The sequence below is a fragment of the Telmatherina bonti genome (genome assembly GCF_933228915.1).
Source record: "Telmatherina bonti genome assembly, chromosome: 24".
NCBI classification, from domain to species: Eukaryota; Metazoa; Chordata; class Actinopteri; order Atheriniformes; family Telmatherinidae; genus Telmatherina; species Telmatherina bonti.
Genome location: NC_136633.1, coordinates 10,115,909 through 10,233,579, shown reverse-complemented (window position 1 = coordinate 10,233,579; position 117,671 = coordinate 10,115,909). Strand labels below are relative to the sequence as shown.

Sequence of the window (117,671 nt, the reverse complement as noted above, 5' to 3'; positions counted from 1 at the left end):
CTGAAGGAGAGAAAATATCCAGCAAGCAGCAGTTGTCTGGACCACAACGTCTTGTTGATGTCAGAGGTCAGAGGAGGACGGACAGACTGGTTGGAGATGATGGAAAGACAACTGGAAATAACACAAACACTGGTTCTAACCAACATCTGCAGAACATCATGTCTAAACACACAACACGTCCAACCTTGAAGCAGATGGTCTCCAGCAGCAGAAGACCACACCGAGTAGTTTCTTTGTTTCTTAGTTAACTTAGCTAACTAAGAACAGGAAACTCAGTCTATATAGACACAATATAGACACTGGACAGTCGATGATGGAAAAACGTTCCTGGTCAGATGGGTCTCCATTTGGATCAGAATTTAGTAGAAACATCATGAAAACAAGGATCCATCCTGCCTTGGACAAACAATTCAGGCTGCTGCTGGTGTCCTGGCGTAGGGGACATTTACTTGTCCTACTTTGGGTCCAATGGTGCTTAAACCTGCATTTTTAACCAGCACAACCAACCTGAGTGTTGCTGCTGACCATGTCCATACCTTAATGACTATAGAATAGCATCTTCTGATGGAAACTTCCAGCAGGATGATGCACCATGTCACAAAGCTCACATCATCTCCACCATGACGATGAGTTCACTGTCCTCCAACGGCCTCCACAGTCACCAGATCTACATCCAGCAGAGCAGCTTTGGGATGTGGTGGAACGGAAAATTCTCATCATGATGAGCAGAAACTGTGTGATGCTTCATGTCAACATGGAGCCAAATCTCTGAGGAATGTTTCCAACACCTTGTTGAATCTATGACACCAAGAATGATGGCAGTTTTCGGGGAAAAAGGGTCCAACATGGTCCATAAAACAACCACAGAGGGAATAACTAAAACAGAAACGGAGCTCAGTATCTGTTCAGCTTTTGTTGCATCACATCTCCTGCGGCTGATCTGTTACCAGACGACTGAAAGCCCATCTGTACGCTTCGATGCTGCTCTTTTGTGTTTTCTGTCCCGTCAGGACATTTTTTGCTCAGTTATCACACGAAGCTTTCAACAAACTAATCTTCATAAATCCCTCTAACGTCCAGTCATGACCTCAGCTCTGTTAAAAAACACCTGGAATCCAGGGGGGTTGATCCATCCTCAGTGTTAGATAACACAGAAGCTGACAACCACACTACACACAAACAGCCACACAAATGTTTCCACACCAGCTGAATAAAACCCAACATGCCGTTTCAGATCTGCTACATGGATGAACAGACATGAGTTGTGTTAAAAGCGATGAAGAAGTTGGAAGTGAGCGTCTGACCTGTTGCAGGATCATCCCTGAGTGGTGGGGCTTCTGTTTGCTGAGGTCCGTCTGCACACCACACTGGCAGCGCCACCTGATCCAACTCATTATGGCTCATTATTCTCCTCCCCTTCCTCCCCTCCTACCTCCAGCTCTTCTAAAACTGCTCTGATCAGGAGTCTGCCTGGCTCTTCCTCTGTGTCTATTTGATTTAAAGGCAGAGCTTCTGTGTGGACATCATCACTCTAAATGAGGCTTAATGCAACACTGTGCGTATGAGGACACAGTGACGCACCCTGTCTCCGCCCTCGGTCCAGATGTCGTCACTGGAGTTCATGAAATATGTTTAGACATCAAACAAAGTCCATTTCTGTATTTCTACTGTAAACAGTTTTCCTATGAGCTGCCGTGAAGGAAACATGTCAAAGTGATGCAGTTGTTCCTGGAGTCGTCTCAGACACTCCGTCTGCTGTCCTACAACAGAGGTGGAGGATGACACCCAGCCTGCTTCTCTCAGGTTTGACCCAGGACCACCTCTGCCCCGTGATGCCAGGTGGAGGACCAGCAGAGTCCAGTGCACCCAGAGACGCTGTCGTCTTCTGTCCTGGCTCAGGTTACTAAGACCTGGCCATCAAACTTTGATTGGGTCCGTTAGTCGGCAGGTCTGAGGGCAGCATAGACAGAATCCCACTGGATGGATGAACTGGTTCCAGATTCCATCTGGACTCATTATGGACATGCTTTACAGAGCTTAGAGCTAACACACACACACACACACACGCATTAGTTTGTTCATATGAATGTTCTTTGTGTGGACGTCAGCTGTGTCCCCTGATCAGGTTCACAGCATCAATAATCTACAACCTCAGCTCAGCTTCCAGCCTCAAATTACACCGACTGAGCCAGGACGAAGGCAGAGGGGCTCCCTCACAGCCACCGGGAGGAAAAACCACATTACCCATCAGCCTCCTCTGCAAAGCAGCAGATACTTTCACGTCTGTCAGACAAAGTCGCTATTTCCCAAAATATTCCAGACTCATAAAAAAAAAAAAAGAAGCTATGAAAGGAAAAAGGGATGTATGCATGTATATATGTATGTATGTGTAGCCCACTGCAACTAGCATAATGAACTACTAGTTATTTATAACAAGTGTATTTACATTTTATCCAGGTTACATATGTATGTATGGATGGATGGGTGGGTGGGTGGATGGATGGATGGATGGATGGATGGATGGATGCATGGATGGATGGATGGATGCATGGATGGATGGATGGATGGATGCATGGATGGATGGATGCATGGATGGATGGATGGGTGGATGGATGGATGGATGGATGGATGCATGGATGGATGGATGCATGGATGGATGGATGGATGGACGGATGGATGGATGGATGCATGGATGGATGGATGGATGGATGCATGGATGGATGGATGCATGGATGGATGGATGGGTGGATGGATGGATGGATGGATGGATGGATGGATGCATGGATGGATGGATGGATGCATGGATGGATGGATGCATGGATGGATGGATGGATGGACGGATGGATGGATGGATGCATGGATGGATGGATGGATGGATGCATGGATGGATGGATGCATGGATGGATGGATGGATGGGTGGATGGATGGATGGATGGATGCATGGATGGATGGATGGATGGATGCGTGGATGGATGGATGCATGGATGGATGGATGGATGGATGCATGGATGGATGGATGGATGGATGCGTGGATGGATGGATGCATGGATGGATGGATGGATGGATGCATGGATGGATGGATGGATGGATGCGTGGATGGATGGATGCATGGATGGATGGATGAATGCGTGAATGGATGGATGGATGCGTGGATGGATGCGTGGATGCATGGGTGGATGGATGGATGCATGAATGGATGCGTGGATGCATGGGTGGATGGATGGATACATGAATGGATGGATGGGTGGATGGATGAATGGATGGATGGATGAATGGATGCATGAATGGATGGGTGGATGGATGAATGGATGCATGAATGGATGGATGAATGGATGAATGGATGCATGAATGGATGGATGGGTAAAGCACTAAAAAAACGTGTGAAAAATTGAGCAAATAAAAAAAAAAATCAAATGAATAAATGATGAAGTGGATGAATAAATAAAAATCAAATATAATATTCATTCATTGTCTAAAGCACCAAATCCATTCAGCGTAACGGGGAAGCTGGAACTACATCAGGTCAGGTACACCTGGACAGGTCACCAGTCCATCACATGACCATATATATGTATGTGTATACATATACACATATATATATTACTTACTCATATCTATCTATCTATCTATATAAATATCTATCTATCTATATATATATATATATATATATATATATATATATATATATATATATATATATATATATATATATATATATATATATATATAAGTAATGATTGAATAAATTAATATGAATAATTAACAATAATTAATATTAATAATGTAAAAGAAGAAATAATTGGATAAATACTAATTACTTACCTAAATTTCATGTTATGTATTTTTAATGATCCATTCATGTAGTCATTTATTTATTTTGTCATTCATCAATTTATTTATCGATGTATTAACTAATTCACTCACTACTGGACTTGGTCTGAGACGGTCCATTAACCGTCCCTCTACAGTAGGCCAATCCATACATTTATTTATTCATTCATGTAATGACTTCATGACTTATTCACACGTCCCGTTTATTAATCAATGAACTGAGTGAATAAATGAATACTAAATCCACACTGTACATGAATAACCAAATAATTTGATGAAGGCAAACATGAATGAATGAATGAATGGTTTTATTTAAATCCACCGTTTCTTCAGTGCTGGAATTTGCTTTTCTAACTCGATCGTGTATTTATTTATTTTTTTTTACACTATTTTAACTTAATGTTCTTTCTTTCCTTTTTCTGTTTTATTCCTAAATGATACTTATTTTCTAAAGTTTAATGTTTCTATAAATCACTTTGAATCACCCGGTTCCTGAATTGGTTCAAATATGCTTTCTTTGCCAAGGACTGTAATTAAAAGAATAAAAATTAAAATGAATAAGTGTGTAAATAATTTAAAGAATTAAAACGTAATAAATACACTAATGTGTAGATAAATGACTAGACAAATAAATATTTAAATATATATTGTGTGTTAAAGTGATTTTTATTGTTTTTATTTTACTTGTATAACATTCTGTATGTTGTTGAGCTTGGGATTGCGTCCAGCGCTTTGGTCAACTGTGTTGTTTTAAAGCGCTCTATAAATAAAGTTGGAATTGGAATAAATCATGTAAATGATACACAACTAGTGATGTTTGACCACATTTCCTTCGCAGCTTCAGTTTTTCCCAAAAGAAGCATGAATATAAACCCTGAAACATAAACAAACAGGAGGGATCTGGTTGGATGAACATGTTTACAACCATTTTAAGAGTTCAGATTGGATCAAGTCAGCACTTTTTAAATTTTTTTTTTAACATTATTGTCTTATAATAATAAGTCTTATAATAATTTGTCTTGCTTCATAAAAATAAACAAACTTTCCAACACCAAGAATTAACCCAAGAATCTCAGGTGATTAAAGCTGAGGTGAAGAAGCCTCTGACTGAACACAGGTCACAGCTTCATGCCTTTTGTGTCGTCTCTTAAACACTGACAGTTTAAAAATGTTTTCTTACAACACGCGTAAAATAAAAGCGGGATGTTTTTTTACCCGTCTTCCTGCTTCTACCCGACCTCCAGCGGCCAACACCTCCTGCAGCGAGCAGGACGATGGCACCTCCTTCTGGTCTCAGATGAAATCTGCGGCTCCTTCAGGTCCAACCAGCTGCTTCCGGAGTTAACAGGAAGAGGAACAAGTAAAGAAAGAAACAGCCTCACAGAGTTTGTTTGCACCACTTGAATCTTTTTATTTCAGCTGTTCGTCCATCAGCAGAACGACGTGCTGAAGCAAAAACTGAGCGACAGCCATGAGAGTTCTGCCGCCGCGGATCTACCAAACCAGAACCTGCAGCTTCAGGTCTCGGAGAATCTGTGCTTTTTGTTTGGCAGTTCTTCGCTGGTGTTGCTCTGGGTGTGTGTGTCTGGGGGGGGGGGGGGGGGGGGGGGGCGGGCGTCACTACTGGGGGAGAGGAATCCCCCGGGAGTCGGTGACCTGCCCCTCCTGCAGGTTCTTCACCAGCTGGGCCAGCCAGCGTTTGGTGGTGGCGTCGTCCTTCAGAACCTGGCCGAAGGTGGTGTCTTTGAGCTGGTCGGGGAGACACTGCCGCAGAGCTTCTCTGGCTCTGTGAAACACACACACACACACACACACTATAAAGCTGACTGCATAGACGTCCATAGAGACACACAACCGAAAAAATACAAGAAAATCAAAACAAAATCAAAACCAAAACATTTACAAATAAAAATAAAATTAAAAGTGTGAGATAAAAATGAAAACTAAAATACTGAAAGGAAAATAAATATATTTTGCAACTATTTCCCTCCCTGGATGAATTATTTTCATTCATTTATACATAAAACCTGACGCTGTTCAGACTGAAGCAGAGATAAATGTCAGGATTAGAAAAAGAAACTTTTTCGACTGGAGTTGAAAGTTTATGTGGAACAAGCAGCGGGAATGTTGAGTTTCAGGTATTCCAGAGTCTGAGGAAGCCAAACCCTAACTCGGTAATAATATATAATAGTTTATAGAATAAATGAAACATGAAAAGCAAATACATGCGATGAAACAAACTAAAAACTATGCAGCCAATTTATTAAATGCTCTAATACAAAAATTTGAATATTTAGTCACCTGTCGAACAAACAGGACTAAAAAAACCCCAAATATGTTCATTATATTAAAGTGAATAAAAATTATTTTAAAAATACATTAAATTGATTTTATAAATCTATATACATTTTCATAAAAATCTAAATATATATTGTATTTTATCTTTAGTTACAGAAAAAATATAAAATATTAAAACAAAAGTAAACTATGTAGATACATAAAATAAAAAAATATGTTGTGGTTTCAAAGGGCGGGAAAATCGAATCGAAAAATCGAAAACCTGGATTTTTTTGCTTCACAATTTAAAAATCGAGTTTTTGTGAAAAAAATCTTTTTTTTTTTTTTTTTCAAATAAATAAAATGAATCCATTATAGAGTTTTTGCCATTTTTATTGTTTTTATTGATCTTTTTACTTGTCTTCTTGGGCGTTATAGCAGATGATCTGGCTTATTGTCTTTTTTTTTTCCTCATTGAAATGAAGAAAAATAACGAGCAAAACAAAAGTTTTCTACATTTTTTTTTTGTTTGTTTTAAATCTACAAAAATCGCAATTTAAATCAAATCCGCACCCAAAAAAATCAGAATCGATTCGGACAAAAGCGTACCGTCACAGCCTTTCAAACCGGCTCGTTCTAAACCATTGGATGCTGACATGTCAATCAAACTCAGCTGACATTTGTCCCTCCCACCTCAACCTCTCAGGAACCAGCATCGACCCCTGAGGTGCACCGCAGCGAGTGGGGACCAAAACCTGTTCCTGTCGTCTGGCCGTGTTAACACACCTGGAATTATCCGACAGCCGTAAATAACACCGTACGACGTGTTTCAGCAGGCGGGCCGACGGTTCCTTGGAGAGCTGAAGGACCATTTTCCCCTGGAACAGGAGAAGAAACGGTGAGATCAGAGTGGAAACGATGAACCTGAACGGAAACAGCCGACGTACCAGAATCATGGCGACGTGGGAGAAGCGCTCGTACGTTTGGCAGATGTACGCCAGCCCCGTGTCGTCCAGGAGAATCTTCTGCAGGATGAATGTAGCGACCTGGAATGAGAATGGTTCCACGTCCATCAGATGTCTCCTTTTTATTCCAGATCTAACAGGAACATGTCCGGAAAACTAACCGTTTTGGAGAGTTCGCTTCCAGACTCCATGATGCGAAGGCACAAAGGGATTATCTCTGTGGTCAACAGGAAGTTGATCACTTCCTGTTCGTCAGTTTTCACCAGAGCACCTAAAAAGAATCGACACATGGAAGTCATCCGGAAACTTCCACACCCGGTCTGAGACTGGAACCAGACTGTCTTACCGATGACGCCCAGGCTGGTGAGGCGGAGGTATTCGAACGGCCGCGTTTTGCTGACTGTGTGTAGAAACGGGTAGAGGAAGAGCGGGATGTGAGCCGTTAGGAAAGCTGACCTGAGGAGAATAAAAAGTCAACGACTTCAGCTCCATCGGTGTGGACAGGAGAGTGGATTCTGACTGAACTACAGCCTCTTCTGTCTGCACAGTAAACATGAAGTTTCATTCATTTTCCAAACCGCTTTATCCAACGAAGGAAGCTGGAGCCTTTCCCAGCAGTCTGTGTAGGGTACATCCATCGCAGGGCCACACAGAGACAAACAACCACTCACACTCAGTCCTAGGGGCAATGTGGAGTAACCAGTTAAACCTAACATGCATGTCTTTAGATGGTGGGAGGAAGCTTGGAGAGAACCCACGCATCCATGGAGAACACACAGAAAAGCCACTGTCCAAACCGCGCCCCAGGATCGAACCAGCGACCTTCTCGCTGTGAGGCCATAGTGATAACCACTATGCCACCGTCAGCATTATTTATGAAATTTAATATTATTGCCAAAATTATTTGTCTTCTATTTACATGAAGCTGCTTTGTTTCCATTATGTGCAGTGCTTTAAGTGGGCTGATACACAGCGGTACGCAGTACCAGCACTTTTAAATTCTATCCCTCTGCGTACCAGGACTACTTTTTACAGCTTGTCGTACACACCAGGACTACTTTTTACAGCTTGTAGTACACGCCAGGACTACTTTTTACAGTTTGTCGTACACACCAGGACTACTTTTTACAGCTTGTAGTACACGCCAGGACTACTTTTTACAGCTTGTAGTACACACCAGGACTACTTTTTACAGCTTGTAGTACACACCAGGACTACTTTTTACAGCTTGTAGTACACGCCAGGACTACTTTTTACAGCTTGTAGTACACGCCAGGACTACTTTTTACAGCTTGTAGTACACACCAGGACTACTTTTTTACAGCTTGTAGTACACACCAGGACTACTTTTTACAGCAGGTAGTACACACCAGGACTACTTTTTTACAGCTTGTAGTACACGCCAGGACTACTTTTTACAGCTTGTAGTACACGCCAGGACTACTTTTTACAGCTTGTAGTACACGCCAGGACTACTTTTTACAGCTTGTCGTACACACCAGGACTACTTTTTACAGCTTGTAGTACACGCCAGGACTACTTTTTACAGCTTGTAGTACACGCCAGGACTACTTTTTACAGCTTGTAGTACACACCAGGACTACTTTTTACAGCAGGTAGTACACACCAGGACTACTTTTTACAGCAGGTAGTACACACCAGGACTACTTTTTACAGCAGATAGTACACACCAGGACTACTTTTTACAGCAGGTAGTACACACCAGGACTACTTTTTACAGCTTGTCGTACACACCAGGACTACTTTTTACAGCTTGTAGTACACACCAGGACTACTTTTTACAGCAGGTAGTACACACCAGGACTACTTTTTACAGCTTGTCGTACACACCAGGACTACTTTTTACAGTTTGTCGTACACACCAGGACTACTTTTTACAGCTTGTCGTACACACCAGGACTACTTTTTACAGCTTGTAGTACACGCCAGGACTACTTTTTACAGCTTGTCGTACACACCAGGACTACTTTTTACAGTTTGTCGTACACACCAGGACTACTTTTTACAGCTTGTCGTACACACCAGGACTACTTTTTACAGCTTGTAGTACACACCAGGACTACTTTTTACAGCAGGTAGTACACACCAGGACTACTTTTTACAGCAGGTAGTACACACCAGGACTACTTTTTACAGCTTGTCGTACACACCAGGACTACTTTTTACAGCTTGTCGTACACACCAGGACTACTTTTTACAGCTTGTAGTACACACCAGGACTACTTTTTACAGCAGGTAGTACACACCAGGACTACTTTTTACAGCTTGTAGTACACACCAGGACTACTTTTTACAGCTTGTAGTACACACCAGGACTACTTTTTACAGCTTGTAGTACACACCAGGACTACTTTTTACAGCTTGTAGTACACACCAGGACTACTTTTTACAGCAGGTAGTACACACCAGGACTACTTTTTACAGCAGGTAGTACACACCAGGACTACTTTTTACAGCTTGTCGTACACACCAGGACTACTTTTTACAGCTTGTCGTACACACCAGGACTACTTTTTACAGCTTGTAGTACACGCCAGGACTACTTTTTACAGCTTGTAGTACACACCAGGACTACTTTTTACAGCAGGTAGTACACACCAGGACTACTTTTTACAGCAGGTAGTACACACCAGGACTACTTTTTACAGCTTGTCGTACACACCAGGACTACTTTTTACAGCTTGTCGTACACACCAGGACTACTTTTTACAGCTTGTAGTACACACCAGGACTACTTTTTACAGCAGGTAGTACACACCAGGACTACTTTTTACAGCTTGTAGTACACACCAGGACTACTTTTTACAGCAGGTAGTACACACCAGGACTACTTTTTACAGCTTGTAGTACACACCAGGACTACTTTTTACAGCAGGTAGTACACACCAGGACTACTTTTTACAGCTTGTAGTACACACCAGGACTACTTTTTTACAGCTTGTAGTACACACCAGGACTACTTTTTACAGCAGGTAGTACACACCAGGACTACTTTTTTACAGCTTGTAGTACACGCCAGGACTACTTTTTACAGCTTGTAGTACACGCCAGGACTACTTTTTACAGCTTGTAGTACACGCCAGGACTACTTTTTACAGCTTGTCGTACACACCAGGACTACTTTTTACAGCTTGTAGTACACGCCAGGACTACTTTTTACAGCTTGTAGTACACGCCAGGACTACTTTTTACAGCTTGTAGTACACACCAGGACTACTTTTTACAGCAGGTAGTACACACCAGGACTACTTTTTACAGCAGGTAGTACACACCAGGACTACTTTTTACAGCAGATAGTACACACCAGGACTACTTTTTACAGCAGGTAGTACACACCAGGACTACTTTTTACAGCTTGTCGTACACACCAGGACTACTTTTTACAGCTTGTAGTACACACCAGGACTACTTTTTACAGCAGGTAGTACACACCAGGACTACTTTTTACAGCTTGTCGTACACACCAGGACTACTTTTTACAGTTTGTCGTACACACCAGGACTACTTTTTACAGCTTGTCGTACACACCAGGACTACTTTTTACAGCTTGTAGTACACGCCAGGACTACTTTTTACAGCTTGTCGTACACACCAGGACTACTTTTTACAGTTTGTCGTACACACCAGGACTACTTTTTACAGCTTGTCGTACACACCAGGACTACTTTTTACAGCTTGTAGTACACACCAGGACTACTTTTTACAGCAGGTAGTACACACCAGGACTACTTTTTACAGCTTGTAGTACACACCAGGACTACTTTTTACAGCAGGTAGTACACACCAGGACTACTTTTTACAGCAGGTAGTACACACCAGGACTACTTTTTACAGCTTGTAGTACACACCAGGACTACTTTTTACAGCAGGTAGTACACACCGGGACTACTTTTTACAGCAGGTAGTACACACCAGGACTACTTTTTTATAGCGTATAGTGCACACTGGGACTACTTTTTACAGCATATGGTGCATACCGGGACTACTTCTTACAGCGTCTACTGCACACCAGGACTACTTTTTACAGCGTCTACTGCACACCGGGACTACTTTTTACAGCGTATAGTGCACACCGGGACTACTTTTTACAGCGTATAGTGCACACCGGGACTACTTTTTACAGCGTATAGTGCACACCGGGACTACTTTTTACAGCGTATAGTGCACACCGGGACTACTTTTTACAGCGTATAGTGCACACCGGGACTACTTTTTACAGCGTATAGTGCACACCGGGACTACTTTTTACAGCGTATAATGCACACCCGGAAAAGTGTAATAGTAATACACTGTTAAATTAGTCTAATAATAAGCTAAATAAGTCTAAATGTAGAACTTTGTTTGTTTTTAACCCTTTCATGCATAGTGGCCCTGTAGCGGACACCTATTTACAAGCTTTTTTTCTTACACATTCATGAATGAGCAGGGTATATTTGTAAATAAACCACTTGACTGGATGTTAGTGAGTCATCCAATATGTTTCCACTCACTGGAGGATAAATAAATACATGATATAACTGAACATAATGTAATTACGCAACTTTGCCTTTGCGATAAATAGGAAAAGAAAATGATACAGCTATATTTTATAGAAGATTTACACAATATAATTATGATATGTTATTCTATAATTATTTTGTAGAGTGGTTTAAAATAAATCATAGAAAATACTAAATATCAATAATTTAAAAAAAAAAAAGTATCATTGCATATTTGTAGAGGTAAAATATTGTATTTAGAAAAATATTGCATTGTTTTAATTATTAATTCATGCATGAAAGGGTTAATGAACTTTTAGTTTTTGTATTTACTTTCAGTGTTATTTTTAATGTCCAGCAATGAGGCTTGAAGTTCATTAAAGTGTCTCCATGGCACTTTGAATTTGGCAAATGTGAATTTGATTTTTTTTTGTAATTTCTGTGCTATAAAACTATTATTCCACAGATCTATTTATAGATCTACATATAAGTATCAGTTTTGTCGCATATTTGCACAACAGTAAGTCATTAAGGGAGTACCACCACTTGTTTTGTTCCACTGGTTATGTGGATTATTATGTTGTGAGAATCTCCTCCTGAGACAGACGGGTTCGGTCACCTTGTCTCTGGATGGGAGGCGACACATTGTAGAAGAGCCAGGGCGTTGCAGACTCTGTTGGACTGGTGTGCTGTCAGGGTGGGCGGGTTGATTGACGGATAGATGTTGACAATTTCCTGGAAGTGACATGATTATAAAGATAAAAACGGTGCTACACATAGAGAGATGTGGCTGAGACTCGGTCCATGTCGGACCTGCAGGAGGGCTGCGATGGTGCCGCAGGAGTGCCACAGCATGGGGGCCAGGTCCGGCACCGACTCCCTCTTCTTGCTCAGCTCCAGCAGAGCGTTCTCCCTGGTCTCTGGGCTGGACAGCTCGTTGATCCACTGGTAGATCTTGTCTCTGTCGACCTGCGCGAGGGCCGTGGTCACGGCCTGCAAACAGCAGAGGAAACACAAACAAGTCGCTGAGCTGCTGAAGATAAACCAGAAAAGTTCTGCTTGTTTCCTTAAAAACTCAGAAACAGTTTCTGCTTCTGATCAGATGAGTTGTATTTTAACAGAATGAAGTGTTTGATTTTACATCAAATCTTTAACATATTTCAGTCAATATAAAAAAAACTAATGGATTTTTTTTTTACATTATGCAAATGTTCAAACACCCATTTAATGTTTATTATATGGGGGGAAAAAAAATCAGCTTTTGTGTTTATTGTAATGAATGAGGCATTCAGAACTGGCATTTAAACAGTTAAAATGCTATTGATAATGTAATATTTAGTGTTTTGTGTCTTTTTGGATGGAGATAAATGATCATTTGTTGATTTATTTTCAGTTGTTTTTATTTTCTTTACTGGAAGAGCTGCTGTTCTGTTCTGCTGTAAGAAGACAGTCGATGGTTCTACAAGAAATGGCCTCTGTCAGTTTTATCTGCTGAGCTGGATCAACTTCACCCAAACATGAAACTAAACTGGTTCTGACTTCTTGTACAGGAAGAATAATAAGTATTTCTTTCTTTTCAGGCATTCAGGAGTTCTGTTTGTTTCCTTAAAAACACAGAAACAGTTTCTGCTTCTGTTCAGATGAGTTGTACTCTAACAGAATTAGGTGTATGATTCTACATCAAATCATGACCGTGATATTTCAGTCAGGCCTGATCCAGGCCAGCTGTCATGCCGGCGGGGTTTACTCACCGCTCCGGTGGCCAACATGCTGAACTGCAGCGGGATTTAACACAAATATCTGGTAAAAACCTATTTTTGAAATGTGAAACCTTTTTATGAACTGGCAGAGAGTTTCTCTGCTCAAACTCTGGTGTTAGACTACATTAGTTTCTGTTTGTTGTGGTCCTTCTGTTGTCCACCGGAAGTAAAATAACACTGCCAGGTTACTCCTTTCTAAATAAAAGCACAGTTAATAAACTTTTTTTTTTCTTTTCTTTTTTTTTTTTTTTTTTTACCCCTTTATAATCAAAATCAAATAATAAACTTTTTTTTTTAATTTTTTTTTTTTTTACCCCTTTCTAATTAAAAGTACAGTTAATAAACTTTTTTTTAAAAGATAATTTGGAATAAAATATACAGTTGTGCTCATATTTATTCATCCCCTTTCATTAAAGAAGGAAAAAAAAAAACAGCTGCCTGTAAAATAAGCTGAAATTGAATAAAGTAATAATAAATAAAAATTTAATGAAAATCATTATATTATTTTCTAATTTTGGTTCAATAGAAATATTCTTTTAAAAAAGCAAACAAATAAGATAATTTATTCCATATTACATCAGTCATAAAGTAATATTTAGTTGAACAATCCTTTACTGTTTTCGCTCCAGTCAGGTGTTTTCTGTTCCTCTCAGTCAGACTTCTGCACCTGTTGACAGGTATTTTGTCCCACTGTTCAACAGAAAAGTCTCTAATTTGTCCAGGATCAGGTTGTTTCTCAGTTTTTTCTTTTTTATTCAACTCAATTAAATGAAAAAACAGTGTCTTATATTACTAAATTGTATATTTACACATTTTTTGTGATTGTTCCTTTTTTTAAGTCTCCAGTTATTTGAGTGACTGTTGTAAATTCAGCCTTTTCTTTAATGAAAGGGGATGAAGACAGCACAACTGTATATTCCATCACCCTTAATTCCACCTCTTCTCTTACACCTGAGAGAATACAAAATTTAACCTTATTAGTTGTCAAATGCTCCTCGAGTTACCTTTTATTTGTACCAGTTACTTTGCCAGCCTCTTTTCCTGGTTTTCAGAGATGTGTTTTTGCTATTAAAGTCAAGATGAGCTAATGTTTTCTGACAATGAAATGTCGTCGTTTCAACATTCTTTTTTTGGGATCAACATCTGAGTTTATGAGACTTTAAAATAAATTACAACAGTTTTCAAACTGTTTGGAAAATGGTGTTGTATTTACTTTTATTTTTATCTAATATCATTTTACACATTTTACTGCTCTGTACAGCAGTGTTTAACTTAATACTGTACATTTCCAAAGTCTGTAACAGTATGGTAATTCAGCCAAACAGAAAAAAACACCCAGATGCATTAGACAGTAAATGAAACTTCCTACCACAGTTTTTAATTTTATTTTATTCCAAATTCAACATGCACACAGAAGGCTGATGGTGTCCAAATGTCATTATCTGTCGACATTTTATGCTAAACAGATCCACATAAACAAATTTAGTTTTCCTCAGGCTGAACATGTCTGAGACAAATTTAATTGACTTGAAGTGAATAAAATTGACAATAATCTAAGGATTCATGAAAGAAAACTATATTGTTACAGTTCAAATTATTGGGGAAAACGAGGAAAAAAAAAAACTTTTTTTTTTTTTTTTAAAATGTAGTTTATAATCATTGACAATATGTTTAACAGGACTAAAGCAGGAAGTCAGGACTCAGATGATCTCTGGAGATTTCTTTGGACCTGAAACAGAAAGAGATGCTGAAAACATATAAATGTCTCATACAGTTTGTTTTATTTGAACATCCCTGCCTAGGGTAACTTACTAATGTCTAGAGCTGCCCAAATGCATGTTAATAAAAATAACTTTATTTTGATAGCATTCAAAAAACAATTTAAAAAAGTTTTTAACAATAGCAGAGAAGAAAAACCCCAAAAGAAAACAGTAAAACAGCCTGAGCAGCATATAAGATATTACACAGATAATACTAAAATTCCTTCTGAACCAAGAAGTTTTATGGTATCAAAACATCACGACCACATTTACATGAGAGTTTAAATCCTTCTTTAATTCAGAATAAAAGTTAAATCCATTTTAAAAAGATAAAAAAAATGACCATGTAAATTCTGAAATAAACTTAAGACTGAAGTATGTGACGGGTTTATTCCATTTTAAATTTAAATTAATTAATTCTTTTATCATGTAGATGTTCATTCTACTTTAGGTTAATTCCGGTCATTCTGTGAATCCTCGTGTCCTTGTCCTCTCACAATGACGCACAAATTCGTTGCGGTCTTCTGCCTCCCGTCTCCTTCTATCGCCCTTCTCTTGCTCAGCTGCATGTTTCGAGCTAGTACTTCACAATTATAACCAATAAAAGAGTGAAAATGGTTTTTATTATGTATTTCTTTCATGTTGTACCTGAAAAAAATGAATTAAAAAGTATCATGTAACAGTAGTGAAAGTGTGAGGTGCACAAGGTGGGGGGGGGGTGGGGGGGGGGGGGCTCTGACGGATACTGTGATGTGGGGATAGTTCAAAGGTCACTATTTGTGGATATCAGCTGTTGGGAGGAGCATTTGGGGCCATTTAAGGCTCTGAAAGTGACAAGAAATTATTAAGGTTAAAATTAGAAAATTATTATATGCCGTCAAAATTATAGATGTGGGGCTCAAATTTGATTTTTTTTTTTTTAGTGCAGAGTGGCAAATAAATAAATATTTACATCTCTACAGAGAGTTTATATCTATGCTGCGATAAAAGTGTGACTGAACATTAAGAATTGTGTGGGAATAACATTTTGATTTAAAGACATTCAGCCTCAGTTTTCTGAAGCATCGGCACATCAGAGTTATTCAGGTTCATAAGAATTTCCAATCTCTGCTAGATGCTGATGTTCCACATCTGGTCCCACATATTTCTTGTTGTTTAAGATCCGCAAAAGGACGAACAAGAGTCTAAGTTTCATATGTTTCCCTGCTGGCTTTCAGGTCATCATCATGCTCTGTGGAGGCCTCATAATGATCTGCTGGAGCAGTGAACCATCAAGCCCATGAAGGGAAAATGGTCTCTACAGTCATGTCTGGGAAACAAAGTATAAACACATCCTGAAAAGCTCCACATTCCTTCTGAATACCTAACAGGTTTTATGGAGCCAAGAATACATTAAAACATTAAGGATGTGCTTTCATTTAAACTCTATGGGGTAGCTGGGAATCAGAGTTAGCTAAATACAAACAATGAAGCCCATTTATGCTCCCTTAAGTACCTAAATGAGGATGTCCATTTCACATGTTGTCATAAGTTTCCACTCTCATGCTTCCAAGCATCTTTTACATCGCCATAATTGTTCAGTCAGTTCATCCACTTGTGGGCAGGACTGAGTTTAGTGTTCACTTCTGTGTTTAGACACTGGTTAGTGATGCTAATGCACCGCTAGAAAGTCAGAGCATAAAGTAAGTTTCTTTGGCTGCTGTTAACTTCTTCTTTTTCTCCACTTTGGGTCATTTTAATTTGATAGTGTTTGCTTTGTCTTCTTCCTGTTCTTCTCTGGTTTGTGCATTTTGCTGGTTGCGTGTCAGTTAAACAACTCAACATTGCAATTTCTGTTAATAATTGTTCCGTTTTCTGTTTCAAGCGACAGATTCGCTTCCAAGCATCTTTTACATCGCCATAATTGTTCAGTCAGTTCGCATCAGCTCCTCGAAAAATGTCCGCCCCTCAGTGTATCTGTTATCTGCTTCAACAGAAATGGGTAAATATTTGGCCTATTTGCTCTTGACTGGGTACTGGTTCTCCACTTGAGGCAGGGGCGGGAGGAGAACAGAGTAGAGCCGCTGCTCCTCTGCATCGAGAGGAGCCAGTTGAGGTGGCTCGGGCATCTGGTTAGGATGCCTCCTGGACATCCCTGGTGAGGTGTTCCAGGCACGGCCCTCTGGGAGGAGACCCCGGGAAGACCCAGGAAACGCTGGAGGGATTATATCTCTCGGCTGGCCTGGGAACGCCTCGGGATCCCCCCCGCAGAGTTGGCAAATGTGGCTGGGGAGAGGGAAGTCTGAGGAAAGCTTCCCTGCTTAGGCAGCTGCCCCCACGACCCGACCCCGGATAAGCAGCAGAAGATGGATGGATGGATTGTTCTTGACTGAATTTTCTAACTTAAAATATGCCAATATTTTCATGCCTTCAGAAAAGTTCTGCTTGAAGATACTAGTCCACATTTCAACCAGCTCTTGGGAGGCAGGGAGTGGAGCTGTTTGCTGCCCTCTAGTGTTTAGTTTTAGAAGTCATTGCCTTTACCTCTGGATTTAACCTGTACAAGTAACAAAGATCTTTCTTCACCAAGTTAGGAGCTGAGGCAAAGCTATCTGAGGAGGTGTGAAGGGCTAACCTCAGGTCTCTGAAAGAGAGAGGCCTCTGGTCTTGATCCTTCAGATCTGCAGGACTGGTGGGTTCTCTAACTGCGGAACCAGGAGGGTATCCTGCACACGGAGACACGTGTCACATCCTGAATTTTCATTAGAAATAAAAATATATTAGGCAAGGCAAGTTTATTTGTACAGCACAATTCAACAACAGGCTGATTCAATGTGCTTTCAGATACATATCACTGTGTGGTAAATTAATTCTGAAACTTTAATGTTTGTATCCGAAGGAAGGGGAGGTGACCTGAAGAATGGGTTTTTGAGGTCCAGGATGTTTCCAGATCTGAAGCCTGACTGATCAACTGTGGCAGTGATTTGGATGTCATAGCTTTGTCTGCTGGGAGAATAAAAAAGACAAAGGTTGGTGTCAGCTTGAGCAAACTTTTCCAAACCAGTTTCATGGTTTATTTTGCAGAAGAGATTAATGGGATTATTTCATGAGATTAATTTTCAGGAGGATCTTACACATAACATTAAACAAATTGAAATGGATGTTTTAACAATGCCAATAGAGTAAAAACTTAAAGGTGATGTTAGAAGCCTGAAATGGAGAAGTTGCTGGTGGAAAATGTAGTTTTGGGGCCTTTTTGGCCTCATTTCTTCCCCCACAAAACTAACTGACAGATTAGTTGTTAGCAGCAAATTTCTGATAAAACGATGAAGTTTGCCTCATTAATAAGCCACCCTGGATGACAAGACAGTTGTACCTGTTGTTTGTGACCAGCAGCACTGTCCCTGACAGAGTTTGTCCCAGCTTTGCAAACAGTGGTGTCTGCAGCAAACACCGGACCTGAGACCAGCGGGTCAGAGGCTCGCTGGGGGCTGTGGAGAGCCACACTGTGGACCTGCCAAGACAAAGGAGAGATCAGGGAGGTTATCAATGAAGCTGTAAGAATGAAGAAAATTTGTTATTTCTACTCATGACCTGAAGAACTCCAGTTTACCTGGCTACTCAAGCATATAACCACCCCCCTTCCCCGAAAAAAAAAGGAAAGAAAGAAAAAAAAAAGACTGAAGGACAGAATAACAACCACGGGTAGTTAGTAGGGGTGGGAAGATCAAATCAAAAATCAAATACTGGGATTTTTTGCTTCACAATTTTAAATTTACAATTTTTTTTCAAATAAATACAAATAATCGATTATAACATTTTTGTAATTTTTATTGTTTTTATTGATCCTTTTACTTGTCTTTTGGGGCATTATAGCAGTAGAATGATGGTCTGGCTACTCTGTTGTTTTTTTTTTTTTTCCTAAATGAAATCAAGAAAAATGACGAGCAAAATAAGTTTAGTACATTTCTTTTGTTTTAAGTCTACAAACATGAAATATAATTGCAATTTATATCAAATCGACACCCAAAAAAAATCAGAATCGAATCAGGATGAAAGAGTATCGTCACAGTCGTAGTTATTAGATTCATTCGAAAGCTTGTCAGCCATTCCTTTGGCACAATGTGTGGGCACAATGACAGGGCAGCATTTCAATGGGTCATTGGGTCATGTCCTAGTTCCGGTTCACCACATCCAGCTGTAGCCCTTTTCCCGCTTCCCTACAGACCTCAGGGACTGAACCGTAGCCAGTACCCTCTCTGTGTCCATGATCGCTGGACCAAAATATGGAGAACATCAACAGCAGGATTTTGAGACTATGAGACTACACAAGTAAAAATCTGTGGTGCCAAAGACCGCTGAACATCAGAACCAGAAACTGGGAAACTCGAGTAAAAGTAAAGTGGAGAAAAGATGTGGTCTGGGATCTGGACGAAAGCCTTTTGAACATTTTTTCTACTTCTTGAGACCACAAGAATCATATGTCGTCGTTTTGTTCTTGCAGGTGTGGTTGAAGACATCTTGTAACTTGTTCTTGATGCACGAGCCAGGCATAACTTTCTTTTCATACGGCTGCAACAATCATTGTTTGATTGGTTAAACATTTGAGGTGGGCGCGATTAGCGCAGAAAAACCTGTAGTGGAAAGTTGGTGGTTCTGCATTTGTGCTCATGTGAAGTTGAACAGATAACTTTAATGAACAGCTGATTAAAGGAGTGAGAAAATAAGAAAAGTATACAACATGTTGGCGTTTAAAGACACAGACACCACAACGTGCACATGCCCCATTGGGTACGAAACCTCTCTTGGAGTATTACTTGACTGGACCAAAAAATAAACTTTTTTCTTGTCTTTGTAGACTTGAGAACAAGAGCAAAATTCTTGCTTTTCACAAAGTACGAAGCAAGCTTGATTCAGCCATGGTTCTTTGAATTATTATTTTTTAAATGAGCATAGTGGAAACATGAATAAACGCAAATATGTGGAATCGTAGGATGGAATAGCCCTTTTTCCATCAACACCAAAAAACAGAAACAGGGGAGAATGGTGGACAGCCACCAATATCTTCTTGACATGTGACAAAAAAAAAAAAAAAAAAAATCCAAAGTATATTTAAACATGGAGCTATTTTCTGCTTTTTTAAAAAAAATGCCAATTCACACAAGAAGTGACCAATCAGTGAGCAGTTTTAGCCCACATTGGAAACTTGGCTTATGACTTACTTGGATCCCAAATAGGCCACATCGAACCAGAAGGCGAGTCCATGAACCAGACCAGACTGGAGCAGTGTGAACACAAAGGGGATCTCCACTCTGAAAATACAGAACACTTTCATTAAAAACAGGTTTGCATCAGTAATAAACAGCTTGTCTATCACTGGATGGCCACATTAGTTTCATTATGACCATGAATGAGTTGTATAAAACATCTTATACACCTAACTTATCATATATGGTGAGTTTCTTTGCTGATGACATGAAATTTTTTTTCTCTAAAAGTTGTGAACAACTACTGAGCGCAACGTAAAGGAGCAGGCAAGCTTAGAGAAATGGTTACACAAAACTAAATTATGGAAAACCACACTCATAATATTAAGTAACAGCAAAATAAAAAGAAATAAGGACAAAAAATTAAAAAATAATGTTAAAAATAAGCCATAAAATAAGGCAAAAACTGCTGACTTAATGTACATTGTTATACATTGTTTGAGTGAGTCTTCCAGGAACATTTATAGCCCAATAAGCACATTGTCATAGATCATTTAAACATTGTATAATATTTGTTTTTGCTGGAATCTCCTCAGAAAATAGTTTTTCAGAATTTTTTAACAAAACAGTGAACACAAAAGAAGCTAATATTCAGCCTGCATCATTTTAAGCTAATTATTTGTATGTTTCCCATCGTAGCTAGCGTCCATATTTCTTCATCAATATTTGTTTGTTTATTTGGCTTTCTTGCTGATATTTTGTAGAACATTTGAAATGACCTGTGTATATCCTCTTCTTTGACATCCATGAAGTTGATGCAGTGTTTAACGGACCTCGCCATCAAGATGTGAACATCGAATGTGTCCTGGAGGAGACATGATTTCAGTCAGTGACATGCAGTTATTGTGACATGGGGAAGTTGTAGCCAGCTACTAGTACTACATGTAAAAGAGTTTTTCTATATCTTACCACTATGGGCTGCCTGAAAAACTCATCTACCGCAGCTCCATGAAGCCCACTCAGGTTCACGCTGTAGAAGTTTCTCTGCTGCCTGAACAAATTAAAGATATATTGTGTAACAGATTTGGCTTTTTATTGGAAAACATCAAGTATTGCCTTCATGAATAAGTAATTTCCCAAAGTCTAGTCACAATTGCATCCACATGAAAGCGTTCTTGTAGCTTAGAATGAGTTATTTATAAATAAATTGATGGTGGCGCGCCCAACTGAAGGCTGCCATGGCGCCATCTTTGAATAAGTTAGCCAAAAGGGGACAAAGTCACAAACTGTGCATGTTTTAGTTGTGAATCCCCATTCTTTCATTAAAAACAATACTTCCCTCATGCCTCTCCCCAATGGGAGGGGGAAAATAGCCAAGAAAAGATAAAGAAATAATAACTGGGAGAAAACTACATTGGTTTAGTGTTTACCAGATGGAGACAATTCATGAGGAAGAGGTTGCAGCTTTCTGCTGGACAGGTACGTGAATCCAATCTAACAGTAAAGTTTATTTTGCCATTTGTTAGAAACAGTGCAGGTAGTCAAGCAACTACTTTATCCTTCTGTTTGAGTCAGATCATTTCCTGTTGCCAGCTATATAAATGGCAGATGCTAATTTATTAATAATCTAAGTTTTTACTCATTTTTCACAATTTATTTCAGCTGATTTATCAAAAGGGGTGGGGGTTGAGGTCCTCCCTCTAATCACACCATTTCACACATAACATTACTGTTGCTCCTCAGTAGCTCCTACTGTAACTCCTCAGTAAAGAAAGTAACTATTGGCTGTTCTAAAAGTTGCTCAATGACATCATCGCCTAATTTGCATAATTGGCCATTTCAATGTAATGTAATGAACATTGTAGGACAGAGGAATAACGTGGGAGAAACAAAAGGTGACACAAAACCACGCTATTTCTGTTTACTACTATGAATAAACTCTTTTCTGTTGGTCATTGTTTTTTATTTTGTCAGTGAAAAAGGCAATTACTTTGAAAAATAATTTTGATACCATTAGACCCACATTGGATAACTCAACTTTGTTCATCATTGTTAAATGTTAGAATATCAAATATCAAATTTAACCAAAGGACTGTTATGTTGTTGGGACTTGCTAGCTGCATGTCCAACCTTGGGACCAGCAAAGTGAGACATTGGCAAAGATACTTTTTTCTTTTGTATATTTTCTTACTTTTATTTGAGTTTGTTTTATCTTTAGCTTGCTTTGGGTTGAACTATTATAAGACTTTGCTTTATGTTTTTGAGTTGCCATGTGTTTTTTCTTTTTTGAATACATGGAGGGTGTGCTTAAAAAGTATGGGCATCAATAAAAAAAAAAAAAAAATTTATTGTTCTGTATTTTCTAAAGTTTTTGGACTAGTTTGTCTCAGACAGGTGAAGCTGTGTCCGTCTGGTAGAGAAATGCTCCTTGTACACTCGGCCATGTGACTGACCTGTTGACAGTTAACCTGGTTTGTTCTCAAATGCTCCTCCAGTTGTTTGTTTTATTTGTACAAATTACATTTGCAGCATTTTGTTGCTTCTGTTCCAAGTTTTAACAGACATGTTGCTACCATCAGATTCAAAATGAGCTCATGTTTGCCATGAAATGATAGAATGTCTCAGTTTCATCACCTGATAAGTTGTTCATGTTTAATATTTATCTAAAAGAAAACTCAGTGTCAGTGAAATGTGCTTTCTGAATGCTTGAACTGAAAAAGCTAATAGTTTAAACAAGATTAAAACTGACAGTATAACGTTTGGAAGCATTAATGCCGCTACTATTACGATAAGTCTGTCCCACACCGCTGGAGTAGCTGTGATGGAAAACACTAGTTTATAGTTTACTGTCATTCCTCAAGGCTAACTGAGCCTGACCTGAAGCAGTGAGGGGCGCAGAGCATGGCAACACACACACATATGCTGGTATTCTTGCATGCACAAGCAAACTTTAAAACAGAGGATGCATTGTTAGCCAGAATTTAGCTTAAATGGAAATACAGCAAAACACGTCTAACATGAACGGAAGAATATTATGCTAAATTTAATGGCGATAAATGAGTAAAGTTTTTTTAATATATAGTATCTAACACTAAAACATACTTATTCTACAGATTACACTTGAGTGCATGTTTTGTTGAAGCTGCACTTTAACTATGATGAGAGGAATTTATTACTATATCACAAGTAAGTGTTCCTTTTGAACATTTCTCAGGTTCTGCTCTGATTCCTAAGTCTGAAACAGCTGGAATCTTATGTGATCGTTGTCTGAAGACTCATACTAAACGTGCTGGTAGATGTCCTGACTGGAAATGGTTTATTTCCATGGCAACAGGTCTAAAGAACCGAACGAGCCGTCGCAGTCTGGACGTCTGCAACATTAACTGCACAATTTTTGCTTAAAAAGATTTGTAATCTGCTAGTGGAAGGCTGACGCATCCACTACGACCCGGTATGATGGAACCATCAACTTTTTTGTCTTTTTTTTTTATTAAAGTTGCAGCTAAAATATTCACTTTCACTCTGTTTACATAAAATAATTAATAGAATCAATGTTTCATTCCCTTCAAAGTTCAACCAAAACACTAAAAACTATTTTAAAGGTGGTCTGATAGTTACAGGGAACAACCAGCCCTCATAATTGGTCTGAACCAAGACGATGTTGAACCTGAAACTTTTACATCGAGTGGGAAACACGGCTGACTGACTTCAAACACTGAGACCACACACTCATGTGAGCCTGTGTGTTCATCTCCTCATGCACAGATTTATGTCTGAGCATGCTTGTGTGTGTGTGAGACCAAAAACTGGCTTGAGCGTAGTGTTCAAAGTAGAGCTGTTCGTCGCTGAAGGGAGCGAGGTGAAGATCTGCTCTGGAGGGAAACATCAGACCTGGAGGGAGAAAAAGATGAGTAAATACCAACGGACATGTTACATATAAGTGTGTTTCTCAGTCAGACGTGTTTGTCTGTGAACAGAAATTCAGCACTGTGACTGTTTCTGGTTTCAAATCGAAGATAAATCAATGTCAACCCTCCATTGTGTCTCTGCTCTGTCCAACAGGACACATATGGACATTTAAGTATTGAGGTGAATTAATAAGAAGGGCTTTAGCTTGATGAGATGCTAAGAAATGTCCAAAATGTTGGGATGCAATCAATGATGTGCATAGAACATGCACAACATATCAGATGTTCAAACTGATATATTTTACACTGTAAAAACTGTAAAACGCAGTCTTATAGTCTTATATCCAGTCAAAAAATCCATCTGATCTTGCTCTGAGAGTAATACATTTGGCAAAAGCAGAATGTGTTTTGACAGTATGTGTCTTATTTTTGACTTGACAGCATGTGTCTTTTATTTTTTACTTGGTAACTGGGTCTTAAAATTGGCTACTTTACAATCACATTAACCCATTCTTACCATTACAAATGACACATTTCAGAGTTTTTGTTTTATTTGGCCCTTTAACAAATTGCAACAAAAGTGTATTATTTCTTTTTGGGGATTAATACCATTTACCGGTATTACCATTTGATATATTTAGATTATTATAGTGTAATCTTCTGCTTCCTGGTATCTACTAGGGGGCAGAGGTTTAAGATTCAACAGTATTTTGAGATGCAAAATGTCTCAGAAACTGTTTTTATCAAATAAGATTGATTGGGCTTACAGGGTTAAATACCACCTGAACCACAGCCACCAAGCACTCTGCATGCACCCCTCTGCTACCAGTTCTTGAATTCATGTTTAGTTGTTCTTGTTTCAAGATGTTTTTTTTCCCAAAGCATGAAAGAAACAAAACTGGAAAGAAGCATTGACAGACTGATTTTGAGAGTTTTTTATTTATTTATTTTTTTTAATGAACGTCTTGAAATGAGTGTTTTGCAACTTGTTTGAAAGTGGAACTATTATGAGCATTTCAGGCTAATTTATTTTTATTTCTGAGCCCAGAAGGGCTGGGATTGATCGAGTTATTGTCACAAATCGCTTTATTTACTTCAGACCGACCCTCTCCGTAGGCTGTCAGATCAACCGCATTAAGCCCCGCCTCCCGCCACTGCACTACATCGGGAGCGCGCACCGCACCTGCTTTCGCCGTCATTGTAACATCTCATAAGCAGAAGGATTAGGCTCATATGAACTCAATAAAAAAACAAACTACAATGTCAACACATAGCATACAGCCCTACATGTTGGAACCTGAATCAGAGCCTGAAAACGAAGTGGAAAACAGCAACCCACAGCAAGGAATGCAGCAGGATGTCTCTCTTTGGTAAACTCACCAGCCATCGTTGGAAATAACTTTATCCCACGTTTTCCACCCGCCTGATGTATTTGTACATGCCCTTGTTAACCAGTAGAAGGTAACCAATCACCGAACCTTATCCCCCGGGACGTCACAAGGATTTCCAAGTAGAACAAACTCTCTAAAATGACGCGTTTTTCGTCGCCATGGAAACCAAACGGAGAGAGTGCTGGAACTCAAACTCAAACTCAAACATGCGTTTAGGTGATAAAAAACAGTGCCGTTCACATGTCTGATGAGGATTCAACACTGTAACACTCTAGAAAGCTCAGAAAACTCTAAATACCATCATAGCACCCCTTTAAGATATTCTTCATTATCTAAAGAATAAAAATGTTCTAACAGAAATAAAGAGTCAGAGTCTCTCAGGTGTAAACATGGACGGTGGTTCACCAATCTGAGACAAACTGTGTCTGAAAATTGTGGAACAATTTCAGAAAAATTTTCCTTAATGTGAAATTGTCTTGAAATTACTGTGTATAGTATCAGAAGATTCTGGAGGATTCCCTGTAGACAAGAGACAAGGTTGAGGGTCATAAGTGGATGGTCATTATCGTTGAGCCCTAAGGTGGAAATGGTGTTGTACTTTGAGTTTGCTGTTTATAATGAGCTACAAATTATGGTTCCTACCATTGGGTTTGAGCCACTTCCTGGCATATAGGAAACTCTTCATGGGCCTTTCATTGAGCAGCAGGTAGCCCATTGGCTCTGACACGATGACGTCCACCATGTCAGGAAGACTGAGCTGGTCCACCTGCCCCTCCAAGACACGGATCTGATCAGAGAGATGATTAGCCTGGACCAGGATCTGCATGAAAAGAAATAAAACACGACATAACAACTAAATTGAAATGAAGTGTTGTTTTAGCCGAACGGATTATAAAGAAAATAACTAAATAAATAATTACAGGATATATTTCTCCATATTTTCATGTCATAGCTACTTGAAAATCAACTAGCAGCTTTGCTAGCCTCCTGGTTATATTGAAGTGGATCCTGTAGCGCTAGTTTAGCCAGCGCTAATTGGTTATTGTACTATTTGAGCATTTTCACAGTTTATTTTCAAATCCAATGTGAAGATCTTGATTAACTGAGTTGATGTGTCATCCCTCAATACACTCAAGGAAAAATAAATATGACATGGTCTCCCACATTGTCTGAAAACTAAGCTAGTGCTAGCATATAACTACATTAGCACTGCTGTGTTGCTTCATGCTAACATCGGATTAATAGCTTAACATAACATTAGGAATTGTACCGGGACAAAATTTCTTTTAGAAATGCGCAGTCAAATGTGAAGATTTTTAAAGGATGACTCGTTAGGAAACCATTTTAAAATGATTTGCTTCAGACTGGTGAAGTGAAACTGGTGATCCATGCAGGTGTGGCTACATTTCAGTCCTCCTCCAGTGACCTGTCAATCACCTGAAATGGCACCTAGAGTGTCCAATCAGATCTCGCTCGACCCCTGATGATACGAGATACTGCACCAATGTGGTGAACTCTCTTAGAGACCCTCTTGCTGTGACAATATGGTAAAAAACTGACAGCTAACGTCAGTCTCTAACATGTAGAGTGGCTCCCTTTTAAGGACCTTCTAGGTTTGGTCTACCTTTCTGTCTGCAGTCTGTCGGCACTGTGAGGTCTCATTTTGGGTATTACTCATTAAAAGGTTAAATTTTTATTTTTATTGAGTGAATGGGTCTTCATTTAGCATGGTGACACACTACAACATGCTGAAAAATACTCAAATTACAAGAAGAAAGCGAAATTGGTCTAACCTTGCTGCAATGGCTACAGGTTCGCCGACATTTTACATGACTTTCTGACTATGCAAATATTTCTGGTTTCATTTTTTTTTTTAGGTTTTGACATGTCTCACTGTGAGATTTCCATCTGAATATGAATAAATTATGAGAGCGTGTGTTTCCAAAGGCAGTGTCTGTTGTGTGGAAAATCCACAGGACATGCCGAACACTGTTTTTATGGATTTTGGATTCTGAACGATCCCACTGAAAACTGTTTGTTTTGTCACTAACCCAGAAGTGTCTCCAGTCCTGGAAAAACAGAATCACAACTCCAGTTTCAGAATACACCATAAAGTGCGAGTCTGTCAAAGTCAACGGGTCAATGGAACACCTGGCGGAGCTTTTTTAGACCTCTCAAACCAGCTTTAATGCAGAAAACAACTGAAATACTCACAAGATAAAAATAAATTTTCATTCTTTGATAAGTGAGTCTAAACTGTACTAGCATCCTGCAGCACCTATCCTCCCGCAGTCTGGGCCAGATGTTGCTGCAACTCATTAACTCCCCAGAATGCCACGCTCTGCATGTGATGTATGTGTGTGCGTGTAGCTGTGGTTTTTCTTTAGGTTTTAGCCTGGCCAAATCACACATAATATCCTCCAAATTCTTCATGAAGAATCCAAGTCCTGCTCATAGGTTAGTCACAGAGGCTCCAACAATGCCTCTATTTTCTTTGACTCTGTTAAAGCCAACACATGAAAATGAAGGCTTGAAACACACGGACCTGTGTATACTTGGCCATCGGACCCGACTCAACAGCATAAACTCTGGAAGCTCCTGCCTGGATGGCAAAGAAAGACAGGATACCTGAACCACAGCACACATCCAGAACCACCTGCAGAGAAAAGAGGGTGAATTAAAAAGTGTTAGCCATGTTAAAACATGCACAGATGACATCCTGTTCTCAGAGATAACCGGTTAAAGAGTTAATCTGGTGACTTGTTAAGGTTAGAAACATGGCTGCAGAGGAAGGAGCGACGGTTTTCATTAAAACTACCAGGAAAGATCAAATTTCTCCAGTTTTAGCTTCTCTTCAATGGGTCCCTACTGAATCCAGAACAGGATATAAAATCCTTTTCCTCACACATAGAGCTAATAGTTAAGTGATATCCTCCTGAATTTCTCCTGTTAGTAGTTTTTATCTGCTCCAGGTGTTAAAAAAAATGGCATCTGCTTCCCTGAAATACTCTCTTATGGAGCTAAGTCAGGGCCAATATGTTTGTTTATTTGAAAAAAATATTTGAAACTGATTCAAATTAATTTGAAAATGAAAGTCAAGTTTTTACAATGACCTCTGAAAACAAATAATTGTATACAAAATAAAACAAAGTGAGTCGAATGTTTGTATCTTTAGCCTCTCCCACACGCCACATCAGGGCCAAAAGTTTGAAACTGAAAAATAGGAATCTGAAAGTTAAATATCAAAAGAGCAAAGTGAAATAAAAATCTGCAACTGTGAACGAGCTTTGGAAAATGACAGAAAAAAATCTAAATTTGGATAGCTAGACTCTAAAACTGAGTGAATACAATCTCAAACTCGCAAAATGATATATTGAAAATTGATTTTTAGAAACAATATGTTTCAAAAATAAAATATAAAACCCCTTTGGAATTAAATTTGATACAAACATTTGATTCATTTCATTTTATTTTCTATACAATTATTCAGTGGAGTGCAGAGGTCATCGTAAAAACTTGACTTTCATTTTCAAATTAATTTTAATCAGTTTCAAATATTTTTTCAAATAAACAAACATTTTGGCCCTGATTTAGCTCCATACTCTCTGTGTAACTATAAATGATGTTGAATCTGCTGTCTTAATGAACAGAAGCGTTCACCTTGTCTTTGAAGTCGGCCTCGTTGGCTAAGATGGCTCTGTGGTAGGTGGCGGTCCTCTGGTAGTCCTGGAGCAGACTCTGCTGCTGGCTCAGACAGCTGTGAAACTGCACACACACACACACACACACACACACACACACACATGAACCAGAGTTGAAGCTGAAGCACCTTCTTTTTTTTAATGCATTTTGATGGATGACTAAATCCAATAATGGACCCAGTTATTAATATTGTAAACGCAGGTTATACCAAAGTTTGGGAAAATACATTTAACTTCTTTTCAAAACAGTAGAAAAATAGTAGAAAACATCCCTGCCCCGAAGAGAAATTAAAAATGAAAATGTAATTTTAACTAACAGCTCCAATCTACAACAAGTTACAGTACTTCAAACTTTTAAATGTTTTTGTCCACATCTTTCATTAATAGACATTCATTTCTGACAGTAAAACCAGATGTTGTGGTTTCAGTCTGGTCATGCAGCAGAGGTGATCACCTCCTGCTCTGACAGCTGCTTGAAGCTAGATGCTGTGAGAGGACCAAAATTTTGTGTCATTTATTTGGATGGGAGACGGGTTTACGCGGCACCTGCTACCATTAGCAGAGAGTTGGGATATACTTGGTGTGTACATTAGCATACACAATGATGTTCAGCTATGCCTGTATTTATATTTAATGCAAACAACACAAGCATGCCACAAGCAAAACGCTCAGTACTAGAAGTCACCACTAGTTAGCAGTACACAACACCAGAACTGATAACATTTTACTTCCGTGGCATTTCAGCAAACAACATTTTACCAATCCTTTGCTAACAAGGCAGTAGTGTTTGCCACTGTGCAACAGGAAGAAACAATTATAGAAATGCTGGTAGTTGTGAACAAAGTCTGAGAGGTGCTCTTTAAAACATTGGTTTAACTCAGATCCTGTGTTCATGCTCTTGTTTGAGTCAATATTACACCTTGTGCACGTGACACATTACCTAGCATCAATGCATGCAGTCTATGTGCCGAAGATACGCTGAGAACATGTGGGCAACATGCCTGAAGCAAGTGTATCCGAGACCTAAACGATATGTGCTTTCATGTTACCAAAAGTCTTCAGTCACACCAGAAAAAGTTGCTAGACACTTTTCTTTAAACAGACTTGCTGGAGGGGTCTGAAAGATTGCTAAATATACCGCCAAACTGCTAATTTTTATAGCAGATGTACTGTGTGTGTTGTTGTAACTGGTGTACCAGGAAATTGTGCCCTGACAAATGTTCTGCGATTAAATGCTTACATTTAACACATTAATTTTTCTGCAGTTGATTCATTGTAATCAGCGCCTCCTAGACGTAATTTTTACCTGGTAACCTTTGGATGGCTCTGTGAATGTTTTGGGACGTTGTTCTGGAATGGTTTGTTGTCTCTCTGAAGTTTCTCCTCCTTGTTTTCGTGTGGAACTTCTTTCTCCATAACTTCTTCTCAACGTTGTCTGGAAGCTCCTCAGATCTGATCAAAGATGCAAAAATGTTTTTCAGTAACTCCAAGATGAGAAGCTATATTCACCTAAAAAACAAACAAAAAAAACGTCATATTATACAAACCGCGTGGTGTCTTGAACTGCAGCAGAAGACTCCGTTTCCCAGCAGAAACCATGAAGGACTGGCCTCCTACCTGACAGCAGTCCGTCTCCTCACAGACAGTCACCTGGAAAACTGAAGCTCTGTTGGCTGGAAACAAATTTTCTTTCATGGATCATTGTTTATGATTGATCATTAATTGATTATTTTGATGTTTGTAGGAAAATGGTCAAGACCTGTTAGCTTAGCTAAGAAGCTTATATTATATTTTTCATTGCTCTAGTTTTAAACTTATTGAAATTTTCATTTCTTAATTTAGTTTCAAACTGTTTATGCCACTTTGTCTCAATTGTTGATTTATACCAAGTTAAGAGTTTATATGAATTATTTTATGTATATTTTTATACATTTTGGTCTCATCTGTTGCCACTCTCTTTATTGATTTGATGTTTGATTTTATTTAATATTTTTTGTTGCGTTTTCCTCATGGGGATCCTCTTACATCAGGAGCTGTGGCTGAGCAGTTGTTGTCATGGTGATTGTCCTTGGATGATCTGGGCCCTGCACTGCAACCTTATGGTTGTGTGTCACCTGGTCTGCCATGATCTGAGTGGTTTCCATGGGGATAACCTCTTTGGTCATAAGGAGGATTTCTGTTGATGTGGATGGACCCCTAACTTGGTGGTTCTCAAACTTAGGATTGAGACTCTCATCTGGGTCATGAGATGATTTCAGGAGGTTGCCAGGTAATTGTAAAAAAATATTTAGCATACATTGATCAAATACATTCTCGATTTTTATCAGGGCTGTAAAAATTAAACCATGAAACAAGACAGTCAGGACAGATGCCATATTAACTCTATGGAGCCCAACATGACATATAAAACATTTTGCATCACTTTATGATAAAACTTTGCTCAAAATCCTGGTAATCACAACCTGATACTTTTCTTCTGGCCCCTGACAGATACCAGGAAGCAGCAGAATATATACTTTAATAATTGTGACAGATCACATGGCAATAAATAATAAATATCACTCAAAAATTTGTAAAAAATTTTATTACATTTTGTTAAAGGGCCAAGTAAAGAGCTCATATTCCATTTTTCACAGGTTGGGCCTTAAAAGGATAAAAATTGAATTTGAGATAATTTCAGAGAGAGAAGCAGATTTTGAACCCTATCACCCTCCATATAGTCAAGCCTTTAGAAGGTGGCTGCAAGATAACTCAGTTATTTTTGTGGTGGGGTACAGAAGGTGTTGTTTTTCCCTTATTGTCTTTTTATTTTTCAGTGGTTACCTCGAGATAATAACCTTTTTTTCTTGTTATCTCGAGATAACGACGAGCGCTTTCTCATGATCACGGGATGAGTTCCTTGTTATCACGACATAACCAACCTTGTTTTCTCAAGATAATGAGAAATTGTCACATTATTGCGACAAAACAAAGATGGTTATCCCTTGATAACGAGATAATTATCCCGTGTCCTTAAGATGTTGGTGCATGCAACCACGACCGCTCTTGGCTTCCGTAGTGGCCGGTATTTTGGGGTTCATTTAATTTTATAGTAATGGCTCAAAATTTTGAGAACCAGTGTCCTAGGTTATCATTTTCTTACTTGGTTAGTTGGTGTCAAAAAATGTATTCCTTTATACTGTTATTTATGCTAGAGACTGTTGTAGAGTGGGGTCCGAGGGTTGGGGGGGGTTAGATTAAATGTTTGTTTAGTTCGTCTGTGTGTGTGCATCTGCTTTCATTTTTTTTTTTGTGATAAACAGTTTTGTGATTTCTTGTGTTCGTAAAATGAAACAACTGTTCTAACATGTAAAGTGCTTTGTGTTACTGCTTAAAAAAGTGCATGATATATACATATAAAGTTATTTCATTATCAGTGTCTTTAAGATGCTGTGTGGGACAGAACTCTGGTCTAAGGCTGGACTGGACTTGATGAGGGCTTTGGACCAAGATTCTTAGGAAAGAAGAGGCTAATAGAAATGTGCTCTACAGAATTCAGAAAAGATGTTTGATGCAGAGCTGATACTGGAGCTGTTTGGACCACCAGCCATCTGGGAACAAGGTGGGTCCTTGAATCTAAAACAACATCATAGCATCAAAGCTGTGTGTTCGCCATTAGTACCCACCATCCTGCACAGTCAGCTGCTGAGCCTCCAGACCCGTCCTGAGCAGCAGCGTCAGCTCCTGTCCAACTCTCTGTCCACACACACTGATCTGCGGCTCGTTCCTGATCTCCATCTCAACCTCGTCCTCCTTTCAACACAACCAGAACACAATGATCCACTAGCTCACATCTGAGCAGCTCGGTTCGGATTTGATTGGACAGAATATGAAAAGATGTTTTTAGTGGCAGAAGGAATGATAACGGATGATGGAAATAAAACAAATGTGGTTTGTTTTTTGCTTCATCTGCTTCATCAAACTCATAAGCTGCGCTTCCATGACACATAGATTTCTGCTAAATAAATATTGCAATAAAACAACGCTAATGGAAACTCCCACATTAAGAAAACAAAGTTTTCATGCTGTCATAAGTTGGTTTTTCAGACGTCAAAATAGAATTATATCGCAAAAGTGTAATGCAATCTCTTTTTTTTGGATTTACGTGTCCCTTTGCATGACATAGGGGTTCTCATGGCCAGTTTATTTCAGGGAAAGATGGCGCCATATGGAGCACACAACAGCGAATTTCAGAATTTAACAAGAATTAGAAAAGAAAATGAGGGAGAAAGGCTTCAAAAAATCTTTTAAATTGCAGAAACGTAGCTATATTTATCATATTGTTGTATTATATACACTGATCAGCCATGTCATACTGAACCGGTATTTTTCTTATTAGGATGTAGATACAGAACAAGTGATGTTACAGATTGTTTGGGTCCTAAGCAGACTAGAAGTCTTTCCCACAGTTCCCAGAAGATCTTTTTTTCGACCAGTGGTTCCCAAACATTTTCATCATCAACAATAATGCAAACCTCTCACCTGCTATCACATCTACCCTGATGCTTACAAAGAAACTTACCAAGAAAAATGTGTTGTGAAGGAAACAGTTTATAGGCTGCAGTGTAGGTAACTAAAGTTAAAAATCATGTTGGTGTCAAAATTATTATCCGTCCTTTTGCTACAGTGTGAAACTTTTTAAATTCTGCAAACTGCTTCAGGTGAGCCGAACGTTTGACAAGACAGATGCTGCTTTATTACAACAACTCTTATGCATGCTTGTTGGGTAGTTTATTTATTTCTAAAGGAACCAACAAGCTTTTCTCTGTGTTCAGGATGAAAGGTCCCCTAGTGCTGCAACTTGTTTGGCTTCAAACTTCATCTGATCATAATATTTTGAGACATACAACAAACTGTGGTCCGTCTACATTATCCACCATTGATTTTTATTATTACTTGACATTTACCCAGTCGAGCCTGGGAGTAGATATGCCCCATCATATTTTCTTCTCTTTTTTAGTACTCTCTTCATTCATTATCATTTTCCATTTGGGTTTTCACCAATTTGTCCAGTGCTGAAGTTAGGGTTAGGGTTGGGGTTGGGGTTAGCCTTGCTGCTCTACTCCAGTTTGGGAACCATTGTTCAAGCCCATCAGATCCTATTGGACCTCCTCAGACTCTACACATCCCACAGATTTGACAGTTCTCACAGATCCCATTATATTTGTGTGTGGGTACCTTGCAGGCCCTGAACCCCTCAGACTTTGCTGTATCTCCTGAGGAACAGGTCGTACTTGTTTGTAGTTTTAATGTTGTGGCTGATCGATGATCCTTTCTTTGAGCAATTGGTGTTCAAAGTGGATTATTAATGAATTCACAGTTTAAACTAACATCCCTTTAGATTGTCAGTTTCTTGGCGGACCTCAGTCCTCTGTGTTGGAGTCTACATCCCAACTGGCTCTGCCAGAGTAACTCTCAGGAGCTCAAACATCAACATGGTGGTAACGTGAAATGTACGAGCTCCCTGAGCAATAAAACCAAATCTGCATGGAGTCGTTCTTTGACAGAATGCAAATCTACCGTGTTAAACGATATCAAGACGTTTCCAGTCTCCAACTGGCTGAAAACAGCTCATTCCTGGACAGACACTGGTCATCATGAGATGACATTTCACTCTTTTCAGGTGTTACTGCACACAAATCTCCATTTAAACCTTAAACATGAATGCAGAAGCTGCTGCCTCCAGTTTTACCTTCCTTTGTGTCTCCATGCGCGTCTCCTCAGCCCTCACCTCCTCCTGCAGAGTGAAGACCCTCACAGAGAAAGCCAGAGACTCCTCAATGCTCTCCTCCATTCTTCCATGTGAGAGGACGCTGCTGTTAGGAAAGAAAAGTAGAGGCGAGGAGGAGTGGGCGGAGACAAGGGGAGGAGAGATGGATGAAGGAGGGAGGAGAATATGGAAAGTGCAGAGCTCCTGTACAAGTTCTCAGAGTTCCAGACATCTAGTTGATGGTTTAACTCTGACTTATTTAAGAGGCCTGCAGCTCGAGTTTCGCTCAATCAAATGGCAGCTGAATATTGAGGGGTTTCTGTTTAGAGAAGACAATTCTGGACATTGAGGGGAGAAAACAGTCGGCTACTTTCTTCTCGTATAGCTGAATCTACCGTTTGTTTTTCATTTATATAAAAGGATTCATGTCTAGATTTAATATTTGAACCAGGGGTGCCTAAAGTGGGGCCCATGGGCCAAAATCGGCCCGCCAGAACTTTGCTTTTGGCCCTTAAGTCATTGTTTATATGAATGCCCTACAGAGCTTGATGAAAAGACACTTTCAGTGTCATGAACCCCAATAAGACCAGACTCAGAGGGATCCTGACTGACCCACACCTCAATGACCTTGTCAGTGCAACCCGACCGGTACTGTCCAAAGATCAGCTTCATGTTTTCCACTAAATAACAACGACTCGCCTTGTTCCACATGTTTCAGGTTGTTGACATGTTGCACTTGGTTAAAGTTTAGTGGCTGTAATTATTGTTTCTTGCTCCTCTAACTATGGCTTCTCATTGTTCTTTTGCCATATTGATTTTTTATGTAACATTTTATTTGCCCAGATAGGAAAAAATAAACTATATATTTTCTATTGAACAATAATTAAAATAACTATGTGCATTTTCTCGTGTTTCATCCTTAAAACTGCAGCGTTTGGCCCCTGGCTCACTGGATCATTTTCAGTTTGGTCCTTGGAGGCAAAAAGTTTGGACACCCCTGATTTGGACTCTCAGAGTCGGTTTGGGATCTGCAGAGTTTTTCCCTCAGGTGAGGTGACTGAGTCATGATGGCAAAAACAATCAGGTGTGAAACATCAGCAGATTTGTGTTCTGGCAGCTGTATCTGCAGGAACTCCAGTGGCTGGACCCATGTCCATGATTTCATGATGGCTCTTCTGCTCCTCTGAACAGAGCAGTGTCACCCTCTGGTGGACACTCAGCATCATTACAGCCTGCAGGAAAATCCATTTAACCTGGTGCATGGGGTCGCCTGCTGATTGTCCCTGGGCTTTTTACGAGGCTTTTTATTTCACAAAACGAGTCCACTGTAGCTGAAGGATATATTTATTTATATCCTATATATATTATTTCCTATATAGGAAATAATATATATAGGATATAAATAAATATATCCTTCAGCTACAGTGAATAAAAATATACTTAAAATAGTATATTTTTATTTATTTATTATTCTGAAAGATTTCTTTAGCTTTTTATTCCGTTTTTACTTCTTACTGGTACGAACAGGGTTGTGGAAGTTATAATTATGACATTAATTTAGAAGCATATAGATCATAACAACAACAATCATAAATAATGACAATAATAAATAATTAAATACATTTCTAACAATAATGAAAGTATACAAAATAAAAGTTGCCATTTCTTGTTTTATTGTGCAGGAAAAACACGTTCTGTAGATGAAGTATTGCATGCAGACGGAGTATTCTGAGCAGGATCTGTTACACAGCAGGAATCTGTAGCCGTCAGAGTGTTTTTGTCACAGTAAATATGTAACACAAGGAAACAGTCGCTTATTTTAATAGTTAACACATTGGATGCTTGACAGAGAAGAACAATGATCTGATCCATGAGAAACGCATGAGGAAAATTCCCCAGCAAACAGAAGCTGGAGGAAGTTTAGAGAAACTGAGGTATGAGAGATCAAACATTCCTGAAATCTATAATCTATATAAAAGAGGAGCGCTTTCAGAGTTACTTGAGCTGTTTACGCGTACAGTGACCTCCATTATGGATCCTACAGTAACACTTGCTGATGTTTAATATTTCTCTCTAGTTGGATGAACATCTCCAGCCTCTTCACACAGCTGCCGTTTCTATCAAACAAACTCATTAAAACATCTTGTGTGATTAGTTTAGTAAATGAAAAAAAAAAAAAAAAAAAAAAAAAAAAAAAGCACCATGGTAACGTAACAGGTCCTTACCCAAGCTGGTTGAAGAAAGACATACGCCATGCACGTTCAGCGTTTCTTCTGATGCAGTTTGTAGAAAACAAATACGCAAACATTTGCACAATGTCGCCTTTGCATATCTTTACATTCTGTTATATAATATGTCTATAAGCTGAATAATTAAATCAGATGGATGATGGTTTCTTTCTGGAAGGATCTTCTGCGTTTCAAACCTATTTAGACAGAAACAGCAGCTGCGTTTCCAAACATAATTATTGCAATAAAAGCCTGCTAATGGAAACACCCACATTTAATAAAACCTCTCAAATATTTCTGTAATGTTTTTATGCTCTCGTGAGGTGGTTTTTTAGACTTGTAGATATAGAAGTGTGTTGTAAAATTATAATAGAAACTTTTTTTTTTTTTTTTGCATTTATATGTCACAACGTGACGTAGGGGATGACTTGACTAGTTCATTTCAGCTAAGGATGACGCTGTATCGATGGACGGAGGGGAGACAGAAATCTTTTTACAAAAGATGGAAATTAAAATACATCTTTCATCCTTGATAGGAATCATTCATTCATCCATCCATCTTCTGCCGCTTATCCGGGGTCGGGTTGCTTGGACAGCAGCCTAAGCAGGTAAGCCCAGATTTCTCTCTCCCCAACCACATTTGCCAACTCTGCGGGGGGGATCCCGAGGCGTTCCCAGGCCAGCCGAGAGATATAATCCCTCCAGCGTGTCCTGGGTCTTCCCCGGGGTCTCCTCCCCGAGGGACGTGCCTGGAACACCTCACCAGGGAGGTCCAGGAGGCATCCTGACCAGATGCCCGAGCCCCCTCAACTGGTTCCTCTTGATGCGGAGGAGCAGCGGCTCTACTCTGTTCTCCTCCCGGATGACCGAGCTCCTCACCCTATCTCTAAGGGAGAGCCCGGCCACCCTGCGGAGGAACCTCATTTCAGCCGCCTGTATACGAGATCTCATTCTTTTGGTCACAACCCACAGCTCATGACCATAGGCCATTCATTCATTTTTTCATTCATTCATTCAGTATCCGAACTGCTTAGTCAGATTAAGCGTCGCAGTATCCTAACAGTCTTTGGGCGAGAAGCAGAGTACACCCTGGACAGGTTACCGGTCCATCGTAGGGCGATAGCAAACGTGGGGTTTTATAAGGAGTTAGAAAGAGAAATGAGGGAGAAGGGCTTCGGAAAGCTGTGAAAAATCCTCCACAACAAGTGGAAAACCTCGAAAGGATGCTACCTGACTACCTGGTATAAACATCATTCAATGAAAAAACCTGCAAATCTTTGTCAAAATTTTAGAAGAACTGTAAATGGGTATGCGGTTTGCAATATTGGCTAGATATTCAGATGTTGGGTTGATTGGACGTCAGCTACGCTGCTGGATACTGTATCACATTCTGTTAATACACGTCATGTACAGTCATCCTGCCACGTCTACAGCTGTCCATCCAAGGCTGTCCATTTGCCACTTCCCATGAGACTCTACGAAAGGTTTTGCATGTCATTATTCAACCAGCACACAGAAATTTCAGACATGAACATCACAATCATCAGTCACGTGTTCTGGACCGTGAACAAGTAGCTGTCAGAACATCATGCAAACACTTCACAAACGAGACGGAAATAAACACAAAGTTCCTGGTTTTGTGCATTTTTGAGACATTTTAGTTTGTAGTATCTCTTCCACGTCTACACCAGAACCCTTCAGGTCCGAAGCAAAGAAATCTGTCTAGTTTATGAAGTTCTGTCGACTTATTTTATTGTGATCAGATTCTGGTTTGTAGTTCAGCTGAAGGGCATTGTTGGAATAAACCTGTTTATATTTGTCGCAGAGCTCCCAGAACACACATGACCACCGACGTGAGAATCAACACTCCACCTATCAGTCCAATCCGGATCCAGGGGAATGTCTCCAACTGGTCACCTGAGGAGAGATAAAGAAAGACTATCCATTAAAGTATCTCTATTCTGCTCATTTCAGTCTTATTTATTTTAATATGCAAATCTAGAACAGCAAGAAATAATCAAGCATTTTTCCCAAACCCCTTCATTTATTTTGTATTGATCCTCTCAGATCAGCCTCTGCCAGAAACAAGCCAACAGAGAAAGCTCCGCCCTCTGTCCTGCAGGCTGCGTCTGATTGGTCAACTGCTAGGAGTAGTTATACTGAGCAGTGAAGGTGGGCGTGGCTTTCTCCTCGTGAATTTGCACAACCTAAAGAATATGACCAATCACTAAATCCCTCCCTCGGGACGTCACTAAAATTTTGAAGTAGAAAAAATTCTCTAAGGCCTATTGTTTCCGTTGGCATGGAAGCCGAACGTATAGAATGTGGGAAAGCTCAAACATGCATTTAGGTGATAAAAACAGCGCCACTCATATGTCTGATGAGTGTTAAACATTATAACACTGAGATCATCTCACTTCTACTTTCTGAGATCATCAAGGAGAAGAAGAAAGAAGAAATTCGGATTTCAAAGAATTTTGAGCTGAAAACTCAGTTAATAACTAACAGGTTAGTTATTAATGATGATTACGTTCTGGCGGTGGGCTTGTTTGTAAAAAATTACGTCAATAGGGAATGGGAATATCACGTCATTGCTGTGCATCATGGGTCATCTCTGACATGTTGGCATCTACGGTAAATTCAGGTAGCATTTAGTGCAGCTGTGATTCTACTCTTATCTTGTTTGTTTTGGTGACAATTTAGACCAAAAAATGATTTTTTTGTTGCTGTATTATCAGCAACAGATCTGATCCAGAGCTTTGCTTTATAGAAAAGGGGAAAATAAACCTGCAGTCATTTTTGTGAGAGAAGATTGCTAAATATCATGCCTAACAACAACAGTTTAATAATAATAATATACCTTCGAGCAAAATGTCTTAACCTGTGTAATATCTGAATTATATTCTATGTGATTATCTAAAGTTTAGGACTAGAACCAACAAAGGAGAAATATTTATAAATAGGACATCGTAAATATTCTGATTTTTGTTAGTATCCTTTCCGTTGTACATGTTACTGTTTAAAAATAAATGAAAATAAACCACCATACGCTGACTAAGAGACAAATAGCAATTTTCTTTTTTTAAATTCTTTTAATTCAGTCTTCACTTCATGCTGTTGAGGACATGTCAGTGAAACTTGGAAGTATATATATATATATATATATATATATATATATATATATATATATATATATATATATATATATATATATATATATATATATATGTATATATATGGAAGTCATTAAATTAGAGAAAATTGATTTGTTTTGTAGGAAGCAGCTCACCTTCATAAGGAGCCGATGTCACCTTCACCTCAGGGGTCTCCTCCGGTTGATACTCAGTCACTGATTTACATGAACATACAACAGGTGAAGTTGTAAAAGTTCAAGCATTAAACATGAAACCAGAGCAAACTTGAATTTGAATTTTGAATTGAAATTGAACTTGAAATTGAATTGAAATTGAATTCAATTGAAAATTGAATTTCCCTTTGGGGATTAATAAAGTATTTTTTCATTATTTTTCATTTCATTTAATTTCAAACAGCTGCATCTTCACCAGTCTGAAACACATTGTTAACATGAACAACTGCAAGCATTGGAAATGCAGAAAACATTAAATTCAGAAATGCTTTTAGTTGGAAATTACAGATGTATGACCCTAATAAACCTTTTAAACCACATTCCTTCTCACTTCTTGTACTATCTAAATAAACCTAAATTGAAATTTGCTATGACTTTTGGTAGCGATTAATCACAAGATGTTAATGAAAAATCATGAAAATCTGTGGAATTAAATAAATAATAAAATCAACTTTGGAGCTCTACTATTAAGGCATATTTTCATGTGGAAACTAATTTTAAAGTTTAAACGAATCTCAAAAGTTTAAACTTTTGCCGTCTGAAAGAGCATTTTCTTATTTACAGTTTTGTCACAATCACAGTTTCAATGACACTTTGCTGTTAGAGTTCACACTTTATAATGATGTGATCCACATTAAACTTGCCACAATTTTCTCAATCTAACTTCTTTTAGGCCACAGTTTTAGCATGTAAATGCACAAATACATAAAAAAATAAGTGTTTTTCTCTTTTCTTTCACCTGGCCATTGTTGCAATATGTCTTGCAGTTTTCTTTCGAATCATTTCAGGGCAGCGGCTACAATCACTACTGATGCCATGGAATTCAATTTAGTTTCAACGCAGGTTTTTCTCCTTAAGTGACAAAATGAAGGGTCTGATGTAAAACCACATATTTGTCTGAGAACGAGTCTTTTTTATCTGCTTTCTGTGGGTCCACATCCATGGAAATGATCATATCTGTGCCACTATTTTTAACACAGTGTCTCTGAATGGGGAAATCACTCAGTGTGCTGTAAAACCGCAGTACTGGCTGTGTTTGATGGGAGCTGGAGAATCGTTTAGGAGAAGCAACACCTTCAAATACACAAAAGTAGTTTTCGGATTGTGCTACCATCATTGGACCTGAAGAAACTGCATAAACTCAGATGAAAATGCGCTTATATTGATTCATTTTGGTCACTGACGGCCACTGTACATTCACAAATGTGCTTGTCATTTGAAGAAATTGTTATGTCCATCTTCACCACTAGATGTCAGTAATTCTTACACACTGGACCTTTAATGTTTTTTATGACTGAATTCACCTTCGATCAGCTGAGTTGGCTCTTCCGGCTGTGGAGGTAGAAAATCAGGTGGAGAATCAGTGGTAGACACAGTGGTCACTTGTTGGGTCCAGGATGTAGTCAGTGTGGTTCCAGCCCAGTCCTCTGTGATGGGTGTCTGAGTGTCCACATCTGTGTGAAAAGGTAAAGCTGGGTGTTTTGGATTGTAAAATCTCTCTCACTCTTTTTCTTTGGTTTACATTCCAAAGTCAGAAAGATTTCCCAGTTGTTCCTGAATGCTGCATCATTACACGTTTGAAGAACCTTTCAGTCGAAATAATTCACTCGAGTGAAATGTTTGTCAAATTATATTCCTCTTATAGCATCAGGTTCCATAAACAACAACAGGGACACTACCACTACGTGATGGAAGAATCAAGACCAGATTTGACTCATCATGTTAACCACCTGCTGACGGTTATGTAACTTCAGTCTCACATACACTTCACAGTGAGACCAATTTCTTAATTGCAGATGAGGGATCTACTCCATGGCCATGAGATGTGGGAATTAGCAGGAAGAATAACTCTGATGTTCCTCTGATGGTTACTTTATCCGAATGGGCCTCAGAGCAGAGCTGTCGTTGCTCCATACAGAGTCAAAGAGCCAGCTGAGGTGGTCTGGATTTCTGACCATGTGGATGCCTCTTGTTGGAAATATTATAGACGTGCCTCCTTGGGGTAAACTAAGGCTGCACTTAGAGGATGACACTCAGTTTACACTTAATTAGGCTAACCTGTTTGACTATTTGTTAACAAAAATATCTAATCAGCCAATCACTTGGCAGCAACTGAACGCATCCAATGATGTAGACGACTTGCTAAGGTTCAAACTGAGTATCAGAATGAAGAAGAAACGAGATTTAAAAGACTTTTGACATGGCATGGTTGTTGATCTGAGTATTTCCAACCATTTCAGAGAATGGTTTGAAGAAGAGAAAATATCTAGTAAGCAGCAGTTGTCTGGACCAAAATGTCTTGTTGATGGCAGAGATCAGAAGACAATGGTTGGAGATAAAAAGGCAACAGTAGGGGAAAAAAGCAATGGTTCCAACTACTTCATCTTCATGCCGCTTATCCGGGGTCGGGTCGCGGGGGCAGCAGCCTAAGCAGGGAAGCCCAGACTTCCCTCTCCCCAGCCACATTTGCCAACTCTGCGGGGGGATCCTGAGGTGTTCCCAGGCCAGCCGAGAGATATAATCCCTCCAGTGTGTCCTGGGTCATCCCCGGGGTCTCCTCCCAGAGGGATGTGCCTGGAACACCTCACCAGGGAGGTCCAGGAGGCATCCTGACCAGATGCCCGAGCCACCTCAACTGGTTCCTCTCAATGCGGAGGAGCAGCGGCTCTACTCTGAGCCCCTCCCGGATGACCGAGCTCCTCACCCTATCTCTAAGGGAGAGCCCGGCCATCCTGCGGAGGAAACTCATTTCAGCCGCCTGTATATGCTTGGTTCCAACTACGATATGCAGAATTCAGATGGGCAATCAGAATTTGGTGGAAACATCGTGGATCCATCCTGCCCTTTATCAATGCTTCAGGCTGCTGATTGTGTCATGGTGTGGGGCATATTTTCCTGACCCACTTTGGTTCTCTTAGTACCAACTTGGCATGTTTTATACACCAGCCTACTTGTGTATTGCTGCTGCCCATGTCCATCCCTTTATAAGCACAGTGTAGCATCTTCTGATGGATACTACCAACAGGATGATGCACCATGTCACAAAGCTCACATCATCTCCAACTGTTTTGCCCAACATTACGATGAGTTCACTGTCTTCCAACGACCTCCACAGTCACCAGATCCCAGTCCAACAGAGCAGCATTGGGATGTGGTGGAACGGGAGATTCTCTTCATGGATGTGCAGCAACTGTGTGATGCTTCATTTTAACATGGAGCGAAATCTCTGAGGAATATTTCCAACATCTTGTTGAATCTATGAGACTAAGAATTAAGGAAGTTCTGGAGAAAAAATGGGGTTAAACCCAATATTGGCAAAGGTGGACCAGATAAAATGGAGGGTAACCCGGCTGGAGTAGACCTTGCTGTAATTGTGATAAAGATGGAGGAGGTGGTGGGGAGGTAGTGTATCTGTGTGTATGGTCTATATGCCAGAGCTGTGTTCATGTTACAGATATGCAACATTGTATAATCACAGTCTGATCTGGGATCAGTGATATAAAGTAAACACACATTATTAGTTTGGTTTTCTGCTATTTAAAATACTGATAATAATAAAATTCCAATTATATCTGCAGTGTTTACTGATGTTCACCTTCCATCTGCCAACTGGATCCTTCCAGAAAATCAGGTGTAGTGTGAATGGCTTCTGTCCAGTACGAGGACTCCCGAGTGGTCCTGTCACTGTCCATATCTACATGAAAAGGTAAAGTAAGGAATTAAACTATTACAACACTGTAAAACAAGCAGCTGAACTGGTATCTGCAGTAATACCACATAGTGTATCAGAATAACTACCATAATCGGGGTCTATCCTCAGCACAGTCAGTTTGATATTGTCTGGTATTCCAAGGATGAGGTCATGAAAGTCCCTATAAAAGATAAATCATAATGGTTAGTAATGGTAACACAGGATCTTATTAAAATCTATTAAAACAAGAGGAATATACTTGCTTTTTAATCTCATATTTACAAAGCCAACCAGCTTTGCTGTGAGTGCAATTATTCATATACTCTCTTGTTACCAGAGGACTCCACTAGGGGGCGCATTAGACAACTCAGACTAGACAGAGATGATGAATTTGTCAAGCATAAAACAACAACAACAACAATAACAAAACAATAAAAGTGGTGACAATACAGGAGACTAGTCTTTTACTTGCAGCGGCAGTAACACATCATAATGATGCATTCACGTATCATCATACTGGTCCTTCCACTGCCCCTACTGGCTACTTCCACTGCAACTTGCAAACACATTGTTATGTCCTGTGGAAGTGAGAAAATGATGCTACAGACGAGCTCGAAATACACAAGGCAGTCATGATAAACACGTGAACATGAAATCAAAGAGGTATATTGTCAATCAACTATGTAGGGGTAGGATTCTTTAGGAACTAAACCTAAAACTGACAACAAACAAAACTTAGGTGACGAAAAAAAACAAACTATGTAACAAAAATAACAAAGATCTGGTAGAGAACAAAGGAAATTAGGTAGATTATATGCCGAGACATGATGAAAAATAAGGAACAGGTGTGACAAAAAATTGAAAACCAGGTAGAACAATTGAATACACAAATCTGCTCAATAAAACATCCAGAAATCCTCCACTGAACACCAAAGAATAAAGAGGAAACATAACAGGAACTAAACCAAGAACTAAACCAAACAGAGGCAGAACTCACAGACCAGGACACTCATAAATACCTCGCAAAAAACATTGGAAATATTCATTCATTTTCCAAACCGCTTAATCCAATTCAGGGTCGCAGGGAAGCTGGAGCCTATCCCAGCAGTCTTAGGGCGAAAGGCAGGGTACACCCTGGACAGCTTGCCAGTCCATTGCAGGGCCAAACAAAGACAAACAACCACTCACGCTCACTCCTAGGGGCAATTTAGAGTCCCCATAATTTAGCATGCATGTCTTTGGACAGTGGGAGGAGAACATGCAAACTCCACACAGAAAGGCCACAGATCAAACCTTGCCCCAGCCAAGGATCAAACCAGTGACCTTCTCACTGTGACGCCACAGTACTAACTACCATGCCACTGTGCAGCCCATTGGAAATATTATTTTGGTCAATTAAGCAAGTGTGGGATCAATTACGATCATGAAGCAGATGGTTATCTACAATAAATAGGAGGTCAAAAAGCAAACTAGTTCATGGGTCACAAAGCCAGTCCAGTGATCTTAAAGGTAAAGAGAGGGTCTGCTTCCGAAAACCAAACTTTTACTTTTACATCCTCAAGGAACCTCAAGTAAACCTGCAGTCTGAGAGTGAAGCTCTTACGAGAAAATCACGAGGAGGTTATGTTTTTCTCGCCATTTATGTGTCTGTTGTTAGAAATTACTGTGGGGATTTTCAAGATGTTTTTCTGAGAACAGATCTTGGTCTAACTTGGATTCCAGTAAATGTTGGGAGTGATCTGGAGCACCGTCTGGATCCAGGAACGTCGTGAAGGATTCTTTACGAGATTGGGCCATTTTCCATATATATGTACATCACTCTACAATAAATGGTCAGAAAAGTTCCCAACAGGTTTTACTAGATAGATCTGAATCCAGGAATCATTCTGGATATCAACCAGAACAGGAACAACTTCTCACCATTGCCAGGGAAAAAAAACATCCAACAAACACCACAATATTTCCAAAACATTGTGGATTCATGATCAGTGTATTTGGAATCTGATTGTGTATCCATATAAAATGAATGTAAGACTAGAACATTGGCTGGAAATCCCAATAAGGTGGAAATGAGCTGCTTGGTGGAGGTCTGGTGTTTTTCTGATTTTAGTCAGTTATTTTTCTCCTTTAATAAAACTGTTTGCTTCTGTTTTATACATTGTTGTAATGTGAGATTAGTCACCTTTGCAACAATGTTATAACTTATTAGGATTGTATTTGTGGAATAAGCAACACAGCTAAATGTGTAGAATCTGTACATTGGAGTTAGTGATGGAGTTAGAATCTGAATGTAACATGCACAGCAAAACTTACACAGAATTGGACCAGCACTGATACGTCCCACTGTCAGACATTGTTGCGTTAAAAACAATATAACTCTCCTCATCATTGACTTCAAAGACCACATGATTAGAATCTAGTATCTGTAAAGTAAACAAAGTGAAAGCATTACAGTCAAATCCACAACAATATGTACACAAAAACCTGACAAACCAGACCAGTATCAGCTTTATGGAGGGAAGGTTTTGGTACCTGATGTCTACTATCAGGTCCAGGTCTCTGTCTGCTTCCAATTTATGCTGATCTGTCACTAATAGTCACCCCCACTTCAGTGGTTTTCTACTTTATGGATCTATTGGGGGGGTTTTGTAATTGAAGATTTAAAAAAACATATTCAAATAGGTGATTAAACACTTTACTAATAGCATAATGAAAAAAAGTGATTGTGCCTCAGACTTTGTAAAGCAAAAAGAAAAAACAAAACATGTGAATTGGGTGTTTTATGTGTATATGTGTGTGGGATACCATACATTTTTGCCATCCATGGTCCACTGCACCATCACATCATTATAGTAGGATCTGGGATGCTTAAGATAGCATCTTAGCGTCACCTCTATGCCTTCTTCTGCAATTATGTTGCGTATCAGGGGAGGTTCTGTAGCATGAGTCCAGATGTACAGCAACAAATGCAAAGAGAAGATTCAACTGTCAAGATGTTTCAGCATTGTCTGAACACACAGAACATTTCTCCAAAAAGCTGAATACAAGCTGCATTTCAGCAGCTGCATCTTTATGTAAACTGTGTCTGAAAGGATGAAGATGATCAGGATTAAACAGTTCAAACAGATTCTGAAGATGTGGAGCAGCTCATGAAAGAACCAGAACTAATGGAACTTAAATGTGTTTAAAAAGATAAACTGAGAATGAACATCTTCCTCATCTTCTTTTCAGTTCTGACCGTAATGGAGGACCAATCCTGTTATAACCATAGATAATTAAATAAAAATAAATAAATATGTACAATTTTTATTTGTTTGTCCTTTTATTCATCTATTTTTTTCACCTATTCTTTTATTTCCATATAAATTCATTATATTTACATTTGTTTATTTTTGTTTTTCTGCATATTTTCCCCATGTTAATCTTTAAAATTTCACATCTACTATTTTTATTTCCACCTCTGTTTGTTCATGCATTTATTTTATACTATGACTGGGACATGATTAAAGAAAGTAATGTAATTAACTATATGCTCTGTAACTGATCTTTAATAATTGCATTTTCGTCACATAATAATATTTGCCCCAAAAATCAACATTTCTAGAATTCAAATGGCTTTGGTGGATGACTAAATCAAATAATAGATTGTAATATCGTAAATTCAGGCTCTATTAATATCGGAAAAAAATACATTGAATTTAATTTCTATTCAAAACTGTAGGGAAAGAAAATATTCCTGGCTGAACTGAACAGACCTAAAATACTATTGTTAGTCATTTAACAGCTCCATGCTATAACATGTTACAGTAATTTTAACTTACTCCATGTTTTTTATCATCTAAGTTAATTTGCCAGTAGAAACAAACTAACTTTGTTAGATGAGATATCTGTTCTTCTCTAGCTCCCGGCAGTGGCGGACACTTTTCTCTTAGCTTCTTCCTGTTTCTTCCCTCCTTTCTGCCCTGCAACGTTGTCCTGTCTGACTCAGTGCCTCTATATCTTTTATTCATCAAACTTTTTATATCATGGATCTGATCGGCTGGTCTCTCAACGCAATCGATCAAATTCTTTCATCTCGGATATCGGGCAGAGGGGAGCCCACATGTCCTGATGGGACGCATCCTGCTGGATACGTTCTGGACTCATTGGCCAAGTGGAGACCAATGTGTCTGGCGATTCTGACCATTGAGGATGTGGAGAATGTTTACACTTTCAGAATAATAGTAATCAGGATTCTGGTGGTTGAAGCTGGCAGATTTCTGATTTGAAGTGGATCTTGTGGATCTACCTGATACACAAGATACAGGCAGCAACTGGCAGGCTGCCTGTATTCTGTGGCAGAATATGCCGGGCAAGCAGTGCACAGATGATTGAGCTGGATCGCAAACAGGATACCAATCTGGCCCAAACTGGCGGCGGTTTCGGAGCTGGTCAGCAGAATTGATTTCCCCTGCCACCGAACATCAGTTTGTTTGGAGCTGCCAGTACGAGACCAATCAAGGACTCAAGGCTGGGAGCAAAATATTATCCTGGCCTGAAACCCAAATAATCAATCTTATCTGGATTTGGCCATCCCCAAAGGCCTTGGGGCCGGCGCAACCCCCTGAGAAAGGAGTAGAATGTTCACTGACGGTCTGTCCAAACCCTCCACCCGTCACATGAACTGTGCCACCTGGCGGTGGTCCACACTCACCCTTGACTCACTGCCTCCTGGACTGTGTGTTGTCTAATGTCTGAATTAGTGCTTATGTGTACATGAGGTGTTTTTTTTTGTCTCTCCAGACTGCGCCCCTATGAGGCGCAGTCTGGTGGTATCTGTTTTGCCCTCTACCCTTGATCCTAATGTACCTCTGTTCTTATCTGTTGTAAGATAAAGCTGGCTGCGAGGTCTGAGTCTCAAACCTGTGATCTGTCATAATGTTTAATGTCTGTCCATTAAATCTTGGACAAATTGTTCTTGAACCTTGAATTTCCCCCCTTGGGGATGAATAAAGTATTCTTGTGTAGCTTTGAGTCCACAAACACACACACATTTCTCAGTAGCACGTCGTGAGTGATTCTGTTGGACCTAACAGCTACCATTGACAAAGCGGACCATGTCTTGCCTGGAGAGCTGAGTCGGTATTCAGGGTGGTGTTTACATTGATTCAGGTCCTACCTATCAGAGAGAAGTTTCGCCATTTATGTTGGAGCAGCTGAGTCTGATGCAGCGTCTCTCACATGTGGAGTACCTCAAGGCTCTGTACTTGGTTCTCTTCTTTTCTATTTGTATCTACTTCCTCTTGGCTCTATTCCTTGAAAACATGGCATCTCATTTCAATTTTATGCAGACGACAGCCAAATTTTTCTGACATTAAAGATTATTCAAAACGCTGCTGCTCGACTCTTAACTTGTACTAAAAATCGAGAGCACATAACTCTAGTTTTATCTTCACCTTATTGGCTCCCAGTTCATTTTAGAATCGATTTAAAAATCCTTCTTTATGTTTTTAAATGTCTTCATGGTCTTGGACCCTCCTATCTGTCTGACCTGCTCCAACCCTACGTTCCTTCCTGTTCTTTTCAGTCAGCAGATCAACTGTCAAAAAGACCAAGGAGAAGTCAAAAATTGACCACGCTTTTTCAGTTGTTGCTCCTAGGCCGTGGAATGAGTTGCCTTTGCATATCAGACAGAACACGCTATTTCCAGCTTTTAAATCATCTCTTAAAATATCTTTTTTTTTGGCTTTTAAATCATTCTGAGAGGCTGGTTATTTTATTCTTATCTGGTATTATTTAGTTTTGTATTCACTTATTCTACGTATTCTAAATTGTCCTGTCTGGATTGTTTTTAAAGTGCTCTCTATATAAAGATGAGTTGATGTTGCACCCTTAGAATAAACAATAGTCCGGCACTTCCTTCTTTGTCTTTATTTTATTATTTTTTTTCACGTTTTCATGTCACAGATATACACACACATCGGTCCCTAATGAAAAACACAGTGTAGATTTTAAGTTAAATTTGGATTAAGTTTTTTAGTGTGCAAAAGATTTAAAAGCGAAACACTTATATGTCTGGAAGCCTTAGCCAGCAACTACAGCCCAGCAATTCTCCCCTGAGAACGCTGTGGGCCTCGTATTTAAAGAAAGCTAGGAAGTTGCACACGGGCTTACCCAGTGACTTCCGCTCGCTTCACAATAAAAGCAGCGCGTTCGATAAATTGCAATATATCTATATATGTACTGTGATCAGAGGTGCACATAGTTAAAAGCATATGGGCTGACAACATTGAGTTGAGTGATGGCTTTCCATCAGGAGTTGTAAATGATTATGTTAAGAAGGTCTGCTACTTCTTGTTGCAAATGCACCAGAAGCTGCAAAAACCACAACCATTTTCATGCCAAGCTAGATATGTTGGGTAGAAACGTTAGCTTGTTTCAGGTGGGGAGTTATGGCAGGTGTGGCTCTCCATAGTGTCGGAATATTGTTTACCTTTGAACAAACAGTTGTGTGTGTGTGAAGAATAAAACAAGTCCATGAAAGCAGTAACTCACCACTGACTTTGAGAGACACTCTAGAAAGAACTTTTTCATCATTCCAGATGCACTCGTACTCTTCGGAGTCTCTGAGCCTTGTTGGGCTGAGGACCATGGACCAGTTCCCTTCCCGTTGCTGTTCATCTGAAGGTAAATGGACTCGATCCTGGAAGTTCAGATTCCAGTTAACAATAATTAATGTTATCTCTGTAATAGCGCAGGAATATACAGATAATCCCGTTTCCTATTCCCATTTCTTCATGCAACAAAGGTGTGTTCATACATGGACACCTTTTTGGAGGCAGAACATTTCTACCTAAAATACTCCAACAACAGTCAAGTCTGAACAGAGCTTGCATGTGTTTCACATGTCACCCTTGTGTTAGCTGTCCACATGTGAAACACACATTTTACAATAAAGATGGGTAGTAATCTGGTACCAACTAAATCCAGGGGATATTTTGCCAATGCTACTACTTTTAGCAAGTATTGCTGTGACCGATACCAAATCAGATAGAGATATGCATACTGATAGCTTTGTTTGCTTGTATCAAGCGATACTAATACTTGCACATATATCGATACTGTCAGTTCCCATGAGAAAGCCATCAATAATATTGTTTGAAACATGGGAATTTACATATGTGGTTTTGTATGGTCAGCAGTTATATAAAGTTTTTAGAGGTTTTTTATACCATAAAGTGATGCAAAAAGGTCTAAAAAAACTGCACGTAACAAATATTCATGCATGTCTTCTCTGCTTTTACCTCACCATTGTTTATATTTCTTAGCTAATTCATCCCATGATTCCTATAGAAGGACAGATGAAACGGATTAAAGTTTACATCATCCAGTAAAGTAAAATGTTTCTATCACAAATTTCATTCTGAAGGTAAATGAGAGTGTCAGTAACTAAACCAGCCAACCATGAAAATAGAAGAGAGGGAAGCACTGACCTTAAAATACGGCTCAAGTTCTTTAGCTTTTCCCTGCAGAACCACCAAGTCTCTTCCATTCAGCTCCCAGTGGACACTGCCCTCCATGTCTTTGAAGGCCGAGCCGTTACACTGCAGGACAGCAGGATGTCCATAGTCCACCGTCAGACTCAGGATCTGCATTACATAAATAGCTTACAGGAGAAAACAGGACATGTTTAAGAGGAAAGACAACATTAATAAACAGAGAAGAAAACAGACATACTCAAAAAATAATAAATATTATATCTGATATGTACACTTTCTGAGACCTATGTCATCACTAAATGATGAAAACTGCTCTAAACCACGTTGTATTCTGTTACCTGTCTTCTGCCACCGAGTGGTGGAGTAACCTTTTGGTGTATTGTGGTAGTTGTGGGCATAGACAAAAATGTCTATAACTGCTGACATATCAACAGCAAAAACCGATGAGTTACCATTTCTGTTACTCTTTCCATTCATTAATTCCATTTTGTTCTGTAGCATGTCTGATTTGCCATGAAAATAGATAAATAAATTCACTCTATATCGACATCCATCGACATTTATACAGAAACACAATTACAAACTGATTTATTACAATAAGTCCTGAAAAAATGTTTCAATTCAACTACAGAAATAATGAGTTTGAAGAGTTTCAGTCAAGTTCAGTTAGATTAAACCCTCTGATGCATGAATTATTACAAATATCAATGCTTCAAGTTTTCACATGCAAAGACACAGTTTTCTTTGTCTTTAACATTATTTGACTTTTTATTTTGTTTATTTGTATTTATTCTATAAAAATATATTTATAAAATAACATATTGCCATATTTTTATAATAGAAATATTCTATCAAAATAGATTAATATAATTCTGTTGTCCTGTTTATCACTGAGGTAAGTATGATACTTACATGTATGTGAATTACATATTCATTCATTTATTCATTATCCTAACTGATTTATCCAATTAAAGGTCACAGGGAAGCTGGAGTCTATCCCAACAATCTTTTGGGCAAAAGCCACTCCATTGAAGGGATGATATTTTATACTATATTAGTTTATTCTTCATTTGGGTCATTGGGTAACTTCCAAAAAAGCCACTGAAGTGGCAAAATTGCAAATATACCATCCTCACTTATGAATATTCTAGAAAACAGCTTGTAAATAGATGTGCAATGTTGTGGAAACAATGTATTAAATGGTTAAATCAATTTTATCTGATAGATTTCTATTTATTCATGTGTATGAGTCTTCCTCACACACCAGTGAAACTTTTGGCGTTCCACAGGGTTCTGTACTTGGACTGATTCTTCTCACATTGTACATGCTTCTACTATGTATACATTTCTTTGACATGCAGATGATAATAAGTTATAATTATCAATTGAGCCTGATTAAGTCAATTCATTTAATCAGATTACAAATAAAAAAGAAGACCTAGATGATTCAGAATTTTCTCCATACATGTCTAGACAGACCGAGGTTGCTGTCTTTGAACCTAAGAACCTCAGCTATACAGTCTCTAGCTACATATTCATGGTGTGTTCCAGCTGTTTTGTAATTCTGAGTGGTCGAGAATAGGTGATGTCATTATCGGGTAGTTGGTGTTTGACTTGCACCAAATCAGAAAAAAATAGACACCTCTAAAGTAGCCACTTTGTAAACAAAATGCTGGGTAAAAAAAATAAAACCACAAACCCATTATGAAAAATGTTCCCCATGAGAACAACAGTCAAGTTTGGTGATTACGATCAATAAACCATACATTGACGCTATGTTTTTTGAACAAGCCTGCCACTACAATGTAATTATTAATAACAACAACTGACAGTTGTTTACAGCATAAACCCAAAGGACACAAAATATATTATAAAGAATTTTTATCATTTTTATGACCTCAGAGCCTCAGCAGCATTGCTTTGTATGGAAAGAACAACAAGCTTAAACTGCCCTTCAGTAGTCTGGCGGAGGAGTTTATGGTTACCCGAGCAAGGGAGGTGCTGATATATAGGGACTCCAGTGACAACAAAGTCTCCTCAGCAGACATTGAAGTAAGAACCGGCAGGAAGAGGAAGGCCCATGAGGCAGTCAGTCAAGCTGAAGCACGATTGCGACACCACAAGCTTGTGGGAACAGTGGCATCCGGAAGTATTCCGAGGCCTAAATACAATCAGTCCCAAGGAAAGAGAGACAAAAACGGATCCAAGAGGAGATCAGGGCAGGGGTGGAGGAGGTCCGCTACTGTCAGATAGTTGGTATGTGGCAGCGGGGCGCATGGACCCGATGTGAGGAGGTAGTGGACAGGACAATATCTTGGACAGAGCTTTGAAGATCTGAGCCACTCTGGATCAAGTTCCTCATCCAGTCGGTGTATGATGTACTCCCAAGTCCATCCAATCTCTTTTGCTGGGGCTTGGCCGAGTCCCTTTTGTGCCTTCTCTTACCTAGATTGCTGGGGCACATTTTGTGCTGTTGCCTGAGAAAACTTGGGGAGGGACAATACCGCTGGCGCTACAATCAAGTTCTGAGGGTCATATCAGAGGTCATCCATTAATGGGTTTCCACCAGCAAATACCAACACCCAACAAGGCAAGCCATTGCCTTTGTTAGGGCTGGGGAGAAGCCACAGCAGCACCGGAGCCAGGTGGGGGGGCTGTTGGCATCAGCTCGAGAATGGCAGCTGAAGGTCAATCGAGGGAAACAGCTCAAGCTCCCAGAGATCATCAGAAGATCACACTCAGGCCAGACATAGTTCTGGTGTCTGAAACATCTAAGCAAGTAGTCCTGCTGGAGCTGGCTTTCCCCTGGGAAGATAGGATGGAGGAGGCCTTTGTGAAGAAGAGGGTAATATCAAATATGTAATATCGAAGGGTAGATGGCAGCAAGATGCCATAGACACAAGAAAAAGAAGAGAAACTGGAAGCATTTGGTGCATGTAATCACCACCAAGGACCGAGCAGGACACTTTCTCAGAGTTCTGCCTGAAATTAATGGTAAACATTTTCCCACCACAAAACGCCAGGGGAGAATGTCTGAAATGTGAGATCGGATGAGACGAATCACTTGACAACATGATGGCGAGCAGACAGGAAATTGTTGCAGTTGTGTGCACTGTCTTGTGCGCTGAAAAAAAAAAAAAAAAAAAAAGGTCTTGGGTACGTGAATGGCTGAGGAGACATCAAAAAGATTTTCGTGTTCTCTCCATAGCTCTACTAATCTCTCTTCTAGCAGCTGTGTCTGTTCAGTGGCCGATATGGCGTATCGATTACTAATCTGATCTACTCGTAAAAGACGACAAGACGCTTGTGTAGTCAACTGGGTGCTCCCTTTCTATTAGTCCCCCCATGCAACAACATCACTCTAGGTTCCTGCTCATGTATTCCCTCTAACACTACAGTGTCCACTGCACACTTCGGAAGTTGGGGTTGCCCGCCATTGTTTAAAGCTCCACCGGTGTCTTCTGCTTAGGTGCGAACATAGAATCGTGACGTAACACCACTCACACTGTACGAGTGATGGCGAAAATTTCTGACATGCCAGAAGTTTGATCGTAACAGCAATTAATCCTTCCTCGTGAGTGTTCTCACACTGTACAGCTTCCGACCTCCTGATGACGCAGCATGGTCTGCGACAGCAAAATTGTGGTGAAATCCCCTCAAAATCGAACAGTGTCCGCTCGGCACTAGTGAACAAGTAAAGATTTGTGATTATAAGTCTGGTGAGAGCATCCAGATCTGCTGCAGATAATGAGTCACAGCTTCACTTTGCTGAAAGATTATTATCTATTATTTTAATGTCGAAGGATGAAATATTAGAATTTGGATTTTAATTAATTGACATTATACCCTGGTCTGGGTGAACACTCGATTCTGATTGGCTGCAGGTTGTCGTTTAAAAAGTAATATTGGACACCAGTTTAAAAAGTTCTGTCAAAAAGCCCAATAGTTCTAAATCAGTGCGCTGGCTCAAACAGCAGTTGGTAACCGTGGCAACAGAAATGTTCGTGACAAACGCGTAGAAATAATATCTGGACTGACAACGTCAGACATCACATAAACATCCTTCCCGATTTCCTTCATATTGTGAAGAAATATGCATTTCAGGTAGAAAATAATCATATTTTCACTGGAATCCGTTAAAAGGAGGGGGACGGCACTTCCGTTCAACACTTTTATCTTTCAAACTCAATCATCTGACGGTGCGCCGTGCGCACACACCCACACTCACACACACACACTCACACACACACACACACACACACACACACACACACACACACACACACACTCACGTTCATTCAAACTGAGCTCCCCACAATAACCCCTGGCTGCAGTGTGCAGACTGAGGCGCATCATCATACCCAATGATGCACCTCAACATGGGTATTTATTGTGATAGTATCTGCTGCCAAACGTGCTGCAGGTGCTCTCAAAGCCAGTTACCTTGGAAACGCCACAACAAAAGACATTAAATAGTCCGCTTTGCCCTTTCTTGTGAAAAACATTATTTTAACAGAAAAAAACATTACTAATTGATCTTATATTATTTCCTTTGTGAGTGACCATGGTATAAGCGGGATAATGCCTTCCACGGTTTCCATTATCAGAAATTAATGGACTTCGCGGAGGCAACCATTCACGCCCCCGCGTCGTCCATTAATTTCTGATAATAGACACCTCGTCGGGCATTATCCCTTACATAATGTAACAAATAGAAATATTTTAATTCAATTACAGATGCTCTTGGAAGAAAAAACTAACTGTAAATTAATTAGTAATTAGAATAATTAGATAACTAAATAAAAACCACAGCAACATTTGTCACAACTTCTCTCCAATCCTGCTGCAAAATAATAAAGTTCAGGTCAAAACAATCACAAACAAATGATACAACATCCTGGAGGGACTGTGTGTGGAGTTAAAGGTGGATTCGTGTTTGCAACTTTCAGCTGTTTTCTGTGGATCTAATCGGATTTAGCTCACATCCAGTGGCTCTGGTTGACATGCAAAATGGAACTGGTATCGTCACGAAGAAATGCACAGAAACAGCAGCAGCCCATTTAAAAAATAAATAAATAAAAGGAACATTTCAGATGGGAAAATAGATTGGGTTCACCAGTCTGGAACTAACTGGGTCTAAAGAAATTTTTTTTTGAAAAGGTTCCTCAACATAAAGCTGTGAAACTTTACAGATCCCACCATCTACAGTAATGTCATCAATAGATTCAGAAGGAATCTCTGAGTGCAGGGCAAAAGGCTAAAGGTGAAATTGGACGTTGGTAATCTTGGGGTCCTCAGGCAGCACCGTATTAAAACCAGACATGATTCTCAACTGGAAATCCCTGCATGGCCTCAGAAACACTTTCAGAAATTCCTGTCTGTGAACACAGTTTAGCGTGAATCAGAGTAGTGGATCACTGGGCAGAACTTGGAAACTCTTGGAGCCACTTCATTTGAATTGTGTGTTCGAGCAGGAAAACACCAAAAACTGCAGGACAGTGGCCTTTAAGGACCAGAGTTTGAGTTTGAGGTCCCTGATTGACCTGCTCCTATCCAGACAACATCTCTTTCAGATTGCAGATTTCAGCAAGACGATGCTGAACCATATCCAGCATCCATCACTTTATCTAAAACCTGCAACAAGATCCAGGACTGTAGAGCAGCTAGAATCCTGGATCAGACCAGAACAAGACAACATTCCCCTCCTAAAAGTCCAGCAACTCGTCTCCTCACTTCCCAGATGTTTACAGACATATTTTCAAAGCAGAGGAGATGCTAACAATGCTAAACATCACAGTGGAAATACTTTTTACAGATGTGTTGCTGTCACCAAATTCACAACCGTTTCCATGATAAAAATGTCTCAGTTTTATCATCTGATATGTTCTTTACATTTTACTGGGAATAAAATATAAGTTGATGTATTCTGGGTTTTTTTTTTTTTTAACATTTTACGCAGCATCTTAACTGTTTTGAAATGTAGCAGAAGCTGCATTAACGCAAAGATAAAACTCACCGCTGCAGAGTCGTCCACAGTGGAGACACATCAGCATCAGCAGGCCACACACAGGAAACATCTCTTCGTCTTCAACTCTGATTAAAACAGAGAGCTTCATTCAGAACCATAAATAATACTCAGTCTGACTCCTCTACAGTCAGTTTCTGCTCTTTAAATCCAACCTCAAACCTCCCAAACTGAGTCTTCTTTAGCTAAAGTGTGAAGCTGCTGATTGAAGCGTCTTCATGAAGGCTTCAGAGATAAAACCAAGAGGTTCTTACCCTCAAATGTTCAGGAGATGAAAGCTACTGAGGGGCAGAGATGATGCCTCGGCCTCGTATGTTTTAAATAACAGCAGCTGCTTCCTCTCACTTTACAAGACAGGCTTTAAATCTCAAATGATACCTTCAAGTGCAGTGGGTAATATCTGTGTTACATGGAACATATAGCTGCTGGAAGAATGCATGGGGGGAGATGAATCAAATGAGATTTCTTTTTATCAAATGAAAAAAAAAACATTTCTGAGTTTATTCTCCAGGTTAGCATGACCATGACAGGTGACACACATCTGTCCACATGTTTCTTCTCGTGTCTTCACAAATCTGTCCAAACACCAGGTAAAAACGGTATTACAGTCCAGTCGTATGCACACAGGAACCAGACACCCTGAGGCACGTGGCAGATTCCTGTCTGAGGATAACATGCAGGGAGCATTTGCAGGAGTGGTCAAGGTATGTGGTTGACATTGGGGAAATCTGAACCAGGTCCAGTGATAAATATGTCGTTTTGCTTGGAACGTTGAGTTTAAAAGGTTCAATAAACACCTACCATTATGAATAAAAAATGACAGAAATCTGAGAGTTAAATGTTGGATTTCATGTAGAAGTTCGGAGGATCTGAAAGTTCAACAGGAGGTGGACGTCATATCTAATCTCACTTTCCTCCAGCAGAGAAGATTGTTTATGAAAAACAATTTAGAAAAGTTGGTGTTATTCTGCTGATGAAGCTGCACTGAGCTGCTGTACAGCAGGAACAGAGGTTATGTCAGTACTGCATACATCATATCAGTTTTCTGAAACCTGAGAAAGTACCATACACTGCAGCCTGGAGGTGTGGATGCCGCTGCCACACGTGACCACGGCGACACTTTCTTATGATATGTTCAGCTGCCGTAGGAAAGATTATGAATCCAAAAAGTGAAAATTAGCAGGAATTATCGGCAGAAAACCTCAGCACTAATAGTGACCTGATTCACCTGAACACATCTTAACAGTTTCACGCAGGATGGTACACACACACACACACACACATTATATATATGTATAAAAGCCAGTCAGGCCTGGCAGGCCCAAACGTGTTGTGAGGGTCTGCTGGGAACGTCTGGCTGAGTCCCCCGTCAGAGCGAGCTTCAACTCCCACCTTCAGCAGAGCTTCAAACATATCCTGAGTGAGGCGGGGGACATTGAGTCCGAATGGGCTGTGTTCCGTGCCTCTATTGTTGAGACAGCCAGCTGGAGCTGTTACCGTAAGGTCGTTGGTGCCTGTTGTGGTGATCAACCCTGTGTACAGTGGGGATGGGGAGCTGCTGTCCTCAACTTTGGACGTTGTGGGTCGGTGGAGGTAATACTTCGAAGACCTCCTCAATCCTACCAACATGTCTTCCGACGAGGAAGTAGAGATGGGGGACTCAGGGATGGACTCTCCTATCTCTGGGGCTGAAATGGCTGAGGTGGTTAAAAAGCTACTTCGCAGCAAGGCCCTAGGAGTGGATGAGATTCGCCTGGAGTTTCTTAAGTCTCTGGGTACTGTAGGGCTGGCCTGGCTGACATGTCTCTGCAGCATCGCAAGGTCATTGGGGACAGTGCCGCTGGACTGGCAGACTGGGGTGGTGGTCCCCCTGGAGGGTGTGCTCCAACTACAGGGGGATCACACTCCTCGGGCTTCCTGGAATGGTCTATTCAGGGGTCCTGGAGAGGAGGGTCTGTCGGATAGTCAAATTTCAGTGTGGTTTTTGTCCTGGTTGCAGAACAGTGGACCAGCTCTATACCCTCTTTGGGGTCCTGGAGGGGGCATGGGAGTTTGCCCAATCAGTCATTCGACCGTGTCCCTGTGGTAGATGCTTCGAGAGTATGAGATACCGAACCCCTTTGTGTGAGCTGTCTGGTCCCTGTACGACAGGTGTCAGGGCTTGGTCCATATTGCCGGTAGTAAGTCGGATTCGTTTCCAGTGAGGGTTGGACTCCGCCAAGGCTGCCCTTTATCATCGATTCTATTCATAACTTATATGGACAGAATTTCTAGGTGTAGCCGAAGTGTTGAGGGGATCCGGTTTGGTGACCTCAGGATTGGGTCTCTGCTTTTTGTGGATGAAATGGTCCTGTTGGCGTCATCTGGCTATGATCTCCAGCTCTCACTTGAACGATTCGCAGCCAAGTGTGTAGCGGTTGGGTTGAGAATCAATATCTCTAAATCTGGGACCATGGTCCTCAGCCGGAATAGGGTGGATTGCCCTCTCCGGGTCGGGAGTCAGGTCTTGCCTCAAGTGGAGGAGTTTAAATATCTTGGGGTTGTGAGATCGACAGACGGATCGGTACTGCATCTGCAGTGATGCGGACTCTGTGCCGGTGTGTTGTGGTGAAGAAGTAGCTGAACCAGTTGAGGTGGCTCGGGCATCTGGTCAGGATGCCTCCTGGATGTCTCCCTGGTGAGGTGTTCAAGGCACGTCCCTCTGGGAGGAGACCCCGGGGAAGACCCAGGACACACTGGAGGGATTATATCTCTTGGCTGGTCTGGGAATGTTATGGTGCCTGCCCTGCTGTGTGGGTGTGTCCAGTTTCCCAGCAACGGAATCCTCACCTGATTCTCATCAGGCAATCAGCGGCAGCAGGATAAAAGACCAGCTCAGTCATCCAGCCATCGCCAGATTGTAATTCACCTCGAGGTAACAGCTCTTGGCCAAATCTGCAAAATCATCTGACTTGCCTTTTTGCCAATCTAACCTATTTTTGTCTGCTCTCCTGATCAGAGGATCATGCCTGCCCGCTTCACTGCCTGTTTGCCTGCCTGCCAACCTGCTAACTACCTCCTCAACACAGAAAACCAATAAATCCAAATCAGAATCTTGATCCGTGTCCGCGTTTGGATCCTAGGAGAACACTCAAACATAACAGGGAACGCCTCGGGATCCCCCCTCAGAGTTGGAAAATGTGGCTGGGTAGAGGGAAGTCTGGGTTTCCCTGCTTAGCTGTCCCTGTGACTCGACCTCGGATAAGCACCAGAGAATGGATGGATGAATGGACAATCTGACAGACTGTTTCTTGACATTTGGAAGGGTTTAAAGCCCATTAGCCCTCCCATCTCAAGTCAAGGTTAAAAGTTTAGTCAGAACCCTTTATTAGTCTGACGGCGGTCTTCATCTTGTTATTGTGAACATCTTCCCACATCTGCAGCTGTTTTAATAAAACTTTCTTAGACAAAGACCTGTTTTGGTGATCATTTAAAGTCAAATTTCCATGACACGTTTTCTTCGTTTGCTTTTATTTGTGCTGATTTCCTCACAAAACCAACTCCACCACAGCTGCTTTTAGCATCAAAAAAGGGGGGTGGAAGGGAGAGGGAGGGTTGGGGGGGCAGGAGGGAATGGAGATTGGAGGGTTGGGGATTTAGGCCTTGTTTGGGATAGGGAGGGTCATGGGGAGCGGTTGGTGGGGGGTTGGGGGGTTGGGCTACGAACATGGTGGTTTAGCTTCGGGCTGGCTGGGCCCACTGGGTCTTGGTTGGGGCTTTGCCCGGGGGGGGTACAGGTGGTCTTGGGACCTGTGGGATGCTGGCTCTCCATTAAGCCCGCGCTTCTGTGCCCCTGCCTCGTCACGCCGGGGGGCTTCCTCTGCTCTGGGCTCAGCAGCTTCCACTGCTTTGGCTCCCTAGACTCTGTGTTTGGTGGGCCTGCTGGGCCCTGGGCTCCTCCCCTACGTCTTAGGTCGTGGTCACGCTCCCATTTCAAGCACTCAGATGATCTTTGATTGCATGATCACAGGTTGAACACTCACACATGCACGCCCACAAAGCACTCATCTTCCCATCTGTTTCCTACTAAATGTTGCTGATGACTCTGCGGGTGCGTTTGATAACAGTAAGTATTGTAATTGTTATCTTTTTTCTTTTTGCATATCGTCATTATGACGCTGACACACTTCTTAGTGCAGTACTGTAGTTTATAATATTTTGTGAATACTGTGATTTTAGCAGCTTAGGCACACTTTTCTCTCTCTTCCCCTGCCAGAACTGCTATATCAAGACTGATGATTACAATGCCTGGGAAACCTCAATATCATCAAATCCTTTGCCTGTGATTCCACCTTATTGATTAATGAGACAATCATCAGTATAATCACCTAAAGCTCGGAGAAACCAAACCTAACTAGGCGTCTTCAGGTCTGACGTTACCCTGCTGTCTCTCCTCGGACTGGATGCGGTGACCTTATTCACCACCAGGTGATTAGCAGGCATCATTCCAATTGATCAACAGAAACAGACATGGAGCATCATGTTTATTTAAAGGTTGTCAATAACAGCAACATCATGTTTTCTACATACATTTCTGTCAGATGGTCCACACACGGCCACCATCCACAGAACAACTGCAGATCACACAGGTTCTGACCCCTGGTCATGTTCAGAGGAGATGGAGCAAGCAGCAGAACTGCTGAGCCGTGCAGCGTTCAGATGATTTGAGCAACAGCTCAAATCAGCTGAAAGCTTCCATCTGTCCAAGCATCAAATCCTGCAGAATTTGAGTTCATGTTTCCTTCTGTTCACCCTCCGAATTCCCAAACAGAACCAGAATCTGAGCAAAACTAAAGATCCCGAGTCCAAAGAAAGAACCAAAACATTTACAGAGTCCATGCTTCCTTCAGTCTTATGTCTAAACACCACACCAAGAAGTTTCTGTTTCCCGCCTTTCCCACGGCAGTGAAGGCAGCACTCAGCAGCATGTGTTTTATTAATTATTTTTTTAAACGTTATTTTTTACTCTGCCTACGCGACACTGCCGTGCCTTCGGGCGCCTCTTCAAAGTCCAAAAACCACCTGAGAGCTCTCTGAACTCCCGATAGGAATAAATGTTACAGTCCAGGCTCCGCCTCCTCATCCTCACTGCTCCACCCCTCCAGGGACGTAGTCGGGACGACGAGTCTGGATGATCTTTGGCCGCGAGGGGCGGGGCTTATCATCCTGGTCGCTGTCGTCGGGAGCAGAGCTGTCGCCATGTTCATCTTCACATACATGGACGACCACGCTGGGTGTGGTGGGCGTGGCCGTGTGGAGCTCATACTTATCTCCTAGGAGACACACGGACAAGAGTCACAGCACACATACAGACATCTGGTCCACAGTCCCACCATGAAGAACTTCAATTCCAGACAGCTTCCATAGAGACCAGTGATCCAATGGGATACACACCTGGTCCCAGTTTGGAGATGGCACACAGCAGGTCATAGTTGATGACTGGCGTGGCATCCTGAGACTGCGCCCAGCCAACTGGTGGAGACGCAGGGGGGGAGATCAGGAACTGCTTCTCAGGCTTGGGGGGCTCCAGGCGAGGACTGCCAATGTGGACAGACTGCAGGACAGCAGAAGAAGAAGAGGACAAAGAAGTCTTATTCAGTGCTGACCAGAGAACTGAAGTTTTTACCAAATGGCTTCATCCTAGTACAAAACCGGTGATCAGGTGATCTACGACCACTGTTCCCCATGAAGCCGTTAACATGCACCATGAAGCGGCTGGTCACCTGAGCAAAGTAGAGCCTCATCTCTTTGCCGTTGAAGTCTGTTTTGTGCAGTCTGAGTCGGGCCTCGGCTGCAGCCAGAGCATCACTGAAGCTGATCCTGACCCGCCGGAAAGACCTGAAGTACTGGAACTGGACCTCCGGGTCGAAGGACCGGAACAAGGACTCGAAGCTAGCCTGCAGGAACACAACGGGAAGATTTACTTTCAGCAAAACACACACACACAAAACTGAGATGATGGGGCAGTGTTCAGCAGGATGGGCTTATGTACAACCATCAAAAGCAACAAAGAAGAAGACGTAATGACGCATTTAAAGACCCCACAGACCACCACCGTCTACTGCAGCCTTTTGCATTTGACAGAATGAATATCATCATGATCTCTTTCACCATTGCCTTGTTTGCTGTTGTCTGAAACCAAAGTCAGCACTCATAGGCTGAACTCTACACCGCCCTCTAGTGGATGAATTACTAAACAAACATGCCAGCATAAAGGACACACAGAAAGACGAGGGCAGCCAACATTTGAAATGGACGTTGGACTTTGTGCACATAAAGAGCACAAATAACCCTTTAATGTCCTTCTGGAGCCTCCGTAAACGACCTTTTATTAAACAAAGATGGAAACTAATGAGGCAAATCCTGCAGCGTTTCCTCCTCTTCCTCTGAACCTGTTACCTTCATCTTTGACTCCTGATAACTGTGAGGAAGAGGAGCTCATGGAATGCTGAACACACGCTTTGTTACAGGGTCATATACATGTCCTGCACACACACACATAATGAATGCTGTAATTCTTGTCGGGCCGGTGTGAACACATCAAGACTGACTTCCCTCGAGGATGATGATGTCAGAAATCACTTCCTGTCTAACAGCTGATCTCTCCTTTGCAAACATCTGATCATCTTTCTGCAAGTTATGGTCCTTTTACTGACAGGAAGTGAGGCCACAGAGATTCAGAAGGACAGCGGCCGAATGACTCGAGGACCAATCAGATGGTCCCATCACACGTCCGGAGATGGACTTGAAACCCGAAGGTGAACTCCAAGAGTCAACTGCATCAACACATCTGAAGAGGATGTAGGAGACCTCTGTCTTACCTGCGCCTCAGGTCGGTGGAACAATTCCTGGTTCGTCACCGAGGCAACCAGGCAGAAGCGGTTACACTTGGTAGTTTTGATGTGCATGATGGGTAGTCCGGGAAGCCGGAACCTCTTCCACTTGACAGGTGAGGTCAGGGCCCGACGGGGAGCTGAGACCGGCTTCAACGTTGCCAAGGGTGCTGGGGGTGAAGAAGAGGAAGGGGGGAGTCGGAGCAGCGTTGCCTTCCCCAGGGTGACAGACAGGCAGAAGTAGCAGAAAGGGTCAGGTATATTTCCTGGATCTCAGAGCTGGTCCTCCTCTGTCCTCAGGGAAAGACTCTTGACCCACATTTCAAGGTTACAGATCTTCAATCCAGAAAATTTTCCTCTGGTTTCAGCCTTCAGTCGAGGCTCTTTCTGGCGATTCAGCTACAAACTGGAGGAATTTTCCAGAGAATTGGGTGTGGAGAGCTGGAAATGTCATTCAGCTCTCTCTCCTTCTCTCTCTCTCTCTCTCGGTTTGTCTCTCGCCCTGCTCCACAGCCACTTAAATGAGCTCCTGCCAGCTGATGACGCACTACCCACAATCCCCTCCTCCTCTCTGCTCTTCCTGCTCCCATTCATCCATTCTTGCAGTGCAGACCAATCAGACGAGGAGAAGGAGGAGGAACGGCAGGTTCTCCTCCTCCTGACAGATACCGACCATCACTGACGAATCACACAGAAACAATGTGTGTGTGTGTGTGTGTTGTGTGGAAAATAATGACTTCATCAGCATAAAGTCAACTGACGTTAATCTGAGCTGTGATTAAACAGAAATTCTGTTTAAGGAAAATACGAGACATTTCTCCTGATGCAGACGTGTCACCTGACACGAGGAAAACAGGGGGAACAAAGGAGTGGTGGAAAGACAGCAGAGGTTGGAAGAATGCAAGATGGACACATGTAGGGATAAGGAGACGGAGGAGGGAGGAGGTGCTCATGGAAACTATGCTCTTTGATAACATACTTTATGAGGTATTAATAGCAGAGAGCTGCAAGTGGAGGGAGGTGTGTGTGTGTGTGTGAGTGTGTGTAGCTGGAAAAAGACCATCAGGCCATGCATGCGCACCTCTGACTGTGAGTCTGTAAGAAGGGCAGTGGGGTAAATACGCTGTTTTCCCTTTACAGTGTCAAATATTTCCAGAAACCAGAACACAGATCTGGAAATATCAGATGTGTTTCAGCAACTTGTTCAGCTTTATCAGTGTGTGTGTGTGTGTGTGTGTGTGTGTGTGTGTGTTTAGGTTAAGCTTCCTCACACATCTCCAAAAGGGTTTCAGAGAGGCAACATTTCAAACAGGATTTTGAACAAGACACATTTCTAGGATTCAAAATAGGAAGCGTTCCCGCTTCGGGTTTACTACGGGAAGCGTTCCCCGCTTCGGGTTTACTACGGGAAGCGTTCCCCGCTTCGGGTTTACTACGGGAAGCGTTCCCCGCTTCGGGTTTACTACGGGAAGCGTTCCCCGCTTCGGGTTTACTACGGGAAGCGTTCCCCGCTTCGGGTTTACTACGGGAAGCGTTCCCCGCTTCGGGTTTACTACGGGAAGCGTTCCCTCTTCGGGTTTACTACGGGAAGCGTTCCCTCTTCGGGTTTACTACGGGAAGCGTTCCCTCTTCGGGTTTACTACGGGAAGCGTTCCCTCTTCGGGTTTACTACGGGAAGCGTTCCCTCTTCGGGTTTACTACGGGAAGCGTTCCCTCTTCGGGTTTACTACGGGAAGCGTTCCCTCTTCGGGTTTACTACGGGAAGCGTTCCCTCTTCGGGTTTACTACGGGAAGCGTTCCCTCTTCGGGTTTACTACGGGAAGCGTTCCCTCTTCGGGTTTACTACGGGAAGCGTTCCCTCTTCGGGTTTACTACGGGAAGCGTTCCCTCTTCGGGTTTAGTACGGGAAGCGTTCCCTCTTCGGGTTTAGTACGGGAAGCGTTCCCTCTTCGGGTTTAGTACGGGAAGCGTTCCCTCTTCGGGTTTAGTACGGGAAGCGTTCCCTCTTCGGGTTTAGTACGGGAAGCGTTCCCTCTTCGGGTTTAGTACGGGAAGCGTTCCCTCTTCGGGTTTAGTACGGGAAGCGTTCCCTCTTCGGGTTTACTACGGGAAGCGTTCCCTCTTCGGGTTTACTACGGGAAGCGTTCCCTCTTCGGGTTTAGTACGGGAAGCGTTCCCTCTTCGGGTTTAGTACGGGAAGCGTTCCCTCTTCGGGTTTAGTACGGGAAGCGTTCCCTCTTCGGGTTTAGTACGGGAAGCGTTCCCTCTTCGGGTTTACTACGGGAAGCGTTCCTGCTTCGGGTTTACTACGGGAAGCGTTCCCTCTTCGGGTTTAGTACGGGAAGCGTTCCCGCTTCGGGTTTAGTACGGGAAGCGTTCCCTCTTCAGGTTTAGTACGGGAAGCAACACTGATCGTCTTACTTCTTCACATCACATTTCTGAGCCATGTTTCATTTAGCAAATGAAATAATTAGAAAACATCGCCATAGTCCTGACGGGACTCCTGCTTCCATTCCAGCTCTGTCCCAACTGCAATGTTGGTTTTAGCCCTGACAGAAAAATCAGAACCAATCTGATCTTTGAAAAGATGCTGCTGGGTTGGAGAACATAGCTGGAAATGAGCCCATCGTAAACTGTTTAACGAACACCTCTACACACCGAGGAGCAGCTGAGTGCACATATAAACAACCACAAAGATGAACTTTGTCCTGTGTGTGTTCATGGAAAATGTGTGCATGTGGAAAATAAAGTGTTATGTTGTTGAGGTGATGCTCTCATGTTGCGTGCTGCTTGTTTACATTAAACATTACAGTGTGTGTGTTCAGCCTGCAGGGTCATGTGAGTGTTAACCAGGCTTGAACTTTTTCCATCCTCATGTTCTTGGTTCATCTTCTCTTTTTTTTTTCCCCATTCGCTCACAAGACAGACAGCCAAACAACACACACACACACACACACAGGCAGACACAGTGGTGAATTGGCTGCTGTGATTTTTATTCCCTGGTTTTCTTAAGTGCAACTTCCACGGCCCCTTTTGGAAGTGGACTTTTGATTTTTTTACTGTGAACTGACTTGTCATCTATTTAACCAAATTTAAAGCCATTCTCCAGAACTTTCCCATTTTGACAGCTAAGTGGCATCTATCATCACATTCCTGGAGCTGCTGTTGCCCAGCAGCGCCCTGTTTCTGTTTCCCTCCCGGTCGATCACTTTACGGTACCATGTCACATGGTCACAGCTGGATAGAAACACACTAGATGTTCTGGATGCGTACTGTAGCTGATTCCCCAAAGAAATCCAAGAGAACACTATCGAAGGACAAGACAAAAAAAAATAAAAGAGGAAGAAAGGAAAAGAAGGATTAAGAGATAAAACTAGTCAATGGGGGGACTGACTTTTATTGACTGGAAAGATCCCGGAGAAGAGACAGAATAAAAGATAGATGTTAAAGTAATTATCTTAAGGGACACCCAACTAAGAAAATCTGAATTCATCATTTCCAGTCAGGAGTGTTTCAAAATACTTGAAAATTGGAGGCCTGGAGGATGGATTTTGGACACTCCTAACCTAGATTAAAACAGTATTCATACAATCTGTGCGTCAGATTGTATATAATGCATCCAAAGAAAAATACTAAATGGTCTGTAAGACAGCAATAAAAATAAGCACAATCAAACAGTAAAAATATCAAATAAAAACTGTGTTTGCATGATGAAAACTGACATATGCTCCTCAACCAGGGCCGTGTCGTGGGAGGATAAAATCAGTTCTGGATACATCTACACAGAGACGGGAATGACTTTATTTTGAAAAGGTTTCCTGTAAAGACACAAGTCTTCAACACAAAACTAGTTAAAAAGAAACTGTAGAAGATCTGCCAGGCGTGGAAGTGGTGCTGTATCTGCACATGCTGATACTACAAAATAATTATAATATAATTATAATACATATTAGAGCTTTGACAATATGCTTTGTGCCCATTTGATTTGATTGCGATTTTTTTGGGTGTCGATTTCATTTAAATTGCGATTCTCACGATCCTTCGATATTCCTTATTTTTGCAGACTAAAAACCATTTTTAAAAAAAAGGTAAAAAAAAAAAAAAAAATGTTTTTGCTCGTCATGTTTCCTAATTTCAGTTAGGAAAAAACAACACAGCAGGCAGGCCATCATTCTGCTGCTATAATGCCCAAGAAGACAAGTAAAAAGATCAATAAAACCAATAAAAATTACAAAAACTTCATAATAGATTTGTAGTTATTTAAAAAAATCTATTTTAAAATTGTAAAGCAAAAAATCCCGATTTTTTTTTCTTTGATTTCAATTCGATTTCCCATCCCTAGTATAAATATTTATAAAGGATTGTTCCCAGTGTTCCCACAAGGTGGACTGGTGGCATACTGTGCTGACAGAGGGGTCTACTAGAGTCTAGACAAGACCGTGTGGAAAAAGCAGTCTTCGGCAGCCAATGAGAAAGAGAAGAAAGAAAATCAACTAAAATCAGAAATCCGGTTTGGTTTGAATAAAATCTGAGATTTTGTTTTTTGGCCGACCTCCAACTTTTAGTCTGGATCACGGAAAGCCTCGAAGCAGCTGCTTTATTTTCTGTCTACTTCACAAAATGCATCATATGACCCAACAATCAGTGTATGATCAGAAATCTGTGACCTCTCTGAGTGTCTTTATCTTGTTTGTTGACATTTTCTGTGAAATCCCAGCTTCCTGATCTTTTGCTCCCTTAACTCTCACTCAAAACAAACGCTCACATTTTGTCTGTCTTGCTTTTCATCGGGGCGGCTGGAAAGTTTCAGAGGAACGTTTCTGATTCATCCATCTGTTCATGTTTAACAGAGATAAAACCAAGCAAGACTCCAGGAAGTGATCATATTTAATCTGAACTGGAATCTGTTGGAAAGTGTTCAGGATTGATTATTTCACATCTCCATGATCTCATGCCAACGCCGACTGAGTCCTACTGGAAAAATCCATGAGATGCTCCTGATTCTTCTGCCCTACATCCGCTCTTTAGTAAAATCTGAGTCCTTGTGTTTTCTGACATGTTGGACCTGTCCACTTAAAGACAAGCAAAAGAACCAATGTGGTGCATGAAACAGTTCCATCCTGTTGGGACTGGTGGGACTCTGGTACCAGCATCTGAGCCCTATGAAGAGTTTTGGTGCAAACCAGGCCTGACTATACCAGAAGCACCCCTAAACCAGAGCTGCCAAGAAAAGAAAAGATCTGAATTTAGAATAAAATGGTTGGTACCAAATGTTCTGTGCTGAAGAGACTGCAGAGAGAAAGAGAGAGAGAGAGAGAGAGAGAGAGAGACAAAAACCAGGCAGCAGGAATCAGACTGACTAAAATCAGGCTGCAGATGTCAGGCAACAGACACCAGCAGGAAGCAAGAACCAGTCTGTAGATACCAGAGGACAGCAGACATCAAAATGCAGAACTTTCAGAAATAAAGGAGACAGTTTAGAGATCAACTCTGAACATTAAACCCTTAATATATATAGTTTCTGAAAGAAGGGCTGTATGGTGGTGTAATGATGCAAGGCGGCCTCACATGAAGAAGGTCGCTGGTTTCTGGTTTGAATGGTCACTAAATTCTCCTAGGGATGAGCGAGACCATGAGTGGTTGCCTATCGCTCTGCGCTACGTCCAGTGGTTAAAAGTGAAGCCTATGCGGAAGTGCATAAAACTGCAGTTCCCCCTTCATCCACTAGGGGCTGCAAAACAGAGCAAATCCCCATAGACTCCCATGTTAAAAAGGCCAACTTCACAGCAGAAATAAACATGTTTACAGCCTGGTTCAAAAACCCGTTTTAGGTTTAATAGGTCAGGTTTACCTTCATGACAACTGTGGGGGGAGTGAATTTTTTTCTCTTTTTTTTTTTTTTTTTTTTTGTCTTGTCCAGCATTTAGGCAGCAGAATGATGGTCTGGATGTTCTGCTGAGCAAATTTTCTCTGCCAAGGGAAGCTTCATAGATATAATGATCCCCTTGACTTTCTGAATTTTTATTTTATTTCTATATTTATTTTGTATTGTTGTTTGAATTGTAGAGTTTGTACTGCTGGACCGGAGAGGACAGACAAAAGACAGAAAGAGAAAGGAGAGAAAACACCTCATAAGAAAAGTGAAAGAGATAAAGGGAGAGAAAAGGGAGAGAAAAAAAAACTAAAAAACTAAAAAATAACCCAAACAAAAAGTAAAAAACAACCTACAGATGTATACATATACACACATACATACACACATATACACACACACACACACACACACACACACACACACATACGTACAAACTTATACGCACTCGCCAGTATTAACACATATACATACACATACAAGCCAACTTTAGATCATAGTAACTAAACTATGAATCTAAAAAGTTAAATATAAATGAGAAACAAACAGAAATGAGAAAACTAGCTGCTGTTAGTGAATAAAACTGCGTGACGACTCGGTGACTGTGTCACATGCAGAACATGCAGAGTGGAACGTGTTCCGGAAAAGGTGATCATGCCAGTGTGACCCTTCCCACACAAAGGCAAGAGGCACGCCAGGAGTACCCCCGAGACCAGGGCCATCGGCAGCCATCCCCAGGCGCAGACCCCAACCGCCCCACCCCGGAGCCAGCCATGCACCGACCCAGGAGGAGGCAGAGGGGGGGTCCCAGCCAGAGTCCCCCGCAGTCAGGGGGAACAGGCCCCAGCAGGCCCGGACCAGCGAGGACCGGCCCCGCCGGGCACCGGCCACCCAGGGCAGACAGAGCGCGGGCCCCACGGCCCCAAGAGCCCAGAAGCAACCCCCCACCCCCGCAGGCAGAGGGCCCAGCCCACACCGACGGAGAGCCGGGATCCCCAGACCGCCACCGAGCGGCAGCCAGGCCGCACCCCAGTGCACCAGCAGCGCTCCCCGAACACCAAGACCCCCCCATGCACGCACCCACGCACACACACAAGCACAAACACGCACACACTCACACACACACAAACGCATCCACACTTCCTCCTTAAACACACCCTATCCACCCATTCTCTGACACACACTCAAACTCACACTCTCCTACCCCCGTTCTTTATACACACACACCCCCTCACACACACACATCCCTGCTCCCTCTATAAACACCCATTCTTCCATACACGCATACCCCACTCTACACACACACACACACACCTCCCTACACCCCTCTATCCACATTCACACTCCTCATTGTACACCCACCCCATCACTCCCCCGTATCACCAACATAACCCCACATACACACCCCCACCCATCTGCATACACCCCCCCTTCCTCCTATCCCTGCACCCACCCACTTTCCTAAATTCTTTCACCCTGATTCATCCCCTTACTCCCTCTACTCTAACATTCATTCACCACTTCATACATTGGTTCATACACGCCCTCACCTTTCTTTCCCAACGTGTCCCCTGTGAGATACCCCCGGGGGAGCAGGGGATAGGAGGGCCCCGATCAGGGCCCCACAACTACCCCCCACCCCTGTCAATGCCCCCCCACCACCCCACACATGCACCCGATCCAGCACCACCCAGGGCCAGCAGCAGTCGTGTGAATTTTTTTCTAACTCGCCCGTTTTAAAGTAATTTAATCTCCGAGTTCAGCACATTTAGGGGTGTGTCCTTTTGATTGACAGGTATCTGATCTCCCGCTTCAAGTCTGAAGAACGTAGAACAACTGCGGTTTTTAGCCGGTTAACAAGGTGACTTAGCTTTAGCCCGCTTACCTCCGTTAGCTGGTTAGCTCCTGTTATCTCCGGGTTAGCTCGGTTAGCTTTTAGCTACAGAAAGCTCGGAGTTCACTCGATGTCAATCATCCAACATGATGCTCACAGCCCCCCTCTCAGCTCCACCTCTTTGTCCATATTTATATTTTACGGGCAAGACGCCCCTGCCAAGATGGCGATGGTAGGAACGCCCACCGAGCTTCAATTCAGCTCTTCAGTAACCTACGGGTGACGTCACGGAGGCTCCGCCCATCTCTTTATAGGCAGTCTATGGCGCTGGCCCAGTAACAGACTGGCGACCTGTCCAGGAGGCACCCTGCCTCTCGCCTCTTAGCTACAGGACGTGCTGCTGTACATCACATGATCAGAGAAAGCAGAATAACTAGATCCTCATGACAAACTGAGCTTCTAGTCTCCATCTTCACTGTCTTTCCAAACCAGACAGAGTCTGATGACTTCTTCCAGATGCTTGGACTTCAGACTGATGCAGTCACATGACCCACCGGCCCAGACCAAGAAATAGATGAGCTGTTACTTCATTTAGTGCTGCTCCTCTACAGGAAGCCGGAACACTTCTGAACATGAATTCCTCCATCATCAGTAGGGAAAACAAGTACAATAAAATAATAATAATAATAATAATAATAATATTGTACCAGACGCATACCTTTATGTTGCTCATACAGTGCATCATCTGCAGATAAACTGTACCAGAACCATCCTTAAACCAGAAGAAAGCCAGGAAGTCAGACCTTCCGAGACCAAAAACTAAACCGATCCAGGTCCAGATCTGGGCCACAAGAACGCACCACCTCCAGCGTTTACAAACATCTACAAGACAGACAGATCTCAGGGGGTTCAGATACCTTCAGACTGCTGTCGTCGAACAGATCCTCCGGGACTTTGCAGGCGATCAGCGCGTTGGGCAGGTCGGTGAACTGGACGTCCACCGCGGCCGCCTCCTCCCCGCCGGTCCCCGCCTGCTGCATCTCCACTGGCCGCTTCCTGAAACAAGCAGCCGCATGAACAGAGACGACCTCCTGGGTTCTGATGGTACTCACCAACAGAGATGGAGGAGTTATTTCATGCTAAGCTGGGTTAAAGAGCTCCGTGGTTCCGTCCAAACAGCCGGCTAAGAGCTACAAAGCTGCTCTAAGCTGCGAACAGCTGCTGCGGACAGGTGGAGCCGGAAACAGCTGACCCGGCCTCCAACTGCTCCACTTCTTACTGCTCCAACACCACATCCAGCTTCTCAATGTTATCCGTATCAATGTCTCTTTAAAGGCAACAGAACCACGGTTCCGGTCGTAGACTGTTCGGTTCCGCTGGACGAGTTTCTTTTTCTAACCTTTATTTAACCAAACAACCACAAACGGAAATGACGTAATCAGGGCAGGATGCGGAAGTGAAATTCAAACAAAGCCTTTATATCATAGACATACACATACATAGACGTTTTTTTTTGTTTTTGTTTTTTTTTTTAAATTAAGTTTTTTCAAAAAGTTATTTCATGGGTTAGTTCATACAAACAGTATAATACAAGGGGAATCAACCAGTGATGTAGTTATATAGTTTGCACAGAGTTTTAGTATGTTTTAGGTTAGTACAGTTCAATTTTTGGATCACAGAAAATAAGTACATAGATGAAATTTTTGGAGAGAAAAAGAGGGTGTTTCATTTTATGTATGGGAAACTTTGCTAAAATAATCAGCAAATTGATGATATATGACTCATTTTTGGTGGAAAATTTCTAAAAATGAGTAGCAGGTAAGACTCGTTTAAAAGGAAATCCTTACCCAAATGTTTCTTAAGATCTAATTGAAAGTCAGACCAAAAATTAGATACATGCACACATTGAAAGAAAAAGTGTTCTATGGTTTCAGATTCATTTTTGGCAAAAGTTGCATTTATCATTTAAACCAGGTATGGATCACACTGCCTATGTGAGCTGACGTCTCATCGCGCCGCCATCTTGAATGGGTCTCCAATGCATTTATTTATAAGGTGTAGGTCCAACCACAACAATAACTTCACCAATTTTACCGGATTTTTTTCACAGTTTGGTTTTTTACAAAGGACTGAGATGTTATGATACATATCATTGTAAAATATTAAAAATAACATACTTTTATGCTAAAATATTTTTTTTGTATATTATTTAATAAGACATAAGGTAGCTACAATATGACAAAATGTTTAAATGAATGTTTTACTAACATGTTTGATTGTTAATTGATGCATTTGGATTTGTCTGTCTATTTTTATCCGGTCAAATGAATTATTATTCAACCTTGTGAAATGTGATTCCACATGATCTGCTTTCAATATTTCGCCGGTTATTGTAACCATATGCTGAACAAAATACAGGAATAGTTGCTAGCTTTCTTTTAACTATGGTTGAGTCTTTCCTTTATTTATTTACATTTATTAATTCATCAACATAGAGATACAGTTTTACAAAGTCTGAAAATAAAGTATCAAAACTTTGCAATTTATAAGTTACCGAGAAAAACACTCTGGGTAACTGACAGTGTTCCTGGATCCAAACAGTGATCTGGATCACCACCAAAATTAAATCAGTTCTTCCTTTTCACATTTCCAACTAGTCTCGAAACTTTCATGAAAATCCGTCCATAACTTTTTAAGTTATCTCGAACACAAACAGACAAACAGATAAAGCCGGTAAAAAAATAACCTCCTTGGCGGAGGTAATCATGCTACCATGTAAAACTTTCTTTGTGAAACATCAATATCATATTTTTCCTTAAACACCTCATAGGGGTAAAATTTATCATTTGTATTTAGTAGATTATTCACTGTGTTAACATTATTTATAAACCAGTTATGTAGAAAAGTGTTTTGATTGTGTGTTATATAGACGAGTTGTTCCACAAAAAACAGCTTTGTGGGGAAACTACGTTGATTCTGCAGCAAGACTCAAAAGCGGAGACCCATCCAATATGGCGGCGATGCTGGTTCGCTCTCCAGCGCTCAATGGGGCATTTATGTATAAATGATGTCTATGCTTTATATGAACAAGACACATCACAAAATAATGAACGATGTTTATCCGTCCAAATAACTATTTCAGGTACAATTTAAAATTCAAGAAAAGGTCTATACATTTTGTGAAAAAGATATTGACAGTACTGATCATCTATTTTTCTTTTGTGCTGTAGTATAATTTTTCTGGTCCAAGTTACAAAATTGGTTAAATTGTATTTTTACATTGTCTCCAATATCTATCAATAGAAATTCCATTATATTTGGTATGCTGATTAAATAAGAAAGGCAAACACTGTATAAATCTCTTTTTATGTTTAGCCAAATTTTTTATTCACAAATGTAAAGTTCAGAAATGCTCCCCTAATTTGATCTTTTTTTAATAATGCGATGGATTGGCGAGCTGTCCAGGGTGTACCCTGCCTGTCGCCCAAAGCTAGCTGGGATAGGCTCCATCTTCCCCGCGACCCTGAATTGGATTAAGCGGTTCAGAAAATGAATGAATAATTTGATCTTTTTTAAGAATGAGCTCAAACTATATGTAAAATCTTTGAATTGTATGGAAAACCCCATAGCTCAAACAATGTATTCCTATTTACACGATATTCCCTTGGACTCAATGGTCTCAGACTGAAGTCTTGTTATCTTTTGCAATGTTTTGCCTCATTTTTGCACTTTTGATTAAATTTTTTTAATGTATTGCTTGAACTATTCACAATTGTTCCCTCATTTCAAATGTTACAATTGTAAAAGCACAGCCATGTTTGTTATATTGCATATATTCACTTGTATGTGAGTTATCCTTTCATTCATTCATTAATTTCCAAACCGCTTAATCCAATTCAGGGTCGCAGAGATGCTGGAGCCTATTCCAGCTGTCTTTTGGGTGAAGGCAGTGTACATCATGGACAGCTCACCAGTCCATTGCAGTATGTGAGTTATCAAAAAAAAAAAAAAAAAAAAAAAAAAAGCCTTTATATGAATAATGTATTTATTTAAAAAAAATAGGTCAATTTAAAATGCACTTACTTTTAATATGTATGAAGTTTTCATCTGCAAAATCAGTCTATTTTGTTTTTCTATTACACGTGCTTTGTGAAATAACATTGTGCTGTAATAATGTCGTTAATCAGTGTTTCATGTGTGTACTGTAATATATAGTATTGTGTTGTGATTTTGTTTTATACTTTTCTATTATTTACTTATATAATTATTATATCAACAGAATGAGAGGGTAATACATCTTTCTAACAATAAGAATTTACAAAAAAGGAAAAAGAAAATGATACATGATAAATCAATAAACATAGAACAGCATTCTCAGCCTGAATACTAGTCACTTAAATGGTCATTACTGTATTTTATTCTTTTATCTTTTTAATTCTGTGTATTTAAAAAAGTGTTTTATACATTTTTTAAAAAATATTGTTATTGATTATTATATATACTCCCCGTCTTCATCATATCTCCAATATGTTGTACTAATCTAAGGTGGGACCATAATCTAATCCAAACCTTTAAAATGCACCTCTATTACAAGCATGACAGACGTCATATATATATATATATATATATATATATATATATATATATATATATATATATATATATATATATATATATATATATATATATATGTATATATATATATATATATATATATATATATATATATATATATATATATATATATATATATATATATATATACACATTATATGTGTGTGTGTGTGTGTGTACACAATTAAAAAAAATAAAGGGAACACTAAAGTAACACATTGTAGATCTGAATGAATGAAATATTTTTATTAAATACTTTGTTCTTTCCATAGTTGAATGTGCTGACAACAAAATCACACAAAAATGATCAATGAAAACCAAATGTATCAACCCATGGAAGTCTGGATTTGGAGTTATACTCAAAATGAAAGAGGAAAAACACTACAGGCAGATCAAACTTTGATGTAATGTCCTTTAAACAAGTCAAAATGAGGCTCAGTAGTGTGTGTGGCCTCTGCATGCCTGTATGACCTCCCTACAACGCCTGGGCATGCTCCTGATGAGGCAGTGGATGTTCTCCTGAGGGATCTCCTTCCAGACCTGGACTAAAGCATCCGCCAACTCCTGGACAGTCTGTGGTGCAACTTGGCGTTGGTGGATGGAGCGAGACATGATGTCCCAGATGTGCTCAACTGGATTCAGGTCTGGGGAACGGGTGGGCCAGTCCATAACATCAATGTCATCGTGTTGCAGGAACTGCTGACACACTCCAGCCACATGAGGTCTAGCATTGTTTTGCATTAGGAGGAACCGAGGGTCAACCGCACCAGCATATGGTCCCACAAGGGGTCTGAGGATCTCATCTCGGTACCTAATGGCAGTCAGGCTACCTCTGGCGAGCACATGGAGGGCTGTGCGGCCCTCCAAAGAAATGCCACCCCACACCATTACTGGCCCACTGCCAAACTGGTCATGCTGGAGGATGTTGCAGGCAGCAGAACGTTCTCCACGGCGTCTCCAGACTGTCACGTCTGTCACATGTGCTCAGTGTGAACCTGCTTTCATATGTGAAGAGCTCAGGGCGCCAGTGGAGAATTTGCCAATCTTGGTGTTCTCTGGCAAATGCCAAACGTCCTGCACGGTGTTGGGCTGTAAGCACAACCCCCACCTGTGGACGTCGGGCCCTCATACCACCCTCATGGAGTCTGTTTCTGACTGTTTGAGCAGACACATGCACATTTGTGGCCTGCTGGAGCTCATTTTGCCTAGAGGCCTCTACACTTTTAATCCGGCCGTGCAAACTAGGATTTAGTTCTGATTACTGGTTTTGCTGTTCTGTTTTAAAATAGAATAAAAATGGAAATACTTTACTAAAAATGAATTATTTTTCTGATTCATGTCGTTCTGTTGCTAACGTCTGAAAAGCAAACACTGACCTCTTGTGGCAGACTGAAAATTCAGTCCTCATTATTTCTTTCTTCAGCTTCAGAGATGAAACAAGTTTTAGTTTTAGTGAATTAATGATTGAATTTGTGAATCAACATCTCTTTATTACAAATAAAACGAATTAATAGATAATAATTGTTTTTAAACACAGGACAAAGCAAACAGGACAAAAGCAAGGCTGAAAGTAAACCTGGTCAAATCAGACTGTGTGTTTAAGAAAGTCCCAGTGAAGTGGTGCTGGTCCCTGGGTGGCAGAGGGGTTTAAGCTTCTGGTCATGTGGAGATCAGCCTTCGTTTAATCCCTTGAGGACAGAAAGGGAGGGTGAAAGAGAGAGCGAGAGGGCAGGTTTATACTGATTTCTAACACTCAGAACTAAAAGCAGAACCCTGCAGCAAACGAGTGTGTGTGCTTCACACACCTCAATGGTGGATCATAAATCTGCTTTTTGGTTGTTTAGATCATCCACCTTTGATGATTGGAACGGGGTATCATTCATCTGGAACCTCAGACTCATTCAGGAATCATTGCACTCAGTGAAGCTTCCAGGATCTGGATCCTTTACCGACCTGAGAAATGCTGCTTTTCCTTTGACCGTTTCTGGAAACTGAGAATTTCCCCCCATCTGGACCTAAACTGGAAAAACTTTTAGCTTTAATATCTCTGCAATCCTAAACTTTCAAACATCTCTGGAACACAACTTCATAACGCCAAATCCTGAAAACCTGGACTCCCAGTAAACTTCCCCCATGGCTCAGTCAAGCACCTGCCAGAACCCTGACCTGTCCAACGGAGCCGTCATCCACAGCCCGCTGGCTGTTTGCACGGATCTGGATACCCGGGGAGTTGGAGAAGGTGATGGGGGAGTTGAGGAAGATGAGGAGGTGGAACTAGCAGAGGAGGTAGGTGAAGATGATCTGATGTTGGTTGAAGAGGAGCGATGTGAGGGTGAACATGAAGGAACGAGTGAAGATGAGACAGGTAGGATTAATGAAGGGTCTGTGCTATCAAACGGAGAAGCAAGAGAGGGTGAAACACTGGAGGAAAGTGAGGATGGATGTGTGGAAAAGGAGGATGAAGAGCAAGAGGAGGCAGATGAAAAGAAAACAGAAGAAGAAAGATCAGATGTTGATAAAGTTCTGCAGGAGACATCAGACACAAGTGAAGGGCAGGATGAAGAAAGGGGGGATGAAGAAGACAAACAGGAGGAAGAAAAAGAAATCGTGGACACACATTTGGCTCTTGGGGCTTCTGGTGCTCCTGCTAAGGAGACAGGTTGGTTGTTTCCTGAGGAAGAAGCTGGAGACAGAACATCAAGCATCTCCGTTAACACAACGATAAACGAACAAGCCAACATTGAGCTCAATCCATCTCTAACTCCACATGCTGGTCCAAAAGGAGAACCAGCTGAGACCTATGGACCATCCAAAGTAACCTCAGTCCATCCAGATGATCCAGAGATCTTCAGCTTCATGACCCAAGAGTCTGTTGATGATAGCATTACGTTGCAGAAGAACTGCCCTGAAGGTGAGGATGATGATGTTTTAAATGGACAAAGTGAAGCAAGTCAACCAGAGATGAAGAGTCTGGTAACTCCTGAAGAACATTCAGAAGGAGCTGAGGACAAGCAGCAAGAGGAAGACCAAATCCACCAGGTAGAGATGTCCACAGTGACTAACGGAGGAGAGACGAAATGCGGCAAAGGTGTCAGAGAGTCAGGTTCTGAGGAGAAACAAAGAGGACGAGATGAAGAAAAACTGGCCTCACATGATCCTCTAGAAGCAGCAATGGACCCTGTAAAAGAAGTTCCTGTAGACAAACAGACATGGGAGACTTCTGAAGAAAAGTCTGAAGAAGACCTCCGCCAGACAACAGCTCAGGTCCCATCACAAGAAAGTCAGGGAGGAGATACGGAAGAGCATCATCTGCAGTTTCTCCAACAACTGGCGACAGACTGGAGGAACATCATCACCCAGTACCCTGTGGAAGATACAGAGAGAGGAGAGGATGAAGACATGGATGGAGAAGTGGAGTTGGCAGAAGATCCTGTAACTGTCTTAGATGATGAGATTGAAGAGACAGACGAGGTGCCAGGTTCACAAATCACTGCTGCTATGGCAGCACCTTCCTGTGACGCCAAGGTTCTGAAGCTGCAAGAAGGAAAGGCCGATGCTGAGAAGAAGGAGGAAGGAAAACAAGAGCAGGAAAAGGAAGTGAAACCATCTGGAAAGGAAAAGGTGAAGGACAAAGGAAAAGATGAGTGTACAGAGTTAGAGTTGGATATAAATGGAAAAGTGAAAGGATTGAAGCAGGTCATGGAAAACGGGATTTTGTGCCAGCAGCCTCAGACTCTTGAAAAAGATGGAAGGTCAAAAGCAAAAGTGTTGTCACCCAGAAGAAAGGATAACGACTGGATTAAGAAGGAAAAACCAGAGGAAGAAACGGTAGCAGAGGTGAAGGACTGGAGAAAAGAACTCCGGCCAGTTAAAAAGGACATCTGGGAGACCGAGAGAGGAAAGAAAGAATGGGTAAGCCACGAAGCAACGGTGGAAGAGAAGGGTTCTCCGAGGAAGGAGTGGATCAAGGAGCTGAAGTCAGTCATCAAAGATGAATCCATGCCAAAGAAGAAAGATGAACGAGTGAAGAAAAAACGAGTGGTGCTGTTAGAGGATGGACACTCATACCTACCCCAGCGGGAGGAGGTGATCCCAGAGAGGAGGGAGGAGGTCAGGCTGATATCCCATCGGAAAATGGACAGCAGCTCACCTCAGGACCAAGACTACGACATCTCTCTGTTTGTGAAGGTAAGAAGCAGCTGATTCTCCACTGACAGGCGGAGTCATTGCCTTGCTGCCTTAGAGCTAGCAAAGCAGCTAAGAGACATGACACATCTTACCTGCAAGGTCTTCGTGAACAAGCTGATTGGTCTGGTAAAACAGTTAGAGTCCTTTGCAGGTAACGTGATGACATGTCAGCAGGCAGCAAGTCTTGAAGAGATGCAGAAACAGAGTTGCTCTACTACTGCTCGCATTCCCAACAGCATATCTATATGAGCTGAGCTTTTCTAGCATGACTGCTAACAAAAAACAGAGCGACTCAGGAAGAGTTGAGAATGGGCTTTTTGTGTCTCGCTTCCATCTCTGTAGGGAAAATCAGCTTTTTGCTCTACAGTCCTGTACCTTAGTTTCTGTTTTTCTGCTTCCATGATGTTCCAGATGTTTTGTACTGGTGAAAGATCTGGACTGCATGCAGACCAGTTCTCCTGTTCCACCATGCTGCTGTGATGGATACAAGATGTGGTTCAGCATTGTTTTACTGAAATCCGCAAGGTCTTCCCTGAAAGAGACGTCTGGATGGGAGCAGATGTTGCTCTAAAACCTCCATGTATTTTTCAGCATTGATGGAGCTTCACAGATGTGGAAGCTGCCCACATCTGTGAAGCAGATGTGGGCAGGGGGTTCCATTGACAATAATGGAACCCCTTAGAGAACAGCAGTGTTTCTGGATCCTGCTCACATGTGACTTCAGTAGAAAAGTTGGATAAAAGAGGGGAACAAAAGTTGCTTCTGAAACTTCATTGTTAAGATTTTTCTTTAAAATTGGTACACACTGTTGAATCCAGATGTGAGACATAAAATGGGATATTCAAGTTTTTTTTCCCTTTATCTTATTTTTTCTCTAGTTAAGCCCTTCATCCAAACTTAAACAGTTTCCACTTTTCATACAGTTTTCATACATTCTTTATGATTGGTTCACCTCTCTGACGTGTGCATACATTTAACATGCATAATACCAAAACAAACAAAAAAGTTCCTTTGAAATAATGTGCTTTAATGTGTTTATATCATGTTTCGTACATCCATGCAGCTGAAGAACAACATAATTATCTCTGGTAATGCAGGCTGTAATATAGCGTCACAGCTTCACTCAGACATGCGCTGCAACATCCATCATTCTTGCTGGAAGTCAGATCTGGCAGTGATATGCACTTTAAAGTCTGTTTATGTGTGTACACGTGTATGTGTGTGAAATCCCGCCTTGATCTACCTACCTGATCCCATTAAGACAGTGATGTCCTAATCTAGCAGCCTTTTAACCTCCATTACTTCAAACATGCAACTCTAAACTTAGTAGACGCATTAATAGAAACTCATTCACTCTCCCACACACATCTTCTTTAAGTGTGTGTGTGTGTGTTTGTTTAAAAGTGGATAAGCACTCACACATTCCTAACTGGGTTTAACTCCAACAACAATGCCCTAATATCCAAGTGTACACAGGGCCTCGGCTCATGAGACCTCACCTGAGAACAATGGTTTCCTTTGTTCCTGAGCCTGGTGGAAATATCATGGAGAGGTCCAAATGTCCCGCTGTGGTGGTGGAATATTACATCTGAGGCCGAGGAGGGTTGTGAAATCTTCCTGTCCAATCGGCCATCAAGAAGAGGCAACTGTAACAATGGTTTGAGTTGGATGATGGTTCAGGGGTGATCACTAGTGGTTCAGATTGGATCATTATTTGTTCAGGTTGGATCATTGATGGATCAGGTTGGATCACTGATGGTTCAGGTTGGATCACTGATGGTTCAGGTTGGATCATTGATGGTTCAGGTTGGATCATTGATGGTTCAGGTTTGATCATTGATGGTTCAGGTTGGATCGTTATTGGTTCAGATTGGATCATTATTGGTTCAGATTGGATCATTAATGGTTCAGATTGGATCATTAATGGTTCAGGTTGGATCATTATTTGTTCAGGTTGGATCATTGATGGTTCAGGTTGGATCATTGATGGTTCAGGTTGGATCGTTATTGGTTCAGATTGGATCATTATTGGTTCAGATTGGATCATTAATGGTTCAGATTGGATCATTAATGGTTCAGGTTGGATCATTATTTGTTCAGGTTGGATCATTGATGGTTCAGGTTGGATCATTGATGGTTCAGGTTGGATCGTTATTGGTTCAGATTGGATCATTATTGGTTCAGATTGGATCATTAATGGTTCAGATTGGATCATTAATGGTTCAGGTTGGATCATTATTTGTTCAGGTTGGATCATTGATGGTTCAGGTTGGATCATTGATGGTTTAGGTTGGATCATTAATGGTTCAGGTTGGATTATTAATAATTCAGGTTGGATCATTATTGTTTAATTTGGATCATTGATGGTTCTGATTGGATCACTGATGGTTCAGGTTGGATCATTAATTGTTTAATTTTGATCATTGATGGTTCAGGTTGGATCATTAAAGGTTCACATGGGATCAATATTGGCTCAGATTTGGTCCTTTATTGTTCAGGTTGGATCATTAATGGTTCCATTTGATTTCTTGATAGTTCAGGTTGGATCATTGATCTTCCAGTTGGTTTCTTGATGGTTCAGGTTGGATCATTGATGGTACAGTTTTTGTCCTCGATGGTTTAGGTTTAACCGCCCATGGCCCTGTGTTCGTGAAAACACAGAGTTAATCTCTACGTTCTCACTGTTTAATCAGATTAACCTGCTGTTTCAGTTCTTACCACAAACAACACACTCACATCAGAACACTGTGTTTTCATCGTCGAGGCTGCTTCAAATGTAAATTTTCACTCATTAAATTAAGTTCCATTCCTATGATCATGGTTCTGGTGTTTAGGTTCCCTGCTGAAAAGTAGAAACCAAGTTGTAGTGACTAATTTGTCCAAATTCCTGTAATTTTATTTGCCTTTTAACTTGGCCCTCACAGTTTAAGTAGATCTTTTTGTTGTTATGCATTTTTATAGATGAAGTTCTGTCTTCTGATGCTGGAACCAGTACAGCAGCAGAAACCTTCTTTTTCAGTAGGGATGCCTAACTAAGAGTCGTGGTGCTTGTTGACCATTCTTTCCTATCCTTTTCATTTGCTAACCAGTCCATTCCGCTTAGCTCCAGTGAAGATTTTACTCCCTGTTCTTCCTTTCCACTTTCACCTTGTGCCTCTCAGGATGGAGGATTGAATCAAAGAAATTAGATTCAGCCACAATAAGACAAGCTAAATAAATTTTTTTCCATGAATTGGTTTGAATATGGAATGGCACAGGGTTATAAACAGGACAGATTCTGATAATTTAATGGATTTTCTTTTAATTGGATTGTAATAAAATTACAATGACTAGAATAAAACAGAACACAAGATTTATGGTCATTTATGAGTCTTTAATTCTATTCTTTAGATATTTTGTTTCAGCTGGATGAGTCATCTGTGCTGTTGTGTTTATTCACTGGTGTATTTAGTTGTATTTTCTTCTTGTTCCCTTGAACCTGGTTCTAGGTTTCTGATGGCCACTCCTGCTTCTTGTTTAGTCACCAGTCCCACAGTTTCTGTGTTGTGTTGTTTGTCTCTGTATGAGTCTGCACAACATGCTTTTCCCTGACTTCATTTAGTATTTTTCCCCAAAAGGTTTGTGGAACATCCTATCCTCACATCATATGTAGCATAGTAAAGCACCAAAGCATCCAAGCTGTAAAACCAATGAACCACTTTTTTTTTTCTTTGAGAAAGTTTTTTATTAACAACACTCCTAGCAACACAAGGGAGCATTAAAACAAGGAGAAAAACGCATCCTATGGATGAGGCTCATTATTAGTGATTTATCCTGGGTTCATTGGGGGTTTCAGTCTCACAATATCAGACATCCTGACCGGAGGGATCCAGTCAGAGTTCATCAAGACCTGACATGCATTAGGCCACAGGTCACCTCTAATCCACTAATGCAAAGCAGAATGCAGAGTCTGTAGAGAGTGGCTAGGAGCTTGTGCAGCCTACTTTTAAAGGTCAGATGTCAAACTCTGGTCCCTTAAGGGCCACTGTTCTGCAGGTTTTAGATGTTTTCCCAGCTTAAAATGAACAGCTTTTTGTGCAGAACTTGATAAAAGGCTGCTGGAGCCATTTGATTGTATTGGAGCAGGGAAACAACTAAAATCTGTAAGACAGCAGCCCATGAGGACCAGTGTTACACATCCCTGTTCTAAGCTGTTGTGTTTCTAGCTATCATCTAGAAACCCTGGTACTTGAGCAGCTTTCTTTCAAATGCCTTCTCTAAGCAATGTCCCTGGAGAAGCAACAACTCTATATTTTTAGGCCTCTATAGAATCACAATGTCTGGTCACAAGTGTGTGTTGAAAACTTTAGTTGCTTTCCCAGATCTACTATCAGCTGGTAGTCCTATATGGTGGAGAGCGGCCATCTCTAATGTGGTCAACCTTGACATTTTTCCAAACACTTTTAAATGAAAGCCACAGAATGAAGGTCTTCCTCTACAAAGCTACATTAGTCAGGCTAGGACACGAGCAAATCAGTGAAACACTGAAACACTTGGTAAATCACCAATGATGCAAGCTCAGACACTTGGAGCTAACACGCAATGGTTCTTAAGATTAACACGAGGACTTTACAGGTGAGAGGGCTTCAATCCCAGTGCTATGTGATCACTGCAACTCAATCTGAGCTGCTTACACAAATTTACACTTAACAAAGATTGGTGAATAAAGAAAAGGTGGGCAGGAGGTCTTCTTGTGGGGTCTTATGGAGCCATGGAGCATGGGGCATTCCTCTGCCATTTTCTGGGCCATTATTATGGTCGTTCCTGTGGTAGTCTGACTATGTCATGGTGTGGTGGAGGCGAGGACCCAAATGCAGGAACAGGAGCTAGAGATGCGGACTATCAAGAAGTTTTAATACAAGAACTGAACTGAATTGAACTGAACTGAACTGAACTGAACTGAACTGAACTGAACTGAAGGAAAGCAAACACAAACACGAGCAGAACTTAACACAATGGGTCGGCAAACAGAACTGAAACTGAGGACTATAAATACAGACAGAAACCAAACAAGACACAGATGTAATGAATAAACTAACAAGAACAGGTGAATCTAACTAACAGGAACAAAGGCTAAACGAGAAACAAGACACAAGGGAACTAAACAGGGAGGGCTAAAGCTAAATAAACAGAACACACATCATGACAGACTAGGTTTCATGCTCACTGCCTTTTGGGTGAGTCCTCTTTCCCTGCTTCTGATGGGGATGGTATTGTCACATTTGCGCAATGGCACTGATCATTGAGCATAATTTCTTTCTAATGTTTCACACTAATGTTCATGCTTATGAAGTTACGGTGCTGTCCTACAGGTTTAACCACCAGTTGCTGCAGTTATGCTGTTATTCTTATTTTATACTTGTTGCTGGTATTGTTATCATGTTTTTCTCAGTTTGTCTTCTTATAGATGCTCCTAGTGGTTGTCTGCATTGTTGTCTTATAGAGGTTGTATGTTTTCTGTAGCAGCTGGAAGCTTCAAGGGATGCCTTATATTCAAAGAGCTTTATATAGATTATATCAACTAAGGTCCCCTTGGAAAAGCAAATTTGTTTGGTACCACATGGCAGCTGAACCATCGTTCTGCTTGCAACGATGCTGGACAGTCAAGTGAAAAACAGGAAGGAAAAATAAAAAGATTGACACCAGCTTCAGAGTTCTGGTTTTATTTGGTCATCACTACTGGTTCCCACATCCTCTTGCCTGCTGGTCCCAAGCCAAGAGAGATCTCTTCAGTGTAGGAGGAAGATCCAGAAATAATTTGCATTCACAGGAAAAAAAGAAAGTAAGTTTAGTCATCAACAAGTTGCAGAACAGACATAAAACTAACTTTGACCTGCAGAAGTCCACTGCCATCTGTTCCCCTATTCTACACTTGAAGCTGATAATCCAGCTAATCTGCCCAGTTTGAACTGATGAGAGGTTGTTGCTAATCTAATCTGCACCACACCTCCTTGTTGTTTCTGCAGAAACATGCACAAACCATCAGTATGTCTGACAGATGAAAGCCATAAATTTAAGTACAGTTAACAAGCATCAGATGCTAGAAATCTGCAGCTGGACCAATCAGTCCAGTCTGACGGGCCTTTTACTAGTAGTGATGAATTATCCGGAAAATGTCGGGCAGAATTCAACATTTAACATTTTTTATTTTCTTAAATTATTTATAAGATGTTGCTTTTGAAACTCTACAACAAATTCACAAGAAGTTATTATTTACTTGATGTAGAAGAGAAACAGAAACCATGGAAATAAAGGTGTGAAGGTGGTGAAGATTTCTTCTGCAACTGACTGCAGGAAGTTTAAGATGATCTGGAATCAGGAGGATAAATACAAACATCGGGTTTGCTTGTGAGTCCACACTGATCTGAGCTGCTCCTGGTGGACTGAAGTTAACTGGTCTTTCCTCTACATCAGTCCAGTTTTAGGACCTAACCTGCAGCACTGGACTCTGACCAGTGGTCCTGATGGAGATACATCAGTGGTCTCCATTGCTGATGAATCAAACCATCTCTGGACAGCTTTTTGACATGCATGGAGAAATGGATCAGGGGAAGAACTGAAGGAAAAAAGCTGACAAAGATCTTTTTGTTTCTGCTGCAACAGGCACACATACACACTCAAACAACAAGTATGCAGTGTGTGTGAAAGAGACTGAGTGGATTCCATCACCTCCCACCATGAGTCCTCTGGAAAGTACTGTGTGTCCAGTTGCTGTCAAAAAGACAGTATAACTACATATAACTACAAATTCAGTATGACTCCTTGTAGTTTTTTCTCCTGTGTATCCTGTATTACTTCCTGTTCACCTATTTGGACAAGACAACACAACACAAGACAAGACAAGACAAGACGCTTTTTTGTTATCGTACAAAAATACAACAGAATGCCATTATCTCTTGCAGCAGCTACAGATGGAGCATTAGGTCACTGTGTCTTCATGTGCTGCCATCTTGGAACAGCAGATTAGCAGAAAAATGTTCTAACATCAGACATTTCTGGTTATTAATTGTCCCATCTGCTTGGTCACTCAGTTTTTATTCTCCAGGTCGATGTGATATGTTGGCCATGTCAGTCCATGTCATGTCAGCATGCGTTAGTCCTGAGTCTGTCCCTCTTGTTGTTTCCAGTAGTCTCCATGAGTCAGGCATTTGGCATCTGGCTACTTTTGACATTTAATGCTGAGTTATGGCACTGGCAAGTGTTGTGTGGACCAAATGTGGTTCAAATATCACTTGCCAGCTCTACTTGGAAGTCTACTGAGCAGATCTGACATTGATTTACTTTTCATTATGCCTGGGTCGCCAGCAGTCAGGTAGTGCACTCTATCACCATCCGTTGGTTATAATGGGGTTAATTTCCTTGTGGACCACATGTGGTGGTCGTGACTGAGTTTTGGCAGCTACACTCATATGTCAAAGAAGTAAAGGCCAAACAAAACTGGAGACATGGGCCATATTTGGGCCATACTGTACAGACCACCACCATGTCTGTTTCCATTAATGAACACCATTGTGATCTCGTCCGTCTCGTCACCTTGTTTGTTATAGACCATAGACTGTATATAAAAAGATGGACGGAGCCTCTGTGACGTCACTCAGTTTTTCTGAAGAGATGAATTGAAGCTTGGTGGGTGGTTCCTACCATCGCCATCTTGGCAGAGGCATGTGTGTCGTCTTGCCCGGAAAATACAAATATGGGCAAAGAGGTGGAGCTGAAAGGGGGGCTGTGAGCGTCATGGTGGATGACTGACATCGAGCAAACTCCAAGCTGCCTGTAGCTAAGAGCTTACTGAGCTAACCTGGAGATAACATGAGCTAACCAGCTAACAGAGGTAAGCGGGCTAAAACTAAATCACGTTAACAGGCTAAAAACCGCAGTTGTTCTACGTTTTTCTTACTTGAAGCAGGAGATCGGGTACCAGTCAATCAAAAGGACATGCCTCTAAATATTCAGAATTTCGAGGTTAAATTACTTTTAAATGGGCGAATTAGAAAAAAATTCAGTCCCCCCACAGTTGTCATGAAGGTAAACCTGACCTATTAAGCCTAAAATGGATTTTTGAACCAGGCTGTAAACAGGTTTATTTCTGCTGTGAAGTTGGCCTTTTTAACATGGGAGTCTAAGGAGAGTCGCTTTGTTTGCAGCCCCTAGTGGTTGAAGGGGGAACTGCAGTTTTATGCTCTTCCGCATAGACTTCACTTTTAACCGCCAGAGGCTCCGCCCATCATTCATATGCGGTCTATGTTATAGACTGAAACTGACATCAGGACTCGGAAGTGAACTCTGAACGCTGCACTGCCCTCTGGTGGATGTTTTGCCTAACTACCATTCTAACATAAAAGATGCAGAAACAGGTGTTTACGTGGTAAAGGGAGCATAAATGACCCTTTCAGTCAGGAATACTGAGTTATACCTTCAGCTTGGCTAGATTTTCACATCAGCAAATTTCACATGGCCAGAAATTGTCTTTGGTAACAGGTAAACGCAACATTTTTTTAATGGTAAATATCATACTTGTTTTAACTTTGTTGTAAATTATTACAGCATGCAGGATTTTTTGCTGTTTCAGAATCCATAAATGATGCAAATATCCAGCGAAGGGGTATTGCTGTGACACTCCTGAGCTGCAGCGTGATTGTAATGTGGTAATACAGCTCTGTTTGTAAGTTGCAATCAGATTGGACTCGTGCAGCAGTCATCTATACACAAATTTCTCTTTAAAAAAAGTTGTTTGTGATGGTAAAGTTAATATTTGTCACCCAGATGGGGTTGATGAAGCGCCAACTTTTGTTTTCAATTTGAATATTTCTGGAGGAAATGACACAACAAGATGCTCCTTAATGGGTTTAATGTCGCTCAGTAACAAATGTGGCATTCATGGTCCAAACAATAGTAGGAGTTCTCTCAGTCAATGTAAATACTTCTGAAGTTTTTTTTTTTTTTTTTTTGGCAGAACAGTAGTCTGGGCCACATAGAAGTTGGTTTAGTTGTAGGATTTCCTGCTTGTGCAGCACTTTCTGTCCATCTTACTGAGACATCCAGCTGGGTGGATCCTGCATCAAGGGTCCAACCTCCTCGTCGCCACGTATCGGGACAGAACCCTGATCATCTAATCCAGCATTTTACAGAAGACTGTTTTTTATATTTACTCTGTCACTGAGGAAATGTGTGTGTGTGTGTGTGTGTGTGTGTGTGTGTGTGTGTGTGTGTGTGTGTGTGTGTGTGTGTGTGTGTGTGTGGGCAGATGATGGACCAGCTCAGACAGACGGACTTTGTTTAGGACTTTGGACGTTTCTCTGTGTATTGTGCTGGATTACTGTGAATGTTCCGGATAACTCTGGATGTTCTGGATCACATGTGTCCTCCCATCCCGTCTGCATGAGCTTTATTTCTGTTCTGAACATCTGATGTGGACCTATGCGGGCCAGCATGTCCTGGTACGACGCTGCAGTGAGAAAACTCGGCTTTCCATCCATCGAACTGTTTGTGAAGGTAAACCAGGACGTAGACTGGATTGTTTGCTGAGGGGTCTGAGCTCTTCCGGTCCCCACCGGGTCTTGAAGGGAATATCTGGGTTTGTAATTTGCTGCTTTGATTTTAAAGTTTTTACTTTGAGCCTCAGAGTGACGCTGATAAACACATTCAGCAAATATGATTTATTTCAGTCCTAATGCATAGAAATGCTTGTAAGAAATTAAAGTAAGTCCATGAGCATGAGGACTGAGCCATCTTTGGTCTTTAAATGACCCGATTAAGTATTTGGACTCATAATTCTGGTTTATTGTGAGTTTTCCTCATAAGATTACGAATATATTGAGGAAAAACATGACTATGTCTCAGCTGGGAGAGGCTCTAATCCTGATGGACACAGCCCAAATTTCCTCTGTGACATTTGGATTATTAGAGATGGAAAGGTGATGGGGAGACAAGGAGGAAGGAACCTCAAGACAAAGCGCTGCCTCTGCAGGATTTATAAAGAAAAGAAAATATTGTTAATTTATTTAATTTAGACAGCTGACATTTTCCTGGTCAATGTAGGACTTAGCATCAACAGGGCCAGGATGGAAGGAGCCCAATGTTCATTCAGGATCTAAATAACTGGACGACCAGTTGACCTTTAAGGTCTATGTTGCCTCCCGCATACACATACACGGACTAAAAGTGTATTAGATGAAGTGTTTTGGTTGAATTTTCATTGTCAACACCTTGTTGAACTTCCTATTATGTATTTTATTCCTATATTCAGCATCTTGAATGATGGTTGCTGCTGTTTTCAACGCGCTTTATGAATAAAGTTGGCTTGGCTTACAATCAGTGCTTATAACCCTTTAAGGCCCGACCCATGAAAAAAATGGTAAGAAAAGTCCATTGTTTAAAAATATGAGCTCTTAATTTGGTCTTTTAACATAATGTAACAAAGAAATATAATTTTTTGGGGCAATATTTATCATTTATGACTATGTGATATGTCAGATTTCCCCACTTAAAGTCCCAGCATGTTAAAAATGTCCAAAACATCAAACATGTTTGTCAGACAGCAAACTGGAGATGAAGCCAAATCAAAAGAAACAATCAAGACGAAACCATCAGAACCAGAACATAACTATTTACCCTGATACCATAACACACAATTCACATGAATTCATGATATGTTAACTATCATGAACTAACCTGGTAACCAGTGCGAGTGTGTGTTCATACTTTGATGGTGTCTATTGTAGGTCAGATTTCACAGATCTACACACTTACAAACACACAAATGTATACTGATAACCATAAAGACAATTAACGTACATATGGGATGTGTGTGTGTGTGTGTGTGTGTGTGTGTGTGTGTGCAGGCTGGGAGTGACGGCGAGAGCATTGGTAACTGTCCGTTCTCTCAGAGACTCTTCATGATCTTGTGGCTGAAAGGCGTCATCTTCAATGTCACCACAGTCGACCTGAAGAGGTGAAACACGCTCAAAGTTTCTTTTGGGGAAAGCGATGCCGATATTGTTGTCACCATGGTAACCAACTGGAACCGTTCTGTCAGGAAACCAGCTGACTTGCAAGACCTCGCTCCGGGGACCAATCCTCCCTTCATGACGTTTAATGGTGAAGTTAAAGTCGACGTGAACAAGATAGAAGAGTTCCTGGAGGAGAAACTGAGCCCACCGCGGTACAAACACACACATAAAATACACACTTATATAATGAGGCTATTTGCGACACTGCATGTTTCCTTTCAGATCTGATACCTTGTAAAACTCAATCCTGTGTCAATGATCGGTCAAAACAAGTCAGACTGTTCTCTGAGTAATACATTTATTCATATTTTTACTTTTTATAGCCGGCAGTGGCTGTTTTACTGAAAGTACTAAATATTCTCATGACATATATATTCTAAAATTTACTTTAATAAATCTACAGGTAACCTGAGCCTGTGGAATTGATCTCTATTGAAGCATTTATTTGTTTCATAACTATATTTACTATTGTACATTTGAACTAAAATATGAAGCTTTAGTTTTAAGAATGTGGAGAAATCCTGCTGTTTGAGCACCAACACAAAAACTTAAACCTGAAGAAGAAAGCTGAGCTCAAAACCCGGGTTCAAAAATACATGAAAACCAAGTGGCAACATCTGGAAGAGGGTCTTGGCTGCAGACTGGAGAATGAGGCGGGGCTAGATGTCCAACTCCGCCCCCTCAACATTTTGATTGGATCGTGTTTCTCCTTCCCTCTAAATGGTTATTGCTAACCCTAACCCCAACCCCTAACACCCATTGCCTGTCTAACCACGCCCATTTGACATATAACCACGCCCCCCCCCCTTTTTTTTTTTTTTTTTTTTTTTTTAAACCCCGCCCATTATCCAGCCTCGCCCCATTCTCCAGGCTGCAGCCGGGTGTTATTGACATCTAGAGGTTAAAAGCCAATGCAGAGCTGCCAGGAATTGTAATTCACCTCTCATCCACTAGGGGCTCCGAAACAGAGCAAATCCACATTAGCCAACCAGAGCTTGGCTAATAACTTAGCAACTTTGGCGCTATATTTAACCAGTTTTCAGACCTCTCTAGTGACTCTCTCTATATTTATTTTTTAAAGTAACTAGTGAAAAATCTAGTAATGCTTTCTGGCATTATTGGAGACTTTTAGTGACTGATGTAAAAGTATGTATAGTTTACTTTTCTCAGTGATGAGTTGGTACTGCCCAGGCTCCTCCCCTTTCCAAAAACACTCACAAGATGCTTGGTCCTCATGCGGCATCCAGCTCCAAGCTGCAGTCAGAGCAAGACATGATCATCAAAGTGAAATGTGCAAACTGCCACAGTCTGATCTCACCATGGTTTCCTGTCAGATGTTATTGTCTATTAATAAGGTGTGTGACAGAAAACACGTGAAAAGTACAAGTTGCTGTAACATAGTGTCGAGTCTTAATTAGAGAACAACTGGCGCTTTTAAAGACCTTAAAATCGCAATGTTTTTGCCAAGGACATTGTTCTATTTAGTTTTCTACTAATGCTTTGTAGTAAAAGGAAATAAATGTATTTTTCCAGACATTATTAGAGCCTAAGTTTACACTATCTGAGTCTATAATTGATTAAATTATCCACTAAATCCATTTAAATACAAACAAACGCTTTTTGGAATCATCAAGACTAATTCATTACAAAGCCTGTAATTAATTAAATGAATTCTTTTAATCGAGTCCCATTCCTAAAAAGAATCTACTTGCAAGTAAAAAATAGATAAAAATACAAAAACAACTAAAAACAAAAACAGACTAAAAAGTCTGAAAAGGTATAGAAATCCATTATAATACACAAAAGCGCCTAAAAACAAACAAAATCACATGAAAAACCACAAACCCCCTGGCAGAATTTAACCTGATATGATTAAAACTGAGTTCCAGTTTGTGATCTGTTCATCTCCAGCTACCCCCGCCTGGCTCCCAAACACCCTGAAGCCAACGCAGCTGGGATCGACGTCTTTGCCAAGTTCTCAGCCTACATCAAAAACCCAAGAAAAGACACCAATGACGGTAAGAAAGAGTTGGGTCTGCACGGAGGATGTTTTTTTTTACCTGAAACACATTACATTCTGCATGCAAACCAAGAAGTATTTACTTCTACAGCCCATTTCACATCTAACCCAACATGCTGCACATTGAAAAAAGAAACAGACAAGAGAAAACATGCCGTTTTCATATAGGATACAAGCACATACAAGCACACTCAAGTTGATATTCAGTGTCATCACTATCATCATCACTTTTGCCATCCTAATTATTGCATCATTATTACCATTAATGTACATGAGAACACATAAGAAAGACAAAATGAAGGACTTTATATAAATTATAAGCTGATGAAAATCCAAATTTCCAGACCAGATATAAAAGAACGGAGGTTCGGATCAGACTCCAGGTTTTCTGGTGGGTGTTTGGAGATTTCAGGAGCACAGAAACTAAATGTTGAGTCTTAATTCTCTGGATGGAAAGTAAACGTGACCGTACAAGTTTCTGTAGCTCATATGGTGTCAGCAGAGCTGGTTTTGACTTATCCCTTTAGGCGCCAAAGTCACAAAATTGCGACAAGTGCGAAAGACAACGCATGCGACATGTAGGAGGTTTTCTGTAGGGAATCTTTTGACTCTTGAGGATGATGATTGGTCAGCTAACACTCTAGTCAAGGCTAAAAAATGCAAGTGCAAAAAGAAGTTAAACTAAATCACGCTGAACTATCAGTCCTTTTATTCTAGTTATATTCTTCAGGTGGTAAAAGGCTGATTTGGTTCTTGGATTATTTTGGATGCTTTGGATGCTCCAAAATGACAACAATATGTCCGGCTTAATCTGTTGTTTTTAATATTGTTGACTGAAACTGGACACTAATCTTTAGACACTCAACTTTGTTTCCTAACACAATTATTTTATTTTTCAACGTTATTTTGCTGGAGAAAATTTTGTCTGGGATCAGAGTCTCCTTGTAAGACAGAAATGTAAAGCAGAGTGTCATCAGCATAATTATTCATTCATTCATTTTCTAAACTGCTTAATCCAATTCAGGGTCGCAGCAAAGCTGGAGCCTAGCTGTCTTTTGGGCAAAAGGCAGGGTACACCCTGGACAGCTTGCAGGGCCACACAGAGACAAACAACCACTCATGCTCATGCTAACTCCTAGGGGAAATTTAGAGAAACCAATTAACCTAACATGCATATCTTTGGATGGTGGGAGGAAGCCAGATTACCCAGAGAGAACCCATGGATACACAGGGAGAACATGCAAACTCCACATGGAAAGGCCACTGACCAAACCTAGTCCCAGCCAAGGATTGAACCAGCAACCTTCTTGCTGTGAGGCCACAGTGCTAACCACTATGCCACCGTGCAACCCCTGCATAATTATAATCAGCTATTTTGTTTGTTTCCATGATGAGAAACAATGGGAGCACATTGATGCTAAAAGATATGAGAGCCCCACATGGAGCCTTGAGGAACTCCTTGTTGTTGTTTTTGAGTAAATCTAGTTACTAACTAACTCAGCAGTCCCTGTCGTTCAGGTAGGATTCAAACCAGTTCAGAATGAGTCCCACCCAGTTTTCCAGTCAGTTGCTGGGTACTAATCTCTAGTTTCTGATCTTTGGTTCCAATGACAATAATTTTAGATCCATATTTCACTGTCAAAATACAGACCAGAGAGACATGAAGCATGACATGAAGTTCTTAGAGTCCTCAGTGAATCCTCCACAGCAGCAGCAGCTTCACTTTAGCATAAGCAGACTAGCGTGATGATACCAACATAGACGTAGGATCATGTTCACCTACTTAAAGAGCAGGAATTTCAGTGCCAGAGAATATAAAGGGACACAGCTTTTCCACAGCCTCCTCAACATGATCCTGTTAACGATATCAGCTGATCTTCAGTGAGCTGCTTCCTGTCTGCTCCTTCAGCCTTAGAGAAAGCCTTGCTGAAGTCCCTTCGCCGCCTCGATGAGTTCTTGAGGACTCCCCTGTCTGAGGAGATTGATGCTGATGCCGCAGGAGACCTGCCCGAGTCCTGCAGGAGTTTCCTGGACGGGTCTGAGCTTACGCTGGCTGATTGCAACCTGCTGCCTAAACTCCACATTCTGAAGGTTTGATCAATCTTGTGTCGGTGGTGAAAGTGTTTTGTTTTTACTCCCAGCAACAACAAAAGACCAAATTTACCTGTTTTAATTTTTTATCCAGGTTGTAGCTAAGAAGTACCGTGGCTTTGAGATCCCTGCTGAGATGACGGGGGTATGGAGGTACCTGAACTCCGCCTACCAGAGGACGGAGTTCACTAGCACCTGTCCTGCCGAGAGGGAGATTGAGTTCGCCTACTTGGATGTTGCAAAACGAATCAAATGAGAGCAATGTTGGGGAAAATGGTGGTTGTGGGCTTAAATTCATCAGGCAGGCCAGATAATCATCAAACAATAAAAATTACAAAAATATCCAAAGGACAATCGGAATAAAAGAAGACAAGTAGAAACGGTTGGATATCTAAGCATAGAGTGGAGTTCACATACTGATCATAGTGATTCTGTTTATGTATGAATGTGTATGTTCAAGTGTGTGTGTGCACTCACAGGTTGAGCTGCATGTTTAGCTTCGAGCTAACCACTGATAAGTTTTTTTTTTTTTTACCACATTAAAATTGTTTTTGCACATTTAGGCCACATCTGGCAAAACATGCTTTGCTATCTGGGTGATAACACAAGTAGTACAAAAGAAAGCAGGTGATCAATTACACTAACAACAGAGTAACGTTTTCCACCATCCATCCATCCATCCATCCATCCAGTGTCCCATTCATCAAATAATCCATCCATCCATCCATCCATTCATACATCCATACATCCATCCAGTGTCTCATTCATCAAATAATCCATCCAACCATCCATCCAGTGTCTCATTCATCAAATAATCCATCCAACCATCCATCCAGTGTCTCATTCATCAAATAATCCATCCAACCATCCATCCAGTGTCTCATTCATCAAATAATCAATCCATCCATCCATCCATCCATCCAGTATCTCATTCATCAAATAATCCATCCATCCATCCATCCATCCATCCATCCAGTGTCTCATTCATCAAATAATCCATCCATCCATCCATCCATCCATCCATCCATCCATCTTCTGCCAGGTTTTCCACCATGATTTGCTATTGGAGCATTCTCCACAGTGCAGAAATGTGACGTTAGCCTTACTTCCCTGACGTCACAGTCCCTTCGACACACATTTCATATGTATCTGATTAAGGACCACATATGAAAGTGATCTTTAATACATGTCACAAATGAGCAAAAAACCTGGTATTGAGCTGCAGTGGGAATCTTAAACAATGCTTTACGATCTGAATAAAATTCACAAAAATGCAGAGTTGGGCTGTATCAGGGCTAATCATGGTTTGCTATCTGGGTGTACAAGAGCAGTACACAAGAAAGTATGTGAATAATTATGCTAACAAAGAAGGCGCTAGCCTACGCAACTATGATGTGAAAAAGCAGGTATATTCTTAGCCTAAAGAGCGCAGTGAGGAGCCTGGTGTATCATGGGATGCCCCCAGCAGCCTCCACCAAGAGAAGCATACTCAGCTTGTTTCTGCTCAGTGCTTCTTATTCAGCTATTAAAAGAACATTAAATATCAGGAGAATCCACTGAATACCATAAAAATACCAAATAATTTGCCATGGTAATGCACTCTTCCAGTCTTCAATTTCCACTTTCAGACCAAAAATGAGACCAGATCAGAGTGAGCTGGGGTTAGTTGGACAGAATAATCCTGTCTGAAAGCTGCAGTTGTCTCACTCGTCGTTTTTACGTTTAGTTTCTTACTAACATTACCGTCAACGCTCCAGAAACTGACTGAAGTTGGAAAACCAGGAAGTCAGATTACAGATGAACATGGAAAAAGACTGTGGTACTTTAAAACCCATTTAGAGGTGTGAGACTAATAAAAGTCCTCCTTGGGTAATGACTTATTTACTGTGGTAATATTTGCTTGTTTATTATTTTTTAATCAATAGTAGTGATTGGGTTTGCTAGGAAACTGTAGAACTGCTGCTGGCAGCATCAGCACCACAGCCAAGGAGGTATCTGATGTGGACGATGATCTTATCAGGACCTGAGAATATAATAAACTGGATCTTGTCAACTTTACTCAAGGAAATCTGCTAAAATCTATATGAAATTACAATCTCTGCGCTGCTGCTTGCTGTGTCAGTCTAATGTTTAATGCAGTGAGATGTAGAGTGTAGTAACGTGCTCAGTGTGCTCAAATCACGCCATGTGTTTCCCATTTTCTTTACTGTTTCCTCTGACCTGACAGTCCCAATGAATCCGCTCCAAAAGGTGGTTGAAGGCCTTTTGATATATCATTTTATCATCACTTATCCAAAGCCTCCGAACTATCTGAGAGGAAACAGCTGCATATTGAATGAAAAAATGGATTAACTTTAGTGTTTTTGGTGTTTTTTTTTTTTACAGGGTAACTAGAAACCTAAGAAGCTCTGAGTCTAATCCCCACCTCCCTTTCATCTCAACTTTATGTCATTAAATCCTTTTCCTACCTGAAGAGAAGTGGTTGATTGTACATTTGATGGAACCATCATTTTGTTTTCTGCATTCTGGCCTTATTTCCTCTCAGCAGAGAGCCTTTAATAAACTGATTTTATCACTATGTGCTCAAAGTTTTTTTTTCTTTGTTAGACGATAAAAGGAAAAATTATTCTTGGGTCTTCTTTCAGTGTCCTGAGTGAAAATACACATGGAAATTAATTCACTTCTCAACAACAGATGAACTCAAAATGCTTGACAACCAAATCGCACCAGCTACACCTCAACAACCAGCAACAAGACATACCAGACTCTAGCTACCAATCCAGCTTCAGAAACAAACCGTCCATTCCAGTTCTCCTCATTCAATCCACCCTCACATGTACCTTTCTGCCTTGTACCCCTCCATTGCTAAGTTATCTGCCATTTGATGGACATCCAATGCCCCAGTAAGTGACACTCACAGATATATACCGTGGCTGGCTGTCGATATTTTGAAGAGTGTGTAAGACCGCCAAAAAATCTGAACTCGAGCACTTGGACTAAAGGTGCACTTGGTGCTACTGATAGCAGAGTGGTAACCTTTTAGGACAGGGTCACCAAGGGAGCCACTAATATGTTGTTGGTTTTATTACCAGTCAGGGTTTAGTTGGAATACTGTGGCTGTTAGGTGCTAGCAGGTGCTAGCTGTTAGCTGGTAGGACATTGGTGGATTTGGACGTAGTATTTTCATTGTTTATGAGCTGGGGTGATGGGTTTACATGACTCATGAGAATAATTCGATTCTCAGGAAAATTTCCTTTTGGTTCTGACATAATTACAAACTATTTGGGTTTAGGACAAAGTGTATCTGGAAGTACAGATTATTAAGAACTGAACTGCTAGAAATGATCAAATGGTCAAAATCAAATGTTTGCTAATCAGTCCAGATGAACGTGGCTCTCAGATTGCACACGGAGCATCTGCTTTTCAGAGTTTATCTGTCTTTGGTTTACAGTTTCTTGTCCAGGCAAAGGTACACCAACATCTTTTCTCTTCTATAGAGAATTGTTGATTTTATTTCCTACACTTTAAGTTAATAACTTTCCTCTGAAAAACATTTGAAATGAAAAGAAATGTCAAAAAGTCCCCAAAAAATGTTTTAAATAAGGACAAAAACTCAGCTAAAAGTGTCACGTTACGGGAGACTCCTTACATTTAAGTCTTTCTGCAGACGGTGAAATTAAATCAATGAGTATCATGAGGGCTCTTGTGTAAGATAAACAAAATGACTATTAATTACAGAGCAAGTATATTTAACATGTATACCCACGAGCATGTGTAGACACACTCAGTCATCACCACGGCAACACTGATGGCAACTTCTGTGGACACCCCGATGATCCTGAGTTTACACTAGCAGACAGCAAATACTCGCTGCCCGGTTGCCACGGAAACAAGCAGAGGAGGAATGTCCTGCTGGCTGATCATCCTTCAGGGAGACTAATAAGGCTGGTTAAAGTCATGCATAACAAACTGTTAACTAGTTTAAAACATGTTTCTACACTTCAGGAGATGAATCGAGGACCTCAGGCTCATCCTGACGGTACAGGAACAAAGATCTTCGTTTAATGCTTAATCTCGATCATCTATATTTTCTGAATGAATATATTTTGATCCTATTTAATGTTTGGAAACTGACTTTTAGTTCAACAGGTAGTCTGAAAGTGCAAAACAGAAGTCATGAACCCTTCCGGGTCACAGTCAGTCTGTTGTTGAATAACCGGATTTTACTCTTATCTTTGTTTGAAATCTTTTTCATCACAACTTCACTTTTATGAGATGATAAAAAAAACAAAACACTTCAACCTCCTTAATTAACATTCTGAAAAAACAGTGGTTAATGGACGCACAAAGTTTAACAGTTGTGTTTTTACAGTGATGTTTAAGCTATTTGATTTCTTTTTCTTGTGATTTTGTCTTCAGTTGATCATTAAAATGTTTAAGTTATAAAACAGCAGGTGTAATTTTTTGTAAACTTATATATAGAAAAAATTTATGAAAAAACTAAACAAAAATTATTTATCAGCATAAAATGTATTTTTAAATTGCTAAATTAGGCTAAAATAGAAGCTCTGAGGAAAGGAAGAGCCATTTTGGGAGGTGAAAAAGACAATCCTTCGAAGGGAGCAGAGCCAAGAGCCAGATATTTGGATATTTGGGTCTAAATAAATATATGAATTTGACTGTTGTTTTCCCAATAAATAACAAGACATTAAAAACAGAAAGAGCATATTAAAAGGGATATAATGCCTGCACAACCCACATACACTCAGCTACATTAAGTGTGTTTTTGTTACCATATTAAAACCAAATCCATTGGTCGACATCAAACAAAACGTGAGCGAGATTAAATCCAGGCGGAAGTGCTGTAGGTTTTCTGGTTTGTTGCTGCACTGATCTGAAGCGCAAATGGGATCTGACTAACATGATCAGAGACCTGGAAGGGTTAAGTCTAATAATAGTTTATGAATTAGCCAAACAGAGAAAAACTAAATATATGCAGACAAGAATCACAACATGAATTTAAAAAAGGAAATCCTGCTGAATCAGAGAAATGTCCGAGGTTTAACATGCCTCAGGAGCCCATCTGCATGATATGAAATAATCTTTACTGTTACTGTTTTCATGGAAATTATATAAAATTATTGAAACAGACTCCAAATTTACATGTCTAATGTAAAACAAAAGTAAAAGCCCGGAAATGTCAAATTACGTACAATTTCCATGTTTCAATGGGAAATCTAATTTCATTTCATGACACTGTTATAAAACATTTCAAAATTCATCTTAATTTCTCTAAAATTTCACATTAAAAGATGTAAACAACTAAATTAATTTGAATATATCTAATTTAATTGAACTATAAATATATGTAAATTGTTATATACAAAATATGTAGTGGTTAGAAGGGCTCATATGTGATATTAATGCCAGCGTGATTCATGAAAAATTAAAAAAAATCAAACTACGACAAAATATGTCAAAAAATAAAAGGTATAAATTATATGTTAAATAAGTCATTTTAATGTGATTTGGAAATTAACTACTGGAATATTAATGTTTTCTTAAAAGTTGTTTTTCTTTCATTTTTTACAGTGTGTAACATATTTCTCAATATGAGTAAAATACTCCTTAATATGAGGAATATTTGCTGTGAAATATGCTGGAAGGATGTCGTGTTAAAAAGTTCACGTTCAACTTCTTCTTCATGATGAAAAACTAGAAGAGTAGAAAAATCAAATCTCTTCAGGGTCACATTTTGCTAGAGAGAAACTTTATTTAAAAGTTGGCACACAGATACAAAACCGATGTGTGTCTGTCTTCTGATGGACAAGAGAAGTATTAATAGGTGTGTGTGTGTTCATGTGCCCAGGCCACACATCGTCGCGTCTGATTGGTCAGTCTTGTTAATTAATGAGCAAATGAAAAGGTCTGAGTCCAGGCTGGCGCCGACCTAGTGGAGGAGCGAAGGACTTCTGATGTCATGGCAACCGTCTCCTGGCACTCAGAGGTCAAAAGCGAGGCAGAAGAAACCGGAAGGGAGGCTGATGGATGGATGAGTTCAAACACAGATGGAGTCATCTAGAAGACGCTCGCAGGAATACGAACACCTCTGTAACCATCTAATCTGGTTTATCGTAATAAATGTCACCAGACCATAAACAACCCCCCCAACTCAGTTGTTGGCCAGACACCTCCAGCCAGGTGTTTGCAGAGAAAAATGGTTTTTAAAGATGACGCTGACATGAATCTGAAATCCCAGTTTGGGGTTTAGCTGAGAGAAGAAGACAGCAGGAGGAACCGGAACGGAGCTGTCGTTGTTTACTGGGAGCCGGTCAGTTCTGGGAGCAGTACTTCCAGAAACACACTGCGGGAGAAACAGAAGCATTAAGGAGCCATCTCCAGACCTGCAGAGTATTACTGCACCTGGAAGGTCAACCAGGTGGGATGAAGGTGATGAGGATGGACATGACGGCTCATATGTATGAAACGTTTTTACCCCTGAGGGCGTGAATGAGGAAATTGGTAAACTCTTGAGTTTTTTGACCGTTTCACCTCTTTTGTTGGTCTTCTTAGTCTGCGTTGACAGGGACTTCCTGAGGTTTCGGCTGGTCAGACTCTGGCCGGCGACTTCGGCGCTGGCTCTGGAGGCGGTGCTATCAACCGTTGAAAGGGTTGCAGTGGTCGGTTTCATCCCTCCCTCTAAAACAGGAAGCTTCAATCACAGCGACAACACACAGCATGAACATCACCAGCATCCATTGGTTCATCCTTCTCTGTCATCACTTCACATGAATAATAAAGCACTTCTCTTTTGATTTACAGAAATCACATGACTGAACAATACATCAGATCATAAATGGGATGGCGTGTCAACATGGTGGATGGGGGTTTAGACTTTTTCTGGGGGTGGAGCTTGGGTTTTAACAGTTTAAAAACACCATTAGTAATTTCCCAGATTATCTTACAGTCATCCGTGTGCAATGTTGCGGCTTGTGTAAATGTCAGCTGAGTGGTCCATTGTGTTTGTGCATGAAACCCCACCGCTGGGGAACATACTGTCACAAACTTCAAGTGTTATTATTAGTACAAACAGGAAGCATTTCCGACCACCTGGCCAAAATGAACGACTTGGAAACACAATTGTGATTCCAAAGAAGTTTGGATACTTTGTAAATTTTAAATTAAACCAGAATGTAATGATTTATACATCTCATACTCTATTCCCAATAGAACATAATCAACATATTATGTGATGAAACTAGTAACATCACTATATTACCATTTAATGAAAAAAATGGGTTGATTGTGAATCTGTTGGCAGCAACACATCGGTAGCAACAGTTGGAAAAGAGCTGAAAAGTAAGAAAAATAACAGCTGGAGGAACATTTGACAACTAATGAGGTTTATTGGCAACAGATCAGAACAGGACTGGGCATAGAAGGAGCATTTTAGAGTAATAGACGTAAAGATGGACAGAAAACTGCAACAAAAATTTATTTAATTACAGAAAAATGATTCTCACTGCAAAATGATTTAGTCTTTGAAGATCCCATCCTTTGCCTGTGTCCCCAGCCCAGGCCTGGAGATCTATAATCCTGCAGGTTTCAGTGTTTCTCTGCTACAACACATAAGACATAAATGAAGTAAAAGCCAACGACTCATTAACGGGCGCCATTAACATATGTGTTTTAACCATAGATTGTATATAAAAAGATGGGCGGAGCCTCCGTGACGTAGGTTTCTGAAGAGCTGAATTAAAGCTCGGTGGGCGGTTCCTACCGTCGCCATCTTGGCAGGGGCATGCGTGCCGTCTTGCCCGGAAAATACAAATATGGGCAAAGAGGTGGAGCTGAGAGGGGGGCTGTGAGCGTCATGGTGGATGATTGACATTGAGCGAACTCCGAGCTTTCTGTAGCTAAGACTAAACCAAGCTAACCCCGAGATAACAGGAGCTAACCAGCTAACGGAGGTAAGGGGGCTAAAGCTAAGTCACGTTGTTAACTGGCTCAAAACCGCGGTTTTTCTACGTTCTTCTTACTTGAAGCGGGAGATCGGGTACCTGTCAATCAAAAGGACACGCCCCTAAATATGCCGAACTTTGAGATTAAATTACTTTTAAACAGGCGAGTTAGAAAAAAATTCACTCCCCCCACAGTTGTCATGAAGGTAAACCTGACCTGTTAAACCTAAAATGGATTTTTGTACCAGGCTGTAAACATGTTTATTTCTGCTGTGAAGTTGGTCTTTTTAACATGGGAGTCTATGGGGATTTTCTCTGTTTTGGAGCCCCTAGTGGATGAAGGGGGAACTGCAGTTTTATGCACTACTGCATTGGCTTCAGTTTTAACCACCGGAGGCTCCATCCATCTTTCATATACGGTCTATGGTTTTAACAGATAAACACTAAAGCCTGCAGGATGGGAGCTCCCCAGAACTCAAAGAGGTGACCACTGGAGTAAAGTATCATCTATAGCAGGGGTCACCAACTCCAGTCCTTGAGGGGTACCAGGGTCTTCAGGGAAGACTTTGCAGGTTTCAGCAAGACAATGCTGAACCACATCCTGCATCCATCACAACAGCATGGCTTCACAGGAGAACTGGTTTGCCTGCGGCCCAGACCTTTCACCAGTACAGAACACCTAGAACATCATGAAACTAGAACCCAGCAATGTAGGTTCAGAAGTGTAGAGCAGCTAGAATCCTGCATCAGACCAGAATAGAACAACATTTGTCTCCTAAAACTGGTCCCCTCACTTCACAGATTCTTGCTGACAGATGTTAAAAGAAGAGGAGATGCTACACAATGCTAAACATCACATTGGAACTCCTTTTTACAGATGTGCTGCTGCCATCATTCATTTACCTTGCACGGTCTTGGTTTTATCATGTCTTTTCACCTGCATAGGACTACAAATGGAAAGCAGAAACTACGCAGTGAAGCACCGTCGGCGTAGGGAAATATGAGAAAAACAATAAAATGAGTGGCATGTCCTGTGATGCTGGTTTGTTTGGGTTTTCAGACATTTTAAGTGACCTGAAAGCACTTTGTGTGTTATATAGAACAAGTAAGAGTATTTACTTCCAATGTTTTCATGGACTTACCACTTTATTTTTTCTCGCTGGATTTCTGCCGCTTGCTGAAACGAAAGATAAAACCAAGTGAAAGTGTGAGTGTTTCAGTGGGGAAGCCTCCAGTTCTGCTAATCTTTAAGAGTCAAACATATACCAGCAGATTTTACAGATCATCTAAAGAAGAAAAAGATGGCTTCATCACCTCGTGACATGATGGTGATCTGAGAGCTCAGGGTGCTGCTAAATGTCCTGTGCAGCTCTTCCAAGGCAGATATCATCTTCATCATTTTGGCTTGTTTATCTGGACCATCAGCGCCTGTGCTGATCCGGGATTTGCCTGACCTGATGCCAGCAGTGATCGCTCTTGGAGTGGTTTTATCAGTGGTTTTTGCTGTGCCATCTGATCCACCTGTTTTGGTGCTCAGAAGCCAGCGTTTCATGTAACGACTGGGATTCTGTGCTGAAGCATGACTGAGACTTGGAAGAGATCCCAATGGTTTCACCAAACCTGGGAGAAAAACAAAGCAATGTTTGATTAGTTTGTATAATCAGTGGCTAATACAGTCGTTGCAGAGGTTTTGATCCTTCAAAAAAGCAGATTATTGTTGGTTTGCTGTTGCTGAGCTGAGTTCAGGTCTTTAAATCAATGTTGTCTGTTTATGCCTTTCTCAGAGCAGCCTGTCCATGCACATGACATCACTCTTAAACACACACACACATGCTATTTTGGAGGGATTCCACTGTTTTACTGGTTACTATAAGAGTTGCTATGAGACGTTGAGCTGTGACATAAGAATTGTATGGATTGCATTTACATGTGTGCGTAATGGTGAGATAGTTTTGTAAGAAAGGAAGGATTGTAAGCGGCTGACACGGAAGCATAAAGTCTGAAAAGCGGCAGTTGTGTTGATATAAATCTGTCTGTCAGATTGTCATCATGGTGCTTTCAGCAAATGGTCAACATGAACACAACCTAAGAGAAATAGAAAAATACCTCTTATATCTGAGCTTGCAACCTTCTACACATTGGAATATGAACTGTTTTACTACCTAATACTTTCTGCTGTGTGAATGTTTTACATGGCATTTCATAATGATAAATGGATAAATCCCTGGTAAGTTACTTTAGGAATGCTGTATACCCTTTGGCCCTGCGATGGGCTGGCGAGCGGTCAAGGGTGTACCCTGCCTTTCACCCAGAAGATTGCTGGGATAGGGTGCAGCTTCCCTGCGACCCCTAATCGGACTAAGCGGTTAGGATAATGAATGAATGAATGAATGTATGCCCTTTGAATGTTGTGTTGGTGATTGCAACATCTTGGATTTTAGCCTGTCAGGTCCATTTCTTCCCCATTACTCTCTAAATTTCAGCAGATTTCAGCATAAAATAAAGATAAAATTGCCCAGATACTTTAAAGCTGGATGGATGAAACGTTGGATGGCTGATGGATGGATGGATGGATGGATGGATTATTTGATGGATGAAACACTAGATGACTGGATGGATGGATAAAGTGATGGATGGATGGATGGATGGATAAAGGGATGGATGGATGGATGAATGGATGGATGGATGGATGGATGGATGGATGGATAAAGGGATGGATGGATGAATGGATGGATAGATAAATGGATGGACAAATGGATGGATGAATGACATTGTACAGTTTGCTGAGTGAAAATCAGTGGAACGTATAATTATCGGCCATAAACGATGATTTAACCACTGGTCATATGCTCTTAGATGTGGATAACAGGCTGATCTGATTGGGTCCTTGTAATTTCTTTGATTCTGTCACATATGTCACAGTCGACAGTAGCATCTTAATGATGAAAGGAATAATAGGCTGATAAATTTCAATGTTATACATCATCTTGCATCTCACAACAGAAAGATTACATTGATTTGAATTTAACCTGTCAGAAATGCGCTTCAGATTTTGTACCGAGGTTGGGTTCTTCCTGCACTGTACCTGGCAGTGTACAACATCTGCTCCACCTAAACCAGGATCGTAGGTATTGGTGTTTCATTAAATCCTTACTTTTCTTGACTGGGGAAGTATATAAGTGGTCATGGTTTTCTAAATAATGCATAATTTAAATTTAAGGATGTTGTTTCATGTGTAGCTAATAAGTGTCTGGGAGTATGAAACTGATCTACCTCTCTGCATTGATAGGTGGTCTTTAGAGATGAATGGTTGCATTCTCCTGGGATTATTATCACATACTATTTCAAAAGACAATAAAACAGCCTTTTGAAAATTTGGTAACCGTATCTAATTTATATGAATGCATCTCTTGTGTAAAATACTTAATCTAGTGCAGGGGTGCCCAAAGTCAGTCCCCGAACGCTGCTGACCAACACACATGGCTTCCATTAAATGGATCCAACAGCCAATGAAGTTCTGCAAAATGAATTAGTTTAAGTCAGGTGTGTTGGCGCAGGGATACAAAAAAAACCCTGCAGGATTGTGCCCATCAAGGACCATAACTGGTCACTGCTGATCTGGTGTGTTTTGTGTTTGTTTCTTCCCTTTTGGTATCATTAATAAAATGTTGGTTCTGAGCTTCACAGAACTGTGTGACGTGTGTCTAATCATCCACTAAATATTCTGGGTGGTGGCAAGATTGTATCAACTACATTCAGCTGGTTCAACCTTATCAACCTTTATCTAACACCAGTTAGTGCCTTTAGGAACTGGTTGTGTAGTCCAACAATTTCTTTACCTCTCTCAGTGGGTATAGCTTCTACTTGCACCTCCTGAAGCATCATCATCATCATCATGAAGGTTATCCCGGACAGGACCCCTTGAGTGTTAAGCATCGTGACTGTCGTAGAGAAGAGGAAAATGCAATGAAGGTCAGCCACTAGCCAGTCTTCTGAAGTCTTCTGGTACACAAGTTCTCGGGCTGTGTAGTGTTGCTGGATGGTCAGCTCATTTATCCAAACCTTCCAGGTGATAATATGCAGATGATGTAGATATTAGCTGAGATAGGTTGCCCTGTTAATTTAAATCACAGCTCTCTTTAGGCACCTGCCTCTCTGATCTTCTGGTTTTTGGTCCTGAATTACTCTAAAAACTCTAACACAAAAAGAACTGATAGGTTAAAAAGTCGTTTTCCAACCAGACATTGGTATTCGTCTACTTTAGCTCCATGTCTCCCCAACACATGTGCAATCATAGCTTTGATTTAATCTGCAGAACAAAGCGAGTCTCTCGGATCATATTCCATGGATGCGCCTCATGAAGAAGGCTTGTCAGGAGCTGGTTCCTTTTCCTAACACAGCTGACAGATCTTCCCTTTATAAACCCAAGTTCCAGCCATGATGTCGAACTGAAAACTGAACGCCAACCAATGACCGAGCCGAGCTTCCTCTGGTCCTGCCCCATTCCATTGACTGGATTGGTGACATTTGGGGAGTTTGGCGGTGAGCTTTGTGTGTTTGGTGTCAAAGCTATCTTTTTGTGAATGCAGTATGTGTTTAGGGGTGTATTTAACGTGTTGTGTGTGTGTGTGGCCCTGGCTGTATAAGCGTTGATAAGGTAGTTCTTAATATGTTTGCTCAGGGGCCACAGAAAGAGAAAGGCCCTCTGACGCATGAGGGCCTGGAGCCACTCTGACTGCACACACACACATAGAAAGCTCTAAATGCAATGTTTAAACACAGAAAACGGCTGGTGTACATAAACACACACAATCCTGAGGTCAGTTGAGACTTGGAAGGACACACACTCATGCACACACACAAACAGACAATGTAAAAAGTGAGGGATGCACATCAAAGGCCACAGAAAGGCTGAGAATCTACATCCAAAGACACCAAGTGAAGGTTTGTGCCTTTCTGTTGCTCATTGTGACGACAAATCCCTCAAACAGGAAGCTGACTGAGTGACGTTGAGACGCCAGAAATGTACTCTCCTCCTCCTCCTCCTCCTCCTCAGCCCATTTGTTTAATAATGAGATTAAGTCAAGACGAGCGAATTTGGAAGTTGAAGTGGGGATAAGAAAGATAATAAGTGTGTGTGTTTGTGCGTGAGTGTGTGTCAGTTGCTGGGTGAAGAGAATTCAGCTAAAGAACATCCAGTGGTTCTTTGCAGCCTCCTGTCTGTCTGCAGAGCGTTGACGCTAACACACTGCGTGCTTCTGAGGTTCCACATGCCAGATGGATAGGAAGTGGACACGTGTTAGTCCAGATCTTCCATTTTCTCAGAAACCTCCATTCTATCTTTGCTTCCTTAGTCAATCATTATTATTTCTTTTAGACGACAAAAAGGTCAAATTCTTCTGCTTACCAACCAGTCTGACTAAATTAAGACATTTTAACCCTTTGGGAAGGTTTTTGGCCCTTAGATACTTTTGATTTAGCCTGATATGTCACCCTGCTTCGATTTTCTTTGTAGGTAAGGCGGGCTGGTTCAGCTGACAAAATTGTGATAAAAGATGTCCTGCAGGCTTCTTGGGTTAGCTATCGTAATCTCTTGCAGTCTTCAATAATTCCCTTTTCTTTAGTTACTTCACATCTGCTTCTGTTTAAGAGATTTCACAGGAATTTAAAATATAATCTGCATTCAGTGTGAAAGACATTGGAAATAAACTTTTCTGACTGCCTTTGGTTTTTACGATCACAAGGTAGGTTTACATACATTATGAAAAACCTATACTGTCCAAGGAGCATGGTGGCATACATGCTCTGTCCCTCTCCACCGGATACTATATTTAAAGCATTGAACTAAGAAAAACTTTTAGATCAATGGATCAGACTTTATTTATACACAGTTTCATACAATTTTGTAACTCAAATGGGAAAAAGTGTCTTTTGGACTTTGTCTCTCATGCAAGCACACAAAAATCCTCTGATTGGAGCTCACAGTTTAAAACTTAACAAAAGAAACTGCATCAGTGATGGAAAACTAAAGATAAAGGAAAAAATAATTCAATATATATTAAAACAGGTTAAATAGACTTTCAAAAAAACATTGAGAAATAGAGAAATAAAGCTGAAAAAATAAACATGAAACAGATTATTTAAATAGAAAATAATGGAACCCATGAAATACAATTAAAAATACAACATGAAAATGTTTTTAGATTGATAAATATCTTACTGACATATATAAAATCACAAAAAGGTTTTAATAAGTACCAAAACTCATCTGGACCCAGAAAGTTCGAAGAATTTTTTATGGTGTTGTTGCACGTGTATGTGTATGTGCATGCACATGGCTTTTTGTGTAAAATTTAAACACTGCATCTAATCATTTAACACATGTGCACCTGTAAAAGTATGGAAAAAGTCTGCCCTATTTAAATGAGGGTTTTGCATGTGATGTGGTCTGTAGCATGGTGAGTTTGGCGAGTAAACATACAGCAAAGAAATCTGACTGCCACGCAAAAAAAATGCTATATGGGAGCAAATTTTTAAAAAAAGTTAATGCTGTTGGTAAAACATTGAGAACACAGGATGAAGTAAAAATACCGTTTAAGACATTAAAATGTGGACAAAAGAAAAATCAGCATATAATAAAACTGGTGGGTGTGTAGAGTGTATGTACTGTCACCCAAGGCCGAATTATCCAATGGGTACATGTAGGGCCGACATAGGGAAAACACCAGCAGATTGGACATAAAACAAAATGTATATAAAAGCCAGGTAGTTACACCACAGTGTCTAGTGTGTTGCTATTGGTACCACTGGCAAAGAGATGTTAGAAATGTCGTATAACAGTGCACACTCAAAAGTAGAGGTACCAGCTTGTACCTAAAAAGGTCGCTGGGGGTGTAATCTTTTGAGCGACATTTCTGTACCCTTCTGTTCTGGTCTATTTTTATACCTTATCAAGTTGTACCACTTAAAGTACAATTATGTACCCTGCAAGACATAAATATACCTTCAAACTGTAGTACAGAAATATTCCCATTTAAAATGGTACAACAGGGTACTTATAAGGGTACCCCCCAGCGACAACCTATTCTGGACTTCAAAAAGACAAAAATGTACCCAAACTGACCACAATATTTGCTTTGTGACTGTTTATTTTATCACAAGAACATAAATTCACATAAATATCACATAAATGTCCCATAAAATGTTTTGATGTCAAAGTCTTCAACAATCACTTAATATTTACACAGAATACCGCAAAGAAACAAACAGTCTATCATCAACTACATATGTATCTAGAGCTTGATAGTCCAACTCATTTCCCGGGTTGAGCAGAATCCAGTTATGGTCAATGAGAGTTTCCCGCACAACACCCAACAAGTCTCAACATTCAGAATGTACTTGATTTTCAAGAATAAAGGGATGTCTTCAGTGTGTATATGGCCTACCTCCAAAAACATCCTCAGTGGCATATTTGAGACTACTGACAGATATAGCAGACACACGCTGAAGCGCTTCACCCTGAAACTGGACATGTTTTTATGTTTTTTTATGTTTTTCACAGCATTAGGTCTGGTCCACGCAACTTAGCAATATTATCCTATCTTTAACCTAAAATTAATCTTCAAAAACTCAAAATACTGACCAGCCATACACTTAGTTTGCAGCATCTGACCTTCATTGTCTGGTGTAGTAAATGACTGTTAAGTAGTGCTACTGTCATCACTCAACTCTGCTCCAGTTTGTAACTTTACAGCCGCAATAGTATTTTTTTCTCCACCTTTCCTCTCATTCAAAGCAACGTGAACAACGTGACGTGCAGTGTGACATTGTGGGCTACAGCAAGTGTTGTGTGTCTAAACCGGTCTTAACAATACATTTCTTTTGAGGTGACTTTTTAAAATTTTTTCATTAAAATCATCAAATATAAGTTGTAATATGTGGTGAAGTCATAGGAGGGTATACTGATTGCTGAAGAAAGTCCCAGTACGCACTATACGCTGTAAAAAATAGTTCCGGTACGCAAAAGGATAGAATTTAAAAGTGCCGGTACTGCGTACCGCTGCATACCGGCCCACTTAAAGCACTGCTGTTAACATTAGTTTTTGTCACGACAAATATTTTTTTCAATATTGCAGGTACCCTTATGGTTAAAATGGCACAAATTTGTACTTTATGTCATTTTGAATCCTTTTTCATACTCAGAAGGTGTGCTTCTGGTCTCTTAAAGACCAGTATTGTACTTTTAAGAAAACATTTCTTTAAAGTATACCTATAGGTACAGAAATGTCCTTATCTTGTACCTCTACTTTTGAGAGTGTGTATGATTCACAATTTTCACAATGGGGCCCCGGGCCCTGCTGTCACCTTAAAGTGGAACTATTTTGTGCATTTCAAGCCAATTTATTTTTATTTCTGAGACCAGAAGGGCTGGGATTGATCGAGTTATTGTCACAAATGGCTTTATTTACTTCAGACCGACCCTCTCCGTAGGCTGTCAGATCAGCCTGCGGGCAAAACGAGTGGATTGAGAATCTTCCGCATTAAGCCCCGCCTCCCGTCACCGCGCTACATCGGGAACCCGCACCGCACCTGCTTTCACCGTCATTGTAAAGTCTCATAAACAGAAGGATTAGGCTAATATGAACTCAATAAAAAAACAAAAACAAAATACAATGTCAACACATAGCATACAGCCCTACATGTTGGAACCTGAATCAGAGCCTGAAAACGAAGTGGAAAACAGCAACCCACAGCAACGAATGCAGCAGGATGTCTCTCTTTGGTAAACTCACCAGACATCGTTGGAAATAACTTTATCCGACATTTTCCACCCGCCTGATGTATTTGTACATGCCCTTGTTAACCAGTAGAAGGTAACCAATCACCGAACCTTATCACCCGGGACGTCACAAGGATTTCCAAGTAGAAAAAACTCTCTAAAACGACGCGTTTTTCGTCGCCATGGAAACTGAACGGAGAGCGTGCTGAAACTCAAACTCAAACTCAAACATGCGTTTAGGTGATAAAAAACAGTGTCGTTCACATGTCTGATGAGGATTCAACACTGTAACACTGTAGAAAGCTCAGAAAACTCCAAATACCATAATAGCACCTCTTTAAGAAAAGAAAACATGAATGAATATGACACAGTCTCTTGTTTCTAAAATAGGCCTCATTTATTTTTACAAAGGATCTCGAAACCAGCACAACTAAAGGCCAGAGGAAGAACAGAACAGAAGACTGTTTTTCGAAAATGTAAGAATCGTGCATTGACCCGAAATCATTTGCTCCTTTCACTGTAAGAAAAGGAAAAATACTGCAAACTTATTATATGGCCGCTGAGTGAATGTTTTGATTATTGTTTTATTGTTTATCCCACAAATATTCACTTGAGGGAGAAAAACATTTTCTCTGCGTCTTCTTGCTTTGTTTTGATGCCTCCTTCTTGTGACAATAACCGCAGCCATGTGCACAATTCTGCACACAGGCTGTTTGCGCGTCCTTTCGAAACGTGTAAATATAGATGGAGTCTCTATCAGCAACATCACTCTCAGGTGTGACAGATCACATTGTGAGTGCAAAATTAACATATTTGCATTTTCTCCTCCCAATACCCACAGAAAAGCATGTAAACGCCCTATATTGCATATTCATTATGGCAGATGCACTAACTGGATGGAGATGCTATTTTGTGTCTTTGAAAGAGGCAGCCCTCAGTGCGCCCTGTTAGTAAATCAGATTGTACTTTTGTTGTGTGTGCAGTGAGTTTGCACACTTTTTAGGACACTCAAAGCTTCAGTAAATCTGGTTCTTAGTGGTTCTGTTGCTATAGTTAGCATGTATTCAGACCCCTTTAGAAGCCTTTTTTTTTTTATGATTCATGAGCATTTACTGCCTTTAACACTGTAAACAGATCTCTTCCTCTGGAACAGCTGGCTTGACTATAAGCTGAGGACCTTCACCTCCTCTGACTGCAACTGCACTGCAACATAAACTTCTCAACCAGCTTCTTGAAAGACAATCATAAGGTTTTATGAAGAACCGTCACAAACGAGTGTCTGACTGACTGAGCTGAAAACCCCAACAGCAGGATGCCTGGCACATGTTTCTGTCTTATTGTTATTGTTTAACCTCTTTCTTGTGTCCCACAGTAGCGGTTCTCAAACTGGAGGTTGGGACCCCCATGGGGGTCGCCAGGTAAAAATATAGAGTCCATATTTACCAGAGCTGCCAAAACTAAACCATCAATACAGAGATTAAGCTCAGATTTTAAGCCTGTTCATTTATTTAACACATTAACATAGAATTTCTTGTTTTTATTTATTTATTTTTTATTTGGTTATAATTCATAATATAAGTTATAAGTTGTTGTTTTTTTTTGCTTTTATTTGGCTTCAAATTGCTTCTGTTTGTTTGTGTGTTGTAGATATTGTGAGTTTCTCAAGCTGGTCAAACTTTTAAGTTGATCTGCTTTTAAATGTCTTATTATTCCATGACTGATGTTTATTTCCAGAGTTCAGTCCTGATTTATATTCCAAATATCCATTTATAATGGGCTCTTATAAATGTAAATATATTAAATGATTTAATGATTAATGGTTAAATTTTTCCAAGTTGTTTTTTCCCATGTTTATTTTTCTTGAATATAACTAAACGAGTTTTAATGGTTTAAACAGTTTGAGCAGTGGAAGAAGTTTTCTGGGTCTGTTCATTTCATACCTCAGATGAGAAAAAAAACAAAAACCATTTTTCCCATGAAATCCTCTGACTTAGAAGAAAAAAAACATCACTGTGTCTTAATTTTGAACCATTTTATTCACTCATACACATAAAAACTAAAAATATTTAAACAGAAACAGAAATGTCAGCGGGTCCATCTCGAGGCCGCAGGTATTTGGCCTCCATGTTAACACCCATATGGGTTCTTGATGCAAATAAAGGGATAGTTAGTGTTACAATTACCGTTACTCCAGCCATCTGAAATGTGAAACAGAGACAGAAAGACAAGTTTCAGATGAACAAATGCTTCGAGACATTGTCCACCACAGAAGACTTCTTTGTCTTTTTTGTCACAATTACATTGCAAATATTCCTTTTAATCAACATGTCAGTGTTTAAATCCAGTTTATATTGTCTGTGAGAAAAGGATGCTTAGTATTATCAGCCGTTCAGATACTGATGTGACTTACAGGCAGAGCGTAAAAACAGGCAGGGGTAGCTGCTTGGGGACGACTGAGAATACCAGTTGTTGTAATAGAAACCCTCTTGATTGGTCCAAATCCAGTGGCCCTGAGAGACAAAGAAAATCCACATGAGGACGCGTTTTTGGGTCTCTAAAGTCATATCTGGACTGATGATAATTCATCCTAATGCTGACCTGCAGGTAGAGGCCTCCAAGCCAGGCTGTGCTCCGACCGTGACTCACAGCCTTTGCCTGCAGGTACTTGTACTGTCTGCCGTTTGTGACAGAGGCCAGGTGTCCTCCCAAATCATTACAGTGCTCCTGTTGGACAGATGGAAGCAGAGCTCATCAGACCAGAAGAAGTAAACAGCTCAGGAATCACATGTTTCATCTGAACTTCCTGATACAGAGGAAAGCTCCAGCATCAGCAGCTGCATCACCTTAGCTTGGAACCAGGTCTTGGGAGTGTTGACATATGCGAAGCAGATAGATTCATGTTGTTCCCAGGGACTTGGACAGAGGTTAGACCGAGCTGCAGGGACAGAAGAGAGGAGATATCAGCTGAGGACCATCACCTACCCATACACGTTTATCTTCTTCAAAACATCCTGCAGAGAACATTGCTGTGCAGCCTGAGACGTGTGGACTCTTCCAGGACAGCAGCAGCTCTGATTGTTTTCATCATCATGAAGCCAAATAAACAAATGTTTTCCTTCATATTCTACATCCAGACCATAAAACACCAAAGGAGCAGCTGGGTTTTCTTCTAGCTCAGCTGTAGACTCTGATGAACATCTCATTATGCCGTGGAGGCAGGACGCTGGATGAGCAGAGATGTTCTACACCAACTAGACCAGTTGTTTGAAGCTGCAACATGGAAGCATTTCCAGTCTCTGACATCAACATGAATCTACAGACACCTACCGGCTTCAGGAGCAGCGTCTTCCTGAAGGAGCTCCACTACTGTTTCTGTGGACAAATCACATGGACGTTGGTGTGAGACAGAAGCAGGTCTGACCGTCTGACTCATGTTTCTGTTCAAACATCAAGAAAACTGATGTTGCAGATATCAATGAATCTGGATCAAACTGTTCCCAACAACATCTAGAAAAGTCTCCATTATTACAAAGTAGATTTATAAGTTTAATACAAACAGCTGAACCTTCAGACTCTGAAGTGACGCGATCCAGTGGTTCTGTTACATGTTGGCTAACTTTTAGCCCTCTTTGTTTGTTCCCACTGGGCTCCTTAGAAGGAAGAGTCACTAAAAACCACCAGAAAGATTCTCCTGCTGTCACCCTCCATCTTCATCCTGACTGGCTGGACTCTTCCAGGACAGCAGCAGCTCTGATTGTTTTCATCATCATGAAGCCAAATAAACAAATGTTTTCCTTCATATTCTATGTCCGGACCATAAAACACCAAAGGAGCAGCTGGGTTTTCTTCTAGCTCAGCTGTAGACTCTGATGAACATCTCATTATGCCGTGGAGGCAGGACGCTGGATGAGCAGAGATGTTCTTCACCAACTAGACCAGTTGTTTGAAGCTGCAACATGGAAGCATTTCCAGTCTCTGACATCAACATGAATCTACAGACACCTACCGGCTTCAGGAGCAGCGTCTTCCTGAAGGAGCTCCACTACTGTTTCTGTGGACAAATCACATGGACGTTGGTGTGAGACAGAAGCAGGTCTGACCATCTGACTCATGTTTCTGTTCAAACATCAAGAAAACTGATGTTGAAGAGACCAATGAATCTGGATCAAACTGTTCCCAACAACATCTAGAAAAGTCTCCAGTGTTACAAAGTAGATTTATAAGTTTAATACAAACTGCTGACAAATTAGATAAATGGTATGGTAAACACACTCTGAACAACTTCTAGTCTAGTCAGTTTCTGTCATCTATTCACTGTCTATGTTTGGGTCTTACAGTTGCTTGTTGTAACAAGGGTCATGGTGGATAACCAGTTGACCTTTAAGATCCATGTTGCCTCGGTTGCCCGTACCTGCCGATATGCTCTCTACAACATCAAGAGAATCAGACCGTTCCTGACAGAAGACACGACTCAGCTGTTGGTTCAGGCCCTGGTCATCTCACACACCGATTACTGCAATTCCCTACTGGCAGGTCTGCCTGCATGCTCTGTGAAACCTCTGCAGATGATCCAGAA

General features: G+C 40.8%; 5 protein-coding genes across 7 annotated transcripts; 1 reads left to right on the top strand and 4 right to left on the bottom strand.

Moving 5' to 3' along the window:
• Positions 1–5,230: 5,230 nt before the first annotated feature.
• Positions 5,231–13,484, bottom strand: cnot9 (CCR4-NOT transcription complex subunit 9). 2 transcript variants are annotated; one of them, XM_079263601.1, is made up of 8 exons: positions 13,324–13,484; positions 12,386–12,565; positions 12,192–12,307; positions 7,420–7,529; positions 7,235–7,344; positions 7,056–7,154; positions 6,895–6,986; positions 5,231–5,617 (listed from the first exon to the last, which is right to left on the bottom strand). In XM_079263601.1, the coding sequence occupies exons 1-8, from the start codon at positions 13,339–13,341 to the stop codon at positions 5,452–5,454; spliced, it is 891 nt and encodes a 296-aa protein (XP_079119727.1). In that variant the 5' UTR covers positions 13,342–13,484; the 3' UTR covers positions 5,231–5,451. The 2 variants fall into 2 exon arrangements, with proteins under 2 accessions (XP_079119727.1, XP_079119726.1); XM_079263600.1 differs by having other exon boundaries at positions 7,235–7,529.
• Positions 13,485–17,732: 4,248 nt separating this feature from the next.
• carm1l (coactivator-associated arginine methyltransferase 1, like) lies at positions 17,733–35,111 on the bottom strand (the record flags this gene model as incomplete). Its single annotated transcript, XM_079264059.1, has 14 exons — positions 17,733–17,823; positions 17,985–18,074; positions 18,448–18,585; positions 20,294–20,383; positions 21,058–21,143; positions 21,248–21,329; positions 24,079–24,169; positions 26,220–26,397; positions 28,123–28,233; positions 29,238–29,342; positions 30,585–30,730; positions 30,826–30,951; positions 32,944–33,070; positions 35,010–35,111. The coding sequence occupies 14 exons, from the start codon at positions 35,109–35,111 to the stop codon at positions 17,817–17,819; spliced, it is 1,479 nt and encodes a 492-aa protein (XP_079120185.1). The 3' UTR covers positions 17,733–17,816.
• Positions 35,112–38,039: 2,928 nt separating this feature from the next.
• Positions 38,040–57,879, bottom strand: LOC306773731 (uncharacterized protein). The gene is made up of 10 exons (XM_079263629.1): positions 57,808–57,879; positions 51,786–51,958; positions 50,848–50,995; positions 47,124–47,248; positions 46,627–46,736; positions 44,421–44,494; positions 44,218–44,316; positions 41,927–42,076; positions 40,545–40,604; positions 38,040–39,172 (listed from the first exon to the last, which is right to left on the bottom strand). Exons 1-10 carry the CDS (start codon positions 57,866–57,868, stop codon positions 39,066–39,068), a joined length of 1,107 nt encoding a protein of 368 aa, XP_079119755.1. The 5' UTR covers positions 57,869–57,879; the 3' UTR covers positions 38,040–39,065.
• Positions 57,880–62,331: 4,452 nt separating this feature from the next.
• On the bottom strand, positions 62,332–73,799 carry LOC306773975 (calcipressin-1-like). Of its 2 annotated transcripts, none has more exons than XM_079263929.1 (4): positions 73,312–73,799; positions 63,579–63,752; positions 63,250–63,409; positions 62,332–63,128 (listed from the first exon to the last, which is right to left on the bottom strand). In XM_079263929.1, the coding sequence occupies exons 1-4, from the start codon at positions 73,432–73,434 to the stop codon at positions 62,941–62,943; spliced, it is 645 nt and encodes a 214-aa protein (XP_079120055.1). In that variant the 5' UTR covers positions 73,435–73,799; the 3' UTR covers positions 62,332–62,940. The 2 variants fall into 2 exon arrangements, with proteins under 2 accessions (XP_079120055.1, XP_079120056.1); XM_079263930.1 differs by lacking the exon at positions 73,312–73,799 and adding an exon at positions 64,677–65,189.
• Positions 73,800–90,561: 16,762 nt separating this feature from the next.
• On the top strand, positions 90,562–98,852 carry LOC306774015 (chloride intracellular channel protein 4). The gene is made up of 6 exons (XM_079263983.1): positions 90,562–90,727; positions 92,077–92,186; positions 92,271–92,396; positions 94,156–94,262; positions 96,174–96,355; positions 96,450–98,852. The coding sequence occupies exons 1-6, from the start codon at positions 90,653–90,655 to the stop codon at positions 96,609–96,611; spliced, it is 762 nt and encodes a 253-aa protein (XP_079120109.1). The 5' UTR covers positions 90,562–90,652; the 3' UTR covers positions 96,612–98,852.
• The last annotated feature ends 18,819 nt before the right edge of the window (positions 98,853–117,671 follow it).

Excerpts from the sequence above, each read along its gene's own strand:
- cnot9 (XM_079263600.1), bottom strand. Across the intron at positions 7,530-12,191 it reads GCCTCCCATCCAGAGACAAG|GTCAGCTTTCCTAACGGCTC; the intron begins GTGACCGAACCC and ends TATTCTCCTCAG. Across the intron at positions 7,155-7,234 it reads GAAGCGAACTCTCCAAAACG|GTCGCTACATTCATCCTGCA; the intron begins GTTAGTTTTCCG and ends TTCTCATTCCAG.
- LOC306773731 (XM_079263629.1), bottom strand. The coding sequence starts at position 57,868 with ATGTTTCCTGTGTGTGGCCTGCTGATGCTGATGTGTCTCCACTGTGGA. Across the intron at positions 42,077-44,217 it reads ATCCAGTTGGCAGATGGAAG|ATGTGGACACTCAGACACCC; the intron begins GTGAACATCAGT and ends CTTTTCACACAG. Across the intron at positions 40,605-41,926 it reads GCCAACTCAGCTGATCGAAG|TGACTGAGTATCAACCGGAG; the intron begins GTGAATTCAGTC and ends CATGTAAATCAG.
- LOC306773975 (XM_079263929.1), bottom strand. The coding sequence starts at position 73,434 with ATGCAGCAGGCGGGGACCGGCGGGGAGGAGGCGGCCGCGGTGGACGTC. Across the intron at positions 63,410-63,578 it reads TGAGGCTCTACTTTGCTCAG|TCTGTCCACATTGGCAGTCC; the intron begins GTGACCAGCCGC and ends GCTGTCCTGCAG. Across the intron at positions 63,129-63,249 it reads CATCTCCAAACTGGGACCAG|GAGATAAGTATGAGCTCCAC; the intron begins GTGTGTATCCCA and ends TGTGTCTCCTAG.
- LOC306774015 (XM_079263983.1), top strand. The coding sequence starts at position 90,653 with ATGCGGGCCAGCATGTCCTGGTACGACGCTGCAGTGAGAAAACTCGGC. Across the intron at positions 90,728-92,076 it reads CCATCGAACTGTTTGTGAAG|GCTGGGAGTGACGGCGAGAG; the intron begins GTAAACCAGGAC and ends GTGTGTGTGCAG. Across the intron at positions 96,356-96,449 it reads CTAAACTCCACATTCTGAAG|GTTGTAGCTAAGAAGTACCG; the intron begins GTTTGATCAATC and ends TTTTTTATCCAG.